The sequence below is a fragment of the Melanerpes formicivorus genome, unplaced genomic scaffold, assembly GCF_026170545.1.
Source record: "Melanerpes formicivorus ecotype bairdi unplaced genomic scaffold, bMelFor1.0.p_v2 SCAF_257, whole genome shotgun sequence".
In the NCBI taxonomy this organism is placed as follows: domain Eukaryota; kingdom Metazoa; phylum Chordata; class Aves; order Piciformes; family Picidae; genus Melanerpes; species Melanerpes formicivorus.
In genome coordinates, this window is record NW_027142609.1 from 2,726 (window position 1) to 140,201 (window position 137,476).

At 55.8% G+C, this 137,476-nt stretch overlaps 2 protein-coding genes and 1 long non-coding RNA gene across 4 annotated transcripts; 2 read left to right on the plus strand and 1 right to left on the minus strand.

Annotated features, from left to right (window-relative positions):
- Positions 1-12,006: 12,006 nt before the first annotated feature.
- On the plus strand, positions 12,007-68,293 carry SGPL1 (sphingosine-1-phosphate lyase 1). The gene is made up of 14 exons (XM_068169980.1): positions 12,007-12,122; positions 29,304-29,469; positions 35,025-35,092; positions 37,141-37,288; positions 42,770-42,849; positions 47,986-48,114; positions 52,992-53,080; positions 58,828-58,933; positions 60,622-60,720; positions 61,291-61,440; positions 61,661-61,899; positions 63,225-63,371; positions 64,929-65,049; positions 65,144-68,293. The coding sequence occupies exons 1-14, from the start codon at positions 12,120-12,122 to the stop codon at positions 65,282-65,284; spliced, it is 1,686 nt and encodes a 561-aa protein (XP_068026081.1). The 5' UTR covers positions 12,007-12,119; the 3' UTR covers positions 65,285-68,293.
- A 3,278-nt stretch (positions 68,294-71,571) lies between these two features.
- PCBD1 (pterin-4 alpha-carbinolamine dehydratase 1) lies at positions 71,572-81,525 on the minus strand. The gene is made up of 4 exons (XM_068169981.1): positions 81,261-81,525; positions 76,480-76,611; positions 73,976-74,056; positions 71,572-72,237 (listed from the first exon to the last, which is right to left on the minus strand). Exons 1-4 carry the CDS (start codon positions 81,261-81,263, stop codon positions 72,139-72,141), a joined length of 315 nt encoding a protein of 104 aa, XP_068026082.1. The 5' UTR covers positions 81,264-81,525; the 3' UTR covers positions 71,572-72,138.
- Positions 81,526-98,389: 16,864 nt separating this feature from the next.
- On the plus strand, positions 98,390-127,186 carry LOC137458546 (uncharacterized). 2 transcript variants are annotated; one of them, XR_010991811.1, is made up of 6 exons: positions 98,390-98,530; positions 104,728-104,833; positions 105,227-105,405; positions 108,848-109,115; positions 112,174-112,300; positions 127,005-127,186. It is a non-coding gene; the product is annotated as an uncharacterized lncRNA (long non-coding RNA). The 2 variants fall into 2 exon arrangements; XR_010991812.1 differs by lacking the exon at positions 112,174-112,300.
- Positions 127,187-137,476: the final 10,290 nt, after the last annotated feature.

Sequence of the window (137,476 nt, forward strand, 5' to 3'; positions counted from 1 at the left end):
CTATGAAGAACTTCTTCCTAACATCCAGCTTAAACCTCCCCTGGCACAACTTGAGACTGTGTCCTCTTGTTCTGGTGCTGCTTGCCTGGCTGAAGAGACCAACCCCCATCTGGCTACAACCTCCCTTCAGGGAGTTGCAGACAGCAAGAAGGTCTCCCCTGAGCCTCCTCTTCTCCAGGCTAAGCAACCCCAGCTCCCTCAGCCTCTCCTCACAGGGCTGTGCTCCAGACCCCTCCCCAGCTTTCTTGCCCTTCTCTGGACACCTTCCAGCAGCTCAACATCTTTCCTGACCTGAGTGGCCCAGAACTGGACACAGGACTCAAGGTGTGACCTAACCAGTGCTGAGTCCAGGGGCACAATGCCCTCCCTGCTCCTGCTGGCCACACTGTTCCTGATGCAGGCCAGGATGCCCTTGGCCTTCTTGGCCACCTGGGCACACTGCTGGCTCATGTTCAGCCTACCATCAACCACTACCCCCAGGTCCCTCTCTGCCTGGCTGCTCTCAGCCACTCTGACCCCAGCCTGTAGCACTGCCTGGGGTTGCTGTGGCCAATGTGCAGAACCTGGCACTTGGATGTGTTCAATCTCCTGCCCTTGGACTCTGCCCTTCTGCCTAGCCTGGCAAGGTCCCTCTGCAGAGCTCTCCAACCCTCTGACAGATCAACTCCTGCCCCCAGCTGGGTGTCATCTGCAAACTTGCTGATGACTGACTCAATGCCCTCATCCAGATCACCAACGAAAATGTTAAAGAGCACAGGGCCCAGCACTGATCCCTGGGGCACACCACTGGTGCCTGGCTGCCAGCTGGCTGTGGCACCATTCACCACCACCCTCTGGGCTCAGCCTCCAGCCAGTTCCTAACCCAGCTCAGAGTCCTGCTGCCCAAGCCAGGGGCTGGCAGCTTGGCCAGCAGTTTGCTGTGGGAGAAGGGAGCCCCATGTGTGCTTCCCACCACAAGTGCCCCCTCTTACATCCCACTGCCTTTGGGGTGGGGCCAGATGAAGTGGGGGGAGGGCAGCTCTGGACCCAAACTCTTTGCTTTAGCCTTATGAACCCAGAAGCATTTGGAGCCTCTCCTCTTGTCTGTATGCAAATCTGATGGGGGAGGTGGGGGGAGGGTTGCCTTTGCCATGCCATAAGCAGCCCCATCTGTTGTCTGAAGTCACTTGAGGCTCTCCCACACCTCTGATGCCCTGGCTGGGCTCCTGGAAGCTTTTATAGTTCTGATGCTCTTGTGGAAAGGAAAGCTGAATCGATGGCAATCCAACCCACCCTCTGGGGCTTTCCTCCATCACTCAGGCTGCAGGGTTTCTACATTCCTGCACTCCCTGCACTTCAAACAGCTCCAGCTCTTTGCTTTTCCTCACTTTCCACTCAGGGAGGGCTTCCACAACCCTCAAACTTGCCCCCCATCCACCTTCACACATCAGTAGATGCTCAGACCACTTGCAGTTGTAGGGATAACTCCTCCTTCCCCAAGCAGACTCTGGGGAGATGTTGTGAGCCCCAAGATGAGGATCCCACCTTTGAGAGCATCCAAACCCCATCCTGTCCCTCCGGTGAGCCCCAAGATGAGCATCCCACCTTTGAGGGCATCCAAACCCCATCCTGTCCTTGCTGTGAGCCCCAAGATGAGCATCCCACCTTTGAGAGCATCCAAACCCCATCCTGTCCTTGCTGTGAGCCCCAAGATGAGCATCCCACCTTTGAGAGCATCCAAACCCCATCCTGTCCCTCCTGTGAGCCCCAAGATGAGCATCCCACCTTTGAGAGCATCCAAACCCCATCCTGTCCCTCCTGTGAGCCCCAAGATGAGCATCCCACCTTTGAGAACATCCAAACCCCATCCTGTCCCTCCTGTGAGCCCCAAGATGAGCATCCCACCGTTGAGGGCATCCAAACCTCATTGTATCCCTGCTGTGAGCCCTAAGATGTGAGGAGGAGGTTCTTCACCATGAGAGTGGTGAAACCCTGGAATGGGTTGTCCAGGGAGGTGGTCGAGGCCCCGTCCCTGGGGGTGTTTAAGAGCAGGCTGGATGAGGCTCTGTCCAGCCTGATCTAGTGTGGGGTGTCCCTGCCCATGGCAGGGGGGTTGGAACTAGATGATCCTTGTGGTCCCTTCCAACCCTGAATGAAACTATGAAACTATGAAACTATGAAACTATGAAGATGAGGCTCCCACCTATGCGAGCATCCAAACCCCACCCTGTCCCTGCACCCGAAGCAGCCCAAAGCCTCTTACCTTTTGCTCTTCCCCCGAAGGAAAAGCAGAGCAGGCAAACGTACGCCAAAGCTCCCTGTGGAGTCATGGTGGGCTCCGGGGGCTGGGCGGGCTCCGGGGAAGGAAGGGGGGCGAGGAGGGGGTGGGAGAAGGAGCCTACAACAAAAGGGGGCAAGATTTGCAGCGGCAGGCGCTGGGGGCTCGACCTTCCCCCGAGAAAAGCAAATCATTAAACCTTTGCTCCAACCCCCAGCAGCCAGCGAGGCTGTGGACATGAGCTGAGCTCTGCCAAGGGGGGGTGGGAGCAGGGGGGGAGGCAAGCTCCCAGTGTGGCTGGAAGGGGCAGGGGGGTGGCCAGCATGTTGCCTTGTCCCCTGGTGAACATTCCTGCCCCAGCTGATGGGAAAGGGGAGGGAATGGGGGCTTCCAAAAGCAAAGACTCAGAAGGGGGAAAGGGGGCGGGGAGGGGCGAAAGTCCGCTTCCATCCTCGCAGTTAGAGCCCGGGGTTTGCAGCTCAGGAGCTCAGCTTACTTAAAGGGGCAGGCTGGAAGGGGATGGCAAGAGCCTGCCCGTGGGTTGGATCCCACGGAAGAGTTGGGGCTGTTCAGTCTGGAGAGGAGAAGGCTCCAAGGAGACCTTCTGGTGGCCTTCCAGGATCTGAAGGGGGCTGCAAGAAAGTTGGGGAGGGACTTTTGAGGGTGTCAGGGAGTGATAGGACTGGGGGGAATGGAACAAAACTAGAAATGGGGAGATTGAGATTGGCTGTGAGGAAGAAGTTGTTGCCCAGGAGGGTGGTGAGAGCCTGGCACAGGCTGCCCAGGGAGGTGGTGGAAGCCTCCTGCCTGGAGGTGTTTGCAGCCAGGCTGGATGTGGCTGTGAGCAACCTGCTGCAGTGTGAGGTGTCCCTGGGCATGGCAGGGGGGTTGGAGCTGGCTGAGCCTTGAGGTCCCTTCCAGCCCTGACAATTCTGTGATCACCTCAATTGGGAGATACCTTTGGGGCCACTGAGTCCAACCATATCTAACTCTACCAAGCCTGGTGCGAGGCCCTGTCCCTCAGCACCACACCACTGCTGTTACCCTCAAAGCTGCTTGGGAAGGGGTTAGGAGATGGATGTTTGCTGGTGGTGCTCCAGACAGCCTGCCAAGCCCTTGACCCTTCAACCAGGCATTATTCCACCCCCCCCCCCTCACCCCCCCAGGCTCCCCTTCATGCATGAGCTGTCTGCTTGCTGGGTTTAGTTGGTTCCTAAAGGCACTTCAGATTGCAAAGTCCTTATGAGGTGGTGCTGTGGCGTAGAGTAGAGTAGAATAGAGTAGAATAGAATAGAATAGAATAGAATAGAATAGAATAGAATAGAATAGAATAGAATAGAATAGAATAGAATAGAATAAACCAGGTTGGAAGAGACCTTCAAGTCCAACGGAGAAGAGAGGAGAGGAGAGGAGAGGAGTGGAGTGGAGTGGAGAGGCCTTTGAGATCATCCAGTTCAACCTATCACCCAGCACCATCTCATCAACTAAACCATGGCACCAGTCACCCCATCCAGGCTTTTCCTAAACACTTTTGCTGCCCAGGGAGGTGGTGGAGTCACCATCCCTGGAGGTGTTCAAAAAAGGCTTGGATGTGGCACCTGGAGCCATGGTTTAGCTGTCAGGAGGTGTTAGGTTAGAGGTTGGACTAGATGATCCCTGAGGTATTTTCCAACCTGGTTGATTCTTTGATTCTGTGCCACCCCTGGAGGTGTTTAAGACCAGCCTGGATGAGGCCTTTAATGCCATGGTCTGGTTGATTTGATAGGCTTGGGTGATTGGTTGGACTTGATGATCTTGGAGGTCTCTTCCAATCTGGTTGATTCTGTGCTCTTTAAGGTCCCTTCTAACCCAAACCATTCTATGACAAGCTGAGAGACCAGGAAGACCTAGGACCAGCTGCAGGAGCTGGTGCTGCAGCCTGGCAGAACACACTAGGCACGGTCAGAGTAACCAGGTCACCGTGCCTCAGGGGCAGAGAGGCACACAGGGACCTTGCCACAGAGCTGTGACACCAGCTTGCCAGGTTGGACAGAGTCCAGGGGCAGGAGACTGAACACATCCAAGTGCCAGGTGCTGCACTTTGGCCACAGCAACCCCAGGCAGAGCTACAGGCTGGGGGCAGAGTGGCTGAGAGCAGCCAGGCAGAGAGGGACCTGGGGGTACTGGTCGATGGTAGGCTGAACATGAGCCTGCAGTGTGCCCAGGCAGCCAGGAGGGCCAATGGCATCCTGGCCTGCATCAGGAACAGTGTGGCCAGCAGGAGCAGGGAGGGCATTCTGCCCCTGGACTCAGCACTGGTCAGGCCACACCTTGAGTCCTGTGTCCAGTTCTGGGCTCCTCAGCTTAGGAAAGATGTTGAGATGCTGGAAGGTGTCCAGAGAAGGGCAACAGAGCTGGGGAGGGGTCTGGAGCACAGCCCTGTGAGGAGAGGCTGAGGGAGCTGGGGTTGCTTAGCCTGGAGAAGAGGAGGCTCAGGGGAGACCTTCTTGCTCTCTGCAACTACCTGAAGGGAGGCTGTAGCCAGGTGGGGGTTGGTCTCTTCTCCCAGGCAAGCAGCACCAGAACAAGAGGACACAGTCTCAAGCTGTGCCAGGGGAGATTAGGCTGGAGGTGAGTAAGAAGTTCTTCATAAGAAAGAGTTCTTGTCCATTGGAATGTGCTGCCCAGGGAGATGGTGGAGTCACCATCCCTGGAGGTGTTCAAGAGGGGACTGGATGTGGCACTTGGTGCCATGGTCTAGTCATGAGGTCTGTGGTGACAGGTTGGACTTGATGCTCTTTGAGGTCTCTTCCAACCTTGGTGATTCTGTGATACTGTGATTTCCCTCTCTTCTGTGCCAGCAAGAGCAATCCATCACGTTTAAGGGAGTGATGTCTTCCTCCTCCCTGTGTCTGTGAGCTCCTGGAGGTTTGGGAGAAACAATGCAGAGCAGCATGAATTACTGAGCCCAGGTTGCTGCCTTCCTCGCCGTGGGAGGGCTGGGGAGCTGGGGCAGGGAGGTTCTGGGCTGTCTTGTGGGAGCAGGGGCTGGAGCGCTGGCTTTCTTTCAGCAGGAGCTTAAGGCTGGAGACTCAGCACCCTCTATGGGCAAAAGAAGGGAGAGACACCTTCCTGCCGGGGGGGATAGGCAGATGATGCTCTTCCAGAACGGGTGCTTCCTTGTCAGCACCTCAGGTGGCCTCTGAAAATTGTGCTGTAAGTCTTACTCGAGGTGGGTGAGCTAGGAATTGATTTGTGCTCTTGAGTCAAGACACAGAAACACAGGCTGGACAGAGGGGCATGAGATTGAACACCTCCAAGACATTGGCCACAGTAACCCCAGGCAGTGCTACAGGCTGGGGACAGAGTGGCTGGAGAGCAGCCAGGCAGAAAGGGACATGGGGGTACTGGTTGACAGTAAGTAGGCTGAACAGGAGCCTGCAGTGTGCCCAGGTGGCCAAGAAAGCCAATGGCATCCTGGCCTGCATCAGGAACAGTGTGGCCAGCAGGAGCAGGGAGGTCATTCTGCCCCTGTTCTTAGCACTGGTTAGGCCACACCTGGAGTCCTGTGTCCAGTTCTGGGCTCCTCAGGTCAGGAAAGATGTTGAGATGCTGGAAGGTGTCCAGAGAAGGGCAAGAAAGCTGGGGAGGGGTCTGGAGCACAGCCCTGTGAGGAGAGGCTGAGGGAGCTGGGGTTGCTTAGCCTGGAGAAGAGGAGGCTCAGGGGAGACCTTCTTGCTGTCTGCAACTCCCTGCAGGGAGGTTGTAGCCAGGTGGGGGTTGGTCTCTTCTGCCAGGCAGCCAGCACCAGAACAAGAGGACACAGTCTCAAGCTGTGCCAGGGGAGGTTTAGGCTGGATGTTAGGAAGAAGTTCTTCCCAGAAAGAGAGATTGGCCATTGGAATGTGCTGCCCAGGGAGGTGGTGGAGTCACCATGTGTTTAGGAAGAGCCTGGCTGGAGTGCTTGGTGCCATGGTTTAGTTGCTTAGATGTTGTTGGGTGTTAGGTTGGACTTGATGGTCTCAAAGATCTCTTCCAACCTGGTTAATTCTATTCTAACAAAGCTGGGGAGGGGTCTGGAGCACAGCCCTGTGAGGAGAGGCTGAGGGAGCTGGGGTTGCTTAGCCTGGAGAAGAGGAGGCTCAGGGGAGACCTTCTTGCTGTCTGCAACTCCCTGAAGGGAGGTTGTAGCCAGGTGGGGGTTGGTCTCTTCTCCCAGGCAACCTGTTGGACTTGATGATCTTGAAGGTCTTTTCCAACCTGTTTGTTCCTGCAATACTCTTGCTGCAAGGAAGGCACTGAGGGGCTGGAGAATGTCCAGAGAAGGGCAATGAAGCTGGTGAAGGGTCTAGAGAACAGCTCCTGTATGGAGCAGCTGAGGGAACTTGGGTTGCTCAGCCTGGGGAAGAGGAGGCTGGGGGGAGGAGACTTTGCCCTCTGCAACTCCCTGAAAGGAGCCTGGAGTGAGGTGAGTGTGGATCTGTCCTCCCAGCTAGCAAGTGACAGGATCAGAGGGAATGGCCTCAAGTTGCACCAGGGGAGGTTTAGGCTGGGACATGAGGAAAAATGTTTTCCCTGAAAGGCTTCTCAAGGCCTGGCCCAGGCTGCCCAGGGCAGTGGTGGAGTCTCTGTCCCTGCAGGGATTTCAGAGCTGCGCAGATGTGGTGCTGAAGGGACATGGTTTAGCAGCAGGGTCTGTGGAGCTAAGTCAGTGGTTGGGCTCAGTGATCTGGGAGGTCTCCTCCACAGCCTAATGATTGCAGGATTCTGTAGCCACTATTTCATTCCCCTGCCATCAGATGGGTTTGGTGTCAGGGTGTAAGGGCAGAGCACCACAGATGGAAATTCCCTGGCATCTGTGGGGCACTGGAGGGAATTTTGGCCCTGTTTGGTAAAGAAGCAGCTTGGCTTTCCATTGCTCCTTGCCTTGCTGTGCTTCCCATCTTGAAGGCAGATGTTATTGCTGCTTCCTCCCCTGCCTCCAGAGCTAAGTGAGCAAGTTTTCCACTGACAAAGGAGCTCTGAAGAAATCAGTGGGTAACCAATTCCAACACTGAGAGGGCAAGCTGAAATTGTCAACCTTCCTACAGGCACCCTGAAGCCTGAGGTACTGGTTGCAGTAAGCCAATCCTAGCTGGAGTGGGGCCCCTGGCAGGGAGCACTGCCCCTACCTAGAATTTGGCAAGCAGGGTGCTCCCTGAATTCCAACAGCTGCAGTTGGAAAGGGCTTAGAAGCTGTCTCTGTTGTGGTCCAATTGTCTGGTAAGAGCTTGCTTTGCTTTCCAGCCTGGACTGCACTGCTGGTGTGTTGAAAAGCTTATACCCAAGTATTTCAGAATGACAGAATGGTCAGGGTTGGAAGGGACCTCAAGGCTCAGCCAGCTCCAACCCCCCTGCCATGCCCAGGGACACCTCACACTGCAGCAGGTTGCTCACAGCCACATCCAGCCTGGCTGCAAACACCTCCAGGCAGGAGGCTGCCACCACCTCCCTGGGCAGCCTGTGCCAGGCTCTCACCACCCTCCTGGGGAACAACTTCTTCCTCACATCCAATCTGAGCTATAGAATCATCATAGACTCAATAATTTTGGAAAAGACCTAGGAGATCATCAAGTCCATCCTATCACCCAAGACAACCTGACAACTAAACCATGGCTCCACATGTCACATCCAAGCCCTTTTTGAACACCTCCAGGGATGGTGACTCCACCACCTCCCTGGGCAGCACATCCCAATGGCCAATCTCTCTTGCTGGGAAGAACTTCTTCCTAACCTCCAGCCAAAACCTCCCCTGGCACAGCTTGAGACTGTGTCCTCTTGTTCTGGTGCTGGCTGCCTGGCAGAAGAGACCAACCCCCACCTGGCTACAACCTCCCTTCAGGGAGTTGCAGACAGCAAGAAGGTCTCCCCTGAGCCTCCTCTTCTCCAGGCTAAGCAACCCCAGCTCCCTCAGCCTCTCCTCACAGGGCTGTGCTCCAGACCCCTCCCCAGCTTTCTTGCCCTTCTCTGGACACCTTCCAGCATCTCAACATCTTTCCTAAACAGAGGGGCCCAGAACTGGACACAGGACTCAAGGTGTGGCCTAAGCAGTGCTGAGTCCAGGGGCACAATGACCTCCCTGCTCCTGCTGGCCACACTGTTCCTGATGCAGGCCAGGATGCCATTGGCCTTCTTGGCCACCTGGGCACACTGCTGCCTCATGTTCAGACTACTTTCAACCAGTTCCCCCAGGTCCCTCTCTGCCTGGCAGCTCTCAGCCACTCTGCCCCCAGCCTGTAGCACTGCATCATTAATTTATTGATTATTTCTTTTTTTGGGGGGGGTTGAGTGGAGCTCCAGGCAGGGCTGTAAAACTGAACAAGAAAGAGGGGGGAGGATAAAAAAAACCCCAATCCCCTGTATCTTCTTTGTTTTCCTTCTAGAGGTGTGTTGTCCTTTCACTGACTTGCTACTCCCCCACTTTCAGCTGCAGGCATCAAGCCAAGGGACTTCCTAAAGGAGGGGGGAAGAAGATGTTGCAAATGCATTAGGCTGTGTTCTCTAACTCCTGTGGAGTTTACATGACACCAGGGCTCTGTGTCTCTTTCTTAACAGATACACAAAATGTGGAACCAAAAATATTTATTGCCAAGTGCTTGTGTTTCAGTACTCTGAGCAGCTTCTGTCCAGGACAGCTTGGCAACAAAGGAAAGAAAGGAGTTCCCTTTGAATTCCACCAATTCCAGTGTGACTTGAGCTAAGAGGAGACCCTGGGCTGCCTGCCAAATGGGGAACCTTGGCCACTTGCTTCAGGAACTGAGCCCTTGGGGGCACAGTAAAAAGTTGCATCCCTGAGGATAGAATAGAGTAGAATTAACCAGGTTGGAAGAGACCTCAGAGATCATCCAGTCCAACCTATCACCCAGCACCATCTAATCAACTAAACCATGGCACCAAGCACCCCATCCAGGCTCTTCCTAAACACCTCCAGGGATGGGGACTCCACCACCTCCCTGGGCAGCACATTCCAATGGACAAGAACTCTTTCTATGAAGAATTTCTTCCTCACCTCCAGCCTAATCTCCCCTGGCACAGCTTGAGACTGTGTCCTCTTGTTCTGGTGCTGCTTGCCTGGCAGAAGAGACCAACCCCCACCCGGGAGGGAGTTGTAGAGAGCAATAAGGTCACCCCTGAGCCTCCTCTTCTCCAGGCTAAGCAACCCCAGCTCCCTCAGCCTCTCCTCACAGGGCTGTGCTCCAGACCCCTCCCCAGCTTTGTTGCTCTTCTCTGGAGACCTTCCAGCATCTCAACATCTTTCTTGAATTGAGGGGCCCAGAACTGGACACAGGACTCAAGGTGTGGCCTGACCAGTGCTGAGTCCAGGGCCACAATGCCCTCCCTGCTCCTGCTGGCCACACTGCTCCTGATGCAGGCCAGGATGCCATTGGCCTTCTTGGCTACCTGGGCACACTGCAGGCTCAAGGTGTGGTCTCCTTCAAATACTAGATGTTTGCTCTAAGGTCTACCTGGAGCCTTCTCTCCCCCAGGCTGAACAACCCCAACTCTCTCAGCCTGTCCTCTGAGGAGAGGTGCCCCAGCTCTCTGACCATCTTCATGGCTCCCCTCTGGACTGCTACAACAGTTCCATGTCTCTCTTGTGTTGGGGGCTCCAGAGCTGGGCACTACACTGCAGCTAGGGGCTGACCCCTGCAGAGCAGAGGGACAGAATCCCCTCCCTCAGCCTGCTTTGGAAGGTTCTGGAGAACAGGTCTGGTGAGCAGCAGCTGAGGGAGCTGGGGTTGTTTAGCCTGGAGAAGAGAGGAGGCTGAGGAGGAGACCTCATTGCTCTCTACAACTCCCTGAAAGAGATTGGAGGGAGGAAGGGGTCAGTTTCTTCTCCCTAGTATCAGGTGATAGGATGAGAGAAAGTGGCCTGAACTTGTGCCAGAGGAGGGTTTAGGTTGGAGAGGAGGAAAAATGTCTTTGCTGCAGGAGTGGCCAGGGATCGGCACAGGCTGCCCAGGGCGGCGGTGGAGTCCCCACCCCTGGAGGGGTTCAAGAAACCTGTGGCCATAGTACCTTGGACATGGTTTAATGGCCATGGTGGTGTTGGGTCAGTGGCTGGGCTGGATGATCTTGGAGGTCTCTTCCAACCCAAACAGCTCTGTGATCCTACCCAATCCCATCCCTCTGGTGAAAAGGCCGTCGCAGAGCCACGGCGTTCCCACGGCTGCAAACCCTCCTGCAGCCCTCGGCCTCAATAGCTCCAGGGCCAACCTGCATCCATTTGTTCTGGTGCCACCCATTGTCCTTCTCCCTCAAAGGGCTCCTCTCCCTCCCTGGGCTGTCTCTTCCTCCCCCACCCACCAGCTACATTATTCCCTTTCTACCTGCACTGTCAGCCAGGTTAAACAAGCCAAGCTCTTGGTTTCCTGGCATTATGTGAAGGTGTGTGCAAAGATCGGCAGGGCTTGCAGGATGCAGCCTAAAGAGGCTTTGCTTTTATTCTCAGGGTGGAAAAACAAACAAGATTTTCCTTTCATTCACCTGGAGATCAAAATAGTTTGGAGACAGAAGTGGATATATTTATTTATTTAAGGATATTTTTCCAAGCAGCAACTTTCTCTACTCAACTCTGAGACCCCACCTGGAGTAACTGTGTCCATTTCTGGAGCCCCTAGTACAGGAAGGGTCTGGAGGTGCTGGAAGGTGTCCAGAGAAGGGCCACGAGAATGAGCAGAGGGCTGGAGCTGCTCTGCTCTGAGGACAGGCTGAGAGAGTTTGGGCTGTTCAGTCTGGAGAAGAGAAGGCTCTGAGGAGACCTAATTGTGGCCTTCCAGTATCTGAAGGGGGCTGCAAGAAAGCTGGGGAGGGACTTTAGAGGGTGTCAGGGAGTGATAGGACTTGGGGGGATGGAGCAAAACTAGAAGTGGGTAGACTGAAAGTGGATGTTAGGAAGAAGTTGTTGCCCATGAGGGAATAGGCTGCCCAGGGAGGCACTGGCACAGGTTGCCTCCCTGGAGGTGTTTGCAGCCAGGCTGGATGTGGCTGTGAGCAACCTGCTGTAGTGTGAGGTGTCCCTGGGCATGGCAGGGGGTTGGAACTGGCTGAGCCTTGAGGTCTTTTCCAGCCCTGACAGTTCTGTGATTCTGGTTTGTGTCTCGGGCAGAAGGGAAAGGAGTGGGGGGGGAGCCGGACAAAGCATGGGCAAATCTTTTGAGGGCCAAGCGCAAGGTCCCGCAGCTGGGTTGGGGCAATCCTCAATATCAACACAGGTAGGGGACGAAGGGGTGGAGAGCAGCCCTGTGGAGAAGGACTTGGTGGTGGGTGCGGAGCTGGAGGCGAGCCAGCGTCCGGCGCTCACAGCCCTGCTCCAGCCGTGTCCTTCATAGTATCATAGTATCAGTCAAGGTTGGAAAGGACCACAAGGATCATCTAGTTCCAACCCCCCTGCCATGGGCAGGGACACCCCACACTAGATCAGGCTGGCCAGAGCCTCAGCCAGCCTGGGCTTAAACACCTGGGCTGATCCCCAGCAGCGCAGGCAGCAGGGGGCGGGAGGGGATTCCGCCCCAGCTCGGAGCAGAGGGGCAGAATCACCTCCCTCGCCCCGCTGGGGCTATGCTGGCGTTCCGCATCCCGTCTATGTTTCGCTCCCCGAGCTCCGGATACAACACCGACATTCGCATGCCAGCAACTGCTCCCCCTTTAAAGCCCCGCCCCTCGCCCCGCCCCCCTCGCTTCGCCCCGCCCCCTCGCCCCGCCGCTTCCCGTCTTGGCCGCCGCTCCTCCCCTCGTGGCGGGAGCGCGCAGTGCCGGCGGCGCGCCGGGGAGGGGCTGAGCCGCGACCCTGCCAAACCCATCGGCGACAGGAGGAGGAGGAGGGAGGAGGAAGGCAACAGCCATGGTGAGTGTGGAGGGCGCTGAGCGAGGGGCAGGGATAGGCTGTCCCCTGCGCGGCCTGCGCCGTCCTCAGCAGCTTGAGGTCGGGGCCTTGCCTAGCCCCCGGGGTCGGTGGGAGGTGGGGGGGGGGCGTCTGGGTCGCTTCGCAGGGGTTGTCCGGCTGGGGGATGTCGAGGCATTGCGCGGCTGCTGGGTCTGGGTGGCTCCTCGGGGGGCGTCTGGCCGAGCTCGGCCGCCGGCGGAGGGGGGGTCCGGGGTGGGGGAGGTCCGGCGGGAGGTAACCTCCCGCCGGACCTCCCCCACCCCGGACCCCCCTCCGCCGGCGGCCGGGCGAGGCCCATGCTGTACCCCTCCACGAGCATCTCCCCTTCCCTAGCGTCTCTTTTCAGGGTTAAACCCGCTGCTTACCTATTTGTTGTGATTAACTTATTCATTGTTTACGATGTGTTTTGCGGTTGGAAGCAACCGAGGAGCCGACCTGGGCTGTAGCTGGGGTTGCACGAAAGAGCTCCGGCAGCCCAGCTTTGCGGCATCGTTTCTCTGAGCCCTCCAGAGCCGGGAGGGCTTCTGTCGTCTTTTCCTTCCCTCGCCCTGGGAGCGTGCCTTGAAATCACTGCTGCTGCGAGGAGGGAGATGGAGCAGCAGCGTTTGGTGTCTCCTGCCCTCTTTGCACCGGGGAGCAGCTCAAGCGCCCAGGTGCCGCTTGCTTCCTTCCTTCCTGCTGTGGCGTCGGGGCATTGCCCCAGCCCGTGTGTCACCACCTCCGGGGAGTAAAGAAGGACAAAGGCAGGGCTCCGTGGCGCGCCTGTCAGCACCTGTAGCATCACGGCACGGCTTGTGCTTGGGTTGCTTTCGGCTGCCAAGGGTTAGCTCTTTTGGAACAGAGTAAACAGAGCGGCTGGAGAGCAGCCAGGCAGAGAGGGACCTGGGGGTGCTGGTTGTGATGGTAGGATGAACATGAGCCTGCAGTGTGCCCAGGTGGCCAGGAGGGCCAATGGCATCCTGGCCTGCATTAAGAACAGTGTGGCCAGCAGGAGCAGGGAGGTCATTGTGCCCCTGTACACTGCACTGGTTAGGCCACACCTTGAGTCCTGTGTCCAGTTCTGGGCCTCTCAGTTTAGGAAGGAGGTTGACTTGCTGGAACGAGTCCAGAGAAGGGCAACGAAGTTAGTGAGGGGCTTGGAACACAGCCCTGTGAGGAGAGGCTGAGGGAGCTGGGGTTGCTTAGCCTGGAGAGGAGGAGACTCAGGGGTGACCTTATTGCTCTCTACAACTACCTGAAGGGGGGTTGTAAACAGGCAGAGGTTGGTCTCTTCTCCCAGGCACCCAGCAGCAGAACAAGAGGACACAGTCTCAGGCTGTGCCAGGGGAGGTTTAGGCTGGAGGTCAGGAGGAAGTTTTACACAGAGAGAGTGATTGCCCATTGGAATGGACTGCCTGGGGAGGTGGTGGAGTCACCATCACTGGAGGTGTTCAGGAGGAGACTTGACAGGGTGCTTGGTGCCATGGGTTAATTGATTAGGTGGTGTTGGGTGATAGGTTGGACGTGATGATCTTGAAGGTCTCTTCCAACCTGGTTTATTCTATTCTAAACAGTGCACGCCTCGTGCCGCGGGGTGGTCCAGACTGGCCTGGGGAGGGTTGCTGGAAGCGTGCTGTGCTGTCAGGCTGTTCTCACCCGTGCCACTTGCTGTGTCTGGAAGACCTGTGCAGGTCTGCTGTGTTGTTTGTTAAGAGGAGGCAGGAGGTGCTGCACACAGATCATGCTTTGGCGGGGTGGGGAGGGTGTTGGACTGGATCTCTGGAGGTCCCTTCCAACCTCTACTGTACTGTGATAGTGTGGTTCCTGGCTTCTGGAAAGTTAACCAAGCTGAAGCTTTCCCTGGGGGAGAAACTGCTAAACACCTTTTTATTCCTGAATGGTGGTTTCACTCTGTGCTCTTTCCTATGACCTTAGCAAAAGGGAATAGTGAAGCACTGGAAATAGAATGGTCTGGGTTGAAAGGGACCTCCTCTGCAATAACCAGGGGCATCCTCACCTAGATCATGCTGCCCAGAACCCTGTTGAGCCTCTCTTTTAATATCTGCAGGGATTGGGCCCCAACCACCTCCCTGGGCAACCTGTCCCACTGTTCCACTACCCTCATAGTAAAGAATCTGCTCCTAACATCCAATCTAAATCTGTTCTTCTCTAGTTTGAAGTCATTGTCCCTCATCCCATCACTGCAGGCATTTGTCAACAGAGCAGGGAAGTCATTCTGCCCCTGTGCTCAGCACTGGTTAGGCCACACCTTGAGTCCTGTGTCCAGTTCTGGGCTCCTCAGGTTAGGGAAGATGTTGAGTTGCTGGAAGGTGTCCAGAGAAGGGCAAGAAAGGTGGGGAGGGATCTGGAGCACAGCCCTGTGAGGAGAGGCTGAGGGAGCTGGGGTTGCTTAGCCTGGAGAAGAGGAGGCTCAGAGGAGACCTCATTGCTGTCTGCAACTCCCTGAAGGGAGGTTGCAGCCAGGTGGGGGTTGGTCTCTTCTGCCAGGCAAGCAGCACCAGAACAAGAGGCCACAGTCTCAAGCTGTGCCAGGGGAGGTTTAGGCTGGGTGTTAGGAAAAAGTTCTTCCCAGCAAGAGAGATTGGCCATTGGGATGTGCTGCCCAGGGAGGTGGTGGAGTCCCCATCCCTGGAGGTGTTTAGGAAGAGCCTGGGTGGGGTGCTTGGTGCCATGGTTTAGTAGATGAGATGGTGTTGGGTGATAGGTTGGACTTGATGATCTGAAAGGTCTCTTCTAACCTTTTTATTCTTGTAGGCCACTTCAGGAACTGGAAGCCTGCTGTTAGGTCTCCCTGGAGCTTTCTGTTCTTGCTTAGATGAAGGACAAAATACTTTGCTTCTCCTGTGTACTGTGTTGTTCCAGCCTACTAAGAGTGTCCCTCCCTCTCACTACCCTTAAAAGTCATAAATGAATGACAGCAGGGGAGGATCTGCTGAGATAGCAGCTTTGGATTTCCTCAGCACATATTTCTGCCACTGCTTGGCAGTGCTGAGATAAACCTAATCACAGCCTGCCTGTGGTTTGACTCGTGGGGCAGCGATCAGGAAGCTTGCTGTGGCCCTTCTGGTGGAAGGGATTTAGCAGGGCCCGTTGTCACAGGGATTTGAAGGAGGTTTGGTAATGAAAAGGTGTAGATTGGTCTTCTCTTGCACCCAGCTGTCTCCCACCACAGCCCCCAGTGTTGGAGTGAGGATGGTTTGAGGCCTGATCTGCTCATACACTGGTGTGTGGAAATGGAGTGGTGGTTCTTACAACCTAGAGCTACTGTGCTTGTTGCCTGCAGTCAAAGCCATTCCCTTTCAGGCATTAGCAGGCCTTCCTGCTGGAGTATTTACTGCAGACATCTCTGTGTGTGCTGGCTAACTGGCCCTTCACTGGGTGGTGTAGTGGTGGAGGCTTTGATGCAGGGTTTGGTATTATCCTATTAGTGTCTTATTATGGAATCAACGGGTGGCTTGGGTTGGAAGGGACCATAAAGATCATCTAGTTCCAAACCCCTGCCATGGACAGGGACATCTCCCACTGGACCATGTTGCTCAAGGCCAGGTTGGATGAGGCCTTGAGCACCTCCAGGGAGGGAGGCATCCACAGCCTCCCTGGGCAACCTGTTCCAGCATCTCCCCACCCCCCTGGAAAGAATTTCGTCTCAATCTCCGGTGTAAATCTGCCCTCCTCAAGTTCCCTCTCGTTTTATTACAACAAGCCCACGTGGAAAAAACAACAAAGGCCTTCCTCAGCTTTCCTGTAGCCCCCTTCAGGTAGTGGAATGCCGCTGTGGGGTCTCACCAGAGCCTCCTCCAGGCTGAGCAGCCCCAGCTGTCTCAGCCTGTCCCTGCTCCAGCCCTGCGATGGGATCGCCTTTGCGGCGCTGCGCAGCTGGGCTGTGCGTCCTGCCCGCCGCTGCTGTTGTAGCAGCTGGAAGGGGTGCTCTTGCAGTGGGCTGTGGAATTGTGGGGTGAGTTCCTTTACTCCTCTTTTATGTTTTCCAACTGCGTTTCCTGGGAGTTTGCAGGGAGAAGTGACTTGGAGCCCCTCGTGTCTGTCAGCGCTTCCATTTCCTTCGGCGGCGACGCACCCGTGCCACGCATCGGGGAAGGGTCCCTGCCAAGGGGCCGGGGGGCTCGGCAAGAGAGGCTTCGAGGGTCCTGCAGTGCGGTCAGAGTTGCCTGAGAGCAGGGCCCTTAACTTATAATAGCGGCATTGAGTTTGTGCCGAGAGCAGGGGCTTTGTCGGCAGGCTTGCGTAACCCGGCTGGGGAGCCGTGCCAGCTCTTCCGAGCTGCCTTTGTTGCTGGCTGCCCCTTTCCCAGAACAACCGGCCGCGCTGTCCTTCTGCTTGCGGGCAGCTCCCACCGAGGCTTAGTATCATAGCATCAGTCAGGGTTGGAAGGGACCACAAGGATCAGCTAGTTCCAACCCCCCTGCCATGGGCAGGGACACCCCACACTAGATCAGCCTGGCCACAGCCTCAGCCAGCCTGGGCTTAAACACCTCCAGGGACAGGGCCCCAACCACCTCCCTGGACAACCCAGTCCAGGGCTTCACCACTCTCATGGGGAAGAACTTCCTCCTCACCTCCAGCCTCAATCTCCCCACCTCCAGCTTCAACCCATTCCCCCTAGTCCTATCACTACCTGAGATCCTGAGCAGTCCCTCCCCAGCCTTCCTGTAGCCCCCTTCAGATACTGGAAGGCCACAATGAGGTCACCTCAGAGCCTTCTCTTCTCCAGACTGAACAGCCCCAACTCCTTCAGTCTGTCCTCACAGGAGAGGTGCTCCAGCCCTCTGCTCATCCTCCTGGCCCTTCTCTGGACACCTTCCAGCACCTCCAGATCCCTCTTGTCATAGTGGCTCCAGAACTGGAGGCAGTACTCCAGGTGGGGTCTCCCCAGAGCTGAGCAGAGGGGGAGAATCACCTCCCTTGCCCTGCTGGCCACACTTCTGATGCAGCCCAGGCTCTGGTTGGCTTTCTGGGCTGCAAGTGCACACTGAGAGCTCCTGGTGAGCTTCTCCTCCCCCAGCACCCCCAAGGCTCTCTCCTCAGGGCTGCTTTCCAGCCAGTCCCTGCCCAGCCTGGATTTGTGCCTGGGATTGCCTCGAGCCAGCTGCAGGACCCTGCCCTTGGTCTTGTTGAACCTCCTGAGGTTGGCTTGTGCCCACCTCTCCAGCCTGTCAGGGTCCCTCTGGCTTTATCTTTCAGAGCTGCCTGCGCCTCTGTGTGGCACTGAGCTGCTGGCGGAAGGGTTCCGCTCAGGGCCTGCTTTGTTCTCCCGGCGCAGCGCCGCGGGGGCTGCCTGCCTCAGCTGCCTGCCTCAGCTGCCTCTGACGGGATGCTGAGCGGAGGAGTGAACAAAACGTGGCCAGAGGGGGCCCAGCAGGCAGGGCACCGAGTGCTGCTTTTATCCTGATTGCTGCCCGGGCCGGCAGGGATGGTTTCCTAGCAGAAACTGCACCAGTGACCCACAAAGGGATCCATAGTGGGTTCATGCAGGGCATCTGTTGAGTGAATGCTGTCTCCTAGGAGATCTGAGAGCTGTGCTACCTGGAGCGTGCCTGGATTACAGAATCCCAGCATGGGAGGGGTTGGAGACCATCTAGTCCACCCTCCCTGGTCACCCACGGGTTGCCTGGGATCACAATGTTCAGGCAGGAATCTTCATAGTATCATAGTATCAGTCAGGGTTGGAAGGGACCACAAGGATCAGCTAGTTCCAACCCCCCTGCCATGGGCAGGGACACCCCACACTAGATCAGCCTGGCCAGAGCCTCAGCCAGCCTGGGCTTAAACACCTCCAGGGACAGGGCCCCAACCACCTCCCTGGACAACCCATTCCAGGGCTTCACCACTCTCATGGGGAAGAACTTCCTCCTCACATCTTCTTCAGGTCTCCAGGACCCTCACAGCAAAGAAGTTTTTCTTCCATTTCAGATGGAGCCTCCTGTGTTCCAGTTGGTGTCCCCTGCCCCTTGTCCTGTCACTGGGCACCACTGAAAAGGGTCTGGCCCCATCCTCTTGCCTTCCATCTTTTAGCTATTGACCAGATCCCCTCTCAGGCTGCTCTTCTTCAGTAGCTCTCTGTCTCTTTTGAGCTGGGGAGTCCAGACCTGGAGCCAGTACTCCAGTTGTGGCCTCATTAGGCAGAGTAGATGGGAAGGAGAACCTCCTTGGACCTGCTGGTCACACTCTTCTGAGTGCACCCCAGGAGACCATTGGCCTTCTTGGCCATGAGGGCACACTGCTGGCTCATGGGGAACTTACTCCCAGGTCTTTCTCTGTGGAGCTGATTCCCAGCAGGTCACCTCCTAACCTGTACTGGTGCAGGAGGTTGCTCCTCTCTAGATGCAGGACTCTGCACTTGCCCTTGTTGAACCTCATGAGGTGCCCCTCTGGCCCACCCTCCAGCCCATCCAGGCCAGGCTGAATTGCAGCACAGCCTGGCAGGGTGTCAGCCACTCCTCCCAGTTTGGAATGATCAGCAGACTGCCTGAGGGTCCACTTCATCCTGCTCCCTGATGAAGAGAACAAAACTTGACCCAGGCTTGATCCTTGGGGGAACACCACTAGTCCACAGGCTTCCAACTTAGACTCTGAGTCACTGATCACAAGCCTCTGAGCTCTGTCCTTCAGCTACTTCTCAGTCCCCAGTTTGTAGAGGAACTTGGCTTTTATGAAACTTGGTGCCATGGTTTAGTAGGCATGAGGTGCTGGGTGACAGGTTGGACTTGATGATCTCTGAGGTCTCTTCCAGCCTTGGTGTTACTGTGACAGGTTGGACTTGATGATCTTTGAGGTCTCTTCCAGCCTTGGTGATACTGTGACAGGTTGGACTTGATGATCTCTGAGGTCTCTTCCAACCTTGGTGATACTGTGACAGGTTGGACTTGATGATCTTTGAGGTCTCTTCCAACCTTGGTGATACTGTGACAGGTTGGACTTGATGATCTCTGAGGTCTCTTCCAACCTTGGTGATACTGTGACAGGTTGGACTTGATGATCTCTGAGGTCTCTTCCAACCTTGGTGTTACTGTGACAGGTTGGACTTGATGATCTCTAAGGTCTCTTCCAGCCTTGGTGTTACTGTGACAGGTTGGACTTGATGATCTTTGAGGTCTCTTCCAACCTTGGTGATTCTATGATGATTCTGTGTTGCAGTGGGGAAAGTAAAAGGTAGATGAAAAGATCTTGTGTGTGTTTGGGGTTGAATGAAATGTGAAACCACACCTAATTTTGCAGCCCTTTTAGGATAGGATAGAATAGAATAAACCAGGTTGGAAGAGACATTCAAGATCATCCAGTCCAATCCATCATCCAACACCACCTAATCAACTAAACCATGGCACCAAGCACCTGGGCCCCATGCACTTTAACATCTTCACTGATGATCTGGATGAGGGCATTGAGTCCATCAGCAGTAAGTTTGCAAATGACACCAAGCTGGGGGCAGGAGTTGATCTGCTGGAGGGTAGAGAGGCTCTGCAGAGGGACCTTGCCAGGCTGGACAGATGGGCAGAGTCCAAGGGCAGGAGATTGAACACATCCAAGTGCCAGGTGCTGCACATTGGCCACAGCAACCCCAGGCAGTGCTACAGGCTGGGGTCAGAGTGGCTGAGAGCAGCCAGGCAGAGAAAGACCAGGGGGTGTTGATTGACAGCAGCTGAACATGAGCCTGCAGTGTGCCCAGGTGGCCAAGAAGGCCAAGGGCATCCTGGCCTGCATCAGGAAGAGTGTGGCCAGCAGGAGCAGGGAGGTCATTGTGCCCCTGGACTCAGCACTGCTTAGGCCACACCTGGAGTCCTGTGTCCAGTTCTGGGCCCCTCAGGTTAGGGAAGATGTTGAGCTGCTGGAAGGTGTCCAGAGAAGGACAAGAAAGCTGGGGAGGGGTCTGGAGCACAGCCCTGTGAGGAGAGGCTGAGGGAGCTGGGGTTGCTTAGCCTGGAGAAGAGGAGGCTCAGGGGAGACCTTCTTGCTGTCTGCAACTGCCTGAAGGGAGGTTGTAGCCAGGTGGTGGTTGGTCTCTTCTGCCAGGCAAGCAGCACCAGAACAAGAGGACACAGTCTCAAGCTGTGCCAGGGGAGATTCAGACTGGATGTTAGGAGGAAATTCTACACAGAGTGAGTCATTGCCCATTGGAATGTGCTGCCCAGGGAGGTGGTGGAGTCCCCATCCCTGGAGGTGTTCAGGAGGAGCCTGGATGGGGTAAAAACTGCACCTTTGCTTGTTTATATATATTTTTTAGCCTCAAATCAACTCTTCTTTGCCTGGCTTGACTAGTTCTCTGTCCCTTCTCTGGGGTGGCAGCCTGGCTGCTGCTGCCCTTACCTCTGGAGCCGCTGCCTTGTTTGTTGTTGGGCTGAGGCTGTCATTAGTGTAGCCACTCCCCTGGAGCTCCGCGGGGCTGCTGCTGGCGTCCTGTGGGTGCATTGCCTTTGTAGGCACTAGGTATGGCAAAAAAGACACCCCCCAGAAAAAAACCCACCCCAAAAGGGTGCTTTCAGTCTGGCAGGGGTGGAAATCAATGCAGCAGCAGGGAGCCTGGGGGTGGCAGGGAGCAGGACCTGACTCTGCGGTGTCCTTCTCTCCACCTGAAGGGTCATCCTGCTTGTTTTTGGCAGGGTTCTGTGTCTGGGCTGTGCCCTCACCCTGTGGTGAAAGGGGGCAGCAGGCAGGCCAAGCCTTCATCTGGCAATTAGGAGCTGACTGACAAAATGTTCTCTGCTCCCAGGTGCTTAGGTAAAGATCTCTGGGGCGCTGGGGGTGGCAGGGAGGGGCCGAGAAGGAGCAGGCTCATGGCTGGGGTGCGAATCAAACCGCTGCAGGCACAAGCAGCACCCAGCAGCTTCTGAAGGCTGAGGCTGACCTTGCTCAATCCCATTCCCTGCCTCTCCAGCAGGAAGCTGACTGGCTGAAGGCTGCCAGTCCAGTACTTGACCTAGGGCTAGGCCAGTTGTGCTGGATGCTTGCACCGTGCCTGTGGTGGCCAGAGCTCGTACAGGCTGTTAGCTGAGGCCTGGCTAATTGAGCTCTTCCTTCTTCTGAGGAGCAGAATAAGTCAAGGAACTGCTGTGGGGTGGCTGGTTCTCAGTCAGGAAGCCTTCCCCTGGGAAGAGCTGGTTGTATAGGGGCATGGACCTTAATTACACTGGCAATGCCTCGTGTGCCACACTTTGCCTTCATCAGGGTTGGCCTGGCTGGTGCAGCTGCTGAGAGCCATCTCCCTCTGCCTTGATTTACTGCGTGCCAAGTTGTGTGGCACCCTGCCTCCCCTATCAGAGTATCATAGTATCAGTCAGGGTTGGAAGGGACCACAAGGATCATCTAGTACCAACCCCCCTGCCATGGGCAGGGACACCCCACACTAGATCAGCCTGGCCAGAGCCTCGTCCAGCCTGGGCTTAAACACCTCCAGGGACAGGGCCCCAACCACCTCCCTGGACAACCCATTCCAGGGCTTCACCACTCTCATGGGGAAGAACTTCCTCCTCACCTCCAGCCTGAATAAGCTTGCCTTTAGAAGCAACTTTCATTCTGTGGCCCCCTGGGAGAGGGGACTCTGCTGACCGACCCCTTCTTCCTCCTCTTGCCACAGGAAGATTTGGATGGGGCTCCCACTTGACAGTGGCAGAAACAGGAGGCACTTGGCCCAAAAGCCTGAAGTCCTCCAGGGTCTTGCTGCATTTCTGTTTGCCTTGTGTTATTTAAGGCTTGTCTGAGGCCCTGAAACTGGCAGCTGAGGAAACACTGTTCTGGCAGAAGTGCAAAGTGTGCTCTCATTAGCTTTGGCATTCCCCCCTCCTCCCCTGCCTTTTCCATCATCTGGGACAGGAGAGTTTTGACTGCAGTTAATTTGTCCTCTTTGGTGGTGCCATAAGTGCTGTCCCTGGAACCAGCTCAGCTAGCTCATGGCTTTTAGGAATAAACTGCCCAGGATGTGCAGGAGAGTGGTGAAGCCCTGGAATGGGTTGTCCAGGGAGGTGGTTGAGGCCCCATCCCTGGAGGTGTTTAAGCCCAGGCTGGCTGAGGCTCTGGCCAGGCTGATGTAGTGTGGGGTGTCCCTGGCCATGGCAGGGGGGTTGGCACTAGCTGATCTTTGTGGTCCCTTCCAACCCTGACTGACACTATGATACTGTGATGTATTCCTGATCTGTGGAGCTCCCAGTTCAAGGATGCAAACTGCTTGGGCTGCTGAGTGCATGCAGGTTGATCCAAATGAAGTGCTGCAAGTCCTGATGGTAGCAATTAGGATTCTATCTGATACCTGACTCTGTCTTAATGCTCTGAGAACTAAAGAAACCCAATCCTCCAGTGGAGAGTTGGGGGGTGTGTGTGTGTGTTTTTTTCCTCCCCCTCTCCCCTGCTTTTTAGTGTGCTCAGAAGTCAGGCTTTGAAACTGCTTGTGAAATAATCCTGTGGCTGCTGGAGCTGTCTGTGTGTGTGGGGGGAAGGTTCTCTTAAAGAGATAAACCCAGCTTATCTACTCCTAGAATGGAAGGAGAAACCTTTGTAATTTCTTTTGATGCCTTCACAAATCAGCAGTCTGTTGCCTTATCATAGTATCATTCAGGGTTGGAAGGGACCACAAGGATCAGCTAGCTCCAACCCCCCTGCCATGGGCAGGGACACCCCACACTAGATCAGCCTGGCCAGAGCCTCAGCCAGCCTGGGCTTAAACACCTCCAGGGACAGGGCCCCAACCACCTCCCTGGACAACCCATTCCAGGGCTTCACCACTCTCATGGGGAAGAACTTCCTCCTCACCTCCAGCCTCAATCTCCCCACCTCCAGCTTCATCCCATTCCTCCTAGTCCTATCACTACCTGAGATCCTGAGCAGTCCCTCCCCAGCCTTCCTGTAGCCCCCTTCAGATACTGGAAGGCCACAATGAGGTCACCTCAGAGCCTTCTGCAGACTGAACAGCCCCAACTCCTTCACTCTGTCCTCACAGGAGAGCAGCTCCAGCCCTCTGCTCATCCTCCTGGCCCTTCTCTGGACACCTTCCAGCACCTCCTCATCCCTCTTGTCATAGTGGCTCCAGAACTGGAGGCAGTACTCCAGGTGGGGTCTCCCCAGAGCTGAGCAGAGGGGGAGAATCACCTCCCTTGCCCTGCTGGCCACACTTCTGATGCAGCCCAGGCTCTGGTTGGTTTTCTGGGCTGCAAGTGCAGACTGAGAGCTCCTGGTGAGCTTCTCCTCCACCAGCACCCCCAAGGCTCTCTCCTCAGGGCTGCTTTCCAGCCAGTCCCTGCCCAGCCTGGATTTGTGCCTGGGATTGCCTCGACCCAGCTGCAGGACCCTGCCCTTGGTCTTGTTGAAGCTCCTGAGGTTGGCTTGTGCCCACCTCTCCAGCCTGTCCAGGTCCCTCTGGATGGCCTCCCTTCCCCCCAGCCTGTCTGCTGCACCACACAGCTTGGTGTCAGCAGCAAACTTGTAGGAAATCCTGGGCCTGTAGACAGGCTTCCAAATCAGGCCACTTGGTTTGGCCTTTGTTTTTCTACCCCAGCTGGGGGAAGCAGTAATAGCAGGGGTGAGTGAGTGCTGACATCCTGCAAAGCTTGTGTGGCATGTGACAAATTGCTTGTAGCTGAGGTTGGGTGGGGAAAAAAAATCCCCACAACACCCAATAATCTACCTGGCTCTGTGAGGAGCAGCTTCTTCAGGGCTGCAGAGGAAGGGGTTCAAAGGGTTTGGCTGAGCACAGCCAGAATAGAATTAACCAGGTTGGTAGAGACCTTTGAGAGCATCCAGTCCAACCTATCCCCCAGCACCACCTAATCAACTCAACCATGGCACCAAGCACCCCAGCCAGGCTCTTCCTAAACACCTCCAGGGATGGGGACTCCACCACCTCCCTGGGCAGCACATCCCAATGGCCAATCTCTCTTGCTGGGAAGAACTTCTTCCTAACATCCAGCCTGAACCTCCCCTGGCACAGCTTGAGACTGTGTCTTCTTGTTCTGGTGCTGCTTGCCTGGGAGAAGAGACCAACCCCCACCTGGCTACAGCCTCCCTTCAGGGAGTTGCAGAGAGCAAGAAGGTCTCCCCTGAGCCTCCTCTTCTCCAGGCTAAGCAACCCCAGCTGCCTCAGCCTCTCCTCACAGGGCTGTGCTCCAGACCCCTCCCCAGCTTTCTTGCCCTTCTCTGGACACCTTCCAGCAGCTCAACATCTTTCCTAACCTGAGGATCCCAGACCTGGCCACAGGACTGAAGGTGTGGCCTAAGCAGTGCTGAGCACAGGGGCAGAAAGGTTCTTGATTTCCCCCTGCCTCCTCCCTTGTAACATCAGGAAGTGGTGTCAGGCTGTAATCACATGTTGCTGCCTGTAATAAAACCAGAGGACATCTGAGTGCAACCCTCCAAATGCCCTCTAGGATTAAGCTAGGAATTCAGTAGGCAGAGGTGTCTCATACCTTGCTGGATCCTGTAGGGCAGGGGAGTGTTAAAAGCTCTTGAGTGTGGCTGGGCTGGGTGACCTTTCAGGCCTCTTCCTACCCAAACCATTCTGTGGTTGCTGCCTTGCCTACCATGCCAGTTTTCACTGCTGTTTTCACCCCCCCTGTTTTAGTGGCCTCCTAAATTGGCCAACCTCTTCCCTCAGTCCCTTGTTAAGTATGGAATGACTGGAGGAGAAAAGCAGAAAGGCAGAGAATGGTTTACCCTGTCAAACTCTGTTTGGATGTGTGAAGAAGAGTGTGGCCCCCAGGCTGAGGGAGATCCTTCACCCCCTCTGCTCTGTCCTGCTGATGCCATATCTGGAGTACTGGGTCCAGTTCTGGGCTCCCCAGTTCCAAGAGAGACAGGGAACTGCTGGGGAGAGTCCAGCAGAGGCTATGAAGGTGCTGAGGGGCCTGGAGCCTCCCTGTGAGGAGGAGAGGCTGAGAGCCTTGGGGCTGTTTGGCCTGCAGAAGGGCAGCCTGAGAGGGAATCTGATCCATGCTCTTTGGTACCTAAAGGATAAGAGTCCAAGGGCAGGAGATTGAACACATCCAAGTGCCAGGTGCTGCACTTTGGCCACAGCAACCCCATGCTGGGGTCAGAGTGGCTGGAGAGCAGCCAGGCAGAGAGGGACCTGGGGGTGCTGGTCGATGGTAGGCTGAACATGAGCCAGCAGTGTGCCCAGGCAGGCAGGAGGGCCAATGGCATCCTGGCCTGCATCAGGAACAGTGTGGCCAGCAGGAGCAGGGAGGTCATTGTGCCCCTGGACTCAGCACTGGTTAGGACACACCTTGAGTCCTGTGTCCAGTTCTGGGCCCCTCAGTTTAGGAAGGAGGTTGACTTGCTGGAGTGTGTCCAGAGAAGGGCAACAAGGCTGGTGAGGGGTTTGGAGCACAGCCCTGTGAGGAGAGGCTGAGGGAGCTGGGGTTGTTTAGCCTGGAGAGAAGGAGACTCAGGGGTGACCTTATTGCTCTCTACAACTACCTGAAGGGAGGTTGTAGACAGGCAGAGGCTGGTCTCTTCTCCCAGGCACCCAGCACCAGAACAAGAGGCCATAGTCTCAAGCTGTGCCAGGGGAGGATTAGGCTGGAGGTGAGGAAGAAGTTCTATACAGAAAGAGTGATTGCCCATTGGAATGGGCTGCCTGGGGAGGTGGTGGAGTCACCTTCACTGGAGGTGTTCAGGAGGAGACTTGATGGGGTGCTTGGTGCCATGGGTTAGTTGTTTAGGTGGGTTGGATTGGTTGATGGGTTGGACATGATGATCTTGAAGGTCTCTTCTGGCCTGGTTTACTCTATGTTCTAAGAGGATGGGGGGGGAAACTATATTTAGTGATGGCCAGCAACAGGATGAGGAACTATGAGCACAAACTGGAACCCAGGAGGCTCCATCTGAAGAGAAGAAAAAGCTGCTTTGCTGTGAGGGTACAGGCTGCCCAGAGAGGGTGTGGAGCCTCCCTCCCTGGAGAGGTTCCAACCCCACCTGGCCATTGTGATCCTGGGCAACCTGCTTTAGCAGGGAGGTTGGACTGGATGGTCCCTTCCAGCCCCTGCTGTGCTGATACTTTTTGTGGAATGACCTCAGTGTTTGTTAAATTATCCTGGGCTGCATCAAGGGAAGTGTGGGCAGCGAGTTGAGGGAGGTGATTCTCCCCTCTGCTCCACTCTGGTGAGACCCCACCTGGAGAACTGCAGCCAGTTCTGCAGCCTCTAGTACAGGAAAGACCTGGAGGTGCTGGAAGGTGTTCAAAGAAGGTCCATGAGATTGATCAGAGGGCTGGAGCTGCTCTGCTGTGGAGACAGACTGAGAGAGTTGGGGCTGTTCAGTCTGGAGAAGAGAAGGCTCTGAGGAGACCTTCTTGTGGCCTTCCAGTATCTGAAGGGGGCTACAAGCAAGCTGGGGAGGGACTTTGGAGGGTGTCAGGGAGGGATAGGACTGGGGGGGATGGAGCAAAACTAGAAGTGGGTAGATTGAGATTGGCTGTGAGGAAGAAGTTGTTCCCCATGAGCGTGGTGAGAGCCTGGCACAGGTTGCCCAGGGAGGTGGTGGAAGCCTCCTGCCTGGAGGTGTTTGCAGCCAGGCTGGAGGTGGCTGTAAGCAACCTGCTGTGGTGTGAGGTGTCCCTGGGCATGGCAGGGGGGTTGGAACTGGCTGAGCCTTGAGGTCCCTTCCAACCCTGACTGATACTATGATACTATGATGATGTCCAGGAATGGGGCATCTACAACCTCTGTGGGTGCCCTCAGCCAGCATCTCCCCACCCTCAACAACAAAGAATCTCTAACTCAGCAAAAATGTGCAGGCAGCAAAGGTCTTCTCTCCTGAGTGTCCTCCAAGAAGGAGACCAATCTCTTGCCAGCTTTGTTTGGTATTGTCTGGGCTATTGCCTGAAGTGACTCCTGTGGAGGAGGTCAGGTTCTGTTTTGATCTTGAGCTGCTGGCCCACAGGATCCATCCTCAGGGAAGTCAGAAGACAGCTCCATCCTCTTGATACTTGATGCTGCAGCACTTTCTTGCCTTCAGTTGAGAACAGCTGTCAGGAATCCACTACACTAATGGCTCTGTCTCCATCCTTTGAGTGCAGCCCCAGCCCTGGATGGTATCCAGGCAATCACAGAATGGTTTGGATTGAAAGGGACTTCCAGAGGTCACCTTGACCACCCCCTCCCTGCAGTCAGCAGGGACAGCCTCCACTAGATCAGGTTGCTCAGAGCCTTCTTGAGCCTGACCTTGAATATAGACTAGAATTAACCAGGTTGGAAGAGACCTCTCTCTCCTCAGGGCTGCTTTCCAGCCAGTCCCTGCCCAGCCTGGATTTGTGCCTGGGATTGCCTCGACCCAGATGAAGGACCCTGCCTTTGGTCTTGTTGAACCTCCTGAGGTTGGCCTGTGCCCACCTCTCCAGCCTGTCCAGGTCCCTCTGGATGGCCTCCCTTCCCTCCAGCCTGTCTGCTGCGCCACACAGCTTGGTGTCAGCAGCAAACTTGCTGAGGGTGCACTCAGTGCCAATGTCCATGGCCCCCACAAAGATGTTGAACAAGCCTGGTCCCAGGACTGATCCCTGAGGGACTCTGCTTGTCCCTGGCCTCCACTGGGACATGGAGCCATGGACAGCCACTCTTTGTGTGCAGCCATCAAGCCAGTTCCTTATCCATCTAGTGGTCCAGACACGCTGGAGGGAAGGGAGGCCATCCAGAGGGACCTGGACAGGCTGGAGAGGTGGGCACAAGCCAACCTCATGAGGTTCAACAGGACCAAGGGCAGGGTCCTGCAGCTGGGTCGAGGCAATCCCAGGCACAAATCCAGGCTGGGCAGGGACTGGCTGGAAAGCAGCCCTGAGGAGAGACCCTTGGGGGTGCAGGGGGAGGAGAAGCTCACCAGGAGCTCTCAGTGTGCACTTGCAGCCCAGAAAGCCAATCAGAGCCTGGGCTGCATCAGGAGAAGGGTGGCCAGCAGGTCAAGGGAGGTGATCCTCCCCCTCTGCTCAGCTCTGGGGAGACCCCACCTGGAGTCCTGCCTCCAGTTCTGGAGCCCCTATTGCAAGAGGGATGTGGAGGTGCTGGAAGGTGTCCAGAGAAGGGCCAGGAGGATGAGCGGAGGGCTGGAGCTGCTCTCCTGTGAGGACAGAGTGAAGGAGTTGGGGCTGTTCAGTCTGGAGAAGAGAAGGCTCTGAGGTGACCTCATTGTGGCCTTCCAGGATCTGAAGGGGGCTACAGGAAGGCTGGGGAGGGACTGCTCAGGATCTCAGGGAGTGATAGGACTAGGGGGAATGGACTGAAGCTGGAGGTGGGGAGATTGAGGCTGGAGGTGAGGAGGAAGTTCTTCCCCATGAGAGTGGTGAAGCCCTGGAATGGGTTGTCCAGGGAGGTGGTTGGGGCCCTGTCCCTGGAGGTGTTTAAGCCCAGGCTGGCTGAGGCTCTGGCCAGGCTGATCTAGCGTGGGGTGTCCCTGCCCATGGCAGGGGGGTTGGAACTAGCTGATCCTTGTGGTCCCTTCCAACCCTGACTGACACTATGATACTATGACAGGTTGGACTTGATGATCTTTGAGGCCTTTTCCAACCTTGTTGATTCTATGAGGAGAGGCTGAGGGAGCTGGGATTGCTTAGCCTGTAGAAGAGAAGGCTGAGGGGAGACCTTACTGTTCTCTACAGCTACCTTGAAGGTCTCTTCCAACCTGGTTTATTCTGTTCTATTCTGAAAGGAGGTTGGAGTGAGGCTGGTGTTGGTCTCTTCTCCCAAGTTCTTAGGGACAGGGTGAAAAGAAATAGGTTTAGGTTCAGCCAAGTTTAGGTTGGACATTAGGAGCAATTTCTTTCCTGCAGGAGTGGTCAGGTGTTGGAAGAGGCTGCCCACAGAGCTGGTGGAGTCACCACCATCCCTGGAGCTGTTCAAGAAGTGTGTAGATGTGGTGCTTCAGGATATACCTTAGTGGCCATGGAAGTTTGGTTGTTTGGGCTGCATCTTAAAGGTCTTTTTCCACCCTGGATGATTCTGTGTCAGCTCTTGGCACTCCACTGGAGGTGTTGGAACCCTCTCCAGGTGTTTATTTATTGGAGGCTTTTGACTGGATGGGAAGAGCTGAGGGGAAACATGAAGTCTTCATGATGAAAACTACCTTTCTAGTAGGCCAAATGGTCTCCTAGATGTTTTGATGCCTTACTGATGTGCACTTGAACTTCTTTCCCTGCCCTTCTCCTTGTCTTTTGCACAGGATGCCATTATTCCCTACAAGGAAGTCCTCCAGATGTACTGGGAGAAAGCAACAAGATTTGTGAATGCCCAGTGTGATGGATTTGAACCCTGGCAGCTGGTTGGGCTGACCTTTTCTTCTACCCTTCTGGGTGTCTGGCTGCATGGCTTCCTCTTCCAGTCTGAGAGTAAGTGTTGGAAATGGGGGAGGGAGGGTTTCTTTGGAGGGGCAGAGTCCTCAACAGTGGATGAAAGAAGGCCAAACATTTATTAAGCAGACTGGGTTGGAAGGGACCTTGAAGGTCATCTGGTTCATAGAGGCATGGAATGGTTTGGGCTGGAAGGGGCCTTGAAGGTCATCTGGTTCGCACAGGCATGGAATGGTTTGGGCTGGAAGGGGCCTTGAAGGTCATCTGGTTCATAGATGCATGGAATGGTTTGGGTTGGAAGGGGCCTTGAAGGTCATCTGGTTCACAGAGGCATGGAATGGTTTGGGTTGGAAGGGTTGAGGGTTCCAGCTACCTGGCAGGAACACCTTCCACCAGCCCAGGTTGCTCAAGGCCTCACCCAGCCTGGCCTTGAACACCTCCAGGGAGGGAACATCCCCAGCCCCCCTGGGCGACCTGTGCCAGTGCCTCACCGCCCTCACTGCAAAGGATTTCTCCCTAACATCCATTCTAAACCTGCCCTCAGTGTTCACAAAGCCCTCTTGCAAATCAAGGTCAAGGCCTGTCTGATCACTGCAACACCTCCATTCCTTCTGAGGGTGGGGTAGGCCAGCCTGGAATGTGCCTCCCATCTCCTTCCCTTCCTCTCCTCTCCCTTCTCCTTTTGGCTGAACCATTTGCTTGTCGCAACGCTCTGCTCTTGCTCCCAACCTGGGGCAATCAGTCTCTCACTGCTGGCTTCCTGGGGGCTTAGTCACCCCAGCTAAGTGCCTGGAGAGCTCCTGATGGCTTCCCTTCCTGCTGTGGCTTTGACTGGGGGTTGGAGGCATCTTTCACCCTCAGCATGTTCTTGATCATTCCATGTGGTGGTGGTTTGTGGGTTGTGTTTTTCCTCCTCCTTCCTGTTTGGAGTGGTTTTTGATATGCACAGCTCTTCAGTGGGGTCTGTTTTGATGACCCTGCAGTTTTCTCTGCCTGGGTGATGGTCAGAGAGAGGACATCAAATGGTTTGGGTTGGAAGGGACCTCCAGAGGTCATCTAGTCCAACCATCCCTGCAGATCTTCCACTAGCTTAGGTTGCTCAGAGCTTTGTCAAGCCTGACCTTCAATATCTCCAGAGGTGAGACCTCAACTACCTTCCTGGGCAACCTCTTGCAGTGTTCCCCCCACCCTCACAGTGCAGAACCTGTTCCTAACATCCAGTCTAAATCTGCTCTTCTCTCATTTCAAACCATCCATACTCTCACTGCAGGCCTTTGGAAGCAGTCCCTCTGCAGCCTGGGGTATCATAGTATCAGTCAGGGTTGGAAGGGACCACAAGGATCAGCTAGTTCCAACCCCCCTGCCATGGGCAGGGACACCCCACACTAGATCAGCCTGGCCACAGCCTCAGCCAGCCTGGGCTTAAACACCTCCAGGGACAGGGCCTCAACCACCTCCCTGGACAACCCATTCCAGGGCTTCACCACTCTCATGGGGAAGAACTTCCTCCTCACCTCCAGCCTCAATCTCCCCACCTCCAGCTTCATTCCATTCCCCCTAGTCCTATCACTACCTGAGATCCTGAGCAGTCCCTCCCCAGCCTTCCTGGAGCCCCCTTCAGATACTGGAAGGCCACAATGAGGTCACCTCGGAGCCTTCTCTTCCACAGGCCCACTAAAAACAGCCAAGTTCTAAACTTGCTGCTTGCTTCTGTGCCTCTCTGTTCCTCAACCAGGCTTATTTCTGCTTGAAGCTGAGAGTAGCTGAATACTGGGAATATTTATCATAGAAGGAAAAGGCCTTCAAGATCATCAAGGCCAGCCATGACCCTAGCACTGCCAAGTCCACCACCAAACCATGGCCCTCAGCACCACCTCTACCCTGCCTTTAAATCCCTCAGGGGATGGGGACTCCACCACTGTCACTGGACCTCCATCCTCCTGACACTCACCCTTCACATCTAGAAGAACATGAATGAAGTCACCCCTCAGGTCCCTCCCAGCTCCATCAACCTTTCCTCAGCAGGGATGAGAGGTTCCACTCCCTTCAGCAGCTTTGTGGCTCTGCACTGGACTAGAGTCCAGCTGTTAACCCAACACTGCAAAGTCCAGTGTCCAGCTGTTAGAATAGAGTAAACCAGGTTGGAAAAGACCTCAAAGATCATCAAGTCCAACCTATCACCCAGCACCATCTGATCAACTAAACCATGGCACCAAGCACCCATCCAGGCTCTTCCTAAACACCTCCAGGGATGGTGACTCCACCACCTCCCTGGGCAGCACATCCCAATGGCCAAGCTCTCTCTCTATGAACTTCTTCCTAACATCCAACCTAAACCTCCCCAGCCTGTAGCTCTGCATGGGGTTGCTGTGGCCAAAGTGCAGCCCCTGGCACTTGGACTTACTGAATGCCATCCTGTTGGACTCTGCCCATCTGTCCAGTCGGTCGAGGTCCCTCTGCAGAGCCCTTCTACCCTCTAACTGACCAACATCTGCTCCTAGCTTGGTGTCATCTGCAAACTTCCTGATGACTGACTCAATCCCCTCATCCAGATCATCAGTGAAGATGTTAAAGAGCACAGGGCCCAGCACTGATCCCTGGGGCACACCACTGGTGCCTGGCTGCCAGCTGGCTGTGGCACCATTCACCACCACTCTCTGGGCTCAGCCTCCAGCCAGTTCCTAACCCAGCTCAGAGTGCTGCTGTCCCAGCCAGGGGCTGACAGCTTGGCCAGCAGTTTGCTGTGGGGGACAGTGTCAAAGGCTTTGCTGCAGTCCAGGCAGACCTCATCCACAGCCTGCCCCACATCCAGCAGGCAGTCCCCTGGGCACAGAAGGAGGTCAGGTAGGAGAGGCAGGACCTGCCCTTCCTAACTCCATGCTGGCTGGGCCTGAGCCCTTGGCCATCCTTCAGGTGTGCAGTGATTGCCCCCAGGATAATCTGCTCCATCCCTTTCCCTGGCACTGAGGTCAGGCTGCCAGGCCTGGAGTTTCCAGGTTCCTCCATCCGACCCTTCTTGTGGATGGGGACCACATTGGCAGCTTCCAGTCACCTGGGACCTCACTGGAGAGCCAGGACTGGAGGAAAATGATGGAGAGCAGCTTGGCAGCTCCTCTGCCAGCTCTCCCAGCACCCTAGGATGGATCCCATCCGGTCCCATGGACTTGGGAGTGTCCAAGTGGCTCAGCAGGTCCCGTCTGGGACCTGTGTCGTGCTGCTTGCCTTCCTGCCTTCACAGCCACCTCAGGAGTTCCCCAGTGTTTGTCATCAGTGGCTTCTCTCAGTATTTGGGCTGGGGTGGAGCCTGTGCCCTTCCCTTTGGCCCCTCCTGTTGCATCAGAGGTTTCCTGTGTTGGATGGTCAGGCACGGGGTGAATCCTCCTCCTGTTGTGGCTGAGCCATTTCCTGCTTGGGCCTGGCAGCTGCTTTCACGCTGCTGACTGGTTTCATCTTGTGGAGAGGCAGAAAAGAAGCTCCAAAAGGCTTTTCCCTTTTGGCTGGAGACTTTGCCTTTAGCACAGCCACCCTTTAGGTGTTCAAGAGGGGACTGGATGTGGCACTTGGTGCCGTGGTTTAGCAGTCATGAGGTGTTGGGTGAGAGGTTGGACTTGATGACCTTTGAGGTCTTTCCCAACCTTATTGATTCAATGAACTCCTAAAACCTCTCTCTGCTGTAAACCTGCAAACTCCTTTGTGAGAAAGAAGTGGTGGGTGAAAAGCTGGCCATGAGCTGGCTGTGTCCTGGGCTGATCCCCAGCAGCAGCAGGGGGAGGGAGGGGATTGTGCCCCTCTGCTCTGCTCACACCCCACCTGCAGTGCTGCTGGGGCCAGCTCTGGAGTCCTCAGCACAGACATGGACTTGGTAGAGCAGGGCAGAGGAGGTCACAGCAATGATGGGAGTGCTGGAAGCCCTCTGCTGTGAGGCCAGGCTGAGAGAGCTGGGCTTCAGCCTGGAGAAGGCTCTAGGCAGACCTTCTGGTGGCCTTTCAGTGCTTAGAGGGGCTGATCGAAAAGCTGGGGGCAGGGTTTTGATCAGGCCCTGCTGCAACAGGACAAGGGATGATGATTTTTAAACTAAAAGAGGGAGATTCAGACTAGACAGAAGGGAAGACATTTCTTTATGCCCAGGTTGCCCAGAGGGGTGGTAGAAGCCCCAAACCTGGAAGCTTTTCAGGGCAGGTGGGCTGGGGATCTGAGCAGCCTGCTCTGGTTGCAGATGTCCTGGCTCACTGTGGGTCTAAGTGACCTTTAGAGGTCCCTTCCAACCCAAACCAGTCTGGGACTCTGTGATTGTAAGAAAACAGATCAAATTGTTGACTCCCCTGGCTGGCTGCTGGTCTGAAGGCAGAGGTTCTCTTCAACATGTTTCTGTCTCCCTATGCTCCCTTGGCCCCTTGGGTCAGAAATACTGAGCCTGTATCACTGAATGCCATCGTGGTGGGGGTTGGAAGGGACCTCTGGGTATCATCATCTGGGTGCCTCAGCCTCTCCTCACAGGATTTGTGCTCCAAATCCCTCACCAGCTTTGTTGCCCTTTGCTGGAACATGTCCAGAGAAGGGCAACAGAGCTGGGGAGGGGTCTGGAGCACAGCCTTGTGAGGAGAGGCTGAGGGAGCTGGGGTTGCTTAGCCTGGAGAGGAGGAGGCTCAGGGGAGACCTCATTGCTGTCTCCAACTACCTGAAGGGAGGTTGTAGCCAGGTGGGGGTTGGTCTCTTCTCCCAGGCAACCAGCACCAGAACAAGAGGACACAGTCTCCAGCTGTGCCAGGGGAGGTTTAGGCTGGAGGTGAGGAAGAAGTTCTTCCCAGCAAGAGAGATTGGCCATGGGAATGTGCTGCCCAGGGAGGTGGTGGAGTCACCATCCCTGGAGGTGTTTAGGAAGAGCCTGGCTGGGGTGCTTGGTGCCATGATTAGATGGTGCTGGGTGATAGGTTGGACTTGATGATCTCTAAGGTCTCTTCCAACCTGGTTAATTCTATCTTACTCCTATTCCTTTTCTCCTCCCTCCCCTTTCCTTCCTTTTCTCCTCCCTCCCCTTTCCTTCCTTTTCTCCTCCCTCCCCTTTCCTTCCTTTTCTCCTCCCTCCCCTTTCCTTCCTTTTCTCCTCCCTCCCCTTTCCTTCCTTTTCTCCTCACTCCCCTTTCCTTCCTTTTCTCCTCCCTCCCCTTTCCTTCCTTTTCTCCTCCCTCCCCTTTCCTTCCTTTTCTCCTCCCTCCCCTTTCCTTCCTTTTCTCCTCATCCAGTCCAACTCCCTCTGCTAAAAGAGGGGTACCCACAGCAGGCTGCTCAGGATCACAGTGCCCAGGTGGGGTTGGAATCTCTCCAGAGCAGGAGACTCCACAACCTCTCTCTGGGCAGCCTGCTCCAGGGCTCCAGCACCCTCACACCAAAGACTTTTCTTCTCCTGTTGGCATGGAACCTCCTGGGTTCCAGTTGGGGCCTGTCACTGGGCACCACTGCAGAGGGTCTTGCCCTATCCATGTTGTGAGAAGAGATTGTCCTCCTTGAGCTCATTATGGGCTGCCTCAGAAGCACTGGGCTCCAAGTTAGATGTTTTTGGGTTTGTTTCTTAACTTCTGGCCTTTGTCTTTCAGGTTTGACATCAAGAAGTAAAAAACAGTTCTTCAAGCTCCTGAGGAAGATGCCATTTGTTGGGGCCATTGTAAGTGTTTGGACAACTTCTGCTCTTCATCTTAGCCCAGAGCCTTCTTTCAGCCTGCTCAGCTCTCTCTCTCCCTCAGAACTTGAGAGTTCTGTGTACTTTGTCATGTTGCTGTGGTCATAGTGATCCAAGATAAGCTGGAGAGATATGGGTTTGATGGGTGCCCTGTGCAGTGGAGAAAGGAATTGGTTGCATGATTGCACACAAAGGGTAGTGGTTAATGGTTTCATGTCCAGAGGGAGATGGGTGACAAGTGGTTGCCCTCCATGGGTCTGTACTGGGACCAGTGCTGTACTCTATCTTCATCCATGGTAATAGAATACAATTAACCAGGTTGGAAGAGACCTTAGAGATCATCAAGTCCAACCTATCACCCACCACCATCTAATCAACTAAACCATGGCACCAAGCACCCCAGCCAGGCTCTTCCTAAACACCTCCAGGGATGGAGACTCCACCACCTCCCTGGGCAGCACATTCCCATGGCCAATCTCTCTTGCTGGGAAGAATTTCTTCCTAACCTCCAGCCTAAACCTCCCCTGGCACAGCTGGAGACTGTGTCCTCTTGTTCTGGTGCTGCTTGCCTGGGAGAAGAGACCAACCCCCACCTGGCTACAACCTCCCTTCTGGGAATTGCAGACAGCAATGAGGTCTCCCCTGAGCCTCCTCTTCTCCAGGCTAAGCAACCCCAGCTCCCTCAGCCTCTCCTCACAGGGCTGTGCTCCAGACCCCTCCCCAGCTTTCTTGCCCTTCTCTGGACACCTTCCAGCTTCTCAACATCTTTCCTAACCTGAGGAGCCCAGAACTGGACACAGGACTCAAGGTGTGGCCTTTCTAACAGGCAGACAAAAAACCCATACCAGCAGCAGAGAGCAAGTCCCTAAAATTCACCTTATCAAGGGCAACTCAAGCTAGGTGGTGAAAGAACACAACTCAGAAGGGGGTTGTGGTCCCTTCCAGGTAAAACAGATCAAGCTGTGCATTGCCTGATCCTTAAGTCAACAGCATTCTAAACCCTAACAGACTGAAGGAGTTGGGGCTGTTCAGTCTGCAGAAGAGAAGGCTCTGAGGTGACCTCATTGTGGCCTTCCAGTATCTGAAGGGGGCTACAGGAAGGCTGGGGAGGGACTTTTGAGGGTGTCAGGGAGGGATAGGATTGGGGGGGATGGAATGAAGCTGGAGGTGGGGAGATTCAGGCTGGAGGTGAGGAGGAAGTTGTTCCCCATGAGAGTGGTGAAGCCCTGGAATGGGTTGTCCAGGGAGGTGGTTGGGGCCCTGTCCCTGGAGGTGTTTAAGGCCAGGCTGGCTGAGGCTCTGGCCAGGCTGATCTAGTGTGGGGTGTCCCTGGGCATGGCAGGGGGGTTGGAACTAGCTGATCCTTGTGGTCCCTTCCAACCCTGACTGATACTGTGATACTCTGATTTCTGGGTTCCAGATGTTATGCAGGAAAGAAACCCCCCCCCCAACCAGACCCTCAACCTTCCAAATGCTAAAGCCTGGCTCCTATTAATGATTACCCAGAGCTCTGTGGACCTTTGTGCCATCCAGGTCACCACTGCTAGCAGGTCTCTGAGCTCTGAACTCATCAGGGCAAGTTATCTGATGGGTAAACAAAAAGAGTTATCCTTCCACATTGCTCACCTAGGAACTGGCTGCAGCTGGCCCTTGCTCAAGAGGAGGATGTTGTTTCAGAGGAACTCAAGTTCAGTCCTGTCCCCCCACTAATGGATTCATGGAATGGTTTAGGTTGGAAGGCACCTTGCAGATCATCTAGTGGCAGGAGTTCAAGAGGGGATTGGATGTGGCACTTGGTGCCATGGTCTAGTCATGAGGTCTGTGCTGACAAGTTGGACTTGATGATCTTTGAGGTCTCTTCCAACCTTGGTGATCCTGTGTGTGAGGAGCTGTGACCTTTGCTGTGCTCTTTGGTCACAGAGCTGCAGCAGTTCCTGTCTGGCTGTGGCAGTGAGGTCAGCCTTGCATGCAGCTCCCCAGCTGGGTATCGTGGGAGCAGTGCCACTCCTGACAGGGTTTTCCTTGCTTTTTAGATTCAAAAGAAGATTGATGCTGCCTTGCAGGATGTCACTTCCAGCTTATCCTTCCTGAAAGATGAAAAGGATTATGTCAGAACTCTGCCAGAACGAGGCCTGAGCCAGGCTGAAGTGCTGGAGAAGATGAAAGAGTACAGCTCCAAAGGTAGGAATGAGTGTGAGGCTGTGCTGCAGCACAGCTGGGGCTCCTTCATAGACCTAGCATTAGACTTACTCTCTGAAATAGAAGAGAATTAACCAGGTTGGAAAAGAGCTTTGAGACCATCAAGTCCAACCTATCACCCAGCACCATCTGATCAACTAAACCATGGCACCAAGCACCCCAGCCAGGCTCTTCCTAAACACCTCCAGTGATGGTGACTCCACCACCTCCCTGGGCAGCACATCCCAACGGCCAATCTCTCTTGCTGGAAGGAACTTCTTCCTAACCTCCAGCTTAAACCTCCCCTGGCACAGCTTGAGACTGTGTGCTCTTGTTCTGCTGCTGCTTGCCTGGGATGCATTGCTAAAAGGCCCATCACGGCTGCAGGCACCAGGACAGGTCAGAGGCTGCCCTGCTGGAAAGCAGCTCCACAGAGGAAGACCTTGGAGTGCTGCTGGACAGCAAGCTCTGCAGGGGACAGCAATGTGCCCTGGGGGCCAAGAGAGCCAATGGGGTCCTGGGGTGCAGCAAGAAAAGTGTGGCCAGCAGGGCTGGGGAGGTTCTGCTCCCCCTCTGCTCTGCCCTGCTGAGACCACACCTGGAATGCTGTGTCCAGTCTTGGGCTCCCCAGTTCAAGAGAGACAGAGACCTGCTGGAGAGAGCCCAACAGAGAGCCAGGAGGATGCTTAGGGAACTTGAGCATCTCCCCTATGGAGAGAGACTGAGAGCCCTGGGGCTGTTTGGTCTGGAGAAGAGAAGGCTGAGAGGGGATCTGATCAGTGCCTATCAATAGCTGAGGGGTGGGGGGCAAGTGGAGGGGGCCAAGATCCTTTGGGTGGTGCACAGTGCTAAGCCAAGGAACAATGGAGACAAAGTGGAACAGAGAAGGTTTCAGCTCAACATGAGGAGAAACTTCTTTGCAGTGAGGGTGCCAGAGCCCTGGAGCAGGCTGCCCAGAGAGGTTGTGGAGTCTCCTTCTCTGGAGGCTTTCAAACCCCACCTGGATGCATTCCTGTGCTGACTGCCCTTAGGTGACCCTGCTTTTGGCAGGTTGGATTGCATTACCTCTTGAGCTCCTTTCCAGCCTCTAATGTACTGTGATACCCTGAAAATGCCTTTTAAGACACTGAGAAACCTTGAAAATGCCAATAAGGAAGGCAAGGTCATGATGATGTGCTGGCTTGGGTCCACAGAAGCACTGTCTGCAACTTAATGGAGTTGCTTCCCTCATGTAAGCATCCCCACCCTGACTTGCCTACCTGTTGCTCCTAATGAGTCAGTTTGGGTGACTTGGTGGCCAGAGAAGACCTGACTGTGTTGCTCCTATCCCAAACAGGAGAGGTGCCTTGAATTCTGGAGGGAAGGGATGGCCTCTGGAGGGGCTTGGACAAGCTGCAGAACTGGGCCCAAGCCAACCTCATGAAGTTCAACAAGGCCAAGGGCAAGGTCCTGCACCTGGGTCAGGGCAATCCCCAGCACAAATCCAGGCTGGGAGAGGAGTGGCTGGAGAGCAGTCTGGAGGAGAAGGACTTGGGGGTGTCAGCTGGTGACAAACTCCCCAGGAGCCAGCAGTGGTCCCTGGCAGCCCAGCAGGCAGCTGTGTGCTGGGCTGCATCCAGAGCAGGGAGAGCAGCAGCACAGGGAGGGGATTCTGCCCCTCTGCTCTGCCCTGGTGAGACCCCACCTGGAGAACTGCCTCCAGTTCTGGTGCCCCCCCCAGCAAAAGAGGGACATGGAGCTTCTGGAGCAGGTCCAGAGGAGGCCACCAAGGTGATCAGAGGGCTGGAGAACCTCCACTATGGGAACTAGGCTGAGGCAGTTGGGGCTGTTCAGCCTGGAGAGAAGAAGGCTCTGAGGAGATCATAGAGCAGCCTTCCATCACCTGAAGGGAGCCTGCAGGAAAGCTGGGGAGGGCCTTTTTCCTAGGGCTTGTAGTGATAGGATGTTAGGGGATGGATTGAAGTTTGAGGAGGGCAGATGCAGGCTGGAGATGAGGAGGAAACTCTTTCCAGTGAGGCTGGGGAGACACTGGAACAGGTTGCTCAGGGAGGTTGTTGGTATCCCTTCCCTGGAGGTGTTCAAGGCCAGGCTGGATGAGACCTTGAGCAGCCTGGGCTAGTGGGAGGTGGTGTTGGAAGCAGATGATCTTTAAGGTCCCTTCCTCCCTAAACCATTCAGAGAACCTCTACATTTCCCCTGGGACAGTTCACTTCCTCCAGACTCAGTTTCACAGCCAAGTACCCTGTAACAACTTCCTCCTCTTCTTCCCTGTCTTGCTTATGCTTCTCCTATTCCCCTCTCCTTGCCTTGGAGAGTTGCTTGGAAGTGTGGGCTGGGCTGTGACAGCCTTCCCCTTCTCTCTGCTTGGGAGGGTGGGAGAACTTTGAGAGGCATCCAGCCCTGTTGGGGCTGCTTTCAGCAGTGCCAGCTTGGCCCTTTCCATCTCTCCTCAGCTCCCTGGGCTTGCTGGGTGCCCTTTGAAAAAGTGGCTTTAACTTGAGCCAGTTTAGGGCTCAGCTGGTTGGGCAGCAGTCTGGGGGGGCCAGCAGTGGGGGGATTAAAGTGGATTACACATTAATGTAAGTGCTTGCTTCAGCTGGGGGGGGTTTGTCTGCTGACTCCTCACTCCTGCTTTCCTTGCTGTTTGCTAAGCCCATGGGATGCACCATCCACACACACACAGAGCTGTCCCTGTGGCACAGAAGTCACAGAGTGGTACAGTCATAGGTGAAAAAGACTTTTCAGATCATCACAAAATGTTTGGGGTGGGAAGGGATCTCCAGAGTTTGAGTCCAGCCCCCACCCCCCTGCCAGGGCAGGATCACCTAGAGCAGCTTACACAGGGATGCTTCCAGGTGGGTTTGGGATGCCCCAGAGGAAGAGACTCCACAACCTCTCTGGGCAGCCTGCTCCAGGGCTCTGACACCCTCACAGTGAAAAGCTGTTTTCTTTGTCTGCAGCTTGCACCCCCTGTGCTGCAGCTTGCACCCACTGCCCCTGGTACTGTCACTGGACCTCCCTGAGCTCTCCATCCTCCTGACACTCACCCTTCACATCTAGAAGAACATGAATGAAGTCACCCCTCAGTTTCCTCCCAGCTCCCTCAACCTTTCCTCAGCAGGGAGGAGAGGTTCTACTCCCTTCAGCAGCTTTGTGGCTCTGCACTGGACTAGAGTCCAGCTGTTAACCCAACACTGCCAAGTCCAGTGTCCAGCTGTTAGAATAGAGTAAACCAGGTTGGAAAAGACCTCAAAGATCATCAAGTCCAACCTATCACCCAGCACCATCTGATCAACTAAACCATGGCACCAAGCACCCAGCCAGGCTCTTCCTAAACACCTCCAGGGATGGTGACTCCACCACCTCCCTGGGCAGCCAATTACTCTCTGGGAAGAACTTCTTCCTCACCTCCAGCCTGAACCTCCCCTGGCACAGCTTGAGACTGTGTCCTCTTGTTCTGGTGCTGCTGGCCTGGCAGAAGAGACCAACCCCCACCTGGCTACAACCTCCCTTCAGGGAGTTGGAGAGAGCAATGAGGTCTCCCCTGAGCCTCCTCTTCTCCAGGCTAAGCAACCCCAGCTCCCTCAGCCTCTCCTCAGCAGGGAGGAAAGGTTCCCCTCCCTTCAGCACACTACTGGCTCCTGTTCAGCTGCTGTCAACCAGTTCCCCCAGGTCCCTCTCTGCCTGGCTGCTCTCAGCCCCTCTGCCCCCAGCCTGTAGCTCTGCCTGGGGTTGCTGTGGCCAAAGAGCAGCACCTGGCATTTGGACTTACTGAATGCCATCCTGTTGGGCTCATGAATAGGCCTGCCAGTAACACCTCTGTTGGGTGCCTCAGTGCTCAGACTGCCTCATGAGCAACCTCTGCAGCCAGAGCAGACTGCAGCCTCCTGCAATAGTCAGAGAACAGCTGATCAATACTTAACAAAAATACACTGGGCAACAGAGCAAGCAGTAGCCAAGAAGCTAAGCTCACCCTCACCTTGAAGACAAGCTCCATCCCATTTTGTTCCTTGCAGGGAAGGGAGTTGTGCAGCCTGCAGGAAAGACCTTCTGGCTTTCTCAAACTCCCTGAGAGGAGGTTGGAGCCAGCTGGGGATTGCTCTTTTCTCCCAAGGAACAAGTGACAGGGGAAAAAGAAAAGGCCTCAGGTTGCACCAGGAGAAGGTTAGGTTGGGCTTTAGGAACAATTTCTTCCTTGGGTAGTCTGTCAAGGCCTGGAACAGGCTGCCCAGGGCAGTGGTGGAGTCCTCATCCCTGGAGGGATTTAAAGGCAGGGTAGAGGTGGTGCTGAGGGCCATGGTTTGGTGGTGGGCTTGGCAGTGTTGGGCTGGGTGCTGCACATTGGCCACAGCAACCCCAGGCAGTGCTACAGGCTGGGGGCAGAGTGGCTGAGAGCAGCCAGGCAGAGAGGGACCTGGGGGTGCTGGTTGATAGGAGGCTGAACATGAGCCTGCAGTGTGCCCAGGTGACCAAGAAGGCCAAGGGCATCCTGGCCTGCATCAGGAACAGTGTGGCCAGCAGGAGCAGGGAGGTCATTCTGCCCCTGGACTCAGCACTGCTTAGGCCACACCTTGAGTCCTGTGTCCAGTTCTGGGCTGCTCAGGTCAGGAAAGATGTTGAGATGCTGGAAGGTGTCCAGAGAAGGGCAAGAAAGCTGGGGAGGGGTCTGGAGCACAGCCCTGTGAGGAGAGGCTGAGGGAGCTGGGGTTGCTTAGCCTGGAGAAGAGGAGGCTCAGGAGAGACCTTCTTGCTGTCTGCAACTCCCTGAAGGGAGGTTGTAGCCAGGTGGGGGTTGGTCTCTTCTGCCAGGCAAGCAGCACCAGAAGAAGAGGACACAGTCTCAAGCTGTGCCAGGGGAGGTTTAGGCTGGATGGTAGGAAGAAGTTCTTCCCAGCAAGAGAGATTGGCCATTGGGATGTGCTGCTCAGGGAGGTGGTGGAGTCACCATCCCTGCAGGTGTTGAAGAGGGAATTGGATGTGGCACTTGGTGCCATGGTTCAGTAGTCCTGAGGTGTTGGGTGACAGGTTGGATCTGATGATCCTTGAGGTCTTTTCCAACCTTACTGATTCCAGGAGTGTTTGCTACAGGATGTGCCTAACTGCTTTTAAATCCCTCAAGGCACGGGGACTGAGTCCACCACTGCCCTGAGCAGCCTGGTCCAGGGCTTGACAATGCTTTCAGGGAAGAAGTTGTTCCTCATGTCCAACCTGAATCTCCTCTGGTGCAACTTGAGGCCATTTCCTCTTTTCTTGCTGCTTGCTGCTTGGGAGAAGAGAGCAGCTCCCCCCTGGCTCCAACCTACTTTCAGGGAGTGAGGTCTCCCTTGGTTCTCCTTTTCTCCAGGCCAAACCATAATTGTTTCTCCTGAGTGACACCTCCAAAGCTGAATCTTCCTCTGCAGAGCTGGTGAGGGGCCTCCTCTGGGCTCCTCCTGGTGCTTTCAGAGGGGAGGCCTTTGCCAGCAGTGTGCTCTTCTCTTGCAGGGGACGTGCGCTGGCAGGATGGGAGAGTCTCTGGCACTGTGTACAGTGGAGAAGAGAAGCTCACCCAACTCCTGGTGAAGGTAAAGTGCAAGCAGCCTCACTGTGCATCTTCAGCCTCACCAGAACCCATGCAACACTCTCCCAGCATCCTTCAGAATAAGTAGGCAAGATCTGCAATGTGAGACTGCCCAGCTCTGAAGACAGAGCTTAGGGGGAGCCCAGGTGGAAGGGGGATTGCAAGCAAAGCATCTGAAAGTGATCAGGGGGCTGGAGCACCTCTGCTAGGAGGACAGCCTGAGGGAGCTGGGGATGAGGAGGCTCCAGGGAGACCTTCCAGTACCTGAGGGGGGCCTACAAGAAGGCTGCAGAGGGACTGATGACAGTGATAGGACAAGGGGAAGTGGTTTGAAACTAGAGGAGACTTAGATTGGATGTTAGGAACAAGTTCTGCACCAGGAGGGTGGTGGAACACTGCAGCAGGTTGCCCAGGGAGGTGGTTGTGACTCCTTCCCTGGAGATACTCAAGGTGAGGCTCAATGAAGCTCTGAGCAACCTGATCTGGTGGAGGATGTCCCTGCTGACTGCAGGGGGGTTGGACTGGGTGAGCTTTGGAGGTGCCTCCCAACCCAAACCATTCTATGATTTGGGCTGTGAAAACACCAGGTAGAGACCAGCAGGGGAGAGCAGAGGGGAGAGCAGGGAGGGCTGAGCAGGCTCCCAGCAGGGGAGAGCAGAGGGGAGAGCAGAGAGGGCTGAGCAGGCTCTCAAAGCAGGGGAGAGCAGAGAGGGCTGAGCAGGCTCTCAAAGCAGGGGAGAGCAGAGAGGGCTGAGCAGGCTCCCAGCAGGGGAGAGCAGAGGGGAGAGCAGAGAGGGCTGAGCAGGCTCCCAAAGCAGGGGAGAGCAGAGGGGAGAGCAGAGAGAGCTGAGCAGGCTCCCAAAGCAGGGGAGAGCAGAGAGGGCTGAGCAGGCTCCCAGCAGGGGAGAGCAGAGGGGAGAGCAGAGAGGGCTGAGCAGGCTCCCAAAGCAGGGGAGAGGAGAGAGGGCTGAGCAGGCTCCCAAAGCAGGGGAGAGGAGAGAGGGCTGAGCAGGCTCCCAAAGCAGGGGAGAGCAGAGGGGAGAGCAGAGAGAGCTGAGCAGGCTCCCAAAGCAGGGGAGAGCAGAGAGGGCTGAGCAGGCTCCCAGCAGGGGAGAGCAGAGGGGAGAGCAGAGAGGGCTGAGCAGGCTCCCAAAGCAGGGGAGAGCAGAGGGGAGAGCAGAGAGGGCTGAGCAGGCTCCCAAAGCAGGGGAGAGCAGAGGGGAGAGCAGAGAGAGCTGAGCAGGCTCCCAAAGCAGGGGAGAGCAGAGAGGGCTGAGCAGGCTCCCAGCAGGGGAGAGCAGAGGGGAGAGCAGAGAGGGCTGAGCAGGCTCCCAAAGCAGGGGAGAGGAGAGAGGGCTGAGCAGGCTCCCAAAGCAGGGGAGAGGAGAGAGGGCTGAGCAGGCTCCCAAAGCAGGGGAGAGCAGAGGGGAGAGCAGAGAGAGCTGAGCAGGCTCCCAAAGCAGGGGAGAGCAGAGAGGGCTGAGCAGGCTCCCAGCAGGGGAGAGCAGTGGGGAGAGCAGAGAGGGCTGAGCAGGCTCCCAAAGCAGGGGAGAGCAGAGAGGGCTGAGCAGGCTCCCAAAGCAGGGGAGAGCAGGGAGGGCTGAGCAGGCTCCCAAAGCAGGGGAGAGCAGTGGGGAGAGCAGAGAGGGCTGAGCAGGCTCCCAAAGCAGGGGAGAGCAGGGAGGGCTGAGCAGGCTCCCAAAGCAGGGGAGAGCAGAGAGGGCTGAGCAGGCTCCCAGCAGAGGAGAGCAGAGAGGGCTGAGCAGGCTCCCAAAGCAGGGGAGAGCAGAGAGGGCTGAGCAGGCTCTCAAAGCAGGGGAGAGCAGAGAGGGCTGAGCAGGCTCTCAAAGCAGGGGAGAGCAGAGAGGGCTGAGCAGGCTCCCAAAGCAGGGGAGAGCAGAGAGGGCTGAGCAGGCTCTCAAAGCAGAGGAGAGCAGAGAGGGCTGAGCAGGCTCCCAAAGCAGGGGAGAGCAGAGAGGGCTGAGCAGGCTCCCAAAGCAGGGGAGAGCAGGGAGGGCTGAGCAGGCTCCCAGCAGAGGAGAGCAGAGAGGGCTGAGCAGGCTCCCAGCAGGGGAGAGCAGAGAGGGCTGAGCAGGCTCCCAGCAGGGGAGAGCAGGGAGGGCTGAGCAGGCTCCCAGCAGGGGAGAGCAGGGAGGGCTGAGCAGGCTCCCAGCAGGGGAGAGCAGAGGGGAGAGCAGAGAGGGCTGAGCAGGCTCCCAGCAGGGGAGAGCAGGGAGGGCTGAGCAGGCTCCCAGCAGGGGAGAGCAGGGAGGGCTGAGCAGGCTCCCAGCAGGGGAGAGCAGGGAGGGCTGAGCAGGCTCCCAGCAGGGGAGAGCAGAGGGGAGAGCAGGGAGGGCTGAGCAGGCTCCCAGCAGGGGAGAGCAGGGAGGGCTGAGCAGGCTCCCAGCAGGGGAGAGCAGGGAGGGCTGAGCAGGCTCCCAGCAGGGGAGAGCAGTGGGGAGAGCAGGGAGGGCAGAGCAGGCTCCCAAAGCAGGGGAGAGCAGGGAGGGCTGAGCAGGCTCCCAGCAGGGGAGAGCAGTGGGGAGAGCAGAGAGGGCTGAGCAGGCTCCCAGCAGAGGAGATTCTGTTTTGAGTATGAAACTGCTGTGTTTTGAGTTCCATTCTGTTTAAGGGGGAACTGAACCCCGAGGAAAGGCTTGGAGGCCACAGACCAGCTTCCCCAAGCCCCCCCAGCTGTGTCTGTGCTGCAGGCTGGAGTGAAGCTACTCTTGACTCTCCTGTTACCAGCAGAGTTTGGGCTGGAGCAGCTTCACTGAGCCACACTTGCATTCCTCTTGGTTTAAGTGAAAGAAACCCAACAGCCCAGAAGCCTGTGAATGGTTTCTTGGTGGTGCTTCCTGCTCCAGACCTTACAGCAGTGCAGCTCTGCCCTGCCTGCCCTGGTGCCTTTGTTAGGCCTGGTTAGCTCCTCAGGACCATTTCTCTTGGAGAAGGTTGGAACACAGACCAGCCAAAGCTCTGCTCTCAGACCTCTACATCAAGAGGGTTTGGGGTTTTTGTTTGCTAGAAGGGGAACTCCTGACCCCCTTGCTGCTGGCAGCAGCTTTTCCAGCAGCTGCAATGAGCTCTGGTTTGCTGTTTTCTTCTGCACTTGGACTTTTGCTTTGCCCCTTCTGGAGGAACTTAAAGCTCAGAGCAGCCTTTCTGGGGGGGGGAGGTCCTCAGCTTGGAGTGTCCCAGAAACATTCCCTCTGTTTGTGCTGCTTTGTTCTCCTCAGTGTCTTCCCACAGGCCTGCAGCTGTGACTGCAGGGGGCTGGGGCTGGGGCTGGCATGTCTCAGCTTTATCCTGGCATCCCACTGAGTGCAGGAGGAGCACAAGACAGAGGCTTCCACAGCTGCTTTTTGTTGTGGAGGACATTGGTGCTTTCCTAGCTGCTACACAGCATTCCCCTTGGAGGGGAAGCTTTGCCAGCACTGATTCTGCAGAGCAGAAGGGTTTGGGTCAGCTTCTCACAGCTCCTTGGGAAGAGGACCACACGAGGCCTGCATGATCATAGTGTCATAGTATCAGTCAGGGTTGGAAGGGACCACAAGGATCAGCTAGTTCCAACCCCCCTGCCATGGGCAGGGACACCCCACACTAGATCAGCCTGGCCAGAGCCCAGAGCCTCAGCCAGCCTGGGCTTAAACACCCCCAGGGCTGGGGCCCCAACCACCTCCCTGGACAACACATTCCAGGGCTTCACCACTCTCATGGGGAAGAACTTCCTCCTCACCTCCAGCCTCAATCTCCCCACCTCCAGCTTCATTCCATTCCCCCTAGTCCTATCACTGCCTGAGATCCTGAGCAGTCCCTCCCCAGCCTTCTTGGAGCCCCCTTCAGATACTGGAAGGCCACAATGAGGTCACCTCGGAGCCTTCTCTTCTCCAGACTGAACAGCCCCAACTCCCTCAGTCTGTCCTCACAGGAGAGCAGCTCCAGCCCTCTGATCATCCTTGTGGCCCTTCTCTGGACACCTTCCAGCACCTCCACATCCCTCTTGTCATAGGGGCTCCAGAACTGGAGGCAGTACTCCAGGTGGGGTCTCACCAGAGCTGAGCAGAGGGGGAGAATCACCTCCCTTGCCCTGCTGGCCACACTTCTCCTGCTGCAGCCCAGGATCTGATTGGCTTTCTGGGCTGCAAGTGCACACTGAGAGCTCCTGGTGAGCTTCTCCTCCCCCAGCACCCCCAAGGCTCTCTCCTCAGGGCTGCTTTCCAGCCAGTCCCTGCCCAGCATGCATTTGTGCCTGGGATTGCCTCCACCCAGCTGCAGGACCCTGCCCTTGCTCTTGTTGAACCTCCTGAGGTTGGCTTGTGCCCACCCCTCCAGCCTGTCCAGGTCCCTCTGGATGGCCTCCCTTCCCTCCAGCCTGTCTGCTGCACCACACAGCTTGGTGTCAGCAGCAAACTTGCTGAGGGTGCACTCAGTGCCACTGTCCCTGGCACCCACAGAGATGTTGAACAAGCCTGGTGCCAGGACTGATCCCTGAGGGACTCTGCTTGTCCCTGGCCTCCACTGGGACATGGAGCCATGGACAGCCACTCTTTGGGTGCAGCCATCAAGCCAGTTCCTTATCCATCTAGTGGTCACCCATCCAACCCATGTGTCACCAGCCTGGAGACCAGGCTGTGGTGCGGGACAGTGTCGAAGGCTTTGCTCAGGCCCAGGTAAAGGACATCAGCTGCTCGCCCCTCAGCTATCAATGTTGTCACCTGTGCAGAGAAGGCCACCAGGCTGGTCAGGCAGGATTTGCCCTTGGTGAAGCCATGCTGACTGTTCCCAATCACCTCTTTGCAGCAGGAGATCTTCTCAGTATCACTAAGGTTGGAAGAGATCTCCAAGATCATCGAGTCCAACCTGTATCTCATCGTATATCACCCCGAATGCAACATCACATCTGGTGCTACAAAACCACTCCAGAGGCCAGAATGCCCTGGAAAAACAAACAGTTTGCTCTGCTCTTTCCTTTCCTTTGTTTGCCTCTCAGCCACAGCTTCCCAGCTTGTGGTATTTGCTGGCAGCAGGAGTGAGGTCCAAGGAGAGCTGCAGCCCTGTTACAGCTCCGTCTCCCTGATGGGCTCTCAACTCTGCCCTGATAATCCAAGCTTACCTTTCTCCTTTTGCTCTTCTGAAGGTGTATGAAGAGTTTGCCTGGAGTAATCCTCTCCACCCAGATATATTTCCTGGCTTGAGGAAGATGGAAGCAGAAGTAGTGAGGATTGCCTGCACGCTCTTCCACGGAGGCCCCAACTCTTGTGGCGCTGTAAGTTGCCTGTCTTCAAGTGTCCTCACCACACAGGAGGGTTTGGGGTGGAAGGGACCTCCAAAAGCCAGCCAGTCCAACCCTCTGCAGTCAGCAGGGACATCCTCCACTAGATCAGAGCCTTGTTGAGCCTGGCCTTGAATATCCCCAGGAGTGAGGCCTCAATCACCTCCCTGGGCAACCTGTTGCAGTGTTCCTCCACCACCTTCATGGTGCAGAACTTGTTCCTAGCATCCACTCTAAAGCTCCTCTAGTTCCAAACCCCTGCCCCTCATCCTGTCACTGCAGGCCCATGTCCTCACCACACAGGATGGTTTGGGGTGGAAGGGACCTCCAAAGGCCAGCCAGTCCAACCCTCTGCAGTCAGCAGGGACATCCTCCACTAGATCAGGTAGCTCAGAGCCTTGTTGAGCCTGACCTTGAATATCCCCAGGAGTGAGGCCTCAATCACCTCCCTGGGCAACCTGTTGCAGTGTTCCTCCACCACCCTCATGGTGCAGAACTTGTTCCTAGCATCCACTCTAAAGCTCCTCTAATTCCAAACCCCTGCTCCTCATCCTGTCACTGCAGGCCCATGTAAGCAGCCCCTCTGCAAGCTTCTTGTAGGCCCCCTTCAGGTGCTGGAATTTTGGGTGTTTCTTGACTTTCAGTGCAAATGCACCTTCTGCTCTCCAGCTGAGCCTGAGGTCAAGCTCATTGTGCTACCAGCCAAGGTTAGGAGGTGACCTGCTCTGGAGAGAAGGGCCTGGCAGTGCTGGTGGACAGGAAGTTCACCATGAGCCAGCAATGTGCCCTCATGGCCAAGAAGGCCAAAGTGATCCTGGGGTGCATGAGGAAGAGCATGGGCAGCAGGCCAGGGGAGGTACTCTGCCCTAGGGAGGCCACATCTGGAGTGCTGGGTCCAGTTCTGGGCTCCCTAGTTCAAGAGAGACAGGAAAGTACTGGAGAGAGTCCAGCAGAGGCTGCAAAGATGCTGAGTGGCCTGGAGTACCTCTGTGAGGAGGAAAGGCTGAGAGCCCTGGGGCTGTTTAGCCTGGAGAAGAGCGGCCCCAGATCAATAGCTAAAGGGTGGGGTGCAAGAGGCTAGAGCCAGAGTCCTCTCAGTGACAGAACAAGGGGCAGCAGGCACAAACTGGAGCCCAGGAGGTTCTATCTAAGCAGGAAGAAAAGCTGCTTTGGTGTGAGGGTGGTGGAGCAGGCTGCCCAGAGAGGTTGTGGACTCTCCTGCTCTGGAGAGATTCCAAAGCCACCTGGGTGTTGTGCTCCTGGGCAGGCTGCTGTGGGTGACCCAGCTCTGGCAGGGAGTTTGGACTGCATGATCTCCAGAGGGCCCTTCCAACCCCTCCTGTGCTGGGATCTGTGGCTGTGCTGCAGGGAAAAAACCCAAAAGCTTCTGCCTGTGCTTCTCTGAGACAGTTTCACTTCCTCTGTGCTCTGATTCCCATGACAAGTGACAAACCAGCAGCTGCTGGGGCTGACCCTCCTCTGCTCAGTCTGGGAACAGCAGCACAGTGACACACTTGTGCTGTCCCCAGGGCTTTCAGCAGCCCTTGGGGAATTCCTGCCCTGGGACATGTGGCCATCATCCCAAGCAGGATCTCTGCAGAGCAGTCTCTTTGCTTCCCCTTTGAAGGTTCTCAGTGTGTTTTAAGAAATCATAGAACTGTCAGGGTTGGAAGGGACCTCAAGGCTCAGCCAGTTCCAAACCCCCTGCCATAGGCAGGGACACCTCACACTGCAGCAGCCTGGAAGGAGGCCTCACTGCCACAACTGTGTCTGCTCCCAAGGCAGGGAGAGGCCTGACTGCTGTCTCAGGAAGGTCCTTCTGCCAGGAGAAAAGTGATGGAAGGGTTTGGGTTGGAAGGGACCTTGAAGATCACCTGGTTCCACCCCACCCTGCCACAGGCAGGGACACCTCCCACTAGCCCAGGCTGCTCAAGGCTTCATCCAGCCTGGCCTTGAGCCCTGCCAGGGAGGGGACATCCACAGCCTCCCTGGGCAGCCTGTCCCAGTGCCTCCCTGTCAAGAATTTCATCCCAGTCTCCAGTCTACACCTGTCCTCCTCAAGCTTCAGTCCATTCCCCCTCATCCTGTTACTCCAAGCCCTTGGAAAAAGTCCCTCACAGCTGCCAACTTCCCAGCCCTTTCCACAAGAAGGGTTGAAGAGTTGATAGAACAGAATAGATTAACCAGGTTGGAAGAGACCTTTGAGATCATCCAGTCCAACCTATCACCCAACACCATCTAATCAGCTAAACCATGGCACCAAGCACCCCAGCCAGGCTCTTCCTAAACACCTCCAGGGCTGGGGACTCCACCACCTCCCTGGGCAGCACATCTCAATCTCTTGCTGGGAAGAACTTCTTCCTAACCTCCAGCCTAAACCTCCCCTGGCACAGCTTGAGACTGTGTCCTCTTGTTCTGGTGCTGGCTGCCTGGGAGAAGAGACCAACCCCCTCCTGGTTACAACCTCCCTTCAGGGAGTTGTAGAGAGCAAGAAGGTCTCCCCTGAGCCTCCTCTTCTCCAGCTCCCTCAGCCTCTCCTCACAGGGCTGTGCTCCACCACCTCCCTGGGCAGCACATCCCAATGGCCAATCTCTCTTTCTGGGAAGAACTTCTTCCTAACCTCCAGCCTAAACCTCCCCTGGTGCAGCCTGAGACTGTGTGCTCTAAGGACACAACCCTCAACAACACTTAGGACACTGTGTGCTGCCACCTAGGAGCTCCATGGTCAATGCAAGCATTTCTTTCTCCAGTCTGAGGCTCTGCTAGAGTTCACCTGCCACAGCTGTTGCTTTTTAAACCACTGCAGCAGCAGAACTTCTCTCTGCTGGGACAGTCACTTCCACACTGCCTGTGGTGGCAGCCTGCTGCCAGCTGGGATCAGGTGAGGAACAAATGCAGCAGGCTGGGGTTCTTTTCACTGGGAACTTGGTTCCTTCCCTCTGAGCTTTGCTGTTGAGTCATTGTCATCTGGTCACACTTCTTCTTTGCAGTTGGAGGCTTGGCAGCTGTGGCAGCTTGGAAGGAACCGAAAGAGAACCCAGGGTAGCAGGTGGTCCTTTCCAGCCCAAACCCATTCTGTGTCTTCAGTCATGCAAGTGTGACTGCATCCATTTTATGTTCATGGAATGGTTTGGCTTGGAAGGGACCTTAAAGATCATCCAGTCCCAACCAACCCCCCTGTCCTGGGGGCAGGAAGGAACTGGCTGGAGGCTGAGCCCAGAGAGTGGTGGTGAATGGTGCCACAGCCAGCTGGCAGCCAGGCACCAGTGATGTGCCCCAGGGATCACTGCTGGGCCCCATCCTGTTCAACCTCTTCATTGATGATCTGGATGAGGGCATTGAGTCAGTCATCAGCAAGTTTGCAGATGACACCAAGCTGGGGGCAGGAGTTGATCTGCTGGAGGGTAGGAGAGCTCTGCAGAGGGACCTTGCCAGGCTGGGCATATGGGCAGAGTCCAAGGGCATGAGATTGAACACATCCAAGTGCCAGGTGCTGCACATTGGCCACAGCAACCCCAGGCAGTGCTACAGGCTGGGGTCAGAGTGGCTGAGAGACTGTTACAGGAGAGGTGTTCACTGAAGCAGTTCTCAGACACTGAAACAGGCTGCCAGGGGAGCTGGTTGAATCCTCATCCCTGGAGGTGTTCATAAGATGCAGAGATGTGGTGCTGAGGGCTGTGGGTTTAGCACCAGGCTTGGGAGAGGTAGAGAAGGGTTGGACTGGATGACCTTAGAGGTCTTTTCCCCCTGAAGAGGTTCTCTGATTCTGAAGGCAGACTTTGAAGCTGAATAGCAGAAAGATCTCTGGAACTGTTCAGTGGCTTCTGCTGCCCTTCAAACCCTGAGCTCTCCTCTGCATCTCTTGCCCCTGAAGCCTGCCTGGGCAGAGGTGCTGTGGCAGCATCCCTTTCTCTTTGCCAACCTCCATGTGCACTCTCAGCAAGTTTGCTGCTGACACCAAGCTGTGTGGTGCAGCAGACAGGCTGGAGGGAAGGGAGGCCATCCAGAGGGACCCTGACAGGCTGGAGAGGTGGGCACAAGCCAACCTCAGGAGGGTCAACAAGACCAAGGGCAGGGTCCTGCAGCTGGGTGGAGGCAATCCCAGGCACAAATGCAGGCTGGGCAGGGACTGGCTGGAAAGCAGCCCTGAGGAGAGAGCATTGGGGGTGCTGGGGGAGGAGAAGCTCAACATGAGCTCTCAGTGTGCACTTGCAGCCCAGAAAGCCAATCAGCTCCTGGGCTGCATCAGAAGTGTGGCCAGCAGGGCAAGGGAGGTGATTCTCCCCCTCTGCTCAGCTCTGGGGAGACCCCACCTGGAGTACTGCCTCCAGTTCTGGAGCCCCTATGACAAGAGGGATGTGGAGGTGCTGGAAGGTGTCCAGAGAAGGGCCAGGAGGATGATCAGAGGGCTGGAGCACCTCTCCTATGAGGACAGACTGAAGGAGTTGGGGCTGTTCAGTCTGGAGAAGAGAAGGCTCTGAGGTGACCTCATTGTGGCCTTCCAGTATCTGAAGGGGGCTACAGGAAGGCTGGGGAGGGACTGCTCAGGATCTCAAGGAGTGATAGGACTAGGGGGAATGGAATGAAGCTGGAGGTGGGGAGATTGAGGCTGGAGGGGAGGAGGAAGTTCTTCCCCATGAGAGTGGTGAAGCCCTGGAATGTGTTGTCCAGGGAGGTGGTTGGGGCCCTGTCCCTGGAGGTGTTTAAGCCCAGGCTGGCTGAGGCTGTGGCCAGGCTGATCTAGTGTGGGGTGTCCCTGCCCATGGCAGGGGGGTTGGAACTAGCTGATCCTTGTGGTCCCTTCCAACCCTGACTGATACTATGATACTGAGTTGTTTCTCTTCTTTGCTTCTGTTTTTTCCTCATGACAGATGACATCTGGAGGGACTGAGAGCATCCTGATGGCCTGCAAGGCCTACCGAGACCTGGCTTACGAGAGGGGCATCAAGCAGCCAGAAATGTGAGTGATGCCTCTGGGGCTTGCTTCTTGCTTTGGGCCCTTCTGGGGTTTACTCTTCCTCTGAGCTGCTAGGTGGCTGCTAGGCCTCAAAACCCCTTCACTTCCAGATGTCCAGAATGAGGTGGCTGACCCTCAGGGGTCTGTGTTGGGACCAGTGCTGTTCAATGTCATCCCCAGTGATGCCAACAGGGAGATTGAGGACACCCTCAGCAAGTTTGCAGGTGATGCTAAGCTGAGCTCTGTAAAGGTTAAGAGAAACTCTGTAGCCCTTAAATGACACTTTCACAGCATCACAGAATGGTGGGAGCTGGAAGGGACTTCTGGAGGTTATCAAGCCAACCCCCATGCTCTCTTTTCTGCTCCACTCTGCTCCACTCTGCTCCACTCTGCTCCACTCTGCTCCACTCTGCTCCACTCTGCTCCACTCTGCTCCACTCTGCTCCACTCTGCTCCACTCTGCTCCACTCTGCTCCACTCTGCTCCACTCTGCTCCACTCTGCTCCACTCTGCTCCACTCTGCTCCACTCTGCTCCACTCTGCTCCACTCTGCTCCACTCTGCTCCACTCTGCTCCACTCTGCTCCACTCTGCTCCACTCTGCTCCACTCTGCTCCACTCTGCTCCACTCTGCTCCACTCTGCTCCACTCTGCTCCACTCTGCTCCAGCTCTCCAGGCAGTGCATCAAAGGTAGCTAATTGCTTGTGAGGGGAAGATGTGGGAGGAGATGAGCTGCTGAGGTGTTCCATCTTCTGCTGAATTCCTGCAGTTCTTTCCACAGAATGGTAGGGATAGGATCTCTGGAGATCATCCAGCCCAAGCCCCCTCCCAAGGCAGGGTCACCTAGAGGAGGTCACACAGGGACACACCCAGGCAGGTTTTGAATGTCTTCAGAGATGAAGACTCCACCACCTCTCTGGGCAGCCTGCTCCAGTGCTCCACTAGCCTTAAAGTATCACAATATCACCAAGGTTGGAATAGAACTTGAGGATCATGGAATCCAACCTGTCACCACAGACCTCATGACTAGACCATGGCACCAAGTGCCACATCCAATCCCCTCTTGAACACCTCCAGGGATGGGGACTCCACCACCTCCCTGGGCAGCACATCCCAATGGCTAACAACTCTCTCTGGGAAGAACTTTCTCCTCACCTCCAGCCTAAACTTCCCCTGGCACAGCTTGAGACTGTGTCCTCTTGTTCTGGTGCTGCTTGCCTGGCAGAAGAGACCAACCCCCACTGGCTACAACCTCCCTTCAGGTATTTGTAGAGGGCAATGAGGTCTCCCCTGAGCCTCCTCTTCTCCAGGCTAAGCAACCCCAGCTCCCTCAGCCTCTCTTCACAGGGCTGTGCTCAAGGCCTCTCCCCAGCCTTGTTGCCCTTCTCTGGACACATTCAAGTGTCTCAATGTCCTTCCTAACCTGAGGGGCCCAGAACTGGACACAGGACTCCAGGTGTGGCCTAACCAGTGCTGAGTCCAGGGGCACAATGACCTCCCTGCTCCTGCTGGCCACACTGTTTCTGATGCAGGCCAGGATGCCTTTGGTCTTCTTGGCCACCTGGGCACACTGCAGGCTCATGTTTAGGCAGCTGTCAATCAGCACCCCCAGGTCCCTCTCTGTTTGGCAGCTCTCAGCCACTCTGCCCCCAGCCTGTAGCTCTGCATGGGGTTGCTGTGGCCAAAGTGCAGCCCCTGGCACTTGGACTTGTTGAATGCCATCCTGTTGGACTCTGCCCATCTGTCCAGTCAGTCGAGGTCCCTCTGCAGAGCCCTTCTGCCCTCTCACTGACCAACATCTGCTCCCAGCTTGCTGTCATCTGCAGATTTGCTGATGACTGACTCAATCCCCTAAGTAAAGAAGTTCCTCTTCATGTTTAGGTGGAGCTTCTGATGTTCAGGTTTGTGTCTGCTACCCTTTATCCAACATCCTTGAACATCACATGCAGGATGTAGCCATCCACACCACCTATCACAGAGTGTGAGGGGTTGAAAGGGGGCTCCAGGAAGACCTGGTAGCAGCCTGCCAGTACCTGAAGGGGGTTACAGGAGGCTGCAGAGGGGCTGCTTACAAAGGCCTGCAGTGACAGGATGAGGGGCAATGGTTTGAAGTTTAAAGAGTAGGTTTAGGTTGGATGTTAGGAACAAGTTCTGCACCATGAGGGTGCTGGAACACTGGAACAGGTTGCCCAGAGAGGTGGTTGAGGCCTCATCCCTGGAGATATTCAAGGTGAGGCTCAACAAGGCTCTGAGCTCTAGTGGAGGATGTCTCTGCTGGCTGCAGGGGGCTGGACTAGATGACCTTTGGTGGACCCTTCCTGCCCAAACCACTCTATGGATCTGTGATTTCAGAGCTCATTCCCATGTCCTCACCATCCCTCTGTATCTGAAGGAGGGAAACTCATGTTGAAAGAAGCAAGGCAAAGCCCCAGGAAGCTTTTAAGCAGGCTGGGAGGCAGGGCTGTGTTGCTGGTGGGGGCTGTGGTAGCTGTGCTGGGCAGATGTAGTGTAGCACTACCTGCCTGCCACTCCAGACAGCTCCTATCACCTTTGAGCCCTTCAGAAGCAGAGACTGTCAGGCCCTTTGAAGTCTCCACAGGGGGATTGATTTCTTCAGATCAAAGAGCCTGAAAGCCCTGGGACTAAAGCTGGGGCTGCTTGGAGCTGAAATGAGGAGTTGTGCTCATCATTACCTTGCTCATAGAGGATTTGCTCCCTCTGATGTGCTGCTGCTGTCCAGGCAGTGCATCAAAAACAGTTCCTCTGGCTGATTGCTTGTGAGGGGGGAGGTGTGAGAAGAGATGAGCTGCTGAGGAGTTCATCCTCTGCTGAATTCCTGCAGTTCTTTTCACAGCATCACAGAATGGTAGGGCTGGGAAGGGACCTCTGGAGACCATCCAGCCCAAGCCCCCTGCCAAGGCAGGTTCACCTAGAGGAGGTCACACAGGGACACATCCAGGTAGGTTTTGAATGCCTCCAGAGATGGAGACTCCACCACCCCCCTGGGCAGCCTGCTCCAGTGCTCTGGCAGCCTTACATTGCAGAAGCTCCTCCTCATGTTCAGATGGAACTTCTTATGTTCAGGTTTGTGCCTGTTGCCCTTTGTCCTGTCCCTGGGCACCACTGAAAGCAGCCTGGCTCCATCCTCCTCACCTCACCCTTGAAGTATTTAATACCATTGAGGAGATCCTCCTCAGTCTGCTCTTTTCCAGGCTAAAAAGCCCCAGATCTCTCAGTCTTTGCTCATCACAGAGATGTTCCAGACCCCTTACCATCTTTGTAGCCTTTTGCTGTACCCTTGCCAGCAGTTCCCTGCCCTTCTTGAACTGGGGAGCCCAGGACTGGACACAATACTCCAGAGGATGTTGTTTAGCTGGACCTGAGCAAAGCCTTCGAAACTGCCCTGCACCACATCCTGGTCTCCAGGCTGGTGACACATGGGTTGGATGGGTGACCACTAGATGGATAAGGAACTGGCTTGATGGCTGCACCCAAAGAGTGGCTGCCCATGGCTCCATGTCCCAGTGGAGGCCAGGGACAAGCAGAGTCCCTCAGGGATCAGTCCTGGGACCTGTCTTGTTCAACATCTCTGTGGGTGCCAGGGACAGTGGCACTGAGTGCACCCTCAGCAAGTTTGCTGCTGACACCAAGCTGTGTGGTGCAGCAGACAGGCTGGAGGGAAGGGAGGCCATCCAGAGGGACCTGGACAGGCTGGAGAGGTGGGCACAAGCCAACCTCAGGAGGTTCAACAAGAGCAAGGGCAGGGTCCTGCAGCTGGATGGAGGCAATCCCAGGCACAAATGCAGGCTGGGCAGGGACTGGCTGGAAAGCAGCCCTGAGGAGAGAGCCTTGGGGGTGCTGGGGGAGGAGAAGCTCACCAGGAGCTCTCAGTGTGCACTTGCAGCCCAGGATCTGATTGGCTTTCTGGGCTGCAGCAGGAGAAGTGTGGCCAGCAGGGCAAGGGAGGTGATTCTCCCCCTCTGCTCAGCTCTGGGGAGACCCCACCTGGAGTACTGCCTCCAGTTCTGGAGCCCCTATTGCAAGAGGGATGTGGAGGTGCTGGAAGGTGTCCAGGGAAGGGCCAGGAGGATGATCAGAGGGCTGGAGCACCTCTCCTGTGAGGACAGACTGAAGGAGTTGGGGCTGTTCAGTCTGGAGAAGAGAAGGCTCTGAGATGAGCTTATTGTGGCCTTCCAGGATCTGAAGGGGGCCTACAGGAAGGCTGGGGAGGGACTGCTCAGGATCCCAGGTAGTGATAGGACTAGGGGGAATGGAATGAAGCTGGAGGTGGGGAGATTGAGGCTGGAGGTGAGGAGGAAGTTGTTCCCCATGAGAGTGGTGAAGCCCTGGAATGGGTTGTCCAGGGAGGTGGTTGGGGCCCTGTCCCTGGAGGTGTTTAAGCCCAGGCTGGCTGAGGCTGTGGCCAGGCTGATGTAGTGTGGGGTGTCCCTGCCCATGGCAGGGGGGTTGGAACTAGATGATCCTTGTGGTCCCTTCCAACCCTGACTGATACTGTGAGGCCTCACCAGGGCAGAGTAGGGAGGGAGGAGACCCTTGCTCAGCCTGCTGGCCACACTGTTCTCCATGCACCCCTCTCTAGCACATTTTTGTTCCCCCTCTCTAACATTTCTTTTGCAGGCTGCTAAAGGCCCTGATAAAGGCTACTCAGAAAATGTTCAGCCACTGCCCTTCAAAAAGGGAGGCAGCCAACCTTGGCTTAGTTTGGGAGTGTTTATGCTGCTGCTTGCCTTTGGCATTGCTGCAGGGAGCATGACTGGCTGGGGGTGCTGCAGTGTTGTTTGATAGGCCAAGGAATGAGCTTTCTTGGGAAGTCTTGCCTCACAGGAGGTCTTGCAGTGGGGCAGAGTCCCTGCAGGAGGGTTTCTCTGGCTTGCTCAAGTGTCTGTTGTTGTAGCTCAGAGCAGAACCTGGCTTCTCTGCTGTCCCAGGGAGGGTTTTCCCCAACTCTTTTCCAGTCTCTGTGATTTTGGGCAAGTTGAAACCTGCAGCTGGGCTGTTTGGGACCTGCTTGTCACACAGAAATACCTGGTGGACAAGTTCACCACGAGCCAGCAAGGTGCTTTCCTGGCCAAGGAGGCCATCGGGCTCCTCAGGAGGATTTAAGAGGAGTGTGGCCAGAGGGACAAGGGAGGTTCTGCTCCACCTCTGCTCTGCCCAGGTGAGGCTGCATCTGGAGTACCTGGGTTCTGTTCTGGGCTCTGCAATTCAAGAGAGATGGGGAACTGCTGGAGAGAGCCCAGTGCAGACTATGAAGGTGCTGAGGGGCCTGGAGCATCTCTGTGAGGAGGAAGGGCTGAGAGCCCTGGGGCTGCTGAGCCTGGAGAAGAGCAGCCTGAGAGAGGGGATCTGATCAATGCTCAGCAGTGGGTGGGGGGGGGGGGGCAGGAGGAAGGGGCCAGGCTCTTTGCAGTGGTGCCCAGTGACAGGACAAGGGGCAGAGGACACAAACTGCAACCTGGAAGGTTCCATCTGAACAGGAGGAGAAACCTCTTTGGTGTGAAGGTGCTGGAAGCCCGGAGCAGGCTGCCCGGAGAGGTTGTGGAGTCTCCTCTGGAGAGATTCCAACCCCACCTGGGCAAGCTGCTGTGGGTGAGCCTGCTTTAGCAAGGGGGTTGGACTCAGTCTCCTTCCTACTAGAACCATGCTGAGAGTCTGTGGTCTCCAGGCTGTGTTGGTTTTGCTCCTGTTCACCGTGCTGGGCTGACTTCTGCCCTCTGCTCCTTTTGCAGGCTGGTGCCGGTGAGCGCCCACGCAGCCTTTGACAAGGCAGCACACTACTTTGGGCTGAAGCTGGTTCACATACCATTGACCAAAGCCATGGAAGTGGATGTGCAGGTACCACTTTAGGCAGCACACCACCTTCTTTGTGTTGGGTGTTTTTGCCTTCCTATGGGAAATTGCAGGTGACAACATTGATAGCTGAGGGGAGAGCAGCTGATGTGGTTTAGCTGGGCCTGAGCAAAGCCTTCGACACTGCCTCGCACCACAGCCTGGTCTCCAGGCTGGTGACACATGGGTTTGATGGGTGACCACTGGATGGATAAGGAACTGGCTTGATGGCTGCACCCAAAGAGTGGCTGCCCATGGCTCCATGTCCCAGTGGAGGCCAGGGACAAGCAGAGTCCCTCAGGGATCAGTCCTGGGACCAGGCTTGTTCAGCATCTTTGTGGGTGCCATGGGCAGTGGCACTGAGTGCACCCTCAGCAAGTTTGCTGCTGACACCAAGCTGTGTGGTGCAGCAGACAGGCTGGAGGGAAGGGAGGCCATCCAGAGGGACCTGGACAGGCTGGAGAGGTGGGCACAAGCCAACCTCAGGAGGTTCAACAAGACCAAGGGCAGGGTCCTGCAGCTGGGGGGAGGCAATCCCAGGCACAAATCCAGGCTAGGCAGGGACTGGCTGGAAAGCAGCCCTGAGGAGAGAGCCTTGGGGGTGCTGGGGGAGGAGAAGCTCACCAGGAGCTCTCAGTGTGCACTTGCAGCCCAGAAAGCCAATCAGCTCCTGGGCTGCATCAGGAGAAGTGTGGCCAGCAGGGCAAGGGAGGTGATTCTCCCCCTCTGCTCAGCTCTGGGGAGACCCCACCTGGAGTACTGCCTCCAGTTCTGGAGCCCCTATTGCAAGAGGGATGTGGAGGTGCTGGCAGGTGTCCAGAGAAGGGCCAGGAGGATGAGCAGAGGGCTGGAGCTGCTCTGCTGTGAGGACAGACTGAAGGAGTTGGGGCTGTTCAGTCTGCAGAAGAGAAGGTTCTGAGGTGACCTCATTGTGGCCTTCCAGTATCTGAAGGGGGCTACAGGAAGGCTGGGGAGGGACTGCTCAGGATCTCAGGCAGTGATAGGACTGGGGGGAATGGAATGAAGCTGGAGGTGGGGAGATTGAGGCTGGAGGTGAGGAGGAAGTTCTTCCCCATGAGAGTGGTGAAGCCCTGGAATGGGTTGTCCAGGGAGGTGGTTGGGGCCCTGTCCCTGGAGGTGTTTAAGCCCAGGCTGGCTGAGGCTCTGGCCAGGCTGATCTAGTGTGGGGTGTCCCTGCCCATGGCAGGGGGGTTGGAACTGGCTGATCCTTGTGGTCCCTTCCAACCCTGACTGATACTATGGTGCTGCTATGAGATTAGGCCTTCTGCAGCAAACAGGCCACAGAGCCTGCCTGTCCGGGTGGCAAAGCAGTGGCTGGAGGGAAGAGTGGAAGTGAGGACAAGTGGCAGGGGTGAGTGCCTGTGGTTGAAGAGAAGGCTGTCTGTGTGCAGTAAGTGCATCCCTTTGTCCTGTGTGCTGCATTCAGGAACAGGTAAGTGCTGGGTTTCAGAAAGCTCCCCCAGATTGCAGGTGAGGGCAAGCAGAAGTGGAGGAGTGAAAGGGCTCTGCTGTCACCGGGTGCTTGTGGCTCGTTTCCTTTGCTTTCTCTCTGGGCTTGAGGGGGTTGGGGTTGAAGGGCAGGCCCTGCATCTTTTCACTCCTTACTCTTTTTTTTGGCAGGGTGCCAAGCTGGTAGAATGGACTGTGAGCATCTTCTCTCTTTAAATCTCCAGGCAATGAGGAGAGCCATCTCGAGGAACACGGCCATGCTGGTCTGCTCGGCTCCCCAGTTCCCACATGGAGTTATGGATCCCATTGAAGAGGTGGCAGAGGTAGGCTGGCACCCCGGGGTGGCACCCCTGGGGGCTGCAGCAATCAAACCACAAGGTACAAGGGTCCAGAGATGGGCCACGAGGATGAGCAGAGGGCTGGAGCTGCTCTGCTCTGAGAACAGGCTGGGAGAGTTGGGATTGTTCAGCTTGGAGAGGAGAAGGCTCCCAGGAGACCTTCTGGTGGCCTTCCAGTGTCTGAAGGGGGCTACAAGAAAGCTGGGGAGGGACTTTGGAGGGAGTCAGGGAGTGATAGGGCTGAGGGGATGGATCCAAGCTAGAGGAGGGGAGATTTAGATTGGATGTCAGGAGGAAGTTCTTCCCCATGAGGGTGGTGAGACACTGGAAGAGGTGGTGGAAGCCTCCTGCCTGGAGGTGTTTGCAGCCAGGCTGGATGTGGCTGTGAGCAACCTGCTGCAGTGTGAGGTGTCCCTGGCCATGGCAGGGGGTTGGAGCTGGCTGAGCCTTGAGGTCCCTTCCAGCCCTGACAGTTCTGTGCTTCTAAGTCTGGACTCAGGCAGACAGGGATCGAAGCAGGACAGTTGTTCACCAGCCCCTCTCCCTTCCCCACAGCTTGCAGTGAAGTACAGCATCCCCTTCCACGTGGATGCCTGCCTGGGTGGCTTTCTGATTGCCTTCATGGACAAGGCAGGGTTCCCCCTGCAGCGCCCCTTCGACTTCCGAGTGGAAGGCGTCACCAGCATTTCTGCTGACACCCACAAGGTGAGCAGGGGAGGGGAGGGGGGGAAACAGCCCTGAGGTTTGGGGGGGGGAGGGATTCCTGAGGCCATCCCTTGCCCTCAGGCACTTCTGCTTGGCTCAGGGGAGGGACGGCAGGGGAGGGACGGCAGCGGAGCGTGGGCAGCGGGGGGTTGGGTGGCTGCCCCACCGCCTGCCTCTGCCCCCTGGCACAGCTGCTGAGTGCCTTCTGTGCCCCTTGCAGTATGGCTACGCCCCCAAGGGCTCCTCTGTGGTGCTGTACAGCGACAAGAAGTACAGGAGCTACCAGTTCTTCGTAGCCCCTGACTGGCAAGGAGGCATATATGCCTCCCCCTCCGTGGCAGGCTCCAGGCCCGGGGGCATCATAGCTGCCTGCTGGGCAACCCTGATGCACATGGGAGAGTCAGGCTACGTGGAGGCCACCAAGAGGATCATCAAGACAGCTCGTTTCCTTGAAGCAGAGTATGTGTGTGCCTTGCTGTGGGGATTGGGCTCTTCAACCCTGCCCTGCCCTCCTTGGGGTTCCGCCCCTCCCTCCCCTGTCGTCCCATTCCTCCCTCCCCTGCCCTCCCTGCCCCTCCGCCCCTGCCTCCCCTGCCGTCCCATTCCTCCCTCCCCTGCCCTTCTTGGGGCTCCGTCCCTCCCTGCCCCTCTCTCCTTGCCACTCCAACCCTCCCTCTGCTGCCCTCCTTGCAGCTCCTTCCCTCTCCCTCCCTACCTTGAGCTCCTCCCAGGCTTCTGTTCCTCCCGGGCGAAGCTGCGGGCTGCTACCTGCCGGGCAGCTGGAGGGGAGCTCTGTGCGGCGGCAGTGCTGCCCTGTGCCAGGCAGCTGAGAGGCACAGAGAGGCCAAGGGGGCTGCAGGCTGCTTTATTTCACTGAATGGCCACGAAGGGGGAGATCTGGAAGGGCTTTACCCCCGGTGACAAACGGGTTCTCCTCTCTTGCTGGGGCGCCTGTGTTGCTGTGTGAGCTGCTTCTCTGCCCCCCTGCCTCGCCTCTCTGCCCCCCTGCCTCGCCTCTTTGCCCCCCCTGCCTCGCCTCTCTGCCCCCCTGCCTCGCCTCTCTGCCCCCCCTGCCTCGCCTCTCTGCCCCCCCTGCCTCGCCTCTCTGCCCCCCCCTGCCTCGCTTCTCTGCCCCCCTGCCTCGCTTCTCTGCCCCCCTGCCTCGCTTCTCTGCCCCCCTGCCTCGCTTCTCTGCCCCCCTGCCTCGCTTCTCTGCCCCCCTGCCTCGCCTCTCTGCCCCCCTGCCTCGCCTCTCTGCCCCCCCTGCCTCGCCTCTCTGCCCCCCTGCCTCGCCTCTCTGCCCCCCTGCCTCGCCTCTCTGCCCCCCTGCCTCGCCTCTCTGCCCCCCCTGCCTCGCCTCTCTGCCCCCCCGCCTCGCCTCTCTGCCCCCCCGCCTCGCCTCTCTGCCCCCCCGCCTCGCCTCTCTGCCCCCCCCGCCTCGCCTCTCTGCCCCCCTGCCTCGCCTCTCTGCCCCCCTGCCTCGCCTCTCTGCCCCCCTGCCTCGCCTCTCTGCCCCCCTGCCTCGCCTCTCTGCCCCCCTGCCTCGCCTCTCTGCCCCCCTGCCTCGCCTCTCTGCCCCCCTGCCTTCCTGAGCTGAAGCCTGTAACAACCCCTGGCCCTCAGAGCCTGCTCTGCCTGAGTGTTTGCCAGCAGGGTTTGGCTGCCTGTGCTTTTGCAGCTTTCCCTTGGGGGGGGCTCTAGGGAATTCTGGCCTCTCTCTCACACCTGGTCACTTCTTTTTCTCCCATTTTTTTGTGTGTGTCCATTTCCATTTGCTTCCCCAGGCTGAGAAAAATGGACAGCATCTACATCTTGGGCAGGCCTGAGGTGTCTGTGCTCTCCATCGCCTCGGACACCTTCGACATCTATCGGTTGTCCAATTTCTTAGCTGCCAAAGGATGGAACTTAAATGTTCTGCAGTTCCCCTCCAGGTGAGCCTGGGGAGAGCCAAGGGGTGGGCAGCCAGGGCATGCAGGGGGGTGGTGTTCAGCCCCTGTGATTCTTCACCCAAGGAGTGTTCTGCACATTTGGTCACAACAACCCCAGGCAGTGCTGCAGGCTGGGGGCAGAGTGGCTGAGAGCTGCCAAACAGCCCTGGGGGTGCTGGTTGACAGCTGGCTGAACATGAGCCTGCAGTGTGCCCAGGTGGCCAAGAGGGCCAATGGCATCCTGGCCTGCATCAGGAACAGTGTGGCCAGCAGGAGCAGGGAGGTCATTCTGCTCCTGGACTCAGCACTGGTTAGGCCACACCTTGAGTCCTGTGTCCAGTTCTGGGCTCCTCAGGTTAGGAAAGATGTTGAGCTGCTGGAAGGTGTCCAGAGAAGGGCAAGAAAGCTGGGGAGGGGTCTGGAGCACAGCCCTGTGAGGAGAGGCTGAGGGAGCTGGGGTTGCTTAGCCTGGAGAAGAGGAGGAGGTGTCAGGGGAGACCTTCTTGCTGTCTGCAACTCCCTGAAGGGAGGTTGTAGCCAGGTGGGGGTTGGTCTCTTCTCCCAGGCAAGCAGCACTAGAAAAAGAGGACACAGTCTCAAGCTGTGCCAGGGGAGGTTTAGGCTGGAGGTGAGGAGGAAGTTCTTCCCAGCAAGAGAGAGTTGTTAGCCATTGGGATGTGCTGCCCAGGGAGGTGGTGGAGTCCCCATCCCTGGAGGTGTTCCAGAGGGGATTGGATGTGGCACTTGGTGCCATGGTCTAGTCATAAGGTCTGTGGTGACAGGTTGGACTTGATGATCCTCGAGGTCTGGTTAGGCCACACCTTGAGTCCTGTGTCCATTTCTGGGCCCCCCAGGTTAGGAAGGACATTGAGACAGCTGTGTGCTGGGCTGCATCCAGAGCAGGGAGAGCAGCAGCACAGGGAGGGGATTCTGCCCCTCTGCTCTGCCCTGGTGAGACCCCACCTGGAAAACTGTCTCCAGTTCTGGTGCCCCCAGCACAGGGAGGGAGCTGCTGGAGTGGGTTCAGAATTGGGGCTGTTCAGCCTGGAGAAGAGAAGGCTGTGGGGAGACCTTAGAGCAGCCTTCTGCTACCTGAAGGGAGCTACAAGAAAGCTGGGGAGGGACTTTTTCCAAGGGTTTGTAGTGATAGGATGAGAGGGGATGGATTGGAGCTTGAGGAGGGCAGATGTAGGCTGGAGATGAGGAAGAAACTCTTTCCAGTGAGGCTGGGGAGACACTGGAACAGGTTGCTTAGGGAGGCTGTGGATGTTCTCTGCCTGGAGGTGTTCAAGGCCAGGCTGGATGAGGCCTTGAGCAACCTGGGCTGGTGGGAGGTGTCCCTGCCCAGGGCAGAAGGGTTGGAACCAGCTGATCTTTAGGGTCCCTTCCAACCCTTCCATCGGTCTGTGATTGATCGTGGCTTGTCTTCTCCTGTTACACTGCAGAAGGGCTCTTTGAAGGGAGATGCAGGGCTGGCAGTGGCCAGGGAAGGGCTGTTGGGAGCTCAGGAAAGGTGGAGCTGTGCTGCTTTAACCTCTGGCCTGTCCCTTTCCTGCCCAGCATCCACCTCTGCATCACGCAGCTGCACACCAAGCCCGGCGTGGCCGAGAGCTTCCTGCAGGACGTCCGAGACAGCATCGCAGACATCATGAAGGACCTGGATGCCAAGACCACAGGCATGGTAAGGAAGAGGCCCAGTGCACAGGGAGAGGACTGAGCACCTCCCTCTGATGCTGCTCACCACCCTGTGTCATGCTCTCTCCTTCTCTTCTCAGGGAGCTATCTATGGGATGGCCCAGTCCGTCCCGGACAGGAGCTTGGTCGCGGAGATCTCTCAGGCCTACCTGGACGGCCTCTACAGCACAGATGTTCCTTGCAGTGAGAAGCACATGAATGGCTCTCCTGGCCACCACTGACTGCAGTGCAACCACCAGTGCCTTGCCAGCTAGCACTGGGCTGCTTCCAAGAGGGTTGCCTTGAGGGGAAGAGATTGCAGTAAGCCTTTGTTCCTCCAACTGGCAGGTCCGAGGGCAGCTTGATCTTCCTGCTCCGTCTCAGTCTGTTCTGAACCCCTCAGTGTTTCTCGTGCCCAACTCGAGGTCTTGGGGCCCTTCCCTCCCTCCCCTCTGCTTTCTCTTCTGTTGCTGGGGCACTGAATGGCCATTCCACAGCTCCAAAGCTCCTCAGGTGCTCTGTGTCTCACTTCATTCCTCGCTGGTCCCTTTCTCCTGGGCCCTGGTTTCGTTCAGCTGGTGTCCGGCCGAGCCTTAGCTTCCGAGTTCCACAGCTTCAATCTTCCCAGGAAGTTGAAGGTGGGGGAAATAAATTGGAGTCATTTCTTCCTTTTTATTTTTTCCCACCTTTTTTTTTTTGGATGGTTTTCTTTTGGGTACCCCTCCAAACAGACCTGGGGGGGGAGCCTTATCCCCCCCACAATTGGCAAAGGAAAAGAGGTCGGCGGACTCCCTTTGGCCTCCCCTCTGGGGACCTCAGCAATCATCTGCTGGGGAGGGATTAAAAGGAGACATAAAACCAACAAGAAAAACAAAACCAGACCCCAAACCAATTCACAGAAGTCTTTCCTGGACTGTTTCTTGGCATTTGAATGCCAAGCCAGGTGGTGGAGGGGGAGAGAGGATGTGGATGGTGCTGAGACCCTTAGGTACGCAGTCGCCCTTTGGGCTTCCCCTGCCTCTTCTAGAAGACAATGCAGTTGCCACCCTCTGGGTGGCTTTCCTTCTCCCCCTTCACCCTCCTGGAGGTGCAGCAGAAGACCAGCTGAAACCCCCTCTTTGGAACTTGGGGAGGGCTTGGTTAGGTTTTTTTTGCACTGTCTCCCAGTGCTGTCCCAGAGCCAGCCAGACCCTGGCCTGTGCCACCAGCGCCATGGGGAGCAGATGGCACCAAAGCTGACTTCTGCTTTGTTGGCTGTTGTGGGGTTTTTTTTGACCATGGTCCTCTTTGTTTAGTGTAAAAAAAAGTGACTTTTTTTGTACTAGTAGGAAGCTCTGCTCTTTGCACTGATCCTTTGTAAGGCACATTCTCCAAAGGGCATTCACCACTGTGCCTTGATGCTTCCCTGGCTGCTGAGTTTCTTGTTGTTACTGGGTGCCAGGGAGGATTGGAGGCTTTCAGCTGCTGGCTGCAGGCTTTGCTGTGGTCCTCCCCTTTATGGTACTGTAACAAAAGAGCCAACTTCAAAGGCAAGGACTGGCCTCAGAGGAAACCCTGGGAGGTAGAGGAGGAGTTGTGTGAGCCACATCCCTTCACAGTGCTCCAGAAGGTGCTGGGGGAGCTCTTGAGAGGTGGGTGACAGCATGCAGCAAGCTGGAGCTGCTCAGGCCTTGGGCCTGGAGCTCACCCTCTGCTGCTTTGACCCTGAGGGAGTTTTTCCCAGAGCAGCTGGTGAGGACAAGCTGACATCTCTGCAGTGGAGTCCCTCCTTGCAGGCCTTTCCCTTCTGTTTCCTCTCAGCTTTTTGCCTCCTGGGCAGAGTTCAACCCTTCATGCCAGGTCTGCAGAGCCTTGTGCAGGCCATCCAGAGGCATCTCTCTCTCTCTTTCTGCTGTGGTGGACTTGCTAGCCCAAGGTTGGCCCTCACTGGCCAGTTAAGCAGCACACTAATTGGACTGAGTGAGGCTACCTGCCAGGCACCAGTGCAGCCTTGGGCTCAGTGATTGTGGCAGGAGGGCTGCCTGCTTCCTACCGGCAGACCAAAGCCTTTGGGCCATCTCTCCTTGCCTTTGATGCCTCTGAGCCCTTGGGAAGCCGTTTGGCACTTGAATGTGCTTGGCAGCCCCTCGGGGGGTGTGAACCAGGAGCTCTTTATTCTGTTAACACCTTCCCAGCGTGACCACCGGCTGCATCTCTTGAGTTGGCTTTCCTTTGGAGGCAGCCTGAAGTGCCTGGCTGCTGTGAGGGCTCTCTCTGGACCCCAGGGAAAGGGAGGTACTCTTTTTGCTTCTGCTTTGAAAGAGGGAATGGATTGGGCTTGGGGGTGGGGGGTGAAGGAGAGAGGAAAAACTCCTTCCTCTGCCCTGCTTTGCATCCTCCTCCCAGGAGGCAGGTGGGTCTGAGAGCTCAGTGCTCCATTTCACACGGGCTGAGGATGTTGATCTGTCAGTGTGCTCCCTCCTGGGCTTCCCTGCTGTGGGGTTTCACCCTGGGCTCCATTGTCCTCTGTGCCTTTGTTCTCTGCTGGGAGTGTCACCTCCTGGGTCAGGACTGGGCCACTGCCATCTGTCTGGGGTTTCTTTTTTCTGGGCTGTAGTTTCTTCCTCCTTCTCATCTGCATCTCCTCCCTCCTGCCTAAGGACCTGAGACAAACCAGTGTGTGATGGACAGGCTGGCTGGCTGCTGAACAGACCCCACCCCAAAACAAAACCCCAACCCCACCCCCCCAAAGCAAACCAAAAGAAGAAGAATGTGATGGACTTGGCTCCTGAGCTGAAACTGGATGGTACTTTGAACCTGGAAGGATCTGGGTGACTGTGAATTCCTGCCAGGTTTCTGGCTGGCAGCTTTTTGCCAGGCCAGGCACTGAACTGGAGGCTGGCCCAAAGCACTCCCAAGGGCTTCACCTGCTCTTAGGTACTCTACTGAAGACTGTCCAGGGGGGATGGACCCAGGAGAGAGAGAGAGAGAGAGATGTGTGTCTTCATGCCCTGGATTTCAGCCTGCACTTTTCAGATGACTTGTGGGGGGGAAAGGGAGGGTGGGGGAGCAGAAGGGTTGCTTCCAGCACACCAATTCCATGCCCAATAAATCCACATTGACTTCTCCTGCTGGGCAAACAGGGGGAGTCCATCTGATGGCAGCACTCTGTGTTGCTCTGATTTGCCACTGGCAAGCTGGAGGCTGGATGCTGCTGAAGAGATGATGGTGAAAATGGGCCTGGTTTGTATTAAACTGGTGCACTTGGCTTATCCAGGCTCCTGGGATCCTTCATTTGCTCACTGGGATGAATGGGGCCCCAATTACTCCTGCTCTTGGCTCAGGCACAGCCTGGGCTGGGCTGGGGAGAGTGGTTTGTGAACCTTCCTTCCTCCCTCTGCCCCAGGGCTGCTCTGTCAAGGTAAAGGTTGATTTAGATGATCATAGAATGGGCTGGGTTGGAAGGGACCTCTGAAGGTTATCCATCCCAACCCCCCCCTGCAGGCAGCAGGGACATCCTCCACTACAGCAGGTTGCTCAAGGGCTTTGTCAAGCCTCAGTTTGAATGTCTCCAGGGATGAGGCCTCAGCTACCTCCCTGGGCAACCTGTTGCAGTGTTCCCTCACCCTCATGGTGCAGAACCTGTTCCTGACATCCAGTCTAAATCTCCTCTGATTCCAAACCACTGCCCCTCATCCTGTCACTGCAGGCCTTTGCAAACAGCCCCTCTGCAGCCTTCTTGTAGCCCCCTGCAGGTACTGGCAGGCTGCTATTAGGTCTCCCTGGAGCCTTCACACCTATGGAGCCCCCTTCCAGCCCATAGCATTCTGTGGTAGGTGATGTCCATGGCTACATGATGCTCAAGGGGTCATGGGCACAAACCTGGACACAGGAAGTTCCAGCTAAACAAGATGGGCAGAGTCCCACAGGATGGCATTCAACACATCCAAGTACCAGGGGCTGCACTTTGGCCACAACAACCCCAGGCAGAGCTACAGGCTGGGGGCAGAGTGGCTGAGAGCTGCCAGGCAGAGAGGGACCTGGGGGTGCTGGTTGATGGTAGGCTGAACATGAGCCTGCAGTGTGCCCAGGTGGCCAAGGAGGCCAATGGCATCCTGGCCTGCATCAGGAACAGTGTGGCCAGCAGGAGCAGGGAGCTCATCCTGCCCTGGACTCAGCACTGATTAGGCCACTCCTTGAGTCCTGTGTCCAGTTCTGGGCCCCTCAGGTTAGGAAAGATGTTGAGATGCTGGAAGGTGTCCAGAGAAGGGCAAGAAAGCTGGGGAGGGGTCTGGAGCACAGCCCTGTGAGGAGAGGCTGAGGGAGCTGGGGCTGCTTAGCCTGGAGAAGAGGAGGCTCAGGGGAGACCTTCTTGCTGTCTGCAACTCCCTGAAGGGAGGTTGTAGCCAGGTGGGGGTTGGTCTCTTCTCCCAGGCACCCAGCCCCAGAACAAGAGGACACAGTCTCAAGCTGTGCCAGGGGAGGTTTAGGTCAGATGTTAGGAAGAAGTTCTATACAGAGAGAGTTGTTAGCCATTGGAATGTGCTGCCCAGGGAGGTGGTGGAGTCCCCATCCCTGGAGGTGTTCAAGAGGGGATTGGATGTGGCACTTGGTGCCATGGTCTAGTCATGAGGTCTGTGGTGACAGGTTGGACTTGATGATCCTCGAGGTCTCTTCCAACCTTAGTGATGAGGAGCAACTTCTTTAAGGCTGCCAGAGCACTGGAGCAGGCTGCCCAGAGAGGTGGTGGAGTCTCCATCCCTGGAGACACTCAAAACCTACCTGGATGTGTCCCTGTGTGACCTCCTCTGGGTGAAGCTGCCTTGGGCAGGGTGTTTGGACCTGATGCTCTCCGGGGGTCCCTTCCCAACCCCCAGCACTCTGTGAGGCTGTGGAATGGTCCTTGATGGGCTGGGGATGGTCTCACCAAGACCTTTCTAGAACTCTGAAGGGATCTTTGTGGTGTTTCTCCCAGAGTGTTTTGCTGCTCCTGGTGGTTGCAGAGCAAAACTGTACCCAACACACAGCAGTCTGGCTGCAGGTCCTCTGAGAGCTGAGATCCTCATGGCAGTCAGGATCTTACCACCACCAAACCCACCTACACCACCCTCCACTCTGGGAGGGATTCCACTGTCAGCAGCCCCTGGCCTGTGGCTGTGCTGCTTTGGTGCCTCCCCTGTGTTTTGTGCCTTGGGTGAGGTAAGCTGCTGCTGTTGGCAGGAGCAGCTTCCCTCTGGTGTGCTCTGGCTTGGATAAGCTCATTCTCAATCAGATCCTGGGCTGCAGCAAGAGAAGTGTGGCCAGCAGGGCCAGGGAGGGGATTGTCCCCCTCTGCTCCACTCTGCTGAGACCACACCTGGAGTACTGCCTCCAGGTCTGGAGCCCCTATGACAAGAGGGATCTGGAGGTGCTGGAAGGTGTCCAGAGAAGGGCCAGGAGGATGAGCAGAGGGCTGGAGCTGCTCTGCTATGGAGCCAGACTGAGAGAGTTGGGGTTGTTCAGTCTGGAGAAGAGAAGGCTCTGAGGAGACCTTCTGGTGGCCTTCCATTGTCTAAAGGGGGCTCCAAGAAAGCTGGGGAGGGACTTCTGAGGGTGTCAGGGAGTGATAGGGCTGGGGGGAATGGAGCAAAGCTAGAAGTGGGGAGATTGAGATTGGAGGTTAGGAAGAAGTTGTTCCCCAGGAGGGTGGTGAGAGCCTGGCACAGGCTGCCCAGGGAGGTGGTGGAAGCCTCCTGCCTGGAGGTGTTTGCAGCCAGGCTGGATGTGGCTGTGAGCAACCTGCTGCAGTGTGAGGTGTCCCTGGGCATGGCAGGGGGGTTGGAACTGGCTGAGCCTTGAGGTCCCTTCCAGCCCTGACAGTTCTGTGGCTCTATGATTCTTCCAGACCCTGGGCACCCTGAGCTGCAGGTCTGCCAAGGCAGGGACCACTCCTGCCCTTGGCTTCCTTCCCCACCTGGAGAACTGCATCCAGTTCTGCTGCCCCCAGCACAGGAAGGACCTCAAGCTGCTGCAGCAGGTGCAGAGGAGGACACAAAGAGGATCAAAGAACTGAAGGACCTCCCCCATGGGGACAGGCTGAGAGAGTTGGGGCTGTTCAGCCTGGAGGAGACAAGGCTGTGGGGAGACCTTAGAGCAGCCTTCCAGTACCTGAAGGGGGGCTGCAGAAAGGCTGGGGAGGGACTTTTTCCAAGGGCTTGGAGTGACAGGATGAGGGGGAATGGACTGAAGCTTGAGGAGGGCAGGTGTAGACTGGAGACTGGGATGAAATTCTTGACAGGGAAGGTGGTGAGGCACTGGGACAGGCTGCCCAGGGAGGCTGTGGATGTCCCCTCCCAGGCTGGATGAAGCCTTGAGCAGCCTGGGCTAGTGGGAGGTGTCCCTGCCTGTGGCAGGGGGGGTGGAACCAGGTGATCTTTAAGGCCCCTTTCCAACCCAAACCCTTCCATCACTTTTTCCCTGGCAGAAGGACCTTCCTGAGACAGCAGTCAGGCCTCTCCCTGCCTTGGGAGCAGACACAGTTGTGGCAGTGAGGCCTCCTTCCAGGCTGCCCTGGGGTTCACACAGAGCTTTATTGTAAACATTTTCCAGCTGCTGTCCCCCTGAGGACCACTTACAAGGGGGCAGGGGGGGGTGTGAGGAGGGGGGAAACATCTCATGCCTGCTTCCAATACTGCTGGAGAGAGGCTCCAAGAACCACACTGCACATCCCAGTGGCTGCTGTGTTGCAGAGCAGCACTGTCTGGGGCAGAAGGTAAGGAGCAGGACCAGAGGGGCTGGGGTGGGGGTATGGAGGGCAAGCTCTGGGCAGGTTGACTGCTGTGCAGCTGTGTAACAGGACTCCTGGTGTTGGGGACAGGGCTGCTGGGTGTCTCTGAGCCCAGCAGGGCAGTTGGTAGGCTGGCTGGGAGGGGGCACACAGCTGAAGGATGGAAGCAGGAAGAGCAGAGATGGATCTGGGACCTCCATCCCTCTGAGCTGGGGCAGAGGGGAGCTTGGCCTGGCCTTAGGCAGGCTGGGCCTGGGGATGGGCTTGGAGGTGGGGGAAGGCTGTGGGTGCAGGTATCCAGGCAGCAGGGGGCAGGCTGTGGGGTTTGGCTTCGTGTGTGGCTCTCCCTGGTCAGGAGAGGGAAGCTGCAACCTGCTCGATGAAGCTGGCCAGGTTGATGTCTCGCTCCGACAGCCCTCCACACTCGTGGGTGCTCAGCGTGATGTGCACCTGAGGCAGACAGACAGACAGACAGAATGCTCTGGGCAGACCTTCCCCCTGCATTGCATTTCAGCTGGGACACCAAGCTGGGGGCAGGAGTTGATCTGTTAGACTGTTGGAGAGCTCTGCAGAGGGACCTTGCCAGGCTGGGCAGATGGGCAGAGGCCAAGGGCAGGAGATTGAACACATCCAAGTGCCAGGTGCTGCACATTGGCCACAGCAACCCCAGGCAGTGCTACAGGCTGGGGGCAGAGTGGCTGAGAGCTCCCAAACAGAGAGGGACCTGGGGGTGCTGATTGATGGTAGGCTGAATATGAGCCAGCAGTGTGCCCAGGTGGCCAAGGCGGCCAAGGGCATCCTGGCCTGCATCAGGAACAGTGTGGCCAGCAGGAGCAGGGAGCTCATTGTGCTCCTGGACTCAGCACTGGTTAGGCCACACCTTGAGTCCTGTGTCCAGTTCTGGGCCACTCAGGTTAGGAAAGATGTTGAGCTGCTGGAAGGTGTCCAGAGAAGGGCAAGAAAGCTGGGGAGGGGTCTGGAGCACAGCCCTGTGAGGAGGGGCTGAGGGAGCTGGGGTTGCTTAGCCTGGAGAAGAGGAGGCTCAGGGGAGACCTTCTTGCTGTCTGCAACTCCCTGAAGGGAGGTTGTAGCCAGGTGGGGGTTGGTCTCTTCTGCCAGGCACCCAGCACCAGAACAAGAGGACACAGTCTTAAGCTGTGCCAGGGGAGGTTCAGGCTGGATATTAGGAAGAAGTTCTTTATAGAGAGAGAGATTGGCCATAGGAATGTGCTGCCCAGGGAGGTGGTGGAGTCCCCATCCCTGGAGGTGTTTAGGCAGAGCCTGGCTGGGGTGCTTGGTGCCATGGTTTAGTTGATTAGATGGTGCTGGGTGATAGGTTGGACTGGATGATCTCTGAGGTGTCTTCCAACCTGGTTAATTCTGTTCTGCTCTACTCTCTGAAAGGGAACCTGCAGGAAGGCTGGGGAGGGGCTGTGTAGAAGGGGAGGCAGTCATAGGAGAAAGGGCAATGGTTTGAAAAGGAGCAGGGTGGGTTTAGGCTGGGCGTCAGGAGGATGTTCTGCACAGTGAGAGTGGTGAAGTACTGGAACAGGCTGCCCAGGGGTGTGGTTGAGGCTCCATCCCCAGAGACATTCATGGTCAGACTTGCTGTGGCCCTGGGCAGCCTGATCTAGTTGGAGGCCTCCCTGCTGACTGCAGGGGGGTTGGACAAGATGACCTTTGTGGCTCCCTTCCAACCCAGTGCTCTCTGTGACTGAAGTGTTGCTGGCAGGAAGAGCAGGATCTGTCCCCCCCAGTGCTGCAGACTCTGCTGTGACTGCATCCAGGGCTTGTTAGCAGGATGCCCTGGGGTGGGAGAGGGGGATCTGGAATTCTGCCTCCTTTTCTCCTTCCTGCAGTTCAAACAACAGCTGCCAGCCCTGCCTTGGGCCCAGCTGCTGGCTGTGACCAGATTTCATCTCACTCTTTCCCCAGTAGCAGCTACTTCTGCTACTGATGTAAAAGAGCAGCTCTGCTGGCAACCTGCAGGCAGCTACAGCTCAGCTGGGCAAAGAAGGACTAGGAGAAGATCTGCAAGCCATGGCTGCAGGCTTAGCTGTGCTGTTCCAAGGGGAGAGGTCCTGCTGATCTGAACAGGTCTTGCTGCTGCTGTCCTATGCCTCAAAACCCAGGGGTTGGCTCCCTGCAGAGCTCCCTTTGCCCCCCTCCCCCATCCCCAGTTCCTTACCTTGTTGTACACATTGAACCATTCAGGGTGGTGATCCAATTTCTCTGCCTGCAGAGCCACTCTGGTCATGAAGCCAAAGGCCTGCCCAGTGGAGTGAGAAGAGAGGTTAGCTCTGCACCACTGACCTGTGGAATGTTGCCTTTCACCCCACTGCATGTTGCCAGGGAGCCCAATCAAATCACACAGTCACAGAATGCCAGGGGCTGGAAGGGACCTGGAGAGCTCATCCAGCCCAACCCCCCTGCCAGGGCAGGAGCACCCAGAGCAGCTCACACAGGAACACAGCCAGGGGGGTTTGGAATAGCTCCAGAGAGGGAGACTCCACCACCCCCCTGGGCAGCCTGTTCCAGGGCTCTGTCAGCCTCACAGGGAAATAATTCTTCCTCCTGTTTCCATGGAGCGTCTTCTGCCTCAGCTTCCACCTAGTGCCCCTTGTGCTGGCATTGGGCATCCCCCAGCAGAGCCTGGCTCCAGCCTCTGGGCACTCACCCTGCACAGCTTTATCAACAGCAATGAGGTCACCTCTCAGGCTCCTCTGCTCCAAGCTCCAGAGCCCTCAGCTCCCTCAGTCTCTCCTCATAAGGAAGATGTTCCACTCCCTTCAGCATCTTTGTGGCTCTGCTCTGGACTCTTTCAAGCAGTTCCCTGAGGTCCTTCTTGAACTGAGGGGCCCAGAGCTGGAGACAATATTCCAGATGCAGCCTCAGCAGGGCAGAGCAGAGAGGGAGGAGAACCTCTCTTGACCTACTGCCCACAGCCCTTCTAATCCACCCCAGAGTGGCTTTGGCCTCCTTGGCCACAAGAGCACATTGCTGGCTCAGGGTCAGCCTCCCATCCACTAGGACCCCCAGGTCCTGTTCCCCTTCCCTGCTCTCCAGCAGTTCAGTCCCCAGCCTGTACTGCTCCCTGGGGTTGTTCTTTCCCAGGTGCAAGACTCTACCCTTGCCCTTCTTGAGCTTCATTCCATTTCTCCCTGCCCAGCTCTCCAGCCTGCCCAAGCCCTGCTGAATGGCAGCAGCACCCTCTGGTGTGTCAGCCACTCCAGGCAGTGGTGCAAGGCCTGGGCTCTCCTGGCTCTCTGGTGGGTTTGGTTTAGGCTTTTTCTTAATGAGTTTACAGCTTGATTTTTTTTTTGGGGGGGGAGGGGGAGGGAAGCTTTCCCAAGACAAATTGTGTGCAGGGGTGAGCAGGAGGTCAGTCAGAAAAGATGGGATGTGGCACTTGGTGCCATGGTTGAGCTGATGTGCTGGGGATAGGCCATAGGGGTGGACCTGATGATTTCAGAGGTCTTTTCCAGCCTCAGTGATTGTGGGAGTCTGAGCCTGGGCCTCTGGGTCTCTGGGACCTGATGCTGGGACTGTGGTGAATGGTGCCACAGCCAGCTGGCATCCAGGCACCAGTGGTGTCCCCCACGGATCAGTGCTGGGCCCCAGCCTGATCAATATCTTCACTGATGATCTGGATGAGGACACTGAGTCCATCAACAGTTTGCAGATGACACCAAGCTGGGGGCAGGAGCTGATCTGTCAGAGGGGAGGGGAGCTCTGCAGAGGGACCTTGACAGGCTGGACAGATGGGCAGAGTCCAAGGGCAGGAGATTGAACACATCCAAGTGCCAGGTTCTGCACTTTGGCCACAGCAACCCCAGGCAGTGCTACAGGCTGGGGTCAGAGGGGCTGAGAGCAGCCAGGCAGAGAGGGACCTGGGGGTGCTGGTCGAGAGTAGGCTGAACATGAGCCTGCAGTGTGCCCAGGGGGCCAAGAAGGCCAAGGGCATCCTGGCCTGCATCAGGAGCAGTGTGGCCAGCAGGAGCAGGGAGGTCATTGTGCCCCTGGACTCAGCACTGGTTAGGCCACCCCTTGAGTCCTGTGTCCAGTTCTGGGCTCCTCAGGTTAGGAAAGATGTTGAGATGCTGGAAGGTGTCCAGAGAAGGGCAAGAAAGCTGGGGAGGGGTCTGGAGCACAGCCCTGTGAGGAGAGGCTGAGGGAGCTGGGGTTGCTTAGCCTGGAGAAGAGGAGGCTCAGGGGAGACCTTCTTGCTCTCTACAACTCCCTGAAGGGAGGTTGTAGCCAGGTGGGGGTTGGTCTCTTCTGCCAGGCAGCCAGCACCAGAACAAGAGGCCACAGTCTCAAGCTGTGCCAGGGGAGGTTTAGGCTGGATGTTAGGAAGAAGAGAGATTGGCCATTGGGATGTGCTGCTCAGGGAGGTGGTGGAGTCCCCATCCCTGGAGGTGTTTAGGCAGGGCCTGGCTGGGGTGCTTGGTGCCATGGTTTAGCTGACTGGATAGGGCTGGGGGATGGGTTGGACTGGATGATCTTGGAGGTCTCCTCCCAGCTGCTTTCTTCCCTGATGCTGTGTCTTGGCTGGGTGACCTTGCTCAGCTGTTACATTCCAAGGAGGGGGAGCAGGGCAGGGTTTTCTTTGGCTGAGCCTCCCAGGGGGGACTTCCCTGCTGTGCCAGGCAGGTCTCCCTCTGCACAGAACTCTGCTGCTGATGCTCCTACCCGGTTGAAGTCCTTGAAGTGGAACTCTTTGAAGATGGCATCTCTGCCTTCCACCTCGTTCCACCCCACGGCTCGCAGGTTGGGCAGCAGCTGCTCCCTCTCCTCCGTGCTCAGCCTGTGGGCTTTGCCTGCCTGCCACCACAGAAAGCAGAGGGGAAGGGGAGCAGGTCAGCACGGCAGAGGCAGCAGGGAGGAGGTCTTCAAAGCAGCAAAGACCTCCTGCTGGTCCGAACATATCTTGCTGCTGCTGCCCTAGGCCTCAAAAAAGAGAAGGGATTTGCCCCCTGCAGGGCTCCCTTTGTCCCATACTGTCCCTCACCACCCCACTCCCTGTGTCCCTCACCACCCCACTCCCTGTGCCCCCTGCACAGCTCCCTGTGTCCCTCACCATCCCTCACCACCCCACTCCCTGTGCCCCCTGCACAGCTCCCTGTGTCCCTCACCATCCCTCACCACCCCACTCCCTGTGCCCCCTGCACAGCTCCCTGTGTCCCTCACCATCCCTCACCATCCCACTCCCTGTGCCCCCTGCACAGCTCCCTGTGTCCCACACCATCCCACTCCCTGTGTCCCCTGCACAGCTCCCTGTGTCCCACACCATCCCACTCCCCTGGGCTGTGGATCCAGGGAGGGAGCTGCAGGCTGGGTGGAGGGTGGCAAGAGCATGTGTGTGGAGGAGGGGGAGGAAGAGGAGGAAGAGAAGGTCTTATTAGTGCTTCCAAGTGTGTCAGGAAGATGGGGCCTGACTTTCCTCAGTGGTCCCCAGAGTCAGGACAAAGAGGTAACAGGCACAACCTTGAACATAGGAAGTTCCATCTAAACATGAGGAGGAACTTCTCCACTTGGAGGGTGGCAGAGCACTGGAACAGGCTGCCCAGAGAGGTGGTGGAGTCTCTGGAGACTTTCAGGGCCCACCTGGACATGTTCATGTGTGATCTGCTCTGGGACTTGATGATCTGCAGAGGTCCCTTCCACCTCCTACCATTCTGTGTGGGTTGGACCTGGGGGATGCTGACAAGAGGGGATGCTTGGGATGCCATCCAGAAGGATGTTGAGAAGCTTGAGAGGTGCAGGGCAGTACAAACTTCATGAGGTTGAGCAACAGAGTGAGAGTTGGGGCTGTTCAGTCTGGAGGAGAGAAGGCTCCCAGGTGACCTCATTGTGGCCTTCCAGTATCTGAAGGGGGCTCCAAGAAGGCTGGGGAGGGACTGCTCAGGATCTCAGGTAGTGATAGGACTAGGGGGAATGGAATGAAGCTGGAGGTGGGGAGATTCAGGCTGGAGGGGAGGAGGAAGTTCTTCCCCATGAGAGTGGTGAAGCCCTGGAATGGGTTGTCCAGGGAGGTGGTTGGGGCCCTGTCCCTGGAGGTGTTTAAGGCCAGGCTGGGTGAGGCTCTGGCCAGGCTGATCTAGTGTGGGGTGTCCCTGCCCATGGCAGGGGGGTTGGAACTAGCTGATCCTTGTGGTCCCTTCCAACCCTGACTGATACTATGATACTATCAAGCCCAACCTATCACCCAGCACCATCTAAACAACTAAACCATGGCACCAAGCACCCCAGCCAGGCTCTCCCTAAACACCTCCAGTGATGGTGACTCCACCACCTCCCTGGGCAGCACATCCCAATGGCCAATCTCCCTTGCTGGGAAGAACTTTCTCTTCACCTCCAGCTTAAACCTCCCCTGGCACAGCTTGAGACTGTGTCCTCTTGTTCTGGTGCTGGCTGCTGGGGAGAAGAGACCAACCCCCACCTGGCTACAACCTCCCTTCAGGGAGTTGGAGACAGCAAGAAGGTCTCCCCTGAGCCTCCTCTTCTCCAGGCTAAGCAACCCCAGCTCCCTCAGCCTCTCCTCACAGGGCTGTGCTCCAGACCCCTCCCCAGCTTTCTTGCCCTTCTCTGGACACCTTCCAGCAGCTCAACATCTTTCCTAACCTGAGGGGCCCAGAACTGGACACAGGACTCAAGGTGTGGCCTAACCAGTGCTGAGTCCAGCTTCTTGTTTCTGAGTGACAGAGGCCAGCATCCCCTTGCAGTTTGTCTGCCTTCCTGTGCTGTGGAGCACAGCCTGGCAAGCTGGTGGTGTGGTGTAGCTGATGTGGTGGTGTTAGGGCATTTGAGGATCCCAGAGGTCTTTTCCAGCCTCAGTAATCCTGTGATGGTAGATGTAACTCCCCCAGATGATGTTTCTTGTAGGGGTTTGGTCAGCAGCAACTTGAGGTTGCTTGGCTTGGATGCTCAAGAAGTAGCATCTCCAACAGCTGAGCAAGGAAAGCAAACTGTCCTCTCCTAGAGTCTCTACCTGCTCCCAGGCTGTGCAAGACCAGAGGCAGGCATGGAGCTGATGTGTTTGGGGATCCTGCTTTGCTTGGCTGTGTTCTGGAGAAGATTGGTAAGAGGGGAAGTGTCAAGAGGGGGGCCAGGCTCTTTTCAGTGGTGCCCAGAGACAAGGGGCAAGAGGCACAAACTACAACCCAGGAGGTTCTGTTTGAACAGGAAGAGAAACTTCTTTGCTGTGAGGGTGCTGGAGCCCAGGAGCAGGCAGCCCAGAGAGGTTGTGGAGTCTCCTTCTCTGGAGAGACTGCAAACCTCCTTGGACACTGATCCTGGGCAAGCTGCTGTGGATGTCTGAGCTCTAGAGGCCCCTTCTAGCCCCCACCGTGCCCAGTTGATCCTGTGCCTGCTGAGCCATGGGGCTGGGTGGGTGCCTGCCTGTCATCATGCTGAGGGAAAGCTGCCAGCTGCAGAGCACCTCATGGAGGGAAAAGTGCCAAGGTGTGTGCTGAACCTTAGCTCAGGAGCAGCTGGGGGTGAAAGGGCTCCTGTCCCCCCCTGGCATCATCCCAGCTGAATGATCTTCCTCCTGCCAGATGTTTGAGGGAAGCCTTCCCTGCCCCTCCCTCACTGCTGCTCTGGCATTTTAGGTGGCTCCCTGCCACCCCTCCTCCCTGCTCCTGTCAACCCTGTCCCTTCCCCAGCTCTGCTTGTGGAGGGGAAGGCAGGGAGTAAACAGGGCTCAGCACAATAAACCCTCAGCCGTTGCCCTTCCCTGCTGATGGCATTGATAAGCCAGGCACAGGTAGCTTAGCAACTGCCTGAGGTGGGGACAGAGGCTGCCTGTGCATGGGGCCCTTGGCAGGGCAGTGGGCACAGCACAGCAGTGCTGAGGCCAGAGGCAGGCTGGTGTGGGGGCAGTGGGCACGGCACAGCAGGGCTGAGGGCAGAGGCAGGCTGGTGTGGGGGCAGTGGGCACAGCAGAGCAGTGCTGAGCCTTTTCTAGCTGAAGGGGTATGGGCACAGGGGGCTGGGTTCCAGCTCTTTTTGGCTGGAACAGAGCAGGGAACCAGGCTGCTTGGGAGGCTTCATTGTTCTCTGAAGCCTTCTCTGCATCCAGACTGTGTGGGAAGAAAGGGCCCAGAGGGCATTTTCCAGGCCCAGCTCCTCTCTGAGAGCCCAGCACCAGCAGGATGAGGTCTGGCCGAGCAGACCACACACAAACCATCGCCTCTGGCTGTGACTTCTGATGGGGAACCCTTTGCCTGAAGCAACCTCTACAGCCTCCCCCTTGCTCCTGTGCTCCTGACCCCTTCCCTCCTTCACCCCAGCCTGCTGGCTCTGTTCATGCTTGTCCTGTGCACTCAGCTCCTGTAACACACACACACACACACACACACACACACACTCTTCTCATTAGGCAAATTGAATTACTTTGTTTTCCTTTGCTGGACATGCTTGGGGATTCTATTTTTAACCCTTGTTCTTTCTTTTCTTTCCTTCCTTCCCCCTCTCTTTCTTTCCTTTCCTTCCTTCCCCCTCTCTTTCTTTCCTTTCCTTCCTTCCCCCTCTCTTTCTTTCCTTTCCTTCCTTCCCCCTCTCTTTCTTTCCTTTCCTTCCTTCCCCCTCTCTTTCTTTCCTTTCCTTCCTTCCCCCTCTCTTTCTTTCCTTTCCTTCCTTCCCCCTCTCTTTCTTTCCTTTCCTTCCTTCCCCCTCTCTTTCTTTCCTTTCCTTCCTTCCCCCTCTCTTTCTTTCCTTTCCTTCCTTCCCTCCCCCAGCAGGAAGCCAAGGGAGAAGCATTGTGCAACGGAGGGACAGGAGCCAGCCTGGGGGACTGGGAGCGCTTTGGCCTTTCTGGGGAGGAGCCAAGCCTCAAAGCACCATGAACGCGTGGATGGCTTTGCCCCCTAGGAGCAGGTACAGCAGGCAGCCCTGGCGTGAGCAGGACCTGCGGGCAGGGCTGGCATCAGGCGTGCCAGGAGGCCCCACGGGCTGCCTGCTCCTGTCCCTCTGCCACGGCCAATCAAAAACCTGGCGTCCAGGGTGGGTGGCCCACTCGTGGGGGTGCAGAATCTCCCAGAACCACAGAGTGTTAGGGGCTGGAAGGGACCTCGAGAGCTCACCCAGTCCAACCCCCTGCCAGAGCAGGGTCACCCAGAGCAGCTCACACAGGAACACATCCAGGTGGGTTTGGAGTACATCCAGAGAGGGAACCTCCGCAAGCCCCCTGGGCAGCCTGCTCCAGGGCTCTGTCACCCAGTTTGGTCGGGGGGGATCAGGCTGACAGCGCAGCCCGGCTGCTGGCCCCCGTGGCCGAGGAGCTGAGCATGGCGAGCGCTGGCTGCGGGCAGCGGCCGGCGGAGCTCTCCCTCCCGGCGTTACTCATTAACCACAGCGCCCAGCTCGGCTCCTTTCCCCCCGCTTCCCTCCTGCCTCTCCCCACAGGCCGGAGCTGCTTCCCTGCCCTCTGCTTCGCAAGGCGCTGGCCGGCTTGCCCAGCACCCGCTTACCATGGCCGCTGGCTCTGCGTGGCCTCCTGCTTCCTCCTCCCTTCCCGATCCCGGCTGCTGCCTGCTGGGCACCGGAACGGCCCCGGAGCCCGCTGGAGCCGGTGCTTGGTCCGGGGCGATGGGAGGCGTGGCGAGGGGGCTGGGTCCACCCCGCGCTGCCCTGCCCAGCGCTGCCCTGCCCAGCGCTGCCCGCCGGCGGACGCCGCTCTCGGCTACTTGCGGGGTCCCTGCCGCTGTCCCTGCGGGGTCCCTCCGGGCTCCCTGCGCGGTCCCGAGGCTTGGGGAAATGCGAAACCAGCGGCTCTGGGAAGCCCTCCAGGCGGCAGCAGTGATCTGTATCCCCCACCTGAGCGCCCCCCCCCCCAACTCCCCTACCCTTCCCCCCCGGAATTCTCACCTTTTTTTTCCCCACCACCTGCTCAAAGAACAGGATGGGAAAGGACAGTTAGTAAAGTGCTGTCCCGCTGGCCCCAAGTGTGCTGAGGGTGGCAGTCCTGCGGGCTGAGTCCTCCCAGCCCTAGGGGCTCTGCACGGTGACAATCAGGAGCTGTGGGGGCAGTGGGCACAGCACAGCAGGGCTGAGGGCAGAGGCAGGCTGGTGTGGGGGCAGTGGGCACAGCACAGCAGTGCTGAGGCCAGAGGCAGGCTGGTGTGGGGGCAGTGGGCACAGCACAGCAGTGCTGAGGCCAGAGGCAGGCTGGTGTGGGGGCAGTGGGCACAGCAGAGCAGTGCTGAGGCCAGAGGCAGGCTGGTGTGGGGGCAGTGGGCACAGCACAGCAGGGCTGAGCCTTTTGCAGCTGTTTTCTCCAGTTGCTAAGGGAACTGTCTCCCTGTGGATGCTGCTCCCCTGGGGTGCAGTTGCTCTCCAGGACTGCTGGGTTTGTGCTGGTGCCTTGGGGCTGGCTGTCTGCTAAGCCCACCCGTGTGCTGGGGAGTTTTCCCCGCCCTGGCAACCCCTCTGACACAGGTGGCAGACAGAATTTCAGCCCCCTCGTGGCTTTCTTTACCCCTGGAGCAACCCCTTGTGACATTTTTCTTTGCTGTAGTGTGCCATACACCTCTTGTACAGCCCCTCCCCCATGTGATCTCTAGAATCAACAAATCAATAAGGTTGGAAGAGACCTCAAAGATCATCAAGTCCAACCTGTGACCACAGACCTCATGGCTAAACCACGGCACCAAGTGCCACATCCAATCCCCTCTGGAACACCTCCAGGGATGGGAACTCCACCATCAACCTGGGCAGCACATTCCAGTGGCTAACAACTCTCCCTGGGAAGAACTTTCTCCTCACCTCCAGCCTAAACCTCCCCTGGCACAGCTTGAGACTGTGTCCTCTTGTTCTGGTGCTGCTTGCCTGGGAGAAGAGACCAACCCCCACCTGGCTACAACCTCCCTGCAGGGAGTTGGAGACAGCAATAAAGTCTGCCCTGAGCCTCCTCTTCTCCAGGCTAAGCAACCCCAGCTCCCTCAGCCTCTCCTCACAGGGCTGTGCTCCAGATCCCTCCCCAGCTTTCTTGCCCTTCTCTGGACACCTTCCAGCAGCTCAACATCTTTCCTAACCTGAGGGGCCCAGAACTGGACACAGGACTCAAGGTGTGGCCTAACCAGTGCTGAGTCCAGGGGCACAATGACCTCCTTGCTCCTGCTGGCCACACTGTTCCTGATGCAGGCCAGGATGCCCTTGGCCTTCTTGGCCACCTGGGCACACTGCTGGCTCATGTTCAGCTTACTGGCAGCCAGCACCCTCAGAGTGTCCTCACAGCAGACATACTCCAGCCTTCTGATCATCTTCATGTCTCCTCTCTGGAGCTGCTCCATCAGGTCCATGTCCTTCTTGGACAAAAGCACCTGCTGTTGCTTTCCTAACTGCCTGCAGGCAGCCTGTCAAGCCTGCCATGGCAACAGGAGGCATTGAGCCCTCTTGCTTTCTGCTGCTGCAGGAAGGTCACTTGTGGCTCCAGGCATTCCTGGGGGTGGTCAAGGCACCAGAAATGATGCTTGCTTCTTGCCAGCTTGGCTGCCCCACTTCTACTCCAAAGCCTTCCACCCAGAGGGTGCTCTTTTCTCTTCAGTCCTACTCTGCAGAGCTGGCAGTGTCTCCCAGCTGTGTCCCTTTGTGCTCTGACAAATGTATGTGTGTATGGTAGAGCTGTTTCATCATCATCACCACTGTCTGAACTGCTTCAGCCACCTGGAAAGCTTCTCCTAAGTGCAGCCCTCCTCTCCCACCTCCCAGCCCTCCCCTCCCACCTCCCAGCCCTCCTCTCCCACCTCCCAGCCCTCCTCTCCCACCTCCCAGCCCTCCTCTCCCACCTCCCAGCCCTCCTCTCCCACCTCCCAGCCCTCCTCTCCCACCTCCCAGCCCTCCTCTCCCACCTCCCAGCCCTCCTCTCTCTTCTTGGTTTGCTTTCCAGTGGTGTAGAAGCCTCAGAACCAGCTTCTTGTTGTTACTATTGTTTTTGTCACCCCCCCCAGAGCCCTCCAGGGCCCTGTAGACACACAGGGAAGAGAGGTTCCCTGTTGGAGCAGGCTATGCTTGAAGTGGATGAGGAGCAACTTTTATTGGCACAGGCAGGAAAATGAAGCAAGGAGAAATCAAGACCTCAGTAGTGTTGAAGACCCAGTTCTCAGTGTTGAGTTTGGAAGGTAAGAGGCAGAAAATGTAGGGAGGTTGTGCTGAGGTCTCTTGGGCAGGCCTAAAAGGGTTCAAGGTCCCCTTTGTCCCTCCAGGGCACTGCTCCACAGAGCACCCAGCTGCTGAGCTTCTCCATCCCCAACCTGCAGCCCTGCTCTGGAGCTGGTAGAGAGGAGCCTCCTCCAGGGCACTGCTCCACAGAGCAAGGCTGCAGGTTAGGAATGGAGAAGCTCAGCAGCTGGGTGCTCTGTGGAGCAGTGCCCTGGAGGGGAATCCTCTCTGCCAGCCCAAGAGCAGGGCTGCAGGTTGGGGATGGAGAAGCTCAGCAGCTGGGTGCTCTGTGGAGCAGTGCACTGGAGGGGAATCCTCTCTGCCAGCTCCAGAGCATAGCTGCAGGTTGGGGATGGAGAAACTCAGCAGCTGGGTGCTCTGTGGAGCAGTGCCCTGGAGGGGGCTCCTCTCTGCCAGCCCCAGAGCAGGGCTGCAGGTTGGGGATGAAGGTCAGCAGCTGGGTGCTCTGAGGAGCAGTGCCCTTTTGCTGTCACTTTTGGCTCCTGTTCATGACGTTGAAACTCAAAGCTAATGAAGATAGATGGGTTCAGCCCTGCTCTGGGGCTGGCAGAGAGGAGCCCCCTCCAGGGCACTGCTCCTCTCCGCTGACCTTCTTCATCATCAGTCTGCAGCAGAGAGGAGCCCCCTCCAAGGCACTCTTCTGCACCACAAGCTGGCCCTGTGGCTCCTCAACATGTGGAGGACACTTCCCTTCCTCGCAGGAGGTGGGGAGCAGCCCTCTGGAGGAGCTTTTGCCTTTGCTGCTCGCAGTGAAGGTGAGCTGGCTCCCGGCTCTGGCTCTGCTCCCCGGCTGCCTCGGGCTCTATTATTAGGAGCTGACGTGCTGGTGGAGTCACTCTCCTCCTAATTCTGCTAATTAATCAGTGCTCCCCGTGACAGCTTTTGACCATTAAGTAATTTCCATTAGTATCCAGCCCCCCAGAGCAGGGCTCAACCCATCTATCTTCATTAGCTTGGGGTTTCAACGTCAGGAACAGGAGCCAAAAGTGACAGCAAAAGGGCAGCTTCCCCTCCCTGCTCCCTGCCTCAGCCCAGAGAAAATGACCTTGCTGATATTGTTCCTCCTTCCCATCCCCACCCTTTGTGGTGGGATGCAGTGCTCCAGGCTTGGGGCAGAGTGGCTGGAGAGCTGCCTGGTGGAAAAAGACCTGGGGGGTGCTGGTTGAGCACCCAGCTGGCCAAGAGGCCACCATTGTCCTGGCCTGGATCAGCAGTGGAGTGGCCAGCAGGAGCAGGGCAGTGATTGTCTCCCTGTGCTCAGCGATGGTGAGGCCACAGCTTGAGTGCTGGGTTCAGTTTTGGCCTCCTTACTCCAAGAAGGACATGGAGGTGCTGGAGCAGTTCCAGAGAAGGGCAAGGAAGCTGGTGAAGGGTTTGGAGAACAGGGCTGGTGAGGAGGAGCTGGGGGTGTTCAGCCTGGAGGTAAAAGGAGGCTGAGGGCAGACCTTCTCCCTCCCTACAACTCACTGTAAGGTGGTTGTACCCAGGTGAGTGTTGCTCTGCTCTGCCTAGGAACAAGTGAGAGGAGGAGAGGGAATGGCTTCAGGTTGCACCAGGAAGGTTTAGGTTGGATACTGGGAAAAATTTCTGCCCTGGAAGAGTGGTTAAGCCCTGGATCAGGCTGCCCAGGGCAGTGTTGGAGTCCTCATCCCTGAAAGTGTTCAAAACACTTAGGGACATTGTGCAGTGGTAGCTTAGCAGCGCTGGGTTAAGGGCTGGGCTTGCCTGGAGGTGTTTGCAGCCAGGCTGGATGTGGCTGTGAGCAACCTGCTGCAGTGTGAGGTGTCCCTGGCCATGGCAGGGGGGTTGGAACTGGCTGAGCCTTGAGGTCCCTTCCAACCCTGACAGTTCTATGCTCATAAAGGTCTCTTCTGACCAAAGCAATTTGATGCCTCACGGTGTGGAGAACTTCGATACATCCAAGAGGAAGGGGTGGCAAATCTCACCACCTCAGGGAGTCTCCCTGAGCCTGGTTAGTTCTTTAGGTTAATTTGACCAAAGGAAGAGATACCTCAGGGCAGGGTCAGCTGGCAGGAAGGAGATGACACCACTTCCCCAACTCCCTGGAACGTCTGCCACCTTCCACCGGCGGCTCAGGAAACAGCCCTGCAGATGGGCCAGGCCAGAGATGCCCTCTCCCCCCTGGGGAGAGCAAGGTTGAGCACACAGAGCTGGCTGCTCTCATCCCTTCCAGGAAAACATCTTTTAACATCTTTATTGATGATCTGGATGAGGGCATTGAGTCCATCAGCAGTAAATTTGCTGACGACACCAAGCTGGGGGCAGGAGTTGATCTGCTGGAGGATAGAGAGGCTCTGCAGAGGGACCTGGACAGGCTGGACAGATGGGCAGAGGCCAAGGGCAGGAGATTGACCACATCCAAGTGCCAGGTGCTGCACATTGGCCACAACAACCCCAGGCAGTGCTACAGGCTGGGGTCAGAGTGGCTGTGAGTAGCCAGGCAGAGAGGGACCTGGGGATGCTGGTCGAGAGTAGGCTGAACATGAGCCTGCAGTGTGCCCAGGTGGCCAAGAAGGCCAATGGCATCCTGGCCTGCATCAGGAACAGTGTGGCCAGCAGGAGCAGGGAGGTCATTGTGCCCCTGGACTCAGCACTGCTTAGGCCACACCTTGAGTCCTGTGTCCAGTTCTGGACTCCTCAGGTTAGGAAAGATGTTGAGCTGCTGGAAGGTGTCCAGAGAAGGGCAAGAAAGCTGGGGAGGGGTCTGGAGCACAGCCCTGTGAGGAGAGGCTGAGGGAGCTGGGGTTGCTTAGCCTGGAGAAGAGGAGGCTCAGGGGAGACCTCATTGCTGTCTGCAACTCCCTGAAGGGAGCTTGCAGCCAGGTGGGGGTTGGTCTCTTCTCCCAGGCAAGCAGCAGAACAAGAGGACACAGTCTCAAGCTGTGCCAGGGGAGGTTTAGACTCGAGGTGAGGAGAAAGTTCTTCACTGAGAGAGTCGTTCGTCATTGGAATGTGCTGCCCAGGGAGGTGGTGGAGTCCCCATCCCTGGAGGTGTTCAAGAGGGGATTGGATGTGGCACTTGGTGCCATGGTCTAGTCATGAGGTCTGTGGTGACAGGTTGGACTCGATGATCTCTGAGGTCTCCTCCAACCTTAGTGATACTGTGAGACTGTGGAACCCCTCTCTGGGCAGCCTGCTCCAGGGCTCCAGCAGCCTCACACCGAAGAGGTTTCTCCTTGTGCTGAGGAGAAACGTCATCAGAGAATCAATAAGGTTGGAAGAGACCTCAAAGATCAGCAAGTCCAACTTGCCTCCACTTCCTGGCTTTGGTGACCTGAGAGACATTCTCAGCTTACTTCCAAACTCAGGCTAATGGGATCACAGTATCACAGTGTCACTAAGGTCGGAAGAGACCTCGAGGATCATCGAGTCCAACCTATCACCACAGGGGGGTTCCTGGGGGTGCATCCAGAAGGATGTGGCCAGCAGGTTGAGGGAGGTTCTCCTCCCTCTCTACTCTGCCCTGCTGGGGCCTCAGCTCAGTATCACAGTATCACCAAGGTTGGAAGAGACCTCAAAGATCATCAAGTCCAACCTGTGACCACAGACCTCATGAGTAAACCATGGCACCAAGTGCCACATCCAATCCCCTCTTGAACACCTCCAGGGCTGGTGACTCCACCACCATCCTGGCAGCCTGTGCCAGCACCTGAAAACCCTTCCTGTGAAGAAATTTTCCCTAGCACCCCATCTGAACCTCCCCTGGCACAGAGTTTCAGGCTCTTTCCTCTCACTCTTATCACCAAGGAGAAGCTGGCTCTGAATGCTCAACCTCGTTGGGTTTGCTTCTGGCTTTTTGCCTCTGCCACCTCAGCTTCTGTGCTGCTGGGACAACATCTGCTTTGTACTGAGGGTTCAGAGCTGCACATGCAAATGCTTGGATTCAGAGAGACAGGCACACTGTGGTATTTTTTTGGGGGGGTGTGTGTGTTTTTTCCATGTTAAAGTTAGACCAGGGAGTCAAGTTCTGGGAGCTTCTCAAAGGAAATGAGGCTGGGGAGGAATGAAGGAAGAAAATGTGAAGCTGCAGCCTAATGAAGTGATCTTCATTTGGGGAACAAGCAGTAATTAAGAGAAGTGAGGCAGCTTGTGCCTGCATCAGCAAGTGGAGTTGCAGGAGGATATTGCAGCCCTGAGAGCTGGCCTTGAGCCCAGAGCAGCACAGACCCTGAAACTGAAGCACCTTCTCTTATCCTGTGGTCAAGAGCAGTGGCCTGAACGAATCTGAAGGGATGGTTCAGCTGCTAGGTGCCTTGAACTGCTCCAGGAGGGACTGCCCATGGCCCCAGCTGGACCAAACACTGTCTGCAACCAGGAGCAAGGAGTCTGGGATTGAGTAAGCTGAGTGACAACCTAAAGACTGAAGTGCTTCATGGAATGCAACTCCTCCTTTTTCACTGTGGAGAGTCAGCTCCAGGTTGTGTGACCTCACCTTGAAACCTGGGCTCAAGGCTTTGTTGTGCTTTTGGGAACATTGCTCTGCTGAGACCCCACCTGGAGTGCTGCATCCAGTTCTAGAGCCCCTGGTACAAGAAGGATCTGGAGGTGCTGGAAGGTGTCCAGAGAAGGGCCATGAGGATGAGCAGAGGGCTGGAGCTGCTCTGCTAAGGAGACAGACTGAGGGAGTTGGGGCTGTTCAGTCTGGAGGAGAGAAGGCTCCAAGGAGACCTTCTTGTGGCCTTGCAGGATCTAAAGGGGGCTACAAGAAAGCTGGGGAGGGACTTTTGAGGGTGTCAGGGAGTGATAGGACTGGGGGGAATGGAGCAAAACTAGAAGTGGGTAGATTGAGATTGGATGTTAGGAAGATGTTAGGAAGGGTGGTGAGAGCCTGGCACAGGTTGCCCAGGGAGGTGGTGGAAGCCTCCTGCCTGGAGGTGTTTGCAGCCAGGCTGGCTGTGGCTGTGAGCAACCTGCTGCAGTGTGAGGTGTCCCTGGCCATGGCAGGGGTGTTGGAACTGGCTGATCCTTGAGGTCCCTTCCAGCCCTGACAATTCTATGATTCAGCCCTTTCCAGGAAAGGTTAAAACCAACCTGGATTTCAAGGAGCCCTTTCCAGGGAAGGTTAAAAGCAACCTGGACTTCAGTGAGCCCTTTCCTGGGAAGGTTAAAAGCAACCTGGACTTCAGTGAGCCCTTTCCAGGGAAGGTTAAAAGCAACCTGGATTTCAAGGAGCCCTTTGCAGGGAAGGTTAAAAGCAACCTGGATTTCAAGGAGCCCTTTGCAGGGAAGGTTAAAAGCAACCTGGATTTCAAGGAGCCCTTTCCAGGGAAGGGTAAAACCAACCTGGACTTCAAGGAGCCCTTTCCAGGGAAGGTTAAAAGCAACCTGGACTTCAAGGAGCCCTTTCCTGGGAAGGTTAAAACCAACCTGGATTTCAAGGAGCCCTTTCCAGGGAAGGTTAAAAGCAACCTGGACTTCAAGGAGCCCTTTCCTGGGAAGGTTAAAACCAACCTGGATTTCAAGGAGCCCTTTGCAGGGAAGGTTAAAAGCAATCTGGATTTCAAGGAGCCCTTTCCAGGGAAGGTTAAAACCAACCTGGATTTCAATGAGCCCTTTCCAGGGAAGGGTAAAACCAACCTGGACTTCAAGGAGCCCTTTCCAGGGAAGGTTAAAAGCAACCTGGACTTCAGTGATCCCTTTGCAGCTGTGAGTGAGCTCCTTGTGTATTCCAAGTCGAGTGACAGTCTGTCTCCCAGCACACTGCATTTTAACTTGTTCCACTTGCCTCCCCTCTTCCTGCAGCAGTACCCCCAAAATGGCTCTTTCATGCCTGCCTTCTTCCTCTCCATGCAGGCTCTGTGAGAGAGGTGTTGGAGGGCAGTAAATCCCCACCTGGAAGCCTGCCTTCATAACCTGCTTTCTATTCCCCCTCCATCGCTGTTTCCGCAGGCAGCCAACAAATATTTCATGGTAATTATGCTGCAAATTTCCCCTGCCCTGGAAGGCAGGCAGGAAGAGAGCTGAACTCTGCAAGCCAGCCCAGCCTTGGCTAAGTCCCCTCCATGCCAGGGGGAGGGGACAGCAGCGTCCAATTAAGCAGAGAATGGGCCAGGCCAGAAGGGACCCCCAGAGGTCATCCATTCTGCCCTCCCCGCAGCCAGCAGGGACATCCCCAATGAGATCAAATTCCTCAGGGGCTCATCCAGCCTCACCTTCAATATCTCCAGGGATGGGGCCTCAGCCACCTCCCTGGGCAACCTGTTCCAGTGTTTCACCACCCTCAGAGTAGAGAACTTCTGCCTGACATCCAATCTAGATCTGCCCTTCTCTGGTTTGAAGCCATTGCCCCTCGTCCTGTCCCTGCAGGCCTTTGCACACAGTCTCTCTCCATCCTTCCTCCAGTCCACCTTCAGGTGCTGGCAGGCTGCTATTAGGTCTCCCTGGAGCCTCCTCTTCTCCAGGCTGAACACCCCCAGCTCATCCTCATTACAGAGCTGCTCCAACCCCCTGATCATCCTTGTGGCCCTCCTCTGGACCCTCTCCATCAGATCCTTGTCCTTCCATATATTGAGGGCTCCAGACCTGGACACACTGCTCCAGGTGAGGTCCCAGTGGAGCAGACTCAAGTGGCAGACTCACCTCTCTGGGTCTGCTGCTTTGGATGCAGCCCAGGCTGTGATTTGCCTCCTGTGCTGCAAGCTCACACTGCCTGCTCATGCTCAGCTTCTCATCCACCAGCATCCCCCAAGTCCTTTTCCACAGCCACATCTTTTGTTCATCTAAGTGTCTCAGGGTGCCCTCTGCTCATCTCTGCTGCAGGAGGAAGGCTTCCAGCTGGTCTCAGTCTGGCCTGGCTTGTCCTGTCCTTTGCCATGGGGTGAGAGGAGTGTGCTGGATGCATCTGTGGGAGCTGGCACATTGTCTGGAGCCCTCTGGAGAGCAGGAAGGGAGATCCAGCACAAAGAGAAGGCTTTGGAAGACAGGCTCTGGAAGTGGTTAGAGGCCAGGGGAAGGTTTCCCTGCTGCAGTAAGTGCCATGCTCTTTAGAGCTCTCCTTTCTGGGGCTGCAGGAGGTGGTAGAATCACAGAATCCCAGCATGGGGTGGGTTGGAAGGGACCTCTGGAGATCATCCAGTCCAATCCCCTGCTAAAGTAGCAGCACCCACAGCAGCTTGCCCCAGGAGCACAGGGGCCGGGGGGGGGTGGAATCTCTGCAGAGAAGGAGACTCCACAACCTCTCTGGGCAGCCTGCTTCAGGGCTCCAGCACCCTCACAGCACAGAATTGTCTCCTTCTGTTCAGATGGCACCTCCTGGGTTTCAGTTTGTGCCCACTGCCTCTTGTGCTGTCCCTGGGCACCACTGACAAGAGTCTGACCCCATCCTCCTGACACCTGCCATTCAGCTGTTGAAAAGCATTGCTCAGGTCCCCTCTGGGGCTGCTCTTCTCCAGCCTCAACAGCCCCAGGGCTCTCAGCCTTCCCTCCTCACAGAGATGCTCCAGGCCCCTCAGCATCCTTGTAGCCTCCTCTAGACTCCCTCCATCAGTTTCCTGTCCCCCTTGAATTGGGGAGCTCAGAACTACACCCAGCACTCCATAAGTGGCCTCACTAGGACAGGGCAGAAGGGGAGGAGAACCTCTCTTGTCCTCTTGGCCACACTCTCCTGAATGCACCCCAGGATCCTGCTGGCCTTCTTGGCCATGAGGACACATTGCTGCTTCCTCATGTCCTCAAAGGACTATTTCCATTTGCAGGAGAAGATGATGAACAAATCCCATGCTACAAGTGACTGAATGGCACTGGTAAGTCAGCCTGTACTCTCTTGTAGACCTTCCTGGAGTCCCCATCCCTGGAGGTGTTTAGGAAGAGCCTGGATGGGCTGCTTGGTGCCATGGTTTAGTTGATCAGGTGGTGTTGGGTGATAGGTTGGACTTGATGATCTCTCTCCTCTCTCCTCTCTCCTCTCTCCTCTCTCCTCTCTCCTCTCTCCTCTCTCCTCTCTCCTCTCTCCTCTCTCCTCTCTCCTCTCTCCTCTCTCCTCTCTCCTCTCTCCTCTCTCCTCTCTCCTCTCTCCTCTCTCCTCTCTCCTCTCTCCTCTCTCCTCTCTCCTCTCTCCTCTCTCCTCTCTCCTCTCTCCTCTCTCTCTCTCTCCTCTCTCCTCTCTCCTCTCTCCTCTCTCCTCTCTCCTCTCTCCTCTCTCCTCTCTCCTCTCTCCTCTCTCCTCTCTCCTTCCTGGGGGGATGGAGCAAAACTAGAAGTGGGTAGATTGAGATTGGCTGTTAGGAAGAAGTTGTTCCCCATGAGGGTGGTGAGAGACTGGCACAGGTTGCCCAGGGAGGTGGTGGAAGCCTCCTGCCTGGAGGTGTTTGCAGCCAGGCTGGATGTGGCTGTGAGCAACTTGCTGCAGTGTGAGGTGTCCCTGGCCATGGCAGGGGGGTTGGAGCTGGCTGAGCCTTGAGGTCCCTTCCAACCCTGACAGTTCTGTGATTCCAGGGATGCATCCAGGTGGGGTTTGAAAGCCTCCAGAGGAGACTCCACAACCTCTCTGGGCAGCCTGCTCCAGGGCTCTGGCACCCTCACTGCAAAGAAGTTTCTCCTCAAGTTGAGGTGGAACCTCCTGTGTCCCAGCTTGTACCTGTTGTTCCTTGTCCTATCACTGGGCAGTGTCAAAAGGAGCCTGGCACCTTCCCCCTGAAACCCACCCCTCAGCTATTTATAGACATTTATAAGGTCCCCTCTCAGCCTTCTCTTCTCCAGGCTAAACAGCCCCAGGGCTCTCAGTCTCTCTCCACAGGGGAGATGCTCAAGTCCCCTAAGCATCCTCCTGGCTCTCTGTTGGGCTCTCTCCAGCAGGTCTCTGTCTCTCTTGAACTGGGGAGCCCAAATCTGGACACAATACTCCAGGTGTGGTCTCACCAGGGCAGAGAGGAGGAGGAGGTGGAGAAGGAGGCTCTCCCTAGACCTGCTGGACTCACTGCATCCCCGCCCCCAGAACACACCAACGCAGGTTGTCTCCAAGTCTAACATTCAGAGGTGTGCAAGCCGGGACGAGAAAGACGACCAAGTGCTGAAGGGAAGGAGCTGTCCTCCTGCAGAGGAGCTGTGTCCCTCGCGGTGGAGCTGTTCCATCGCGGTCGGGTAGGAGCCGTGCGGAGCGCTCCGCAGCAGCAGCTGGCGTGGGGCAGCGCCGCGGAGAGGGCTGCGGCTCGGACGGGTGAGCAGGGTAATGCGAGCTGACAATCGCTGTGGCCGTGTCCTGGAGACAGCAGGAAAGGTGGGGAGAAGGGAGCAGCAGCCTGTGACAGAGGCAAACGCTAACTGGAAGGGAAAGAGGCGTTCAGCTCTTGTTAGCACCCGGCCAGGGGAAGGCTCCGATGGATGCAGCTGCCCAAAGCTGAGCTGCTCCCTGCCTCCAGAAGCCCTTCCTAAAGCACACACTACAGGAAGGATCTGGAGGGGCTGGAAGGTGTCCAGAGAAGGGCCACGAGGATGAGCAGAGGGCTGGAGCTGCTCTGCTATGAGGACAGACTGAGAGAGTTGGGGGTTGTTCAGTGCAGAGAGGATGAAAGCTCTGAGGAGACCTTCCTGTGCCCTTCCAGTATCTGCAGGGGGCTACAAAAATGCTGGGGAGGGACTTTTGAGGGGTGTCAGGGAGTGATAGGGAGATGGGACCAACCTCTACCTCACTCCAACCTCCTTTCAGGTCGTTGTAGAGAGCAATGAGGTCTCCCCTCAGCCTCCTCTCTCCAGACTACACAACCCCAGCTCCCTCAGCTGCTGCTCACCAGCCCTGCTCTCCACACCCTTACCCCAGCTTTGTTGCCCTTCTCTGGCCATGCTGCAGCACCTCAGTGTCCTTCTTGCAGTGAGAGGCACAAAACTGAGCACAGACCAACCTCCACCTCACTCCAAACTCCTTTCAGGGAGTTGTGGGGAGCAACGAGGGCTCCACTTCCATGACTGACCTCAACAGCATCTCCTGCACCCTCCCAGTAGCAACAACAGAGGGCTGCAGCTCCTCTCCTATGGAGACAGACTGAGGGAGCTGGGGCTGTTCAGTCTGGAGAGGAGAAGGCTCCCAGGAGACCTTCTGGTGCCCTTCCAGGATCTGAAGGGGGCTACAAGAAAGCTGGGGAGGGACTTTTGAGGGTGTCAGGGAGTGATAGGACTGGGGGGATGGAGCAAAACTAGAAGCTGGGGAAGGGTGTGGAGAGCGGGGGCTGGTGAGCAGCAGCTGAGGGAGCTGGGGTTGTGTAGTCTGGAGAGAGGAGGCTGAGGGGAGACCTCATTGCTCTCCACAGGGCCCTGAAAGGAGGTTGGAGAGAGGTAGATGTTGGTCCCATCTCCCTACTATCAAGTGCTAGAATGAGAGAGATTGGCCTCAGGCTGCACCAGAGAAGGTTTAGGTTGGAGATTAGGAACAATTTCTTTCCTGCAAGAGTGCTCAGGGATTGGCACAGGCTGCTCAGGGGGGTGGTGGTGGTGGTGTCCCTTTCCCTGGAGGTGTTGAAGCAAGGTGTGGCCATGGCAGTGTGGCCATGGTTTAATGGCCAGGGTGGGTGTTAGGATGATGATTGGACTCCAGGATCTTGGAGACCTTTTCCAAGCAAAGCAGTTCTGTGACCCTCTGAAAGCCAGCACTGTGTCACAGCAGCCCAGCCTTGGCTGGACAAAGTGTTTGCATCCTTGGGTATCACCTCCTTCAAATCAGTGACAGCCAAGAGAGCACCAAAGAAAGGATACCACAAAACGAGTTTCCCTTCTTTTCCCCTGCCCAAGCCCAGCAAGTGAGGATTCTCTTGTGGAGGGCTCCCTCATGGGGAGTGTGGGATGTGTTTGCTTCCCCCAACAGCTTCACACAGCTTTTCCTCTGTGAGGGAAGGTGTCAAAAGCAAAGTGGAAGCTGTGAGCTCTGTTTTCTCCTCTCTCTGGGGCTGATATCTGGGGAGGGGTTTGGAGCACAGCCCTGGGAGGAGAGGCTGAAGGAGCTGGGGTTGCTTAGCCTGGAGAAGAGGAGGCTCAGGGGAGGCCTTCTTGCTGTCTGCAACTCCCTGAAGGGAGGTTGTAGCCAGGTGGGGGTTGGTCCTCTTCTTCCAGGCAAGCAGCACCAGAACAAGAGGACACAGTCTCAAGCTGTGCCAGGTGAGGTTTAGGCTGGATGTTAGGAAGAAGTTCTTCCCAGCAAGAGAGACTGGCCATTGGGATGTGCTGCCCAGGGAGGTGGTGGAGTCCCCATCCCTGGAGGTGTTTAGGAAGAGCCTGGATGGGTGCTTGGTGCCATGGTTTAGTTGCTTAGATGGTGCTGGGTGATAGGTTGGACTCGATGATCTCAAAGGTCTCTTCCAACCTGGTCTATTCCATTCCCTCTCCCCTCTCCCCAGCTCCTTTGGGTGGTGCACAGTGCTAAGCCAAGGAGCTTGGAGACAAAGTGGAACAGAGAAGGTTTCAGCTCACCATGAGGAGAAACTTCTTTGCAGTGAGGGTGCCAGAGCCCTGGAGCAGGCTGCCCAGAGAGGTTGTGGAGTCTCCTTCTCTGGAGGCTTTCAAACCCCACCTGGATGCATTCCTGTGCTGACTACCCTTAGGGTGATGCTGCTTTGGCAGGGGGGTTGGGCTTGATGGTCTCTGCAGGTCCCTTCCAGCCTGTACCATTCTGTGACTCTGATCTTCCCAGCACCCCCTCCCCCAGTACAGGCTGCCCTGTGCCTGTGGGGCACCGAGAGGAGGAGGAGGAAGGCTCTGGTGGGATGGTTGTGAGCTGGCTGACCTTGGCTCCTGTTTGAACCCCCTCCATCCCCAAGATGTTTTGCATTTCACCAGGGAGTCTTTTGTCTGAAGGGCATGGCTGCTGCAGCAGAGTGGAGCGTGGCCCTGCTCCTGCCTTCTCCAGTGGATATCACATTTCATTACCCTGATGAGCCTGAGTGAACTCTCCCAGCTGGGTTAATTTGCCCACAAGGCAGCCTGTGGCACGGCTGCAGCGAGGCCTCTGACATTTTCTAGCCTCCCCCCATCCCTCCTGGGTTTTGAAACCTTGGATAATCATCACAGCCTTGTCACCCTTCTCCACCCCAAGGGCCAGCCAGCTCCAACCCCCCTGCCATGGCCAGGGGACACCTCACACTGCAGCAGGTTGCTCACAGCCACATCCAGCCTGGCTGCAAACACCTCCAGGCAGGAGGCTTCCACCACCTCCCTGGGCAACCTGTGCCAGGCTCTCACCACCCTCATGGGGAACAACTTCTTCCTCACAGCCAATCTCAATCTACCCACTTCTAGTTTTGCTCCATTCCCCCCCAGTCCTATCACTCCCTGACACCCTCAAAAGTCCCTCCCCAGCTGGAGGTGAGGAGAAAGTTCTTCCCAGAGAGAGTTGTTAGCCATTGGAATGTGCTGCCCAGGGAGGTGGTGGAGTCCCCATCCCTGGAGGTGTTCAAGGGGGGATTGGATGTGGGCACTTGGTGCCATGGTTTAGTCATGAGGTCTGTGGTGACAGCTTGGACTTGATGATCCTCGAGGTCTCTTCCAACCTTAGTTGTACTGTGATACTGTGATACTGTGATCATCAAGTTTGGAAGAGACCTCAAGGATCATCCAGTCCAACCTGTCACCCAACACCTCAGGACTACTAAACCATGGCACTGAGTGCCACACCCAGTGCCCTCTTGAATGCCTGCAGGGATGGGGACTCCACCACCTCCCTGGGCAGCACATTAACCTCACACCAGAGCAGGCTGCTCACAGCCACATCCAGCCTGACCTGCAAACCCCCCCAGGGGTGAGGCTACCCATGGAGGTGCTCAACAAAAGCACAGCCCTGGCCCCTCAGGACGTGGTTGAGTGGCCATGGTGGCGTTAGGTCAAGGGCTGGACTCGGTGATCTTAGAGCTCTGTCTTCTCCAGCCTTAATGACTCTGGGGCAGGTATTCATGCCTCCAGAAGTTCACAGGGGCTCTGGCAGAACAGAGAAAATGAGCTGCTGCTGCTGCCTGGTGCTTTGAAGAGCTCTGTAGGCACACTCCAAACACTTCTCCTGTGATGATGATGTCCCTCATCAAATCACCCCGGGGCAGCTCCACCAGCCTTAAGCCACGCTGTGTGCTCTCACCTGGCTATCAGAGCCTTGGGTGGCTTTTTAGATCAACATTGTTCTCCACCTGCAGGCTGCTGAGAGGAAAGGTTAATGCACCCTGGCTCATAAACACCACTCTGGGTGCAGGGAGAGGCTTTGTCCCCAGCCCAGGAGGGCCACGGTGCTGTGGGGACAAGAGCTACTTGCACATAAGAGAACCTGGGGACTGATTGAAAAGAGAGTTTGCAGGCTCTGCTGTGTGTGAAGGGGCCTTGGAGAAGGGTTTGGCTGGAACATCAGGCTGCTGCTGGAGAGCTCTTTGGCAGAAGGGAAGAGGCTCCAGCGAAGGGCTGGTCGGGTGTTGCATCAAAGACTGAGGGCTCGGGGGACTGCAGTTAAGTGGATCTTGCAGTAAATGGATCAAAGGGATCAGGGCACAGAGACTAGAGCAGAAGATAATGACAGGTGAGAGTAACCACTGATGAAACCTGAAGCCCTGAGCATTTAAAAGGCTCCAGGAGCTTCACTCAGCTTTAAATAACCAGGAGAGGTGAGCAAACTGCTGGCCAAGCTGCCAGCCCCTGGCTGGGACAGCAGCACTCTGAGCTGGGTTAGGAACTGGCTGGAGGCTGAGCCCAGAGAGTGGTGGTGAATGGTGCCACAGCCAGCTGGCAGCCAGGCACCAGTGGTGTGCCCCAGGGATCAGTGCTGGGCCCTGTGCTCTTTAACATCTTCATTGATGATCTGGATGAGGGCATTGAGTCAGTCATCAGCAAATCTGCAGATGAGACCAAGCTGGGGGCAGGAGTTGATCTGCTGGAGGGTAGAGAGGCTCTGCAGAGGGACCTTGCCAGGCTGGGCAGATGGGCAGAGTCCAAGGGCAGGAGATTGAACACATCCAAGTGCCAGGTGCTGCACTTTGGCTACAGCAACCCCAGGCAGTGCTACAGGCTGGGGTCAGAGTGGCTGAGAGCAGCCAGGCAGAAAGGGACCTGGGGGTGCTGGTTGATGGTAGGCTGAACATGAGCCTGCAGTGTGCCCAGGCAGCCAAGAAGGCCAAGGGCATCCTGGCCTGCATCAGGAACAGTGTGGCCAGCAGGAGCAGGGTGGTCATTGTGCCCCTGGACTCAGCACTGGTTAGGCCACCCCTTGAGTCCTGTGTCCAGTTCTGGGCTCCTCAGGTTAGGAAAGATGTTGAGCTGCTGGAAGGTGTCCAGAGAAGGGCAAGAAAGCTGGGGAGGGGTCTGGAGCACAGCCCTGTGAGGAGAGGCTGAGGGAGCTGGGGTTGCTTAGCCTGGAGAAGAGGAGGCTCAGGGGAGGAGGATGGTTAGGGTGTCCTGACTGAGACCACCTTTTGAGCTGTCTACTTCTCCCTCCAGGAGCCTGTGATCCCCACCCCCCCTTTTTGACCTTTGAGGACACCAAGATGCCTTCAATGGGACAAAGTATGAAGTACCCTGAGCTGAGCAGAAGCAGATGACCCAAACCACCTCCAGATCCCTCCTAGCTTGGCCAGGAGCTGCTGTGGTGAGCAATTTGTAGCCTAAAGAGGCATTTCTTCTCCCAGCATCCCCCTTGAGCCATTTTTCCTTTGCCCTTAGTGGCCTCCTCCCTGGGTGCTGAGCCATGCTGGATGCAGTGCTTGGTAAAGAAGCTTTGCCTAGAACAAATGCAGCTGATTTAGCAGGGCTGCAGAAGGGGCAGGCAGGTAGCTGTGTTAGTGAAGAGCATGGGCACTCTGAAGGCTGAGCACTGAAAGCACTCCACTGTTATTTCCACTGTTGATGGAAAATATCAGCTGCTCCCCCCTTGCTCTTTCTGCTCTTGCTGCTTCTCCTCTTGCTCTCCCCTCACCCCCCTCCCTGCAACAGGCTAGCAGCTGTTAATGCAACACCCCAGCCACAGTGGTGCTGCTTAAAAGGTGGCACCAGGCCAGGCTTTCACTCCTGCTTTATTGCTTTAATTACCCAGGGTCCTGCAAAATAATTCTTTGTGAGGCAGGAATGAGAGAGAGTCTAAACTATGAGGGAGAAGCTAAGGTGTGGGAGAGAGTCTAAGGGGTGAGGGAGAGTCTAAGGGGTGTGAGGGAGAGTCTAAGGTGTGAGAGAGAAGCTAAGGTGTGAGAGAGAAGCTAAGGTGTGAGAGAGAAGCTAAGGTGTGAGAGAGAAGCTAAGGTGTGAGACTCTAAGGTGTGGGAGAGAGTCTAGGGGGTGAGAGGGAGTCTAAGGTGTGGGAGAGAGTCTAAGGGGTGAGAGGGAATCTGATCATAGATCACAGAATCACCAAGGTTGGAAGAGACCTCAAAGATCATCAAGTCCAACCTGTCACCCAACACCTCATAACTAGACCATGGCACCAAGTGCCACATCCAATCCCCTCTTGAACACCTCCAGGGATAATCTAGTGTATGAGAGGGAATCTAATGTATGAGACAGAATCTAAGGTATGAGACAGAATCTAATCTAACAGTGTGGCCAGCAGGAGCAGGGAGGTCATTGTGCCCCTGGACTCAGCACAGGTTAGGCCACACCTTGAGTCCTGTGCCCAGTTCTGGGCCCCTTGGGTTAGGAAAGATGTTGAGATGCTGGAAGGTGTCCAGAGAAGGGCAAGAAAGCTGGGGAGGGGTCTGGAGCACAGCCCTGTGAGGAGAGGCTGAGGGAGCTGGGGTTGCTTAGCCTGGAGAGGAGGAGACTCAGAGGTTTACTTGCTTAGATGGTGTTGGGTGATAGGTTGGACTTGATGATCTCTGAGGTCTCTTCCAACCTGGTTTATTCCATTCCATTCTATTCCATTCCAGGCAAGCAGCACCAGAACAAGAGGACACAGTCTCAAGCTGTGCCAGGGGAAGTTTAGGCTGGAGGTGAGGAAGAAGTTCTTCCCAGCAAGAGTGATTGGCCATTGGAATGTGCTGCCCAGGGAGGTGGTGGAGTCCCCATCCCTGGAGGTGTTCCAGAGGGGATTGGATGTGGCACTTGGTGCCATGGTTTAGCAGTCATGAGGTGCTGGGTCACAGGTTGGACTTGATGATCTCTGAGGTCTTTTCCAACCTTATTGGTTCTATGATTCTATGCACAGGAATGAGGTCACCTGCTCAGGTGAGTCAATAGTTGATTTCTCTCCCCTCCCCATGAGAGTTCAAGGTTTCTATGGCAGCAATGTCTCCTCTGCCAGGCATTTTGAAGCAGAAATGTGGAGCTCATGTCAGGACTTCAGGAGGCAAAGCTCTTGTGAAGCCCCCCAGGTTTGCTGGTGTCTGTGAATGGCTCTAACACCCCCAGGTAGGGCTAAGCAGGAGGGTGTGAGGCTCTTGCTCTGAGCAGGCCACTGTGTGAAGGTGCTTGAGAGCTCTCTGAGCTACCAAATGGCCTGCAGGGTGTCTCCAGAGGAGCCTCAAACCTGGGGTGGCTGCCCTGGTGTTCAGGTGGCCACCCAGCACTGTCATTCTGTGAGTCACAGGCACTTTGGATAACATCATCCTCTGCTTTGTGGGTGATAAAAGGGAGACAGAGTGAGTGCAGGTAGGTAAACTGAATCACACTTTGCCTCCCCTCCCCTCTCCTGCTGCTCTGACACCACCTAAGTAGCTGCAACCTGTTCACCCACCCACTGATGGAGACACAGCCAAGTACAGGGAGATGACTCCAGTTGTTTGTGCTGGAGTTTGGAGCTGCCTAAGGCACACAGCTGGTGCTTCTCCTTTGGTTCTGGTGTTCTAAGTACCTGAGGAAGCTGGGTGATTCATCAGTATGATCAGCTGTGTGGTACAGGTTTGGCCAGAGGGCCTTTGCTTTCAGATGTCAGCAGGTGGGGCTGGGAAGGACCAAAGATGTTTGCTCCAGCCACCTCTGTTTCATGGAGTCAGGGAAGAGTTTGGCTTGGGACAGACCTCTAGAAGTCATCTTGTCCAAACCCCTGGCAATGAGCTGGGACACAGTCAGCTAGAGCAAGTTGCTCCCAGGTTTGGAGCTTCTACCACAGGGGCTCACCTCTCTCAGAGTGAGAGATGTCTTCCTTCTCTCCAGTTCAGATCTCCTCCTTTCAGTGTAAGCCATCACCCCTTGCCCTGTCACAACAGGCCCTGCTAGCAAGTCTGGCCCCAGCTTTCTGAGCAGCTCCTTTAAGTACTGAAAGGCCACCAGAAGGTCTCCCTGAAGCCTTCTCTTCTCCAGGCTGAACCACCCCAACTCTCTGAGCCTGTCCTCCAGCCCTTGCAGCATCTTTGTGGCCTCCTCTTATTCTTTATGTGTGTGTGTGTGTGAGCAGTTCATTAAGTGAGTTCAGAAGGGTCCAGGGAGAATTGGTGCTTGGGTCAGGGTAATCCCAAGCATGGATAGAGGCTGGGCAGGGACTGGCTGGAGAGCAGCCCTGGAGAAAAGGCCTTGGGGATGCTGGGGGATGAGAAGCTCAACAGGAGCCAGCAGTGAGCACTTGCAGCCCAGAAAGCCAAGCAGAGCCTGGGCTGCATCAGGAGAAGTGTGGCCAGCAGGGCAAGGGAGGGGATTCTGCCCCTCTGCTCTGCCCTGCTGAGACCACACCTGGAGTACTGCCTCCAGGTCTGGAGCCCCTAGCACAGGAAGGATCTGCAGGTGCTGGAAGGTGTCCAGAGAAGGGCCAGGAGGATGAGCAGAGGGCTGGAGCTGCTCTGCTATGGAGACAGACTGAAGGAGTTGGGGTTGCTCAGTCTGAAGAAGAGAAGGCTCTGAGGAGACCTTCTTGTGGCCTTCCAGTGTCTGAAGGGGGCTACAAGAAAGCTGGGGAGGGACTTCAGAGGCTGTCAGGGAGTGATAGGACTGGGGGGAATGGAGCAAAGCTAGAAGTGGGTAAATTGAGATTGGATGTGAGGAAGAAGTTGTTGCCCATGAGGGTGGTGAGAGCCTGGCACAGGTTGCCCAGGGAGGTGGTGGAAGCCTCCTGGCTGGAGGTGTTTGCAGCCAGGCTGGATGTGGCTGTGAGCAACCTGCTGCAGTGTGAGGTGTCCCTGGCCATGGCAGGGGGTTGGAACTGGCTGAGCCTTGAGGTCCCTTCCAACCCTGACAATTCAATGGTCTCTTGTCCACAACCACTGCACTGGCACTGGAGCCTAGGCTGGCTGCCAGCCCTGAGCCATCCTTGCCTATCCCAGTGTTCAGCATTGGCAGCCAGCTCTTTGAGACTGCAGTTGAAACAGCAGCAAATACACGACCTGCCAGACACCCTGCTTTGCCTTATGGGTTGTTTTTTTACCTCTCTGGAGCATGTGGAGATGCTAAGTGTCCTGTTTACTGTCTGCTGCAATTTAAGATGCTAGCTGGAAGTGCAGTGTCCTTAAGTGTGAGAGCTGCTGCCTGCCCAAGAGATTCTTTCTTTGCTTGCATAACACTTCTGTGCATCACAGCCTTGCTGGAGCTCACAGGATGCTGGATTTGTGGGAGATCATCTCATGAAGTTCCAACAAGGGCCAGGGCAAAGAGCTGGGGTGGGGCAAACCCAAGCACAAATCCAGGCTGGGAGAGGAGTGGCTGGAGAGCAGTCTGGAGGAGAAGGCCCTGGGGGTGTCAGCTGGTAACAAAGTCCCCAGGAGCCAGCAGTGGTCTCTGGCAGCCCAGCAGGCAGCTGTGTGCTGGGCTGCATCCAGAGCAGGGAGAGCAGCAGCACAGGGAGGGGATTCTGCTCCTCTGCTCTGCTGAGACCCTACCTGGAGACCTGGCTCCAGTTCTGGCACCCCCAGCACAGGGAGGGACATGGAGTGGGTCCAGAAGCTGGACAGAGGGCTGGAGAACCTCCACTGTGGGGACCGGCTGAGAGGGTTCAGTCTCTGGAGAAGAGAAGGCTCCAGGCAGACCTTAGAGTGACCTTCAAGTACCTGAAGGGAGCTACAAGAAAGCTTGGGAGGGACTTTGCCAAGGGCTTGGAGTGATAGGATGAGAGGGAATGGACTGAAGTCTGGGGAGGGCAGATCTAGACTGGAGATTAGGGAGAAATTGTTTGCTGTGAGGTTGGTGAGAGCCTGGCACAGGTTGCCCAGGGAGGTGGTGGAAGCCTCCTGCCTGGAGGTGTTTGCAGCCAGGCTGGATGTGGCTGTGAGCAACCTGCTGGAGTGTGAGGTGTCCCTGGGCATGGCAGGGGGGTTGGAACTGGCTGAGCCTTGAGGTTCCTTCCAGCCCTGACCATTATGTGAAGCCATGAATCTCATTTGGGAACTGATTTCATCTCCCAGCTAGCAGTCTGCTGAGCTGTCAGATGCATCACAGGTTCCAGCCATTTGGTCTGGCATTGGAACAGGCTGCCCAGGGAGGTGATGGCCTCACTGTCTCTGGAGGTGTTCAAGAAATGTGTGGACATGGCAGTCTGGGACATGCTTTAGCAGGCATGGTGGCTGACAGCTGGAATCACAGAACATTTGAGGAGGGACACCACCTCCAGAGATTGTCAAGTCCAACCCCCCTGCTAAAAGCAGGATGACCTAGGGCAGTCCACACAGGAATGCATCCAGGTGGGGTTTGAAAGCCTCCAGGGAAGGAGACTCCACAGCCTCTCTGGGCAGCCTGCTCCAGGGCTCTGGCACCCTCGCTGGAAAGAATAGCATAGCATAGCATAGCATAGACCAGGTTGCAAAAGACCTTTCAGATCATCAAGTCCAACCTATCACCCAACACCATCTGATCAACTAAACCATGGCACCAAGCACCCCAGCCAGGCTCTGCCTAAACACCTCCAGGGATGGGGACTCCACCACCTCCCTGGGCAGCACATTCCAATGGCCAAGCTCTCTCTCTTGCTGGGAAGAACTTCTTCCTCACCTCCAGCCTAAACCTCCCCTGGCACAGCTTGAGACTGTGTCCTCTTGTTCTGGTGCTGCTTGCCTGGAAGAAGAGACCAACCCCCACCTGGCTACAACCTCCCTTCAGGGAGTTGCAGACAGCAAGAAGGTCTCCCCTGAGCCTCCTCTTCTCCAGGCTAAGCAACCCCAGCTCCCTCAGCCTCTCCTCACAGGGCTGTGCTCCAGACCCCTCCCCAGCTTTCTTGCCCTTCTCTGGACACCTTCCAGCAGCTCAACATCTTTCCTAACCTGAGGAGCCCAGAACTGGACTCAATATGTGGCCTAACTAATGCTGAGTCCAGGGGCAGAATGCCCTCCCTGCTCCTGCTGGCCACACTGTTCCTGATGCAGGCCAGGATGCCATTGGCAGTTCCTCCTCATGTTGAGCTGAAACCTCTGTTCCACTTTGTCTCCATTGTTCCTTGGCTTAGCACTGTGCACCACCCAAAGGAGCTTGGCCCCCTCCCCTTGCCCCCCACCCCTCAGCTATTGATAGACATTGATCAGATCCCCTCTCAGCCTTCTCTTCTCCAGACTAAGCAGCCCCAGGGCTCTCAGTCTCTCTCCACAGGGGAGATGCTCAAGTCCCCTAAGCATCCTCCTGGCTCTCTGTTGGGCTCTCTCCAGCAGGTCTCTGTCTCTCTTGAACTGGGGAGCCCAGAACTGGACACAGCATTGCAGGTGAGGTCTCAGCAGGGCAGAGCAGAGGGGGAGCAGCACCTCCCTCCATGACCTCAGAGGGAATCCTCTCATTGTGTTCCTGTGCTTAATTTCTCTGGGATGTTTTCCTTGGGGGGGGTGTGTTAGGTCCAAGAATAGCTCAGCAGAGAACGTTCTCCCTGCCGGCCAGAGAGGAAGCCTCTCTGTGTATTTTTAGCCACCCAGACAGGCAAACCACTAAATGAATTTGTCTTTGCTGTGATAGGAAGTGCTCCTTGCCTTTGGAGGACGATAATGACAGGGGATTAATGGATCCAGGAGTACCCTCGTGAGTGGCAGCCGGAGAATGAGAACTTGATGGGATGTAAAAGGCAAGAAAAATGTTTGCAATCAGTTTGCTGCTTCCTCCTCCTCCTCCTCCTCCTCCTCCTCCCCCCTCCAGCTACCTGAGGTGTTCAACATGTAATTCCACAATTATGTGGTGGCTTCTTTGCCTTCCTTCTTGCTTGCTTGCTTTTTTCTCTCTCCCCCCCTCTCCCCTCTCACTAAGGAGGGCATTGTAAGCCTTGGGTAAGGAAGGCTCAAGATGCTATTTTCATGCAAATGGCTTTGTCTGCTAAATTGAGGAGCTTAAGGAGCACAGAAAATAGGAGGAATGTGGGCAGAGTGCTTTGGAAATGTAAGAAGTTTCCTGGGAGTTGTCAACAGCCTCTTTAAGCAGTCTGTTGCCTGCACCTCTCAGCAGCTTTTCCTTCTGATTGCAGGGAGGGAGGAAACAACAACAATTACCCGAGGAAAAGCGCTCCTGTGGATGTTGCACCGAGGAGAAGGAGCTGTTTAAAGGAGGGGAACTGAGAGGAGCACAGCCCTGCAGTTCCCCGTGCTGGCTTTGATGAAAATCGAGACGATGCCCTAATTCTTTGGTCTGGTTCCCAAGCTTAAAGTAAGAGGAGTCCCAGTTTCCTACAGGGCTTCCCTCTAAAGGGTTCCCTGACACCTTCTAATGGTGCCAGGCAGAGAGGGACCTGGGGGTGCTGGTTGATGGTAGGCTGAACATGAGCCTGCAGTGTGCCCAGACGGCCAAGAAGGCCAATGGCATCCTGGCCTGCATCAGGGACAGTGTGGCCAGCAGGAGCAGGGAGGGCATTGTGCCCCTGGACTCAGCACTGGTCAGGCCACACCTTGAGTCCTGTGTCCAGTTCTGGGCCCCTCAGGTTAGGAAAGATGTTGAGCTGCTGGAAGGTGTCCAGAGAAGGGCAAGAAAGCTGGGGAGGGGTCTGGAGCACAGCCCTGTGAGGAGAGGCTGAGGGAGCTGGGGTTGCTTAGCCTGGAGAAGAGGAGGCTCAGGGGAGACCTTCTTCCCTGAAGGGAGGTTGTAGGCAGGTGGGGGTTGGTCTCTTCTGCCAGGCAAGCAGCCCCAGAACAAGAGGACACAGTCTCAAGCTGTGCCAGGGGAGGTTTAGGCTGGAGGTGAGGAGAAAGTTCTTCCCAGAGAGAGTTGTTAGCCATTGGAATGTGCTGCCCAGGGAGGTGGTGGAGTCCCCATCCCTGGAGGTGTTCAAGAGGGGATTGGATGTGGCACTTGGTGCCATGGTCTAGTCATGAGGTCTGTGGTGACAGGTTGGACTTGATGATCCTTGAGGTCTCTTCCAACCTTGGTGATGCTGTGATTCTCTAAGTGACATTATCAAAAGGTGTGGGGGGAACGGGGGGGAAGAATGAATGGAATCAGACTTCCAAGAAGAAACAGCTCTTGTTCAGGGCAATCCATTCTCATTAATGGCAAGCCTCCCAGAATCTGCTCTTCATTTCTTTTTCATTTCAGAAATGTCAATGCATGTTGTCAGAGTGCAATTGTTTCCCTTAATCATCCACAGCAGCCAAGTAGAAAGTACTCAGCCTGGTGGTGAGGGGTGGGGGAAGAAAGAGTCACTTGCTTTGTTCATACCACACTCCAGAGGATGCTTTCCAGGTTGGGTTGGTTTTTTTTTGCCCCTCAAGAATTAAGGCTTAGACACTTCTCTTCTGTGCAAGCCTGGGGGAGTGATAGAGATCTTCCCCACTGAGGAAGGCAGGAGGATGGGAGAACTGTTTAGGCTGGAGAAAGACCTTAAAGATCACAGACTCCAACCATGAACTCAGCACTGCCCAGATGCCACTAGGAGAATAGCATAGAATAGCATAGCAGTAGAATAGAACAGAACAGCAGTAGAATAGAACAGAACAGCAGTAGAATAGAATAGAACAGAAGTAGAATAGACTAGAAAAGAATGGGCTAGGATAGAATAGAAGGAGAAGAGAAGAGAAGAGAAGAGAAGAGAAGAGAAGAGAAGAGAAGAGAAGAGAAGAGAAGAGAAGAGTAGAATAGACTAGGGTAGGATAGAATAGAATAGAAGTAGAATAGAATAGAATAGAAGTAGACTAGAATTAACCAGGTTGTAAAAGACCTCAGAGATCATCCAGTCCAACCTATCACCCAGCACCATCTAATCAACTAAACCATGGCACCAAGCACCCCAGCCAGGCTCTTCCTGAACACCTCCAGGGATGGGGACTCCACCACCTCCCTGGGCAGCACATTCCAATGGCCAGTCTCTCTTGCTGGGAAGAATTTCTTCCTAACATCCAGCCTGAACCTCCCCTGGCACAGCTTGAGACTGTGTCCTCTTGTTCTTGTGCTGCTTGCCTGTCAGAAGAGACCAACCCCCTCCTGGCTACAACCTCCCTTCAGGGAGTTGCAGACAGCAAGAAGGTCTCCCCTGAGCCTCCTCTTCTCCAGGCTAAGCAACCCCAGCTCCCTCAGCCTCTCCTCACAGGGCTGTGCTCCAGACCCCTCCCCAGCTTTCTTGCCCTTCTCTGGACACCTTCCAGCAGCTCAACATCTTTCCTAAGCTGAGGGGCCCAGAACTGGACACAGGACTCAAGGTGTGGCCTAACCAGTGCTGAGTCCAGGGGCACAATGACCTCCCTGCTCCTGCTGGCCACACTGTTCCTGATGCAGGCCAGGATGCCCTTGGCCTTCTTGGCCACCTGGGCACACTGCAGGCTCATGTTCAGCCTACCATCAACCAGTACGCCCAGGTCTCTTTCTGCCTGGCTGCTCTCAGCCACTCTGACCCCAGCCTGTAGCACTGCCTGGGGTTGCTGTGGCCAAAGTGCAGCCCCTGGCACTTGGACTTGTTGAATGCCATCCTGTTGGTCTCTGCCCATCTGTCCTGTTGGTACAACAGGCAGGGCTGGGGCAGGGGATGATGAGTTGGGGCACAGGAGTTTAGGGGGTAAGCTGAGGAGCAGAAGTGGTCTAAGGTAGGAATCATTGGGTTGGAAGGGATCTCCCAAGGTCCCCCAGTCCAACCCCCCTGCAGTCAGCAGGGACATCCTCCACCAGATCAGGTTGTTCAGAGCCTTGTTGAGCCTGTGCGTAAATATCTCCAGGGACGAGGCCTCAACTGCCTCCCTGGGCAACCTGTTGTAGTGTTCCACAACCCTCATGGTGCAGAACCTGTTCCTGACATCCAATCTAAATCTTCCCTTCTCTGTTTTCAAACCATTGCCCCTTGTTCTGTCACTGCAGGCCTTTGGAAACAGTCCCTCTGCAGCCTTCTTGTAACCCCCTTCAGGTACCGGCAGGCTGCTATTAGGTCTCCCTGGAGCTTCCTCTTCTCCAGGCTGAACACCCCCAGCTCCCTCAGCCTGTCCTTGTAGCAGAGCTGCTCCAACCCCCTGATCATTTTCATGGCCCTCCTCTGGACCCACTCCATCAGCTCCATGTCCTTCCTTTGTTCAGGGCTGCAGAGCTGGGCACAGTACTCCAGGTGAGGTCTGAGTGGAGCAGAGCCAAGGGGCAGAATCCCCTTGCTGGGTCTGCTGGCCAGGCTGCTTTTGATGGAGCACTTAGAGACCAGCAAGAGAAATGCCTGTGAGGGCAAAGAGTGGAAGCTAAATTAGTGCTGAGGAATGAATATTGCCACAGGTAAGCTGAGGAGGTGGGCAGGGAGCTGGATTGAACACTGGCTGGAGGACAGAGCTTGGAGGGCTGGGGTCAGGGGTGCAGTGCCTGGCTTGTAGATTTGTAGCTTCACAGAATGGTTTGTGTTGGAAGGGACCTCAAGGCTCAGCCAGTCCCAACCCCCCTGCCATGCCCAGGGACACCTCACACTGCAGCAGGTTGCTCACAGCCACATCCAACCTGGCTGCAAACACCTCCAGGCAGGAGGCTTCCACCACCTCCCTGGGCAACCTGTGCCAGGCTCTCACCACCCTCACTGTAAAGAATTTCTTCCTAATCTCCAGCTGAAGTCTGCTCTCTTCCAGCTTCCATCCACTCCCCCTTGTCCTGTGACTGCAATCCCTTGCAAATAAATCACTTCCTTTCTTTCTTGTAGGCTCCTTCAGGTCCTGGCAGACCTCTGTAAGGTCATAGGAGCACAGTTGGAGGCCTGTAGCTCACAGTGCTCCCCAGGGCTGGTCCTGGTCTCAGTCCACATCTTCGTCATCGACCTGCATGAAGAGTCAGAGTCTACTCTTGGCAAGTTTTGGATGATACCAAAGTGGGACAGGTGGCTGACACCCCCTCAGGCTGTGCTGTCATTCAGTGAGACCTGGACAGGCTGGAGAGTGGGGCAGGGGAGAACCTCCTGAAGTTCAGCCATGGTAAGTGCAGAGTTGTTCACCATGGGGAGGAACAGGGGAGGGGTGACCTGCTGGAAAGCAGCTCTGTGGAGAACCCCCAGGGATCAGTGTTGGGCCCAGTCCTGTTCAGTGTCTTTATTGATGATCTGGATGAGGGCATTGAGTCCATCAGCAGTAAATCTGCAGATGACAGCAAGCTGGGGGCAGGAGTTGATCTGTCAGAGGGTGGAGAGCTCTGCAGAGGGACCTTGCCAGGCTGGGCAGATGGCAGAGTCCAAGGGCAGGAGATTGAACACATCCAAGTGCCAGGTTCTGCACATTGGCCACAGCAACCCCATGCAGTGCTACTGGATGATCCTTGAGGTCTCTTCCAGCCTTGGTGATGCTGTGAATCTGTAAACAACGTTATCAAAAGGGTGCAGAACCTCATGGTGCAGAACCTGTTCCTGACATCCAATCTAAATCTCCCCTGCTCTGATTCCTAACCACTGCCCCTCATCCTGTCACTGCAGGCCTCAGCATCTTCACAGCCTCCACTGGACTCTCTCCAGCAGTTCCCTGTCTCTCTTCAACTGGGAAGTGCAGAACTGGACACAATATTCCAGGGGTGGTCTCAGCAGGGCAGAGTAGAGTGGAAGGAGAACCTCCCTTGACCTGCTGCCTCTTGATACTCCTTAGGAATCCCTTGGCCTTCTTGGCTACAAGGGCACAGCACTGTCCTGTGGATAAGGTTTCCCTTATGTTGAGGTGGAGCTTCCTGGGTTCCAGTTTGTGTCCCTTGCTCCTTATCCTACCACAGCACACCAGTGAAGAGAGCTTGGCCCTTTCTTCTTGGCATCCACCCTTCAGATATTAGACCAAGAAGATCCCCCCTCAGGCTGCTCTTCCCCAGGCTAAGATCTCACACAGGATCACAGATTCACCAAGTTTGGAAGAGTCCTCAAAGATCATCAAGTCCAACCTGTCACCCAACACCTCATGACTAAACCATGGCACCAAGTGCCACATCCAATCCCCTCTTGAACACCTCCAGGGATGGGGACTCCACCACCTCCCTGGGCAGCACATCCCAATGGCTAACAACTCTCCCTCAGCATTTCTTCCTCACAGAAATGCTCCAGGCCCCTCAGCATCTTCACAGCCTCCACTGGACTCTCTCCAGCAGTTCCCTGTCTCTCTTCAACTGGGAAGTGCAGAACTGGACACAGTATTCCAGGGGTGGTCTCAGCAGGGCAGAGTAGAAGGAAGAGGAGAACCTCCCTTGACCTGCTAGCTGCACTCCTCTTGATGCCCCTTAGGACCCCCTTGGCCTTCTTGGCTACAAGGGCACAGCACTGCCCCATGGATCATTTCTTGCCCATCAGGACCTCAAGGTGCTGCAGTTAGGCACTTTCCTCTAGCAGCTTCTTTTGCTTTTCTCCTCCTTGCAACACTACCTGTCAGTTCTGAGGTTGCAAGCAGGATGTTTACAGCTGCATCTTTTTATAGGCAGCCCATGTGAGAGGTAATTTGATCTGCCAAATTCCATTTAGCCCTCTGATGGAGGAAGTAAAGCTGGGGTGAGAGCTGTTCTGCTGTGATTTCTTGGTGTGCCATAAAAAAGGAGAGGGCCCCAAAGCACCCCACCCCGTGGCACTGGCTCCAGGGTATCAGCTGTAAAAGCTGTGCCTTGTTAAAGTTACCAGCAGCAGCTGCAGTAAAGGGATTGTTTAAGCAGGCAATAGGAGGAAATGTTCATCCTGGGCAGCTCTGGGGTTGTGCTTTGCCTGGCAATCTCCTGGTGGCTGCTGGGGTGGAGAGCAAAAAGCCCTGCAGCAAGTCAGGGAATTCTTCTGGTGGCAAAAGGCCTCCAGGATCACTGAACTCCAACCATCAGCTGAAAGCCACCACCATGGCCAGAAAACCATGTCCCATCAGCTCAAAGCCACCACCATGGCCAGAAAACCATGTCCCATCAGCTCAAAGCCACCACCATGGCCAGTCAACCATGTCCCATCAGCTCAAAGCCACCACCATGGCCAGTCAACCATGTCCCATCATCTTAAAGCCACCACCATGGCCAGAAAACCATGTCCCATCAGCTTAAAGCCACCCCCATGGCCAGTCAACCATGTCCCATCAGCTTAAAGCCACCCCCATGGCCAGTCAACCATGTCCCATCAGCTGAAAGCCACCACCATGGCCAGAAAACCATGTCCCATCATCTTAAAGCCACCACCATGGCCAGAAAACCATGTCCCATCAGCTTAAAGCCACCCCCATGGCCAGTCAACCATGTCTCATCAGCTTAAATCCACTACCATGGCCAGTCAGCCATGTCCCATCAGCTTAAAGCCACCACCATGGCCAGAAAACCATCTCCCTGAGTGCCATGTCCACATCTCCAGGGTGGGTGACTCCTGCTGGACAGAGAACCAGGAGGATGCTTAGGGAACTTGAGCATCTCCCCTGTGGAGAGAGACTGAGAGCCCTAGGGCTGTTTAGTCTGGAGAGGAGAAGGCTGAGAGGGGAGCTGATCAATGTCTATCAATAGCTGAGGGGTGGGGGGCAAGGGGAGGGGGCCAAGCTCCTTTGGGTGGTGCACAGCTAAGGAGCAATGGAAACAAACTGGAACAGAGAAGGTTTCAGCTCACCATGAGGAGAAACTTCTTTGCAGTGAGGGTGGCAGAGCCCTGGAGCAGGCTGCCCAGGGAGGTTGTGGAGTCTCCTTCTCTGGAGGCTTTCACCTGGATGCATTCCTGTGCAGACTGCCCTTAGGTGATGCTGCTTTGGCAGGGGGCTTGGCCTGGGTGATCTCTGCAGGTCCCTTCCAGCCCCTAACATTCTTTGAGTCCTTGATTCTTGAAGTGAGAGGCCCAGAGCTGCACTCAGTGCTCGAGGTGAGGCCTCACCAGTGCTGAGTACAGGGCAGAGTTCCATCCCTAGTGCTGCTGGCCACCCTGGTCCTCATACAAGCCAAGATGCCACTGGCCTTCCATGCCACCTGGGCACACCACTGGCTCCTGCTGCCTGCCAACCAGCACTGCCAGGTCCCTCCCTGCCAGGCAGTGAATCTGATGAAGCCTTCCACTTGCTCTAGGCGGAACCTTTCGGAGCTGACACAGTTCCCACGTGCTCCCAGTTGTGACTGGTTGCAGGGCAATGTTTTTGCCTCTGGATCCCCAGGCACTGTAATCTTCTGCTAGTCAAACCCTGCAATTAAAGAGGTGAGTAATTTGTGCAAGGCTGGTACCAATTTGTGTGGTCCCTGACTTAGAGGAGGAGCTTTGTTTCCTCCCCCCCCCGACCCCCCTTCTCCTTTCACTCTTTTAATGGCACTTGGGCCATGGCTGCTCCCATCTGTCAGTTCAGATTTCCTCCTGAAAAGGTTCTGCAGCAGCTCCTGTGGAAAAAAACAATCAGCCTCAGCAAATGTTCCTTCTGGAGGCTTCAGCTGCTGAGCCAGGCAGCAAGGCTGAGCACACAGAGAGGCAGGATGGAGCAGGGAATGTCGTGGGGGTTGCCAGAAGGCACTCTTGGGAAGCTGTGTTCAGCACCTGCCTGTGGGATGGTGCCAAGGAACCCAAGCCCCTGGACTCTCCAAACTGTTTGAAGCAGCTCCAAGGCTCTTAGAATTGTTTAGGCTGGGAAAGACCTTCCAGGTCATCAAGTTCTCCAACTCTGGTGCTAAACCATGGCCCTCAGCACCACATCCACACAGCTTTGCAATTCCTCCATGAGTGGGGACTCCACCTCTTCCCCAGGCACTTCACAGCCCTTTGGGGGAACAAATCCTTCCTCCTGTCTAGCCTAAACCTTTCCTGGTGCAGCTTGAGGCCCCTTCCTCTTGCCCTACCTCCCTGTTTTAAGATGAGGACTGAGTCTGGTGGCCCAGCAGAGTGATGTTGGTGTGCTCAGTTGTGCTGCCATCCCTTGGCTGTGTGGCAGAAGGGGATGCTCAGGGTGGGCTCTGCTCTGTGCCTGCCCCTAGCTGCCTGCTGCAGGTGATGAGGAAAGGCTCCTAGATAAGGCTGGGTCTCCATGGTTCCCCTTCAAGGGCTCCTGCTCCTGCATGTTTCTCACCTGCTTCTCCCCACCAACCTCAGCCAAGCTGCTTCCCTCACCTGCTTGAGCATCACCTTTCCCATCCACCTACCCTTCAAGGCTTTCCCACCAGCAGAAGTTCCTGCAGGTGGAGCTGGAAGGACGTTCTGCTGCTGGACTAACTTAGGAGGCATTGCTTGTCACTGAGTAACTGCTTCCCAGTGGCTCCTGCTGCTCATTCTCAATGTGCCTCTCTGTGTGCAGCCTCCCTGAGGGAGCATCCTCTGTGCCCAACACCCTTGTCCTCCACAGGCAGTCCCAGCACTGGGTGGCCAGCCTGTCCTTCAGCCCTTGTGGCAGTTCAACCACCTCCAGATCACCAAAGTGGAAGATCAGAGGATATGGTGCAGCCACTGAATCCATTTGGGGATCATCACAGAATCTTTTGGGTTGCCAAAGACCTTCCAGATCCTCAAGTCCATCCTTTACATCAAACTCAGGGCTGAAGAGGAGCAAAATGCCACCTATGTTGTGTGTGAATTCCTGTGATGTCTGTTGGCAGCTCTGGATCTAAGGTTTCCAAACCCCAGCATCTCAAAGCTTGGCTCAACTGCCCTGCTTCTGAAATGGACCTTCAGGGTAAGACTCCCCAGGCTCTCTCTCATTAAAGATCAGGCACAGTGGCACCAAGAGTGAAGATGTCTCTTAGTTCAGTTTGCCTACTGCAGTGCATGTCCTTTGACCACAACAACCCCATGCAGTGCTACAGGCTGGGGGCAGAGTGGCTGAGAGCAGCCAGGCAGAGAGGGACCTGGGGGTGCTGGTTGAGAGTAGGCTGAACATGAGCCAGCAGTGTGCCCAATGGCATCCTGGCCTGCATCAGGAACAGTGTGGCCAGCAGGAGCAGGGAGGTCACTCTGCCCCTGGACTCAGCACTGCTTAGGCCACACCTTGAGTCCTGTGTCCAGTTCTGGGCCCCTCAGGTTAGGAAAGATGTTGAGCTGCTGGAAGGTGTCCAGAGAAGGGCAAGAAAGCTGGGGAGGGGTCTGGAGCACAGCCCTGTGAGGAGAGGCTGAGGGAGCTGGGGCTGCTTAGCCTGGAGGAGAGGAGGCTCAGGGGAGACCTTCTTGCTGTCTGCAACTCCCTGAAGGGAGGTTGTAGCCAGGTGGGGGTTGGTCTCTTCTGCCAGGCAAGCAGCACCAGAACAAGAGGACACAGTCTCAAGCTGTGCCAGGGGAAGTTTAGGCTGGATGTTAGGAAGAAATTCTTTCCAGCAAGAGAGATTGGCCATTGGGATGTGCTGCCCAGGGAGGTGGTGGAGTCCCCATCCCTGGAGGTGTTTAGGAAGAGCCTGGCTGGGGTGCTTGGTGCCATGGTTTAGTTGATGAGATGGTGCTGGGTGATAGGTTGGACTTGATGATCTCTGAGGTCTCTTCCAACCTGGTTAATTCTATTCCATTCCATTCCATTCCATTCCATTCCATTCCATTCCATTCCATTCCATTCCATTCCATCCCATCCCTCAGCCCACCTCTCTAGCCTCTCCAGGTCCCTCTGGATGCCATCCCATCCTTCAGCCTTATCACCCCCCCCCCCCCCCCCCATTCAGCTTGGCATCACCTGCAAACTCACTGGGGGTGCACTTAGCTGATGCTGCTTAGTGTGTGAGCAAAGCTGCAGTCTTGGGGAGCTGGGAGGTGACAGCCACAGAGTGCTCACAGAATTGTTTGGGTTGAGAAAGGCCTCCACAGAGGTGTCCCTGATTCAGTTCTGACAGGAGGAAAGCTCAGTCCCTGGCTTGCCCCCTCCCCAAAGGGGAGTGATGGAAAGCATGGCCTGTAGCAGCAGGCAACTTGTTCCCAGCCTCAGCTCTCTCAGCAGCAGCCATGACAAGGTTTGTCCTCACTCTGGCTTGGCACTGGTTTATCTAGAGAGGCCTCTTAGCTATCCCAGAGGGTGTTGGGAGGACACCAAGGAAATGAAGGGCTGCCTGCCCTCCTGCTGGCTGCTTTCTGCAGGTGGCTGCTGCCTCTCAACCTCAGCCTGGAGATGTGAGCCACTGGCTCAGCTCCCTCTGCACCTTCCCTGTGCTGTTAGATCCCACCAGCAGAGTGTCTCCCAGGCTGAGAAATCGCTGCTGAAGCACAGGAGAGCTCCAAAAGGTCGGCAACGTGCTCACACCACCCAAGGGAAGCAGAAACCTGTGCAGGGTTCCAGCTGTGGGCAGCAGTATAAAAGGGAAGGGTGGAAGCTGGGGGGAGAGAAAAGAGGTAAGCTGGGCTGCATTCATGCTGAGGGACTGGGGTACTGTACTGCAGGCTGTTGAGCAGCCTGGAAGCAGAATGCTGTGTCCATGCTGGGAAGGCTGCCTTGAAGGCCATGCTCCAGCAGAGTGATGCTGGTGTGCTCAGTTGTGCTGCCATCCCTTGGCTGTGTGGCAGAAGGGGATGCTCAGGGTGGGCTCTGCTCTGTGCCTGCCCCTAGCTGCCTGCTGCAGGTGATGAGGAAAGGCTCCTAGATAAGGCTGGGTCTCCATGGTTCCCCTTCAAGGGCTCCTGCCCCTGCATGTTTCTCACCTGCTTCTCCCCTAAGCAGCTCCAAGGCTCATGGAATTGTTTAGGCTGGGAAAGACCTTCCAGGTCATCAAGTCTAACCATTAGGGTGCTAAACCATGGCCCTCAGCTCCACATCCACACAGCTTTGCAATTCCTCCACGAGTGGGGACTCCACCACTTCCCCAGGCACTTTGTGCCAGGGCTTGACAGCCCTTTGGGGGAATAAATTCTTCCTCCTGTCTAACCTAAACCTTTCCTGGTGCAGCTTGAGGCCCCTTCCTCTTGTCCTACCTCCCTGTTTTAAGATGAGGACTGCGCCTGGTGGTCCAGCAGAGTGATGCTGGTGTGCCCAGTTGTGCTGCCATCCCTTGGCTGTGTGGCAGAAGGGGATGCTCAGGGTGGGCTCTGCTCTGTGCCTGCCCCTAGCTGCCTGCTGCAGGTGATGAGGAAAGGCTCCTAGATAAGGCTGGGTCTCCATGGTTCCCCTTCAAGGGCTCCTGCCCCTGCAGCAGCACAATGTGGCCATCAGCCATTCTAGCTCCAGCAGGGACAGAGCATTGGCTGTGCTGAGTCTCCATCAAGAGGCAGGATCTGATGACAGGCCAGATTAAGACCCAGCCCCCCCTGGCTGCTCCAGTGAGGGACCTCCTGCATCTTCAGGGCTTCCTGAGCTGGAATCCAATCTGTAACTTGGTGTGCAGTAATCTTTGGTGGACTTGTTCCAGTTGGCTTAATCAAAGGGCTGGAGCTCCTCTCCTGTGGAGACAGACTGAGAGAGCAGATCCAGATTGGATGTCAGGAAGAAGTTTTTCTCCATAAGGGTGGTGAGAGCCTGGCACAGGTTGCCCAGGGAGGTGGTGGAAGCCTCCTGCCTGGAGGTGTTTGCAGCCAGGCTGGATGTGGCTGTGAGCAACCTGCTGTAGTGTGAGGTGTCCCTGGCCATGGCAGGGGGGTTGGAGCTGGCTGAGCCTTGAGGTCCCTTCCAAGCCTAACAATTCTCTGCTTCTCTCTCCCCTGGGTGTTTTTCTCCCTCCCCCCAGCTCCTGCAGCCCAAGAGCCCAGGCTATTTTAGCACAGTAAACACTTTTCCCCCCCCCCCTCCGACAGTTAGTGACATAAATGAGTCCTTTTCCTCTCCTCCCCCTCCTGGTTTATTATTTAAGGGGAGAAGATGATTAGATCCAGCAGAGCTGATTTGAACTCTCTGTCAGCAGGAAGAGGGCGGCCGATGGGGGTCTGTCAAGCCATCCAGTTTGCCTTCATCAGCATCTTGGGAAGAAACAGAGATGCCAGCTGCTTGGAAACATCTGGGCTTGGTTGTTCTTCCCTCCTCCCCCACCCTGGCTTTTCTTTCTTTCTCTGGTTTTGGGAGGATTTAGCATTTCTGACTCTAAATGTTGCATCTGGGTCGAGGCAGTCCCAGGCACAAATCCAGGCTGGGCAGGGACTGGCTGGAAAGCAGCCCTGAGGAGAGAGACTTGGGGGTGCTGGGGGAGGAGAAGCTCACCAGGAGCTCTCAGTGTGCACTTGCAGCCCAGAAAGCCAATCAGATCCTGGGCTGCAGCAGGAGAAGTGTGGCCAGCAGGGCAAGGGAGGTGATTCTCCCCCTCTGCTCAGCTCTGGGGAGACCCCACCTGAAGTACTGCCTCCAGTTCTGGAGCCCCTATGACAAGAGGGATCTGGAGGTGCTGGAAGGTGTCCAGAGCAGGGCCAGGAGGATGATCAGAGGGCTGGAGCACCTCTGCTGTTGAGTCAGACTGAAGGAGTTGGGGCTGTTCAGTCTGCAGAAGAGAAGGCTCCCAGGTGACCTCATTGTGGCCTTCCAGTATCTGAAGGGGGCTACAGGAAGGCTGGGGAGGGACTGCTCAGGATGTCAGGGAGTGATAGGACTAGGGGGAATGGAATGAAGCTGGAGGTGGGGAGATTCAGGCTGGAGGGGAGGAGGAAGTTCTTCCCCATGAGAGTGGTGAAGCCCTGGAATGGGTTGTCCAGGGAGGTGGTTGGGGCCCTGTCCCTGGAGGTGTTTAAGCCCAGGCTGGCTGAGGCTGTGGCCAGGCTGATCTAGTGTGGGGAGTCCCTGCCCATGGCAGGGGGGTTGGAACTAGCTGATCCTTGTGGTCCCTTCCAACCCTGACTGATACTATGATACTATGATCTTGTGGGCTGACAGCTTGGTTTCTCCTCTGCTGCTCGAGTGCCAGAGCCCTGCCCAGGGTATTGGGTTGGAATGCAAGCAAGGCTTGGCCAGAGGAGTTAAAAACTACAAGGCTGGTTGCAGGCTTCTGGGGGAGAAGCTCTTTCTGCTTGGGGCTGGGCTGTGGTGAATGTAGTGCCAGCAGGAAGCAGGGAGGGAAGGCCAGGGCCCCTCTGTGCAAAGGGAGAAAGTGTTTTCCTAACCTCGGTGGCATGGAAACACAAGCAGCAGAGCCAAGGAAGCCCCAGTAGGGTTAATTAAGTGTTGCATTTAAAAGGCAGAATCGAATGGAATTGCTTTGCATTTATTGAAGGTAGCTTTTTCCTGCTCTGGAGGGCTGGGTGAGGGTTGAGGACCTGTGCTGTCTGGGATGGGGAGGCAATCTGGAGCGGTGCGTCGGTGTGGCTGGGGACTGAGAGCAGCTGTGAGCTGCCCTGAGCTGTGTTCTTGCTCTCCAGAAGGCAGGGGGATAGAGACAGGGTCATGAAAGGTGCAGGGGTGGAGGGTCCCCTCCTCACTGTACTCTTTCCTGGGGCATCTGTAAAGCCACTACCCTGTGCAGGCTTAGGGAACTGTGTGATACTGTGATGCTGTGACAGGTTAGGGATTGAGCTGCTGGAAAGCAGCTTGGCAGAGAAGGACCTGGTAGTGATGGTGGACAAGAATCACACAGTACCACAGAATCACCAAGGTTGGAAGAGACCTCAAAGATCATCAAGTCCAACCTGTCACCCAACACCTCATGACTGCTAAACCATGGCACCAAGTGCCACATCCAATCCCCTCTTGAACACCTCCAGGGATGGGGACTCCACCACCTCCCTGGGCAGCACATCCCAATGGCTAACAACTCTCTCTGGAAAGAGCTTTCTCCTCACCTCCAGCCTAAACCTCCCCTGGCACAGCTTCAGACTGTGTCCTCTTGTTCTGGGGCTGGTTGCCTGGGAGAAGAGACCAACCCCCACCTGGCTACAACCTCCCTTCAGGAAGTTGCAGACAGCAATAAGGTCTCCCCTGAGCCTCCTCTTCTCCAGGCTAAGCAACCCCAGCTCCCTCAGCCTCTCCTCACAGGGCTGTGCTCAAGGCCTCTCCCCAGCCTTGTTGCCCTTCTCTGGACACGTTCACCATGAGCCAGCAGTGTGCCCTTGTGGCAAAGAAAGCCAATGGTCTCCTGGGGTGCATTACAGGGAGTGTGGCCAGCAGGTCAGAGGAGGGTCTCCTCCCTTTCTCCACTGACCTAAGGAGGCTTTATCAGGGGTAGTAGGTCCAGTTTGAGGCTCCTTGGTTAAGAGAGACAGGGAACTACTGGAGGGAGTCCAGCAGAGGCTACAAAGATCCTGAGGGGCTTGCAGCATCTCTGTGAGGAGGAAAGGCTGAGAGCCCTGGGGCTGTTGAGCCTGGAGGAGAGCAGCCTGAGAGCGGATGTGATCAATGCTGATCAATAGCTAAAGGGCAGGGTGCAAGAGGATGGATCCATTCTGTTTTCAGTGGTGCCCAGTGACAGGACAAGGGGCAGGGGACACAAATTACAAGCCAGGATGTTCCAGCTGAACAGGAGGAGAGACTTCTTTGGTGTGAGGGTGCTGGAGCCCTGGAGCAGGCTGCCCGGAGAGAGGTTGTTGCGGAGTCTTCTTTTCTCTGGAGACTTTCCAACCCCAGCTGGCCGTGGCGGTCCTGGGCAGGCTGCTGTGGGTGCCCCTGCTTTAGCTTGGGGCTTGGACTGAATGATTCCCCAGAGGTCCCTTGCAAGCCTCACCCTGCTGGGATTCTGGGCCTCTGTAAGCTGCCTCTTGAAGCCATCGGTGCCGTCTCCTGCGGGCCGGATGCTGTCCAGACAGGGAAACTCAGGCTGATCTTATTTGGTGTCTGCCTGCACCTTGCTGGAGGGCAGCTCTGTTCCATTAAGAAAGAGGCAGCAAACATGTGCCCAAATGAGCCATTTAGTGCAGAAAGCAGAGCAGGCTCCTTCTCGGGGCATCCAAAGGGAGCTCCCGGCCTCACCTGGCTGCACCCTCCCTGCCGGGGGGGGGGTGGGGGGTGGGGGTTGTATTCAGTGGGCTGGATGATGCCTCCAGGCATCCTGGCCTGAGAGGATGACTTGCAGTATTCCAGGTGTTCCCGAGGTTGTCCTTTCACCTGCCTGTCTTCTCCCTTCAGTCTCCTGTCTTCCTGCTGACTGACTTTGATGATCTTTGCTATTTCTGGCCCTCTCTTTGGTCCCCGTCGGAGCTGGCTTTCTGCTGGGGGGCAGATGGAAAAGGTCAGCCTCTCGCTGCTGAAGCTGATTTGATTTGCTTGCTGCCTCCCTGAGCACACTTGCATATCTGCTGGCCTGCCAGGACCCTCCTGGGAGACACAGGAGCCCTCCTGCTGGCCCCTTTCTTTCTCCCTTCTCCCTTTGCTCTTCCTTTTCTCCCACCCCGACCCGGTGGTTCCCACTTTCCCCTCTCTTCCAAGGGAAAAGCTTCAGTGGGGTCCAAACAGTAAACAAACCAAGCTGGCATTTGCAACAGCCAGTCTGAAACAACAGGCTGAGGATGCAGCAGCAGTTCTTTGTTTGGGCTCTTTCCCACTCTCTATTTAAAGCCCCTTTTGGTCTTTTTAATCAGGAGCTAATGACAACTTTTGGTGGCGAGAGCTGATGGTACAGGAAGGGAGGAGGGGGGGGGGGAGAAAAACCCCAACCAACCACCCAACCATCCACCCTCCAACCCAACCCAGCAGTTTGCATTCAGAGCAATGCAAACCCTCCTAAAGAGGGAGATCTGCAGGGATATAATCAAGCTAAATTGCCCATTGTTCCTCACACCAGAGATGATTTCTTGTCTCTGCTCTCTGGGCTGGGTTGTTGTCTGGGGTGGAGGGGAAAATGTGTTCTCTCTCCATTCCACTCAGAAAGCTCTGCAGCAGCAGCTGCTCCTCCTTGCAAGGCTGAGTTGGGTGGTTTTTGGTGCACATCAAGCAAATGTGAGGGCTTTTTTGGGGGGGGGGGGGAGGGGGGTGGGCTTGGATGCTGCCATTCAAACTGTCTGGTGGTGAACCTTGTCCCACAGCCTTCTTGCCCTGCTCCTGGCTGCGGCCAAACTGACCCTTGTAGAGGTGGACACATCCCCCTGGGGGGGGAGAGCTTGCTGCAGACAGGCAGGAAAGAAGCCTTGCAACAGGTCAGAGCAGCAGCCTGCCAGGGAAACACAGCTCTGACTTGGGAATAGAGGAGCTCTCCCTGCCTGCAGATGGTGTGCAATAAGCTCTGGATTTTAATGACTTGCTGCAATTTATCCTATTGAAAGTAGCTGAGCCTGTAAAGAATTGGGAAGCTGATGCTGAAGTCTCCAAAACAGATCATGAAAGCTTTATTTAATACTTGGGTGGCTTCTTTTTCTTCTGCTTTGCCTCAGCTCTGTTCTACATGAGTGCAGCAGAAAAGCTCTCAGAACTTGGGCCCTCAGTTTAGGGAAGATGTTGACTTGCTGGAAGGTGTCCAGAGAAGGGCAAGAAAGCTGGGGAGGGGTCTGGAGCACAGCCCTGTGAGGAGAGGCTGAGGGAGCTGGGGTTGCTTAGCCTGGAGAAGAGGAGGCTCAGGGGAGACCTTCTTGCGGTCTGCAACTCCCTGAAGGGAGGTTGTAGCCAGGTGGGGGTTGGTCTCTTCTGCCAGGCAAGCAGCACCAGAACAAGAGGACACAGTCTCAAGCTGTGCCAGGGGAGGTTTAGGCTGGAGGTGAAGAGAAAGTTCTTCCCAGCAAGAGAGATTGGCCATTGGGATGTGCTGCCTGGGGTGGTGGTGGTGGAGTCCCCATCCCTGGAGGTGTTTAGGAAGAGCCTGGCTGGGGTGCTTGGTGCCATGGTTTAGTTGATTAGGTAGTGTTGGATGATGGGTTGGACTTGACGATCTCAAAGGTCTCTTCCAACCTGGTCCATTCCACTCCATTCCATCCCATCCCATCCGTCTTCTTCTTTATATTTGCCCAGTTCTTGGTAGGGAGTCAAGTTCCTGGGTGGAGTTAGAGCTCTCCTCAAAGTGTTGTGTTGTTTGGACATGTTTACAAGCCACTGATGTCCTTGTAACTGTCAGCCTGACTGTCAGGAGGGAGCAATGAATGAGAGAGGTGAAAGTGTCTGGTCTCACCTCCTGCCTGCTGCTGGGACCCACCTGTGACAGGCAGGAAAACCTTGCTCTGATAAGTGGCTAGGAAGGTCACTGGTTCATGAGCTGAGCATGACCCTGACTCTTCTAGGATGCAAAGAGGTTGTCTCATCCCATCACAAGCTTGCTCAGAAGGTCCCAGAAGGGCAACGAAGCTGTGGAGGGGTCTGGAGCACAGCCCTGTGAGGAGGGGCTGAGGGAGCTGGGGTTGCTTAGCTTGGAGAAGAGGAGGCTCAGGGGAGAGCTTCTTGCTGTCCACAACTCCCTGCAGGGAGGCTCTCCAGCCCTCTGATCATCTTCATGGCTTCCTCCCACTCTAACAGTTCCACATTCTCCTTGTGTTGAGGGCTCCAGAACTGGATGCAGTAATGGAATGGCATAGAATAGAATTAACCAGGTTGGAAGAGACCTCAAAGATCATCCAGTCCAACCTATCACCCAACAACATCTAATCAACTAAACCATGGCACCAAGGACCCATCTAGGCTCTTCCTAAACACCTCTGGGGATGGTGACTCCACCACCTCCCTGGGCAGCACATCCCAATGGCCAATCTCTCTTGCTGGGAAGAACTTCTTCCTAACATCCAACCTAAACCTCCCCTGGCACAGCTTGAGACTGTGGCCTCTTGTTCTGGTGCTGCTTGCCTGGGAGAAGAGACCAACCCCCACCTGGCTACAACCTTCCTTCAGGTAGTTGCAGACAGCAAGAAGGTCTCCCCTGAGCCTCCTCTTCTCCAGGCTAAGCAACCCCAGCTCCCTCAGCCTCTCCTCACAGGGCTGTGCTCCAGACCCCTCCCCACCTTTCTTGCCCTTCTCTGGACACCTTCCAGCATCTCAACATCTTTCCTAACCTGAGGGGCCCAGAACTGGCCACAGGACTCAAGGTGTGGCCTAACCAGTGCTGAGCACAGGGGCACAATGACCTCCCTGCTCCTGCTGGCCACACTGTTCCTGATGCAGGCCAGGATGCCATTGGCCTTCTTGGCCACCTGGGCACACTGCTGCCTCTTGTTCAGCTGCTGTCAATCAGCACCCCCAGGTCCCTCTCTTCCTGGCTGCTCTCAGCCACTCTGCCCCCAGCCTTGTAGCACTGCCTGGGGTTTCTGTGGCCAATGAGCAGAACCCTTCCAACCCAAACCACTCCATGATCTGTGGCCCAAATCCCCCTGCGTCGCGCTGGGACGCTTTTGCCCGCTCGTGAGGGCGAGTTTTGCTGGGCAGGGGGAGAACTCTTTCCCCCCTCCCCTGCAATTATTGGGCTGAACCTTCCCCCTTTTTTTTTTTTCTTTAACTTTTTTCATTTTATTGCTGTTTTTCTAACCCATCCCTGGGCTCCTAATGGCAGCAATTACACCAAATGGGGCACATTTCGTGTGCTCTGGAAGCGATTTGCTGGGGCCCGACTCTCTCTCTCTCTGGGTGCTCAGAGGGTTGTTTAAAACACTGCTTATTAGGAGGAAGGTTGGGTTTGGCTTTTTTTGTTCTTTCTTTCTTTCTTCCTATCCTCCCCACTCCATTTCCAGTGCTGTCTTTAACCTGCAAAGTAGGAAAATTGCTGACTTTATTATGTTGCATTAATTAATTATCTCTATAGCAACATGCAGCGGTGCCATAAATACAGGAATTCAGCAGCACAGCTTGGGGGGGGGGGAAGAGCTAAGAGATAAATGGGGAGAAGAGCTATCATAGAATCAGTCAGGGTTGGAAGGGACCACAAGGATCAGCTAGTTCCAACCCCCCTGCCATGGGCAGGGACACCCCACACTAGATCAGCCTGGCCAGAGCCTCAGCCAGCCTGGGCTTAAACACCTCCAGGGACAGGGCCCCAACCACCTCCCTGGACAACCCATTGCAGGGCTTCACCACTCTCATGGGGAAGAACTTCCTCCTCACCTCCAGCCTGAATCTCCCCACCTCCAGCTTCATTCCATCCCCCCTAGTCCTATCATTACCTGAGATCCTGAGCAGTCTCTCCCCAGCCTTCTTGGAGCCCCCTTCAGATACTGGAAGGCCACAATTAGGTCACCACATCTTTCTGCATGGCTTCCTGGGCAGCTGCACAAGTTTCTCCATCATATCCATAGGAGACTGGCAGCTTTCTGGGGCTCTTCCAAACGTGTTGCCAGCTCAAGGTCACAGCTTGCTTCAGTTCTTGCCTGGGACTCATTTGTTGTTTGCCTCCCTGCCTTGTGCTTGCTCTGGGACTGGTGATCCATGCTGGTGAACTCTTCTGTTTCTCATACTTCAGGTCCTGTTTGGCTGTCTTTTTATCAGCAGGGATTGCTCCTGTGAGCCAGAATGTGGAGGATCTGAGGTGCTGGAAAGTGTCCAGAGAAGGGCCATGAGGATGAGCAGAAGGTTGGAGCTGCTCTGCTATGGAGACAGACTGAGAGAGTTGGGGCTGTTCAGTCAGGAGAAAAGAAGGCTCTGAGGAGACCTTCTTGTGACCTTCCAGGATCTGAAGGGGGCTACAAGAAAGCTGGGGAGGGACTTTGGAGGGTGTCAGGGAGTGATAGGACTGGGGGGAATGGAGCAAAACTAGAATTGGGTAGATTGAGATTGGCTGTGAGGAAGAAGTTGTTCCCCATGAGGGTGGTGAGAGCCTGGCACAGGTTGCCCAGGGAGGTGGTGGAAGCCTCCTGCCTGGAGGTGTTTGCAGCCAGGCTGGATGTGGCTGTGAGCAACCTGCTGTAGTGTGAGGTGTCCCTGGCCATGGCAGGGGATTGGAACTGGCTGAGCCTTGAGGTCCCTTCCAACCCTGACAGTTCTGTGATGATTCTATAGTGAATCACCTCAGGGGAGGTTGGAGTGAGGGGGGGCTTGGTCTCCAACGAGTTACAGGACAAGAGGAAACAACTGGCTCGAGTTGTGCTAGGGGACTTTCACAGGAAGGGTTTTCAGGTGCTGGCACAGGCTGCCAGGGTGGAGGTGGAGTCACCAGCCCTGAGGTGTATAAAACACACATGGATGTGGTGCTGTGGGATGTGGTTTAGTGGCTTAGCAGCTGTGGTGGGGTTCTGAGCTCTAAGCAAGTTGCTGGTCTGTGACTTGATGAAATAAGGTTCTCTTCCAATCTCAGCAGTTCTACGAATTTATCACCTGTCCAGCTTTCAGGAATGACAGACTCTGCCTGCAGCTCCTGCCTGGGCTCTCTCTCTCTCTCTGCAGCTCCTGCCTGGGCTCTCTCTCTCTGCAGCTCCTGCCTGGGCTCCCTCTCTCTCTCTGCAACTCCTGCCTGGGCTCCCTCTCTCTCTCTGCAACTCCTGCCTGGGCTCCCTCTCTCTCTCTGCAGCTCCTGCCTGGGCTCCCTCTCTCTCTGCAGCTCCTGCCTGGGCTCCCTCTCTCTCTGCAGCTCCTGCCTGGGCTCTCTCTCTCTCTGCAGCTCCTGCCTGGGCTCCCTCTCTCTCTCTGCAGCTCCTGCCTGGGCTCCCTCTCTCTCTCTGCAGCTCCTGCCTGGGCTCCCTCTCTCTCTCTGCAGCTCCTGCCTGGGCTCTCTCTCTCTCTCACTCTGCAGCTCCTGCCTGGCCTCTCTCTCTCTCTGTGCAACTCCTGCCTGGGCTCTCTCTCTCTCTGTGCAGCTCCTGCCTGGGCTCCCTCTCTCTCTCTGCAGCTCCTGCCTGGGCTCCCTCTCTCTCTCTGCAGCTCCTGCCTGGGCTCTCTCTCTCTCTCTCTGCAGCTCCTGCCTGGGCTCCCTCTCTCTCTCTGCAGCTCCTGCCTGGGCTCTCTCTTTCTCTCTGCAGCTCCTGCCTGGGCTCTCTCTCTCTCTCACTCTGCAGCTCCTGCCTGGCCTCTCTCTCTCTCTGTGCAACTCCTGCCTGGGCTCTCTCTCTCTCTGTGCAGCTCCTGCCTGGGCTCTCTCTCTCTCTCTGTGCAGCTCCTGCCTGGGCTCTCTCTCTCTCTCTCTGCAGCTCCTGCCTGGGCTCTCTCTCTCTCTCTGCAGCTCCTGCCTGGGCTCTCTCTCTCTCTCTCTGCAGCTCCTGCCTGGGCTCTCTCTCTCTCTCTCTGCAGCTCCTGCCTGGGCTCTTTCTCTTTCTGCAGCTCCTGCCTGGGCTCTCTCTCTCTCTCTGCAGCTCCTGCCTGGGCTCTCTCTCTCTCTCTCTGCAGCTCCTGCCTGGGCTCTCTCTCTCTCTCTCTGCAGCTCCTGCCTGGGCTCTCTCTCTCTCTCTCTGCAGCTCCTGCCTGGGCTCTCTCTCTCTCTCTGCAGCTCCTGCCTGGGCTCTCTCTCTCTCTCTCTGCAGCTCCCGCCTGGGCTCTCTCTCTCTCTCTCTGCAGCTCCTGCCTGGGCTCTCTCTCTCTCTCTGCAGCTCCTGCCTGGGCTCTCTCTCTCTCTGCAGCTCCTGCCTGGGCTCTCTCTCTCTCTCTCTCTGCAGCTCCTGCCTGGGCTCTCTCTCTTTCTGCAGCTCCTGCCTGGGCTCTCTCTGCAGGTCCTAACCAGGCTGTGCTATGACTCTTCCCTGTCTCCGTGCTGCTGTGTTGGATAAAAGGCAGCAGAGTTGTTTGTATGTGTGGTGCCTATGCATCCTGCTTGCACTGAGCCCTCAGAGAAGGACTTCTCTTGTCTCCCAGGAGTTTGTTTTGGTAGCAGATGTGGGATGCTAAAAATGTAGCAGCAATGGTTTGTGGTGAGGGCTGCAGAATCAGGCTGGGAAGAGGGCTGAGGAGTTGCTTCAAGGGATGAAAATCGGTGGGGAGGTGCTGTAATTGCACTGCAGGTCTTCAGCTCCCCAGAGGCTGAGACTTGGTGCTTTTTTAGCTCTGGGTTGTTGTTTTTTGGGTCTTCCTTTAATGTCAGAGAGTCCATTTGCTGCACAGGTTTGCTTGGCTGTTTGTTTGGCACCATTGGCTGTGAAGCTGATCAATTCTTCCCTGTCCAGCGGAGCGCTTGAGGAGTAGCACCACTCTCCAGTGAATAATTTATCCACTTAATCTGTTTGGATTTGTTGGGTTGGGTTGTGAGTTTATTGGTTTTTTTTTCCCTTTGGCTTTTGGCAGGTCCCAGGCAGGGCAGGGGAAGCCTGTGTGGAGGAGCCTGGCTGTGCAGCACTGCTCTTTCTGTGTGGATGGCTCTGCAGAGGGACCTCGACCGAGTGGACAGATGGGCAGAGGCTAACAGGATGGCATTCAACAAGTCCAAGTGCCAGGGGCTGCACTTTGGCCACAGCAACCCCAGGCAGAGCTACAGGCTAGGGGCAGAGTGGCTGAGAGCTGCCAAACAGAGAGGGACCTGGGGGTGCTGATTGACAGCCACCTAAACATGAGCCAGCAGAGTGCCCAGGTGGCCAAGAAGGCCAATGGCATCCTGGCCTGCATCAGTAACAGTGTGGCCAGCAGGAGCAGGGAAGTCATTGTGCCCTGGACTCAGCACTGGTTAGACCACACCTTGAGTCCTGTGTCCAGTTGTGGGCCCTTCAGTTTAAGAAGGACATTGAGACACTTGAAGTTGTCCAGAGAAGGGCAATGAGGCTGGGGAGAGGCCTTGAGCACAGCCCTGTAAGGAGAGGCTGAGAGAGCTGGGGTTGCTTAGCCTGGAGGAGAGGAGGCTCAGGGGTGACCTCATTGCCCTCTACAACTATCTGAAAGCTGGTTGTAGCCAGGAAGGGGTTGGTCTCTTCTCCCAGGCAACCAGCACCAGAACAAGGGGACACAGTCTCAAGCTGTGCCAGGGGAGGTTTAGGCTGGAGGTGATGAGGAAGTTCTTCCCAGAGAGAGTTGTTAGCCTTCGGAATGTGCTGCCCAGGGAGGTGGTGGAGTCCCCATCCCTGGAGGTGTTCAAGAGGGGATTGGATGTGGCACTTGGTGCCATGGTTTAGTCATGAGGTCTGTGGTGACAGGTAGGTTGGACTCGATGATTCTTGAGGTCTCTTCCAACCTTAGCGATACTGTGATGTGCTCGGTAGGGTGAAGAGCTCCTGATCTCAGAGCGATACTGTGCTCTGCTTTGGGCAGAAGGGGAAGACTCTGGGGAGGTTTGCTTAGGTTTGTGCTGAGGTGAAGCAGAGAAATAGTCGTGGTCCAGATGCTGCTAGGTGAGCTGTTGGGGTGGAGATGGGATGGGATGGGTTGGGATGGGATGGGATGGAATGGGATGGAATGAAATGGAATGGAATAGAATAGAATAGACCAGACCAGGTTGGAAGAGACCTTTAATATCATCAAGTCCAACCTATCACCCAACACCATCTCATCAACTAAACCATGGCACCAAATGCCTCATCCAGGCTCTTCCTAAACACCTCCAGGGATGGTGACTCCACCACCTCCCTGGGCAGCCCATTCCAATGGCCAATCTATTGTTCTATAAAGAACTTCTTCCTAACATCCAGCCTAAACCTCCCCTGGCACAGCTTGAGACTGTGTCCTCTTGTTCTGGTGCTGCTTGCCTGGGAGAAGAGACCAACCCCCACCTGGCAGTGAGCAAGCCGGAATAACAAGGGACTTGCACCAAGGATTCAAATACTATGTGTCAAGATTGCATGAAGGGGCTGTGGCAGGAGAGAGGAAGTGGAACAAAGGGGTGGATTGTGGTGGGTTAATGCCCTTTACTGAAAACAACAAAACAAAGCAGGGTGGAGGGCTTCCGGGTACTTTACCCTCCCTGCAGGGCGTTTTCCCCTGGGAAGCTGAGTCTGTTCCACTCCCCCTTCCCTGCCCAGCTAGGGTATAAAAATCAGGACATCATAGCTGTTGGATCTCTTTTTGGCTCCTGCCTCTGCTGGATGAGAGCTACTGCAGCTGCCCTCCTACTCCTCAGCCACGTGGCCGGACCTGATCCTTCTCCCTGCTGCCTCCATGCCTCCTCAGAGAAAGACTGGTTTTGTATTATTCTTTTCTGTCCCCCTCCCATCCATCCTTGTTCCTTGCCCTTGTGAACCTTTCCTGTTACTGTTATATATATATATTGTTTAAAGAATAATTCTTTACCTCTCTACTTCCAAGCTGACTCCAGATTGTTGTTTAGTGGATTTGCTCCTTACCCTTTTTTTTTCCCCCCTCTCTGTTTGGAGGGAGGAGGGGGGAGTGGGGAAGAGATTCTCAGCCTTTCCCCCATCTGGGCTTTTAACTCCCAGTTAAGGCTCAAACTACTACAATTTTTTTTGGCGCCCAACGTGGGGCTTGGAAATTAATCTTGTATTGGGAAAGCAATGCTTTTTTCTGGAAAAGGGACTGGAAACAGAAATGGGAATTTGAAAGAACCTGATGGTCCAAGCCTTTGCATGCGCTTTTGGCTGGATCTTTTGGACCCACATCTACAAATTACTAACTCTACCCTGTGGTGTGGTTAATGATAGAGATGCTGATCAACTGGATAAAAACTTTGCCAATGAAGTTGGGCATGTATCTCTTGAATTCATTGAATTTCACTGTCAGTGGTAACTTTTCTAACATAGGAAATTTTCCTGAAGCAGGCTATGAAACCAATGGTGTAGATAAAAGTGCCTGTGATGGAAAATTGCTTTACATTGCAATATGCTCCATATGCTTAAATGTAATCATTATAGGGGCATTTTCTGTGGCCGTGTTGGGTGGGGGATGAGCTAACCCAATAAGACCTGTTTGGAGGGTGGTAACACACTCCTTTGCACTCTTTAACGACTGGGGGCGTGTCTGCTGTGGGCATTGTAAGCACTCTGTAAACACAAAGACGGAGGGGTCGGGTTGTAATGAGTGTGCTGGATCCCAGCCTGAGCCCCAGGCACAAGGGTTTGCCCCACCACCAGCAGTTCCACAGTTGACCCCTGATGCTCCTGCCAATGCAGTCTCTCTAGCATTGGTCACCACACGCAGGAAAAGAAGTCAATAATAATCTCCAAGCACAGCAGGCCCCAGCACCTCACAGAACCCAGTGGTGGATGAAGATGATTCAGACCAGAAAATAACTGTTACATTGCTGCCCAGAAAGGAACTAAGGCAAACTCATCCGGATTACTCAAGGAAATCCTAGCTGCCTATGAGGGCGTCCGGGCTGCCTCTGAGGTAAGTGGGACTGAGTCACCTCTATTTCTAGCTCCGAGGCTTCCAGTCCTGACCTGGATGTTCAAAGGGAGAGGCTCAACCCCACATCATGCCACAGATGCCACCTGGAGTAAGTGGATGGCCCTGATAACTCAGCGAGCTCAGATGGGGAGCTTCGAATGCTCTGGCATAGTGGAAGTGATCCCCAGCTGGCCAGAGGGTGCTGACTTGGGAATGCCACCAGAGCAGAGAGTGACCTGTGCTGAGGAGGCTCCCCCATATAATGATCTCCCTGACAATGAGAAGGGCTATGCTCTATTTACAGATGGGTCCTGCCGGCTTGTAGGAAGCAAGTGGAGACGGAAGGCAGCTGTCTGGAGCCCAACAAGGCAAGTGGCAGAAGCAAGGGATGGGGAAGGTGAGTCCAGTCAGTATGCAGAGGTAAAAGTTGTCCAGCTGGCCCTGGATATAGCAGAACGAGAGAACTGGCCAGTGCTGTACCTCTACACTGACTCCTGGATGGTAGCCAACGCCTTGTGGGGGTGGCTGAAGGAATGGAGGAGGAACGGGTGGCAGAGAAAAGGGAAGCCTGTTTGGGCCGCTGACCTGTGGCAAGACATCGCTGCCCGCCTGAACAGGCTGCCAACCAAGGTATGGCACATCGATGCACACATCCCCAAGAGCAGAGCCACAGAGGAGCACAAGCACAACCACCAAGCAGACCTGGCTGCTAAAATCTCCCCAATAGACTTGGACTGGGAACACAAGGGCGAGCTGTTCTTAGCTCGCTGGGCCCATGACACTTCTGGCCACCAAGGGAGAGAAGCCACATACCGGTGGGCTTGGGACAGATCTGTGGACATCTCTATGGAGGCCATCTCACAGGTCATCCATGAGTGTGACATCTGTGCTGCCATCAAGCAGGCCAAGCGCATGAAGCCTCTGTGGTATGGGGGGAGATGGTTGAAGTATAAGTATGGAGAGGCCTGGCAGATTGACTACATCACCCTTCCTTGGTCTCACAGTGGCAAGCAGTACGTACTGACCATGGTGGAGGCAAGTACAGGGTGGCTGGAGACCTATCCAGCACCTCATGCCACTGCTCGCAACACCATCCTGGGCCTAGAGTGACATATCCTGTGGAGACACAGCACCCCTGGGATGATTGAATCAGACAATGGAACACACTTCAAGAACCATCTCATAAGGGACTGGGCAAAGGAACATGGAACTGAGTGGATTTACCACATCCCATACCATGCACCAGCTGCAATGGCTTGCTAAAGACCACCCTAAAAGCCATGGGGGGTGGAACCTTCAGGAACTGGAAAAAGCACCTAGCTCAAGCCACTTGGTTAGTGAACAGCAGAGGATCTGTGAACCGAGCTGGTCCGGCCCAGTCCGACCTGCTGCAAAGAGTGGATGGAGATGGAGCTCCTGTGATTGCTGAGAAGAACCTGCTGGGGAAGTCAGTGTGGGTTTTCCCTGCTGCTGGTGGGGGCAAACCAACCCGAGGGGTGGTCTCGGCTGAGGGTCCAGGTCACATGTACTGGGTCATGTTAGAAACTGGGGATATTCAGTGTATCCCACAGCGGAATGTGACTCTGGCTGAGAGGGGATGAACTCAGAGGAGGCAACACTCATCAATGTATTACAGTAATTGTGTGAATAGTTATAAGTTGTTCTAAGTTTCTCCCTCCTAGCTTAATACCAGCCTAGCATCCAGGACTCAACGTACCCACTGCACACCAACCCAGAGAGCTTCTGGGTCATCTCACCTGCACCTGTTCCTGATGTCCCTACAGCAATGGACTGTTCCTGATTTTTTTCTTTCCCTTTCAAAGACAGACTGATTCCTGATTCTTCTCCACATGCCTGCCCAGTTCAAGCACCACCTGCACTGACCATCACCAGAGAGAGAGAGAGACTGCCCTGGGAGAGACCAAGCCAGGATAACAAGGGACTTGCACCAAGGAGGCAAATACCATGTGTCTAGATTGCATGAAGGGGCTGTGTCATGAGAGAGGAAGTGGAACAAAGGGGTGGATTGTGGTGGGTTAATCAGAAAGAGTGATTGCCCATTGGAATGTGCTGCCCAAGGAGGTGGTGGAGTCACCGTCATTGGAAGTGTTCAGGGGGAGACTTGATGGGGTACTTGGTGCCATGGGTTAGCTGTTTGGGTGGGTTGGATTGGTTGATGGGTTGGACGTGATGATCTCGAAGGTCTCTTCCAACCTGGTTTGGTTTATTCTATTCTAAATAATGCCCTTTACTGAAAACAACAAAACAAAGCAGGGGGAAGGGCTTGCAGGTACTTTACCCTCCCTGCAAGGCATTTTCCCCTGGGAAGCTGAGTCTGTTCCACTCCCCCCTCCCTGCCCAGCTAGGCTATAAAGAGCAGGACATCATAGCTGTTGGATCTCCTTTTGGCTCCTGCCTCTGCTGGATGAGAGCTACTGCAGCTGCCCTCCTACTCCTCAGCCACGTGGCCGGACCTGATCCTTCTCCCTGCTGCCTCCGTGCCTCCTCAGAGAAAGAGTGGTTTTGTATTATTCTTTTCTGTCCCACTCCCATCCATCCTTGTTCCTTGCCCTTGTGTACCTTTCCTGTTATTGTTATATATATATATATATACATTGTTTAAAGAAAAATTCTTCACCTCTCTACTTCCAAGCTGACTCCAGATTATTGTTTAGTGGATTTGCTCCTTACCCTTTTTTTTCCCCCTTCTCTGTTTGGAGGGAGGAGGGGGGAGTGGGGGAGAGATTCTCAGCCTTTCCCCCATCTGGGCTTTTAACTCCCAGGCAAAGCTCAAACCTGGCTACACCTGGCTACAACCTCCCTTCAGGGAGTTGGAGAGAGCAAGAAGGTCTCCCCTGAGCCTCCTCTTCTCCAGGCTAAGCAACCCCAGCTCCCTCAGCCTCTCCTCACAGGGCTGTGCTCCAGACCCCTCCCCAGCTTTCTTGCCCTTCTCTGGACACCTTCCAGCATCTCAACATCTTTCCTAACCTGAGGAGCCCAGAACTGGACACAGGACTCAAGGTGTGGCCTAACCAGTGTTGAGTCCAGGGGCACAATGACCTCCCTGCTCCTGCTGGCCACACTGTTCCTGATGCACGCCAGAGGAAGGCCATGAAAATGATCAGGGGTTTGGAGCAGCTCTGCTACAAGGACAGGCTGAGGGAGCTGGTGTTGTTCAGCCTGGAGAAGAGAAGGCTCCAGGGAGACCTAATAGCAGCCTGCCAGGACCTGTGTGGGGCTACAAGAAGGCTGCAGAGGGACTGTTTCCAAAGGCCTGCAGTGACAAGATGAGGGGAAGTGGTTTGGAATGAGGGAAGAGCAGATTTACATTGGATGTCAGGAACAGGTTCTGCACTATGAGAATGAGGGAACACTGCAACAGGTTGCCCAGGGAGGTAGCTGAGGCCCCATCCCTGAAGATGTTCAAGGTGATGCTCAACAGGGCCCTGGGCAACCTGATCTGGTCAGGGTGTCCCTGCTGGCTGCAGGGGGAGTTGGACTGCATGACCTTTGAGGGGGTCCCTTCCACCCCCAACCCATTCCATGCTATTAAAGAGCTGTGGGGCAGATATGGACCCTTGGGGCACACGCCCCCAGGCCTGAGCTGTGTGCAGGCAGAGCTGAGCTGCCTGCTTGTCTGGCAGCCCCAGCCCCTCTTAGCTGTGGCAGTGTTTTGATTCCAGGAGCAGTGTGTTTATTTTGGGAGGGCGTCCAAAGTTTCAGCTGCTCCGAAAACGCTGAGATTTCACAGCCAAGCCCCTTTCATCTTCCCAGCAGAGGAGGAGGAGGAGGTGAGACACTCAGAGGGAGCTCTCTGGTCTTGTTTCTGCACTGTGACTTGCCAGCCAATTCCTTGTTGTGGGGTTTTATTTCCCCCCCCCCCCATACCAGAGCCCAGTTTGCTGACAGCAGCTGGGGGGATGGGGTTGTGCTGATGTGCCTGAAGAGAAGGAAGCACCAGAGGAAACATTCCTCCCTGGGTCCAAGCCCTATCCCATTTTTTTTATCTCCCTCTTCCATATGTTCCTCTCTGTAATGAGAGGAATTATTTATCATTAGAGTGGTAGGTTAAAAAAACCACCACTCACCACCCCCCCCACCCATTAAATAATGAAATAAAGGTAAAAACTAATGAGTGCTGAAATGAATTTGCTGGCAAAAATAAATGCCCACCCTTCAGAGCCTATCATGTTAATTGGAGTGGGCTAGGGCTTTAATTAACAGGTATTGATTGGGCATCTCTAGGTGGGTGGGCTGCATGGCAACGCTGGGAGGGATGCTCCTCGCAGATGAAGGTGTGTTGGGATGTGCTGAGGAAGCTCTGAAGAATGGGCTAGTGAGGAGGCAGAGGAAAGCTGCTTCCTCCTCAGGCAGCTGTAACAAAAGAAGGCATCCTGGAAAGCCAACCAGAGCCTGGGCTGCATCAGGAGAAGTGTGGCCAGCAGGGCAAGGGAGGTGATTCTCCCCCTCTGCTCAGCTCTGGGGAGACCCCACCTGGAGTACTGCCTCCAGTTCTGCAGCCCCTATGACAAGAGGGATCTGGAGGTGCTGGAAGGTGTCCAGAGAAGGGCCAGGAGGAGGAGCAGAGGGCTGGAGCTGCTCTGCTGTGAGGACAGACTGAAGGAGCTGGGGCTGTTCAGTCTGGAGAAGAGAAGGCTCCGAGGTGACCTCATTGTGGCCTTCCAGTATCTGAAGGGGGCCTACAGGAAGGCTGGGGAGGGACTGCTCAGGATCTCAGGTAGGACTAGGGGGAATGGAATGAGGCTGGAGGTGGGGAGATTGAGGCTGGAGGTGAGGAAGAAGTTGTTCCCCATGAGGGTGGTGAAGCCCTGGAATGGGTTGTCCAGGGAGATGGTTGGGGCCCTGTCCCTGGAGGTGTTTAAGCCCAGGCAGGGACAGGATGAGGGGCAATGGTTTGAAATGAGAGAAGAGATTTAGATTGGATGTCAGGAACAAGTTCTGTGCCATGGGAAGACTGGAACAGGTTGCCCAGGGAGGCAGTAGAGTGCTCTTTGCTGCCTTGCTCTCCTCAGTTGAGGCAGAAGAGATGGAGGGGGTAGAATCATTGACTCACAGAATTGTTTTGGTTGGAGAAGACCTCCAAGATCAATGAGTCCAAGCATTGACCTAGCACCACCGTGGCCATTAAACCCTGCCCCAGCGTGCCATGGCCATGTGTCTCTTGAGCAAGGGTGTTGACCCCACCTCTCCCCAGGCAACCTATTCCAATGCCTGACCACATGTGGGATGGAGGAAGGGTGCAGGACACCTTCAGTCTCCTTTGCTCACCATCCAACTCTGCTTGGCCTTTCAGGGTTTGCTGAACCTCAGTCTGGAGGCTTTGTGCCGCGCCAGGACATGGTGGCAAGCTTGCAGCTCCCTCCTTGCATCAGTTTCCACGGCTGTGCTGGGCATGGAGGGCTCCTGGGCAGGTGGTTGGCTAAAATCAGCCTTTGTCAGGGCAGTTTATGGGATGGTGAGCCTATGTAGCTCCAGGCTGACTGCTGGCAATCAGCTCTTGGATGTGTAGCTCCAGGCTGACTGCTGGCAATCAGCTCTTGGATGTATCTGCAGCACTGTGATGCCCACAAGGGAGAAAGTGTGGTAAGTGAATGTGCTCTCCTCTCACCCTGGGCTTGGAGCAGCTCTTGTTGCCATGGCACAACCTTCTCTTTCTCCAGACAGGATGGGTTTTGATTTAATTGAATCATATAGGTGCAAAGAAACCCCTCACCCCTCCCACACCAACCCCAAACCAAAGCAGTAATCCCTCTAGACCTGACTCACAGCAGAATGCTTAGAAACTCAGATCCAAGTTGCAAAGTGTTCAGTAAAGGAAGAGAGAGGCTTTTTTAACCCAGGACTTGTGAAGTTCCATCTTCCCTGATCTGGAGAGCTTCACAGCTGCCTTCTGATGGGGAAGAAGTGAGCTTTGGGGAGCCTTTCACTCCCTCTTTTGCACGTTTGCATCACTGAATGCTTTGGGTTGGAAGGGATCTTTTGGCATCATCCAGTCCAGCTTCCCTGCAGTCAGCAGGGATATCTCCAACCACAGCAAGGTTGCTCAGAGCCCCAGACATGCTGACCTAGAATGGTTCCAGGGATGGGACTTCTACCACCTCTCTGGGCGACCTGGGCCAGGGTCTCACCACACTCAGTAGAAAGGATTTCTTCCTCTCCAGTCTGAATCACTCTTTTAGTTTAAACCATTACCCTTTGTCCTGCCACAACAGACCCTGCTAAGAGTTCTGCCCTATCTTAGAGATCTCCTTTAAATCCTGAAAGGCCACCAGAAGGTCCCCCTGGAGCCTTCTCTTAGAACAGAATAGACTAGAAGGGAATAGAAAGGAATGGAATAGAATTAACCAGGTTGGAAGAGACCTTTAAGGTCATCAAGTCCAACCTATCACCCAGCACCATCTGATCAACTAAACCATGGCACTAAGCACCCCATCCAGGCTCTTCCTAAACACCTCCAGGGATGGGGACTCCACCACCTCCCTGGGCAGCACATCCCAATAGGCAATCTCTCTTTCTGGGAAGAGCTTCTTCCCAACATCCAGCCTAAACCTTCCCTGGCACAGCTTGAGACTGTGTCCTCTTGTTCTGCTGCTGCTTGCCTGGGAGAAGAGACCAACCCCTCCCTGGCTACAACCTCCCTTCAGGGAGTTGTAGACAGCAAGGAGGTCTCCCCTGAGCCTCCTCTTCTCCAGGCTAAGCAACCCCAGCTCCCTCAGCCTCTCCTCACAGGGCTGTGCTCCAGACCCCTCCCCAGCTTGGTTGCCCTCTGCTCATCCTCATGTCCCTTCTCTGGACATGTTCCAGCATGGCTGGGTAAATGGAGGCTCCTCATCCAACTTGTCAAGTCCACCCCTGGCCTTGTCCTTTGTGATTAATGCAGGGCACAGACAAAGTCTTCCTGGAGACTTTTTTTTTGGTCATTTTATTTCCCCCCCTGCATTATCTTGAATAAATTCTACATCAGGAAGGGAAGTAGCTTGCAATAATGAACCATCAGTGGCTATTTAAGCTTCTCTTAATGGCTCACATCAGTGTAATCTACACTTTTTTTGCTGGGAAAGATCATACTTGGGCCATAACCTTAATTCATACTCATGTCAGAAGGCAACAGACAGTGGAGATGGCTCAGGGAGAGCATTTCCCTACTAAGCAACCAGATAAAGATGTGCAGATCATCTAGAACCATGACTAAATTCAGAGCTGGGCTGGCTGGGGAACACTTGTCCAGGACCATGAGGGTGGTTGGTGTCTTCTCCCAGGCAAGCAGCACCAGAACAAGAGGACACAGTCTGAAGCTGTGCCAGGGGAGGTTTAGGCTGGATGTTAGTAAGAAGTTCTTCCCAGCAAGAGAGACTGGCCATTGGAATGTGCTGCCTAGGGAGGTGGTGGAGTCCCCATCCCTGGAGGTGTTCAAGAGGGGATTGGATGTGGCACTTGGTGCCATGGTCTAGTCATGAGGTCTGTGGTGA

Excerpts from the sequence above, each read along its gene's own strand:
- SGPL1 (XM_068169980.1), top strand. Across the intron at positions 53,081-58,827 it reads GGCATCAAGCAGCCAGAAAT|GCTGGTGCCGGTGAGCGCCC; the intron begins GTGAGTGATGCC and ends CTCCTTTTGCAG. Across the intron at positions 63,372-64,928 it reads GTTCTGCAGTTCCCCTCCAG|CATCCACCTCTGCATCACGC; the intron begins GTGAGCCTGGGG and ends TTTCCTGCCCAG.
- PCBD1 (XM_068169981.1), bottom strand. Across the intron at positions 74,057-76,479 it reads ACTTCAAGGACTTCAACCGG|GCCTTTGGCTTCATGACCAG; the intron begins GTAGGAGCATCA and ends TCCACTGGGCAG. Across the intron at positions 72,238-73,975 it reads GGTTCAATGTGTACAACAAG|GTGCACATCACGCTGAGCAC; the intron begins GTAAGGAACTGG and ends TGTCTGCCTCAG.